This window comes from Trachypithecus francoisi, unplaced genomic scaffold (assembly GCF_009764315.1).
Source record: "Trachypithecus francoisi isolate TF-2019V2 unplaced genomic scaffold, Tfra_2.0 Contig01579, whole genome shotgun sequence".
Lineage (NCBI taxonomy): Eukaryota > Metazoa > Chordata > Mammalia > Primates > Cercopithecidae > Trachypithecus > Trachypithecus francoisi.
Genome location: NW_022681442.1, coordinates 3,166,076 through 3,310,254, shown reverse-complemented (window position 1 = coordinate 3,310,254; position 144,179 = coordinate 3,166,076).

The window sequence follows — 144,179 nt, the reverse complement described above, 5'->3', positions numbered from 1 at the left end:
GAAATAAGCAAATTTAAAAGTTCCTACTTTTACATAACTCTTGGTGGAAAGACGTACCCACCTATGAAGTAGTCTTGCCAAAAAACAAAAACAAAAACAAAACTGAGTCTCATAAATGCTATAGATTCAGCTACCAAATCCCAGGGAATACAAAGGATGGAAGAGTGTGTCAAGGACCCCACAGGGACATAGTCAGCAAAATCCAAACAGACGGAAATTACACAAAACAAATGATTGGCTTCTTTAATGGATAAATACATTGAAGAAAGAGATAAAGATAGAGACAGAAATAGGGATAGAGCTAGAGATAGGGAGAGAGAGGTACAGTTAGGGAGAGAGAGAGAGAGTTGGTTGGAACTTAGAAATTAAAAGAGACTTTAACGTATCAGCCCATTACCATGTGAAACTTATGTGAGTCAACTTGCATCTTGACTCAAACTGTAAAGAAATCAATTATTTGGGATATTTATGGGACAATTGGAAAGTTGAACTCTGGGTGTCTAACAATATTAAGAAATTCTTAATTTTCTCAGGTATGATACATTTTTATGTTTAAAGACTTTTTCAAGATAATTCCCAAATCTCTACAGTTGGAACAACAGGTTTCCCAAGATTTGTTCTAATATAATGTGAGAAGGAGGAAAGGAGGTGGGTGGGCCGATCAGCCCCGAGTTGCTGAATATTGAAGTGGGGGCAGTAGGGGTATGTTCTCTTTGCTTTTGTGCTTGTTGACATTTTCCATGATGAAAAAGTTTGAAGGAAGCTGCTTTTGTTCTTCTGGAATGATTAAGGCCAGCTCCCCAGGCCAGAGGTCTCCGCCCACCCATCTATGGAACCCCCTCCCCACGCATGGGACCCTGTGCCCGCTCCTTTGCTGCCTCACACTTATTCTTAATTATCTGCAGAGTGCCCGAGGCTCCATCCGCTGGAATCTGGCCTCCTTGGCAAGGTGCTGTGAGGTCTTTCCATTTTGAAAAGATTTCTCGGCCGGGCGCGGTGGCTCAAGCCTGTAATCCTAGCACTTTGGGAGGCCGAGACGGGCGGATCACGAGGTCAGGAGATCGAGACCATCCTGACTAACACGGTGAAACCCCGTCTCTACTAAAAACTACAAAAAACTAGCCGGGCGAGGTGGCGGCGCCTGTAGTCCCAGTACTCGGGAGGCTGAGGCAGGAGAATGGCGTGAACCCGGGAGGCGGAGCTTGCAGTGAGCTGAGATCGGCCACAGCACTCCAGCCTGGGTGACAGCGCGAGACTCCGTCTCAAAAAAAAAAAAAAAAAAAAAAAAAAAAGAAAAGATTTCTCTCCAGGGTACCTGAGGACCGGAGCTTTGCATGGCAGGAGGTCTCTTCTTGGTGGCCCGGCCACAGCACCACTGTCACTCACAGTGGCCAGCAGGGCAGGGCACCACCTTGGCAGTGCAGGTACTTTACCCGTGAAATCCAAATTATTAGCCTTAATGCAATTTTAAAACAATTATTGAGCTAACCGGATGCAAATGAAACAAAATGAACCTATAAATATATGTGTTTTTCAAATTAGTAATTGGATTTTTTGATGATCTTTGGTGTGACATTGATAAGCTGCCGCTCATAACAGTCTAATTAGGCAATATGTAAACTTTGGCATTCGGTTCTGTCCTAGTGGCTTTTTCAAATGATGTTTGTAAAATTTGCAATTTCATATTACAGATTAAAAATTAAAAACTGCAGGAGGCTAACATTAAAATGAGAATTCATTTCAGGGAAAGCCCTGTAGACAAAATTCACCCTAATAGAATTGTGCATAAGGGGATGCAAATCACGACGTATAGTTACACAGGGGAAAGCTTGTCAAAACCAGTATTGTTGGTCTGTAGTTCTATTCACAGTATTAAACCCAGCAGCAAAGCCACTTTGGGGAAAATGTGAACATTATCAAAGAACAGTAAATTAGCAAGAAATTAAAGCATATACCCTTGCATTTCCAAAACAAAAGATCCCTTCATTAAAAACCTTTCATCAGTGGTTTAATATTCATAGCAGTAATTTGCATAACTAAATCAGTTTTCACTGATGAGAGACGACCAAAGTTTTTTCACTAATTTCTTTTTTGAATGAGCTTTCTAGTTTTTTGATTAAAATTTCACACCAGTAGTTGAACAGAATTGAATACATGGCTTAGCCATATTTGCAAGTATCATCTTTTAAAACACCAGGTTAAATGTTAGTTCTTAGGATGGAAGGTATTGTTCAAATAGCTTTGTTTACCTTAGCTGCATATATTTTTCTCTGCTTGAAATTTAGGCCATTGAGTAAAAAAACTTTAAAACGAGCAGAGAAGCAAGTTGATGTCACTGGAACTTGTTTTTTCTTCTTTTTTGATCCCGTAGGTAGGCATGGTGCAAAGTAGCCGTTGTAATCTACTAATTAAGGCAAAGTTGTCCCCTTGCCTGCATTAGCAGTTCTAATAATACTTTTTCTTATTTATTTATTTAATATATGTTTTTATTTTTTTACTTCAAGTTCCAGGATACACGTGCAGAATGTACACGTTTGTTACAAGGGGATACGTGTGCCATGGTGGTTTGCTGCACCCGTCAACCCGTCACATAGGTTTTAAGCCCCGCATGCACTAGCTATTTGTTCTAATGCTCTCCCTCCCCTCACCCTGCCCCTCACCTGACAGGCCCTGGTGTGTGTTGTGCCCCTGCTTGTGTCCATGTGTTCTCATTGTTCAACTTGCACTTATGAGTGAGAACAGTTAATTTGCTGAGGATGATGGCTTCCAGCTTCATCCGCATCCCCGCAAAGGACATGATCACATTCTTTTTTATGACTGCATAGTATTCCATGGTGTATGTGTACCACATTTTCTTTATCCAGTCTATTGTTGATGGGCCTTTGGGTTGGTTCCGTGTCTTTGCTATTGTGAATAGTGCTGCAATAAACATACATGTGCTTGTATCTTTATAATAGAATAATTTCTATTCCTTTGTGTATATAGCCAGTAATGGGATTTCTAGGTCCAATGGTATTTCTGGTTCTAGATCCTTGAGGATTGAATAATTTTCTAAAAGTTCAATAATCTTCTGAGATTGTGAAAAGGTAGTTTTGCTGGTGGAAAGAGACAGAAGCCTCGCTGTTTATACCCTGCAGACAGCAACCAGAGAGGCTACTGGTGGCTTCTTCCAATGCTTACTGTGTGCCTGGCATTGCTACATTTTCTGATAACTGCAGTGAAACCAAGTGATGAGGATTTGCCTGGGTGCTTTTCCTGTGACACATCCATCCATTAGTTTAGCAATTTAATCCCAGTTACAAACAAACTTGTAGCTTCTGTTTAGAGCGTGATAGGGCACAACTGTTTTCTTCTCACTTTCAACCAGAGGGGCTCAAAAGCACATTTTTTGGGGGGGGGAAGGTGTCACATGACTTTAGTGAGTTGTGGGTGACTTTTGGACTTTTGAGAACCATATAAGTGAAAATGCCAGTGGAGGGGAGAGCGTTGTTGCCCATGTGCAGAGCCATCTCCTAGAAGGACGTTGCCTCTCCCGCTGGGAGCTGCACCAGGGTGACTGCTCCCTAGGCAATCCTGATGATTTTCTGGTGATTCCTACATTTTTCCACCAGTTGTATTTCCTGATACCCAAGCTTAGAAATTCAACCATCAACATAAAAATGAGGACTTTAGGGATAAAATTTTAAAAAGCATTTCTGATGGATCTCCTGACAACCTTTTACGTGTTCAATGTATTCATGGGGAACGCACTGGATGGCCAGCACTCTGCTTTTATTTCATGAGGATCCTGAGGCAAGCACTCTTTGTGCTGTGGACTAAACACACATGACTATGTAAGATAATTCTCTTCTAGTAGTTATACGTGTGCCTTATCAGATGGCAAGTTTGACTCTGAAGCAGATGAAATTACTTAGACCGGGCAAAAGACAAGTTAATTTTTTTCTTACCAAACTGTCAAGCCAGTATATCAACCAGTTAGCATTATGTAGGCTGGGCCTCAGAATATCCATTTTTTTTTTTTTTTTTTTAAAGATAGGATCTTTTTCTATTGTCTGGGCTGGAGTGCAGGGCATAACTCTGCAGCCTCAAACTCCTGGCTTCATGTGAGCCTCCTGCCTCGGCCTCCCAAAGTGTTGGGATTACATGGGTGTGCCACTGCACCTGGCCTGAATACTTTTGAAATTAAGGGGGGGAAGATGTAATTTCATGAGAACTTGATTTTAGAAAGCTTTTTTTCCCTTCAACAGGCCTGTCCTTCTGATTTCATTGTCCATTCTCTTAAACAGGAATTTTGCGATACTGGTTGCTATGGCTACACGTATTGGACCCCTAAGCCCTGGAAGTTGGGGTCAGAGAGAGCGGACATCCTCACTGCTCCTGGAGGGACCAACGCAACAGGGGGAGCAAAGGTAGGGAAGGAAGGGAGGGAAGTGTCTCTGGCAGAGATGGAGCTGTAACTGGAAGGATGGATTAAGACTGGGGAGCAGGGACGGTTGATGAAGGACTCCCTGCATATGTGGGGTGTGTGGTCTGTTCCTGGAGGAGAGACAGGGTGTGTGGTAACACTGGCCCCCTCCATGGGACATGGTCTTGGACAAGCCTTGGAGCCTTTCGGAGCTCAGAACACATTGCCCTCCCGCTTGCCCTTGATAGTAGAACGGTGACAACCCAGCCACAGGATGCTGAGGAAAGGGCTTAGCAAATATGGATGGTCTAAGCTGAGGTGGGCTTGAGATGAAGACACATCAAGGAACATTGTCCCCAAACCACATGAGCAAATCTGCCAAGTAATTGTAAGTGCACATTGCTTTCCTGCTTTCCTTTCCATTCTGGTTCTGATTTCCTCCCATTCTGGGGCATTTCTATGGGCACACACTTCTTTTACAGCAGCCTAGGAATTGGGGAACAACTCAAACTCTGATTTGATATGTGCAGGTTGTTAAATAGAATTTTTAGATGGACTGTGGGATAAAGAGGGCTGTGAGGGAAGGACAAAGTAGAGATGAGGGGAAAAAACATTTAAAGTGTGACTACAAAGGCGAGAGGGGAGTGGAATGGAAACCCAAAGTAGCTATCAGAAGGGAGTCTGCACTGTGTCCCAGCCCTGTGTGGCGGCTGGCTGGAGCAGGCTCCCTCTCTCTCCTTAAAGACAGAATCCCGGTGTGTTCTGATGAAAGTGACATCTGCTTTTGGCATTGAAGTTTTAGAGCAAAGTTGGCCACCAAACACAGCTGCTTCTACTGAGCCCTGCTATTTTGTGCCAATGTCCAGTTCTGTTTTAGATGAGGGTACTGACACAGCAGGTGGTAGAATTCACACCCTCCTTGATTTTCCAGGCCTCCAGCAATCCTTAGATCACAGCACCATTGATGCTTGATGCTTCTCATCTCTGACACCCTGCCAGCTCAGGAAAGATTTCATAATTAAAAATGTAAAAATGTTAATTACCTGAAGATACTTCCTGATGGGTAGCACTGATCAGGAGGGAAATTGATGGTATTAAAACAGTGAAAATTATTAGATTAAGCAATATTCATGGGAAATGTATCTCATAAGAGCTCTGTGTGTGGTCGTGCATGTTTGGTGCTGTTTTCTACATTCTATTCTGTCCATGGGTTAGAATGCATTGAACCAGGACAATGTGATGCAACGATTTGGCCGGAAGGAAGGGCATGTCTTCTTGGGCAGTGAAATATTTGGAGCTACAGGAATGATGCGGAGAGGAGAAAAAGAAATAGGCTTTATTGCTTTAATATTCCTGTGGCCACAGGAGAGAGGCATCACCTGGGGCAGTTGGGGAGGAGATTTTGCTGAGGATCTGGGCTGGGATCACATAGGGGACAGAGAGTTGTTTCTTCCACTGGGGTGGACCAAGTGCCTGAAAGATACGTCATCGTGTGCCTGGCTGCCTGGCAAACTTCTCTAAAGGGCCAGAGGGTAAATAACTTTAGCTTTTGCAGGGCCATACCTTCTGTGGCACCTACTCAGCTCTGTTGTTGTAGTTCAAAAGCAGCCATGTGCAAGTCCTACATGAGTGGAATGGCTGTGTTCCAATCAAATTTTACTTATGGACAACTGAAGTTTGAATTTAACATAATTGTTTTTTGAGGCGGAGTCTCACTCTGTCGCCCAGGCTGGAGTGCAGTGGCACGATCTTGGCTCACTGCAACCTTCACCTCCCAGGTTCAAGTGATCCTCTTGCCTTAGTCTCTAGAGCAGCTGGGATTACAGGCACATGCCATGATACCCAGCTAATTTTTGTATTTTTAGTAGAGATGGGGTTTCACCATATTGGCCAGGCTGGTCTCGAACTCCTGACCTCAAGTGATCCACCCGCCTCAGCCTCCCAAAGTGCTGGGATTACAGGCATGAGCCTGGTCTTTAATTTAATATAATTTTTATGTATGATGAAATCATCTTTTTATTTTCTTCAACTGTTTAAAAATGTAAAATTCATTCTTGGCTCATGGGTCAGATTTGGTTTGCAGATTATGCTGGTCTGCCAGCCCCTGCTTAGAATCTTCATTGACAAATATTCTACTTGATCAGTTTCATCTGTTTCAAGTCGTGGAACTTGAAGTTGCCATATTTTTGGACAAAAATACACCATTAATGAGAAGCAAGAATTGAGAGGCCTTAGCAAGCCGCACGTTAAATAATCTGAGATAATAATCCAAGTGGAAATCAAGTTGAATAATAATTCAAGTCTTTTCTGAAATTCTCTCCTCCCCTCCCCTCTCCTTCGCTCCCCTCCCCTCTCCTCCCCTCTCTTCCCCTCCCCTCTCCTTCCCTCTCTTCCCCTCCCCTCCCCTTCCCTCTGTCCTCTACCTGTGGGAAGCCCTATGGCCACAGCAGGTATGGTAGACCTGAAGTACCTGGGAATGAACACCCACACCCATCTCGATCCAGGACTGTAGGAGCTGAAGTATAAACACCCCAGCTCCCTTGCCCTATGAGCAGGAAAATATCAAAGTGTTTCTCCCATTACTTAATTACTCTAAACAAACCTCAGCTTTCTTCTATAAAATGGGGATCAAAGTAGTATTTGCACCAGAGAGTCATACGTGAATGTATTAGTTTCCCATAGATACTGTAACAAGTTACATGTTACTATAAACTGTAGCTTACAGCAAAGAAGTTTTATTATTTTACACCTCTCATTACCTACGTTGGGCACTGGCTTGAAAACACAGAAAGACATGCAGGGTGCTATGACGGTCCATGATGGGTCAGTTGGATCAGGGAAGCAATATTTAAACTGAGAGCTGGTAGATGAAGTGGGGTCTAGCCCGGCGAGGAGGGAACGGGGGTATGTGTGTGTGGGGGATCCTGGGTATGAGCACCAACAAGGTAACTTGTTGGGAAGGCTGGCCCACCCACAACACACAGACACTGTGCCTAATGGGGGTTCTGAGGCCTCTGCTTTCAGGAAGCTGGGGGCTAATTGTGGTCAGCCTCCAAGAGGAATAATTTCTGGAATGTGTCTTGATCTTGTTATTTTCACATTATCTTCTGATTTTCTCATCTTGCCCTAACAACTACGCTGGAGGGTTGGGAGGGGGAATAATCTACATAAAGTGTGTTGCAGAGAAGTTGAAGGTTCAGGAAGTTGCTGGCCCCTTGGCTCCCTAGTGTTTCTTCCTCTGTGATGTTGCTCATGATTCCCAAGAAGAGAAAAGCTGTTGTCCACCAAACCAGGGAAACCTGTTGTCTGTGCAAAACATTTGAAGCACTCACAAGTATGCAAGAGTCAAGATCACCTGGAATCCTACCACCTAGCAACACTCATTACTAAGACTCGGTGTGCATCCGTCTTTACTTGTTATACATAGACACAGACTTGCACACATACAGTGCTATGGTTTGGATATTTGACCTGGGTAAATCTCATGTTGAAGTTTGATCCCTATTGTTGAAGGAGGTGTTTGGATTCCTCATGAATAGATTAGTGCCCTGGAGGGAGGCAAGTGAGTTACTTCTCTATTAGTTCCTTTGAGAGCTCCCTTGGAGCTGGTTGATAAAAAGAGTTTGGCACCTTCACTCTCTCTCTCTCTCTACCTCTCTTGTCTCTTCTCTCCCCATGAGATCACCTCCTGACCTTTGGCAGTCCACCTGCCTCGGCCTCCCAGAGTGCTGGGATTACAGGCATGAGCCACTGTGTCTGGCCTCTTTTTTAAAAAAAATTAAAATAGAGATGAGATATCACTATGTTGCCTAGGCTGGCCTCCAATTCCTGAGCTCAAGTGCTTTTCCTGCCTTGGCCTCCCAAAGTGCTAGGATTTCAGGCATGAGCTGCCACACCCAAACAAATTTCACACATTCTTTGATCATGAATAACTCATAATATTAGCCAACGCTTTCTGAGTGCTGTTGTTTGCCAAGCTCTGAGTTTGGTTCATTAACTCATTTAGTTCCCTGTAGTAAGTAGAAAAATGCCCTCCAAAAGATGTCCACATGGTAATGCCCCCAAACAATGAATATGCTACCTTACATAGGAAAAGGTACTTTGCAGATGTGATTAGGAATCTTGAGAAAGGAAGATTCTCCTGGATCATCTGGTCAGTCCCAATGTTATCATAAGGATTCCTGAAAGATGGACAAAGAAGGGAGAGAGACTGAAAGATGCCTGCAATACTGGCTTTAAGACAGAGAAAAGTCTGGGGAAAGCAGACACTGATGGATGCTGGAAGAGACAAGGAGACAGATTCTCCCTTTGAGCCTCCAGGAAGAACACAGCCTTCTGGCACCATGATTTCAACCCAGTAAGACTGACTTTGGACTTGAATTTCTTTCTTCTTCTTCTTCTTCTTCTTCTTCTTCTTCTTCTTCTTCTTCTTCTTCTTCTTCTTCTCCTTCTCCTTCTCCTTCTCCTTCTCCTTCTCCTTCTCCTTCTCCTTCTCCTTCCTTCTCCTTCCTTCTCCTTCTTCTTCCTCTTCCTCTTCTACTTCTTCTTCTTCTTCCTCCTCCTCCTCCTTCTCCTCCTTCTTCTTCTTCTTCCTTCTTCTCTTCTTCTTCTTCTTCTTCTTCTTCTTCTTCTTCTTCTTCTTCTTCCTCCTTCTTCTTCTCATTCTTCTTCTCCTTCTTCCTCTTCTTCTTCTTTTCTTCTTCTTCTGTTTTTTTTTTTTTTTGAGACAGTATTTTATTCTATCACCCAGTCTGCAGTGCAGTGTTGTGATCTCAGCTCACTGCAACCTCCACCTCCTGGGCTCAAGTGATCCTCCAGCCTCAGCCTCTCAAGTAGCTGGGACTACAGGTGCACACCACCACGACAGTCTAATTGTCATATTTTTTGTAAAGACGAGGTTTGCTATGTGGCCCAGGCTGGTCTCAAACTCCTGAGCTCAAGTGATCTGCCTGCCCTGGCCTCCCAAAGTGCTGAGATTACAGGCGTGAGCCACCAAGCCTGGCCTAAAATCCTTATGTTATTAAAAGAAAACATAAGTAAGTATTTTTCTAATCTTGGAGTGGAGAATGTCTTTTTAATCATAATGCCAAACAGAAATCATAAAGGAAAAGATGGATACATTTTTTTCTATAAAATATTAAGACCTTTAAAAAAAACTTTGTATAGACAAACATGTTTGTACAGACAGAGTGAGACCCTATCTCCAAACAAAAACAAAACAACAACAACAAAAACACAACAAAAAACCAGTAATGATTTAAAAAATATCTTTAGCTCCTGTGGAATTTATCTGAGTGTAGAGTAATAGCTAGGGGTCTGTGTTGTGGGGATAGAACCCAACACCAGGTTGTGGGGGTGACAAAGTCCAGTGGAGTCAAAGAAATGAGAAAAGACAGTTTGAGAGAGAAAGTGGGTCCAGGAGGCCATTGCGAGTGTGGAGGCTGCGAAGGCCCTAAGCTCTGGAAGTCCAGATTATTTATTGGTGATCAAACAAAGAAATAGGTGGTGAGAAGGTGGGGTTGAAAGGGTGCATTGCATTAAGCACATGATTTACAGCTGTGATGGTTTAGCATATGCTCTGCTACTTGAGATAATGGGGAGCAGGTTCTTCTAACTCAAGATACAATGGATCCTGGGAGAGCAAGGAGCAAGGAGCCAGCAAATCTAGACACATTCCAGAGCCACGAGCCCTGGATTCTATCCAAGCCATGAGCGGTTTTATGCCCTGGGCTTAGATTATGGTGCATCAGGGTAGCCTTCCACCCTTTGGCACAGAGCTTGGTGTTCCAAAGGCCATGAGGGGTTTTAGACCCTGGACCCTGGACATGTTGCAAGACTCTTTTACATTATGTCAGACATGCAAGCCCTGCCTCAGCTTCTCTCCCAACGTTCAGCTTTTCTCCCAACACTCAGCTCTTGTCCCAACAGGTCTAAATGTTTTCCCTTTTTCTTTTCTGAGTTTGCATAAGTTCTTGGATCCATGTCTGCCTTCTCTGCCCTATGCCAGCACATGTGGCCTGGGTCACTGTCACTTGGTGATATCCTCTAATATACAGTATGGCCAGAGTTAAGGTTGGGGTGACCTCATAGGCTATTCCTATTATTTCTAATTTTATACTTTCTGTTTCTAAATAGCTTACATTTATGTCTCCCTGTATTGTGCTTTCTTGTTTTGTTTTATTGTATGTATATTTTTTTCTAATTTTTCTCTTCCTGTTTCTGTTTTTGCCATAATGACAAAATTTGCTTTGTTAATTTTAAAAATAATTCTTTTGGTAATGTAGAAGCAACATAGATTCATTTTCTAGGCAGCTCGTGGCTGCTCTCACTCACTGTATTTTTAAAAAATTAAACTAACTTCATTGGTTTGATTATTTGATGATTAGGAATTTAACACATGATTATCAAAATTATCTGATAATGTCTGAAAATGTAAAGAAGGGAAAATTACCCATCATGTTATCACCCAGAAATGACCACTGGTAATAGCTCATGGTGTAATTTACAGTGTGGCTGAATGTCGCTTAGATCACTCTTTTATGCTGTTGGGTTGTATTTTTTGTCTGGTTAGTGAATTGTCCTCTCCACACACATACATGAGCTATATTTTCATCTTAATGACAACAGAATTTTCTACCATATTTATTTATCTATACTGTTGCTAAATATTTAGCTTTTTTACTGTTTACTTTTATAAACAATACTGCAGTGAACATCCTGATTCAAGTATCTCTTTACTGTGTGTTTCCAGTTGTTTGTTCAAAGGTGTTGGCGTGGTTAAGGCTTGTGTCATATGTTGCCAAATTACCATCTCAAGAGGCTGTGCTATTTTGTTTTGCCACCGGCAATGTAGAAGCATCTCCCTATTCCTATACCCTAATCCATCCTGGGCTTTATCAGTCTTTTAAATCTTTGTCAATTTTGTAGGTAAATAGTGTCTTATTGTTTTAATTTATCTTTAATTGATTATTAGGAAGGTCAAACATATTTTGGTTCATTGTATTTCTTTTACATTTGAATCTGTGTTTTTCAATCAGATAAACAATGAAATGATGTCAATTAATCTCCCTTCTGACTGGGATGAGAATAACACTGATTTACATTCAATATCCTACTGTGGCTGGTGTGAAGGGTGGGACTAGGTGATGAGCTGGTTCCTCAGCTCCCTGGGGGTTCACTGAGCTCTCTACCTGATTGTTTGAGCCTTCTTCCAGATGGTGACTTGATCCTGGATGGTCTTGTTGGTTCTAACTTGGTTCTAACTTGGCATTTCCTAGAGATACTGTTTTTTGGTAACACTTGTTTAGCTCCACCCAGATGCCTGCAAGTGGCTCTATGTGACTTGCTTGGCCAAAATCCATAGGACCCCATGTTCCAGTGAGAGCTGCTCAGAGCAAAGCTCCAACTACTGAAAGAAGAGAAGATTGGGCTTGTCTGAGATCATGTGACTGGCTCAGCAAACGCACAGAAAGGATCCAGGTTTCATCTTCTTTCTTCTGTGTTACAGTACCATACCTTGGGATTATCCACTTGCATTGCCTAATCTGTATCACTGAGATGATGGCTTGGAGCCTGTGTTCTGAGCTACATCCTCTCCCACATTTCACTCATCTACACACTCACTCATTCCACAGATATTTATTGCATACCTATCATGTACCAGGCAGTGTTCTAGCACTGAGCTTGTGTTCTAGCACTGAGCTTGATCCAGACTTCTTACTTTCTGATCCTTTTCAAGATACTTCCTCTTTGGACCCCAGTTTCTCCATCTGTGGCACAGGAATACATTTGAGAGGACCATCCGAACCTCATGAAGTTTTGTGAAAGTGCAATGAGATGATGCAGGTGAGGTGCTCGGTACAGTGCCGGCACATGTGAGATGAAAGCTGACTTTTGTTATTTGAAAATAATTATTTTGGCCTTCTGTGTGGAAGATCATGATTCTCCTGCAATTTTCCTTTACAGCCTATGGCCTTTGCCTGCCTTCTGCAGAAACTAAACCCCTTTGAGTGGAATAGAAGGTAAAAATGCCTCCTAATGAAGAGGGTCACGTCCAGTGGTCTCCAACTCTAGCATTCCTCAATTTTATGATCTCTAGTTTCTGGTCTTGATTGGTGCTATAGGGGTTTCTAACATTCAAATTCTGGTTTATGGGACTCAGTGAACCTCTTTTGGATAAATATGGACTATAGCTTGTTGTTTTCTTTTATGATGCACACACAAAAAATGTCAGAGGAGCTGAGCAGCTGAGTTTGACTTCTAAAGAAGTTATAGGCCTGTCTCTCTCCTTCTGTTATTCTCAGGCTCAATTCTTACCCTTGTCCCATGTGTCCACCCACCTGAAAATCAAAAGATGAGCTCCCCGCCATTCTGGGAGATCTGCCCTGATTGAAGACCTGCAGAAAAGCTGAGGCATCTAGGGTTTTGGAATAAAATTTCTTCTGCCTACAACAGATCCGCATCTAATCAAAACCAAACCCTTAATTAAAAAAAATCTCAGGTACTTAATTTGATTTACTTATTTGCATAATATTGGAGGACAAACGACACCTGCCCCACAGCCTACATTTCTGCTGCAGGCCAAGGGATGGCCCCTGTGACCCGCCCCCATAACCAGGCTGGCCTTGGCGGGGAGACAGCTGGGTCACTCCTCTTAATGCAGTTCCTCTGCTTTGGGTGGGGGTGGGGGGTGGGGAGGGGTGGAGTGGATGTTCCATGTGTGGGAAGATTCTGGAAATAGCTTTATAGAAAAAAAACCTTTGTTTTACATTTCAACTGCTGGCTTAAAATGCCCAGTTCTCTGAAAGTGGACTTCTTTTGCCTATGTTGTGTCTGTAGCACCAAGGGGATTCGGTGTCAGATGCTTTAGGGACAAGCTTTGTGGAGGAGAAGGCACTCAGGAGCCAAGGCGGGTGGTCACTGGAGGCAAACGCCTTCTAACACTTTTGCCAGCCTTGGGTGACATTTGATTGTCATGTTTAGTCCGTCTAGCTACCCTCACTGGCGGCACCTTGTAAACGCCTAAGGACAAAAGTTCATGTCAAATGTGTCCTCAGGACCACTTAGCAAAACTGAAAGGGCTGAAAACTCCTACTTGAACATGATTGACATTGAAAGCACCTAAGCTAAGTTGCAGCAGGGGACCTACCCAACCAGAGCCCACTGGTTTTAGGTCAGCACAGTAGGGCAATGTGCTTTCTGGCCAGCAGGGGGCGCCCCAGAGTCCCGGAGAGCCAGACAAGCAGCCTTGTCCCAACCCAAAACAGAGAAAAAGGTGCTCAAGAAACCTTCTCTCCCGAAAAGGTAGCTTTTGGAACCCGAATGGCTATTCACATCACACATTAAATGCTATTCAGAAAATAAGGTAAAATCAGGCCATCAGAACTTCAAACAAATGTTTGTGTCCATTTTATTATTGAAAAATTGCATCGGGTAAGAGTATTTTTTCTCTCAAATGGCCTAAGTGATAGCTTAGAAGAGCTTCATTTCACGTCTTTTAATTTTGAATTATTCTCTTATCTGTAATAAAGCATCAGTCAAGCACAGAATTAGTATTCTGGAAAAAAGGGCTTAATGAGCTAAAACATTTCTATCTGGGGTAGGGAGAGCATCTTATCTTGCTTAAGTGTTTCAGAAGGAATTTGTAGGGAAAGAGGCAGAAGATTTGGTACGACTAAATGGAAAAAAAATATGTTGGTCTCTTCTCTTTTCCCATATGTGCCATAAACCAGTTCACACGGCAGCACCTCACTGTACTGTAAGTTCGACATAAAACACTCAGTACAAAACTTGGGCTCTTCCTTTCAGTTCTGCTAGATTCTTTTATTAATGAGAGTGAAGCAAAAACACAGTCTCCTTTCTCCAGTTACATTTCTGGCATCGGATGCTCCATCATACATCATCCTCTGCAGCAGGCGACTTTGGAAATAGCTGACTATTAGCAACTTAATTGCCCTTGAATATACAATGCACACTTGTGCAGACGATTCATGAAGACGACTGCCAACAGACAGTGAAATTAGAAAAAATGGCCTCTTGGGTTACATCCGTATCAAAGTTTTAAAGAAGGAGTAAAAGAAGATGTGGCTATAAATGGAAGTTTTAGCAGAGTTTAATAAGTGTCTGCCACTCCATCTGAGGCACTGACTAGGATTTCTGCTGTGGGTTAAAGACCAGTTGATGTCCAGTGTATGAATAAACAGGTAATGAGTATCATCCAAGCATCTATTAGTTCACTGATCTTTTGGATTATAGATGTAAGAAATAAATATCTTTAAAATATGCATTTGGTAGTAACAGCTTCGTAATAAAGGTTTTTTTTGTTTTTGTTTTTGTTTTTTTTGTTTGTTTGAGACAGAGTCTTGCTCTTGCTGCCCAGGCTGGAGTGCAGTGGTGCGATCTCGGCTCACCGCAACCTCCACCTCCCGGGTTCAAGCAATTCTCCTGCCTCAGCCTCCCAAGTAGCTGGGATACAGGCACGTGCCACCATGCCTGGCTAATTTTTTGTATTTTTAGTAGAGATGGGGTTTCACCATGTTGGCCAGACTGGCTTCGAACTCCTGACCTCAAGCGATCCACCTGCCTCGGCCTCTCAAGGTGCTGGGATTACAGGTGTATGTGTGTTTTATAAGGCTCTGATAATTTTACCTTGGATTAAATAAATGTCAGTACCTACATCAAGACTTCAATTATAGGGCTTTTGGATTTTGAAACCGTCAAGTATTCAGAGCAATGAAAATCAGGAATTTGAACAGCCAGATATGTGAGGTTCCATTTATACTCATAGTTGCTTAATAGATACATTGTTTGTACTGGCAGTATCTCTAGGGATGAACAAATGGCAAAATTTACATTTGGGCAAACTACAAAAAGACCGAGTTAACTCAGAAGGCTGATTGGTATGAGGATTTTTACAAGTGATGTTAAATGGGTTAATGAGATTGATGTTGTATCCAGGCTTTTTTTTTTTGATGGAATCTCACTCTATTGCCCAGGCTAGAGAGCAATGGTGCAATCTCAGCCCACTGCAACCTCTGCTTCCCAGGTTCAAGCAATTCTGCTTCAGCCTCCCAAGTAACTGGGATTAGTGGTGTGTGCCACCACACCCAACTATCTTTTTTTTTGGTATTTTTACTAGAGATGGGGGTTTCACCATGTTGGCCAGGCTGGTCTTGAACTCATGACCTTAAGTGATCCACCTGGCTTCACCTCCCAAAATGCTAGGATTACAGGCATGAGTAACTGCGTCCAACCTGATGTTGTATCCAGGTTTTTAAATACTATTGGTCTTGGATTGTTATGGATGCTAACATAAGAAAATATTTTGAATTCTGATACACATCAAAGAACACAGAACACAATAGTGAAAAGGAAGAGTTTGTTGAGGAGCGAAGCAATTGAGCTGGAGATGGTTCCAACAGTTGAGTCTATCATTCATTTTGTAGAAAGCAGTTCTTGTTATACTTCAATTAAAATTCTTTCCAAATGAACATACAATAAAATTGACTTGCCTGTGTGTGTGTGTGTGTGTGTGTGTGTATGTGTATAGTTCTATGAGTTTGAAAACATGTATAGGTTCATGTAACTGCCCTCACAATCAGGATTCTGAGTAAACTCATTACTCAAAAACCTGCTTCCTATCATCTGCCCTTCCTTTGTATTCACACCCTTCTTGCCTCTTCACCCCCTGATGCTCCTTGTCACTACAGCTTATATTTTGGAGAATGACAAGTAAATTGAACTGAGCAGTGTGTAACATGTTTGAGACTGGCTTCACTCAACACAATGTCTCTGAGATTCATCTTAGATGCTCTATACACCCGTCAGTTCTTTCTTTTTATTTCTGGCTAATCATTCATTGCCAAGATATGTTCAGTGTGTCATCTATTCATTAGTTGAAGTACTTTTGGGTTGTTTCCAGTTTTTGGTGGTTATAAATATAGCTGTTATAAACATTCGTATACTGATTTTTGTGTGAACACACATTTATATTTCTTTAGGGCAAGTACCTAGGGGTGGAATGACTGGATCGTATGTGTACCTTAAGTGTATGTGTAAATTTATAAGAGACTTCCAAACTGGTTTCCATTGTGGCTGTACCTTTTCACATTCCCAGTAACAAGATACAAGAGTTCCAGTTGCTCTGCATCCTGGTCAGTACTCAGTACTATCAGTAGCTTTTTATCTCAGCCATTCTAATAGATGTGTAATGCTATCTCTTGAGGTTTTCATTTGCATTTCCCTGATGGCTAATGGTGTGGAACATCTTTTCATGTGCTTATTGACCATTCACATACGCTCTTTAGTAAAGTATCCATTAAAGCTCCTGCCCATTGTTTAATCAAGCTGTTTTCTGACTGTTGGTGGCTTCTTTATACTTTCTAGATCCAAGTCCTTGTTGGATATGTGACTTGTAAATACTTTCTCCCAGTCTGTAATTTGTGTTTCCATTCTCTTAAAAGTGTCTTTCACAGATCAATAGTTTTAAATTTTGATGAAGTCCAATCTATCAATGTTTTAAAAAATTTATGGATTGAGCTCTGGGTACTATGTCTAAGAGCTCTTTGCCTAACCCCAGGTTATCAAGATTTTCTCTTACGCTTTATCCTAAACGTCTCATAGTTTTATGTTTTACATTTAGATCTATGTTCTATTTTGAATTATTGTTTGGATAAGATGTGATGTTTCAGAAGATGTTCATTTTATTTTTTTGGGCTTTGACTGTCCAATATAATTTGTTTCAACACCATTTGTTGAAAAACTCATCCTTCCTCCGTTGAATTGCTGTTGCACTTTTTGTCAAAAATCAATTGGTCATATTTATGTGGGTCTATTTTTGGGCTTGATACTGTTCTATGGATCTATCTCTTTACCAATACCGTGCTGTATTGATTACTACCATTGTATAATACATCTTAAAATTGAGTGGTGTGTTTCCTTTGATTTTATCCATTTTCAACATGGTTTTTCTACTCTAATTTCTTTGCCTTTCCACAGATATTTTAGAATTTGTTTTTATATATCTTTAAAAATTCTGCTACAATATTGATTGAAATTATATTAAATTTGGAGATGATTTTGGGGAGAACTGATGCCTTTACTATGCTGACTCTCCCAATTCATGAACATATTAAGTCTCTCCACTTATCTATGTCTTTCATTTGTTTCATGAGCATTTTCTATTTTTCAGATTCTGTACAGATTCATGCACAGATTCTGTACATGTTTTGTTAGATATATTGCTAAATATTTCATTTTGTGGGAAGCTATTCTAAATGTTTATTTTTAAATTTTGATTTTAAATTGCACATTGCTACTATGTGGAAATACAACTGGTGTGTATATGTGTGTAATCCTTAGGATTTTCTAGTAGACATTCATGTTGCCTGTGAATAGGTACATTTTTATTTCTTCCATCCTAATATGTATCCCTGTTGTATTAGTCTTCTTGGTCTACTATGCAAAATACCACAGAGTGGGTGGCTTAAACAACAGAAATCGATTTTCTCATGGTTCTAAGGGCTGGGACGTACAAGATCAAGGACATATTGCTGGATTTGATTTGATAATATTTTGTTGAGGATTTTTACATTGCTAGTCATGAAGAATATGAGTTTGTAGGGTTTTTTATTTTTACTTTTTTTTGCTTGTATTGTCTTTGTCTGGTTTAATTATCAGGACAATAATGGCCTCATCAAAATATATTGAGATGTGTTCCCTCTTCTATTTTCTGAAAGAGATCATGTGGAATTGGTGTAATTTCTTTTTTAAAATGTTTGGTAGAATCCATCAGTGAAACTATCTGGGAATGGAGGTTTCTTTTGTGTAAAGTTTTAAACTATAAATTTAAGTTTTTTAATGTTATAGGACTATTTAGGCTATCTATTTCATCTTGGGTGAATTTTGGCAATTGGTTTTCAATAATTCATTTATTTCATATAAGCTGTTGAATTTATGTGAGTAGTGTGGTTCTTGGTATTCCTTTATTAACCTTTTAATGTCTGGCAGGGCTGCCTATCACTATATGTTCTTTTTCATTCCTTATATTGATAATTTGAGTCTTTTTCTCTTGTCAGTCTGGCTTGAAGATGATAAATTGTATTGATATTTTAAAATAACCAGCTTTTTGCTTCATTGACTTTTCCCTATTATTTTTCTGTTTTCAGTTTTGGTGGTTTCTATTTTTAAATATATTATTTCCTTCCTTATGCTTGCTTTAGATTTATTTAGTTCTTTTTTTTTTTTTTTTTCTAATTGTCTGAAGTGGAAGCTGAGATTATTGCTCTGAGATGTTTCAGATTTTCTAATATAAGCTGAAATGATTTGGCTCTGTGACCCCATGCAAATCTCATCTTGAATTGTAACCTCCATGTGTCAAGGGCAGGACCTAGTGGGAGGTGACTGGATCATGGGGGCAGTTTCCCTCATACTGTTCCCTTGATAATGAATGAGTTCTCACGAGATCTGATGGTTTTGTAAGTGTTTGGCAGTTCCTCGTTTCTCCTTCTCTCTCTGTGTCTCACCTGCTGCCATGTAAGATGTGCCTTGCTTCCCCTTTGCCTTCTGCCATGATTGTAAGTTTCCCAAGGCCTCCCCAGTCATGTGGAACTGTGAGTCAATTAAACCTCTTTCTTTGATAAATTACGCAGTCTCAGATAGTATCTTTATAGCAGAGAACGGACTAATACATAAGCATATAGTATCTTTATAGCAGAGAGCAGACTAATGCATAAGCATTTAATGCTATGAATTTCCCTGCGAACCACTAGTTCAGTTTTATGAAAAGAGGGTGAGTGGTAATAAGTCCAGCCATTTTCAACAAAGCACATTCCAGGCAATTTTCTTCACCAATTAAAATTTAAAACCTCCTATTGCGTGCTTGCATGCTTAGGGGATGAAGGAAGCCTAAATTTGTCAGATGTTCTGTACCAGCAATTTCTATTTCTATGGCACAATTGTGACCCTGAGTCTTGAAGGAAAAGTTAAATTTTATAGACTGTTTGTTATGCCATGGGATAAATACATAATACAGTTTTGAAAGATTTTCATTCCATAAAGCATCACCAACTTTACTAACTGCCTTTATTTTTTTAGAACCCCTCATTGCTAGGTGATCATGTGTTACCATGTTTCAGTTGGAAAACATTTCAGATCCATTAGAGCTCCCAGGGGAACTCCATGCTTACGAGAATTTCTCTGAAACAAATAAAAACTATACATAAAATTCTGTTTCTACAATGCTTTTAAGAGAGCTGGAGCAGCAGTTAGTCGTTAGAGCTCTTCCCTTACAGTCTTCAAATGATTTGCATTGTGGGGGCCTCCTTGGACTTATCTGGAGCATCACACAGAGGCTTCTCTGGAGCATCACACAGATCCTTGTGAGCTGTGTTCACCCTCGGTACTACAGGCGCTGGATTTATTCATTCTCTGGAGATTTGGGGGTGCTCAAAAACACCTTTCTCCCCCTCCTAATTGTTTTGGGATTGGGTGAATTTTTTTTATCATGGTAAAATATACATAACATAAAAGTTACCATTTTAACCATTTGTGTTGTACAGTTCAGTGTCATTAAGTACATTCACATTATTGTGCAACCATCACCACCATTTTTCCCTCTTCTTAAGAAGAAACTCTGCACCCATTAAACACTACCTACCCATTTATCTCTCCCTAGACCCTGGAAATGACCTTTCTCCTTTCTGTTTCTGTCAATCTGAATATTCTAGGCACCTCTAGATGTGTTGGCTTATTTCGCTTAGCATAACGTTTTCAAGGTTAGTCCATGTTTTATCACGTATCAGAATCTCCATCTTTTTATGTCTGAAGAACATTCCATCAGATGTATATACCACATTTGGTTTATCTGTTTTCCATCACGAACATTTGGGTTGTTTCCCTTCTAGATCATTTGATAGCAAAACATTCTGAGTTTCCTTTCAGGATATAGGCATATACCAGAAAGTGCTCCTGCAGCCTTTAAGCTATTAGAAGATTATAGATCTGACATATTAGAGCACTAATCACATTTGCATACCTCATTATATCTATGGTACAGAGCTGTAATCTGTATAGGAGAGGGCAGGGGCCATACTGGAACTTCCTAGGTAACTTTTTCAAATGTTACTTCGTCCTCATTCTTCCAATTTGCTTTTCTATTGGGAGTGGGTCATAAGTCTTACTTGTGTTGGGTGAAACGTTTTATGAAAATAGCTGCTGTAGACTCATGGACATTTCTGCAATTGGTTCCTTTCATGAACACTGGGAGTTATGGTAAAAGAGTATCTTGGCTGGAAACATCCAGGCTTACTTGTTCTTTATGATTCGATATCCACTCTCTGGAGGTTCATTAACTTTTACAATACTTTATTTTTAGTGCATTTTATTCACTTCTCATGTGGTTCTGTTTGGATCTGTTTCTTCAGAGTGGACGTCATGTGTGTTCCTATGAATCATTGTTGGGCATTACAGGAAAAGGGTCAGAAATCTCTCAACTCAGTGCAGGGTCAGGAACACCAGGAGGATCTTGACAGCTATGGATGAGGGTGGCAGGCATTGCGTCTCCAGGGGACAGAATTAGCACACGTACAGGGTTGGGGGTTGGGAGAATAGAACTCTTTGGGGTTGCTGGAAAGAGGATGCGGTAAAGGAGGAAAGAAAAAAAAATTCTATCTTCTAGAATTACTTATTTTCTGGTTTAAATGTCCATTCCCATCAACTTATACTCAGCTGTAGGTCAAAGTCCTCCCCAGCTGCCCCAAGCAAAATTTATCCAACGCTTTATCATACCTCTGAGATATTTTCTACCTCTTTACAGGGGAGCTAATCTTTCCCCTTCTTTTGAACTGAGATGGGGTAGTCCTGCCTTTCCAGAAAAGTCTGTGTGGTGCCCAGGTCCTTTCTTCCTGGCTTCTTTAGAGGCTAAAGAAGGGTCCAGCACCATAGCAGTTTGAAAAGGAATACTTCTTTTTTTTTTTTCTTTTTCTTTTTTTTTTTTTTAATTTATTTTTATTTTTTATTTTTTATTATACTTTAAGTTCTAGGGTACATGTGCATGACGTTTATATCATGTATAACTCCCCAATGCAATCCCTCCCTCCTCCCCCCTCCCCATGATAGGCCCCAGTGTGTGATGTTCCCCTTCCCGAGTCCAAGTGATCTCATTGTTCAGTTCCCACCTATGAGTGAGAACATGCGGTGTTTGGTTTTCTGTTCTTGTGATAGTTTGCTAAGAATGATGGTTTCCAGCTGCATCCATGTCCCTACAAAGGATGCAAACTCATCCTTTTTTATGGCTGCATAGTATTCCATGGTGTATATGTGCCACATTTTCTTAATCCAGTCTGTCACGGATGGACATTTGGGTTGATTCCAAGTCTTTGCTATTGTGAATAGTGCCGCAATAAACATACGTGTGCATGTGTCTTTGTAGTAGAGTAATTTGTAATCCTTTGGGTATATACCCAGAAGTGGGATGGCTGGGTCATATGGTACATCTAGTTCTAGATCCTTGAGGAATCGCCATACTGTTTTCCATAATGGTTGAACTAGTTTACAATCCCACCAACAGTGTAAAAGTGTTCCTATTTCTCCACATCCTCTCCAACACCTGTTGTTTCCTGACTTCTTAATGATTGCCATTCTAACTGGTGTGAGATGGTATCTCATTGTAGTTTTGATTTGCATTTCTCTGATGGCGAGTGATGATGAGCATTTTTTCATGTGTCTGTTGGCTGTATGGATGTCTTCTTTTGAGAAATGTCTGTTCATATCCTTTGCCCACTTTTTGATGGGGTTGTTTGTTTTTTTCTTGTATATTTGTTTGAGTTCTTTGTAGATTCTGGATATTAGCCCTTTGTCAGATGAGTAGGTTGCAAAAATTTTTTCCCATTCTGTAGGTTGCCTGTTCACTCTGATGGTAGTTTCTTTAGCTGTGCAAAAGCTCTTTAGTTTAATTAGATCCCATGTGTCAATTTTTGCTTTTGCTGCCGTTGCTTTTGGTGTTTTAGACATGAAGTCCTTGCCCATGCCTATGTCCTGAATGGTACTACCTAGATTTTCTTCTAGGGTTCTTATGGTATTAGGTCTAACATTTAAGTCTCTAATCCATCTTGAATTAATTTTCGTATAAGGGGTAAGGAAAGGATCCAGTTTCAGCTTTCTACTTGTGGCTAGCCAATTTTCCCAGCACCATTTATTAAATAGGGAATCCTTTCCCCATTTCTTGTTTCTCTCAGGTTTGTCAAAGATCAGATGGCTGTAGATGTGTGGTATTATTTCTGAGGACTCTGTTCTGTTCCATTGGTCTATATCTCTGTTGTGGTACCAGTACCATGCTGTTTTGGTTACTGTAGCCTTGTAGTATAGTTTGAAGTCAGGTAGCGTGACGCCTCCAGCTTTGTCCTTTTGACTTAGGATTGTCTTGGCAATGCGGGCTCTTTTTTGGTTCCATATGAACTTTAAAGCAGTTTTTTCCAATTCTGTGAAGAAAGTCATTGGTAGCTTGATGGGGATGGCATTGAATCTATAAATCACCTTGGGCAGTATGGCCATTTTCACGATATTGATTCTTCCTATCCATGAGCATGGTATGTTCTTCCATTTGTTTGTGTCCTCTTTGATTTCACTGAGCAGTGGTTTGTAGTTCTCCTTGAAGAGGTCCTTTACATCCCTTGTAAGCTGGATTCCTAGGTATTTTATTCTCTTTGAAGCAATTGTGAATGGAAGTTCATTCCTGATTTGGCTCTCTGCTTGTCTGTTACTGGTGTATAAGAATGCTTGTGATTTTTGCACATTAATTTTGTATCCTGAGACTTTGCTGAAGTTGCTTATCAGCTTAAGGAGATTTTGGGCTGAGACGATGGGGTTTTCTAAATATACAATCATGTCATCTGCAAACAGGGACAATTTGACTTCTTCTTTTCCTAACTGGATACCCTTGATTTCTTTCTCTTGCCTGATTGCCCTAGCCAGAACTTCCAACACTATGTTGAATAGGAGTGGTGAGAGAGGGCATCCCTGTCTTGTGCCAGTTTTCAAAGGGAATTTTTCCAGTTTTTGCCCATTCAGTATGATATTAGCTGTGGGTTTGTCATAAATAGCTCTTATTATTTTGAGGTACGTTCCATCAATACCAAATTATTGAGCGTTTTTAGCATAAAGGGCTGTTGAATTTTGTCAAAAGCCTTTTCTGCATCTATTGAGATAATTATGTGGTTCTTGTCTTTGGTTCTGTTTATATGCTGGATTACGTTTATTGATTTGCGAATGTTGAACCAGCCTTGCATCCCAGGGATGAAGCCCACTTGATCATGGTGGATAAGCTTTTTGATGTGCTGCTGAATCCGGTTTGCCAGTATTTTATTGAGGATTTTTGCATCGATGTTCATCAGGGATATTGGTCTAAAATTCTCTTTTTTTGTTGTGTCTCTGCCAGGCTTTGGTATCAGGATGATGTTGGCCTCATAAAAAGAGTTAGGGAGGATTCCCTCTTTTTCTATTGATTGAAATAGTTTCAGAAGGAATGGTACCAGCTCCTCCTTGTACCTCTGGTAGAATTCAGCTGTGAATCCATCTGGTCCTGGACTTTTTTTGGTGGGTAGGCTATTAATTGTTGCCTCAATTTCAGAGCCTGCTATTGGTCTATTCAGGGATTCAACTTCTTCCTGGTTTAGTGAAAAGGAATACTTCTTAACGACCAACGAATGAAAACACTGGAAAAGAATTTGATATATGAAGCCATTAAAATTGCTTCTGCAGATGAATATGTAATGAAATAAATAGTATTTTATGGAGAAATAGGCTCTGCCATATGATGCAGAATATTTATTTTTCGTAATCACCCATTTATTTCTGTATTTATATACAGAAAATGTTGGAAAGAATCTTACCAAAATGTTAATAGTTGTTATCTCTGAGGGAAGTTCTGGGTGATTTTTTAAACAATTAGAAAAATTTGTTTCTAAACTATCTGTTTTGTTTTGTTTTTATGCCACAGTAAGGAACCTTGTCTCACAAGGCAGGCACTGTGTCTTTTCAGGAGCAGAGGCCTGGCCCTCAGTTTGTGTTTGTTGAATGAATAAATAAATGACTGACTAATATAGTAATGGCAAATATAACTAGTTGGGGTTTAAACATCTATGGGAGGGTTTATAATTCATAAGTCAATGTGAAAGGCCTTTACAGCTTGTAAATGCACAAAAGCAAATGTGAGTGTGTATTTTATTTTATTTTATGACAGGGTCTTACTCTGTCACCTAAGCTGGAGTGCAATGCTGTAATCAGAGTTTACTGCAGTCACTACAAGGCTCAGGTGATCTTCCCAACTGAGCCTCCTGAGTAGCTGGGACTATAAGTGCATGCCACCACAGCTGGCAAAGTTAGATTTTTTTTTTTTTTTTTGGTAGAAATGGGAGTCTGGCTATGTTGCCCAAGCTGGTTTTAAACTCCTGGCCTCAAGTGCTCCTCCAGCCTTGGCCTCCCAAAGTGCTGGGATTCCAGGTGTGAGCCACCATGCCCGGCCAATGTGTTCCAATTATTATAATTGTGCAGCGACTGCCACCCTTCCAAGTCCTTGGGTGCCACTGTGGCCGGCTGGATGAGCCCCTTTCAAATGCTTCCTAGCAACCATCCCTCCTGGAAGTCCGAGGTGGATAACTTGAGCTCATGTTTAAGTCAGATTTATTTTACTTTAAGTTGTCCCTTTTTAGGGCTAATTTAGAAACACGCATGCCCTTTCTCAAGATTTTTATCAGATGGTGGAGAACTTTTAACGAATATAATGGGAACATTTCCCCGTCCTAGAAAACGGGGGGCAGGCAAAATGCAGCTTGACCCCATCGACTTCTTTCATCTGCTCTCTGTAATCAGTTTCATGAAAAGCACGTGGCTGCCCTGCTCTATCTTGATAAAGAACAGTTTTTCTTTTCCGTTAAAAAAATCGTTGGAGAGCTGTTTTTTTTTGTTTTTTTTGTTTTTTTTTTTGAGACGGAGTCTCGCTCTGTCGCCCGGGCTGGAGTGCAGTGGCCGGATCTCAGCTCACTGGAAGCTCCGCCTCCCGGGTTTACGCCATTCTCCTGCCTCAGCCTCCCGAGTAGCTGGGACTACAGGCGCCCGCTACCTCGCCCGGCTAGTTTTTTGTATTTTTTAGTAGAGACGGGGTTTCACCGTGTTAGCCAGGATGGTCTCGATCTCCTGACCTCGTGATCCGCCCGTCTCGGCCTCCCAAAGTGCTGGGATTACAGGCTTGAGCCACCGCGCCCGGCCTGGAGAGCTGTTTTTGATGTTGAAAGAAGACGAGGTGCAGCTGAGGGTGATGGGGAGGAGCCTTCTCCTCTGTGCCCCGTTTCAGGGTGGTGAGCCCAGTGGGTTCTGCCTTTCAGGTCTGTTCCTTCATTAGAGCAGCTGTGCAGGGGGTCGCCGTCTGGGGAGAGTCTTTGGTCCCTCCCCACCAGGGCTTCGTAGAGGTCCACGCCTCAAGCCCAAGTGTATCCGGCAGCAGGGGTGAGGCAGCTGCAGCTGCCTAAAATGAAAATGAAAGAGGCATTTGTTCTCATCAGTACTGCTCAGAAGAGAAAAAGACTGGTCCTGGAGGAGTTTTCGAGAGTTTTTCCAAATAGGAAAAGTTTTGGGTAATAGGCTATCTTCCCAGTCAACTCCTAAGAGGCCTGGTTGTGGATCTGTAGTATATCAAAACTGTTTTGACCACAAATATTTATTGTACATTCACGAGGTACCAACCTTGTTCTAAGTGCTTAGACTATATCAGCGAAGAAACAAATAAAGCATCCTCCTCTCCTGTAGCTAGCTCAGACTCAAGACGAATGAGGACTGGAATTAGTCAATCGTGCAGCAGGTTAGAAGGTGAATGTGGTGTAGAAAGAAGGGAAAGCAGAACCGAACAAGGGATCAAGGATGCCAGGGATGGAGGGGCCATGGGTAGTCTATTTACAAGAATGGCTGGGAGGAGTCTTACAAGACAGGTGAGATTTAAGCAAGAACCAGCACCCCCAACAAAAAACCAAACAACAAACAATCCCAGCTATGTGACAAGAAAAATATTTAGATTTGTGTGTTTGTTTCCACCTCATGAGGATTCTGACGTTGAGAAGAGTGAGCTCTGGTGACTGCCAGCCTGTAAAACCCAACACACGGATGCTCACGGTCTGGTGAGACCTAAGTGCCCGGCTCTTCAGCCACCCCCTTCCCTTTGACACCCTCCTTTGTCTTGCTTCTGGAGTGCCAGCCTTGCCTTTTTCCCCCCACTTTCAGGCCAGTTTCTCTGGCTTCTTTCTTGGGTTTCTTTTTTTCCCACCAGTTGATTTGAATGTTGGTGTTCTTCGAGGTTCTGTTCACCCCACCCATCTATTTCCCTTGGATCATCTTGCCCATGCCACAGCTTTTACAACCACTGGTCAGCTGGCAACTCGAGACCATCTCTGAGCTGAATGTCCTTCCTGAGCCCTAGTTCTGTCCCGCCATGTGCTTTAGGAAGTCTAAAGCTGAACTCATCAAACCTGTTTCCTTTGGGGAATTTTGTTGGTAACAGCTCTACTTTCCAGCTAATGATGCAATCAGAAAGCTGAGAATCATTCCAGTTGTCCCTTTTCTTTTCCCAGAAATAATCAATATGCAAGGTGCTCATGCACTGACAGCGACGGCGAACACTTGCTGCCTACTTACTGGGTGCCAGACAGTGCCCCCAAAGCTCTGCAAGAGGCAGGTGGGGACACATGGAAATACCTGGACAGAGGGAAGTGGAGTGAGCAGCAAAACCAGGACTTGAACCTACTCCCTCGGACTCTGGAGGATGCACCTTTAACCACCCCCTGAGATGAGGTCTTAGAGGTGCTCTGGGGTCGGATCCTGGAGGACTCCTCAGCCCACATTGAAGATTTTGAACTTTATTTCTTAGCAAAGGGAGACTATGAAAGGATCTCAAGTGGAGTAAGAAAGACAAGGGTGCATCATGTGGTTTTTACTTAGAGGATCACTCTAGCTGCAGGGTGGGTGACAGATGGTAGGAAAGAGGTGATGAAGTCATGTTGTCATAGTATTGGCAAGAGGCACTGTGGGCTTGGAGTGGAGCAGGGAGGTGAGAGTGGAGAGGAAGGGACGAGGCCAGGAGATGTTGAGGAGATACCGTCAAGAATCTGGTGAAGTGTGGTGGAGGTGGCTGCCAGGAACAGGGAGTGACAGGATTGTCATCTGCTCTTGCATCCAATTCAACTGCTTAGGAGAACGATGCCTTATTATAAAGTCCTACATGCTTATTGGAGAATGCAAAACGTAGAAAGAAAAACAAACAACAACATGTCTAGGTCCATTATGCACTGATAACTACTATTAATATTTGGTATACACACATAGAGTGATATTTATATCTGTATTGATAGTGTATATATATATATTGATAGTATATATTGTTTAACAACAGGGATACATTCTCAGAATGTATCAGGTGATTTCATCACTGTGCAAACATCACAAGAGTGTACTTTTTTTTCCCTTCAACTTTCTTTCTTTTTTTTCTTTTGGAGACAGAGTCTTGCTCTGTCCCCCAGGCTGGAATACAGTGGCACAGTCTTGGCTCACTGCAACCTCTGCCTCTTGGGTTCAAGTGATTCTCATGCCTCAGCCTCCCAAGTAGCTGGGACTACCGGTGCGCACATCACACCCAGCTAATTTTTGTATTTTTAGCAGAGATGGGATTTCACCATGTTGGCCAGGCTGGTCTCGAACTCCTGATCTCAGGTGATCTGCCCACCTCGGCCTCCCAAAGTGCTGGGATTACAGGCATGAGCCACCGTGCCCGGCCCCCTTCAACTTTTATTTTAAGTTCTGGAGTATATGTGCAGGATGTGTAGGTTTGTTACCTGGGTAAATGTGTGCCATGGTGGTTTGCTGCACAGATCAGCGCATCACCCAGGTATCAAGCCCAGCATCCATTAGCTCTTCTTCCTGATGCTCTCCCTGCCCCCATAGAGTGCCCTTTCACAAACCTAGACGGCATTGCCTACTGCACACCTAGGCTGTGTAGTCTAGCCATAGCTGTAGGCTGCAAACCTGTAGGCCGTTGTAATATGATGGTAAGTATTTGTGTATCTAACCGTATGTAAACATAGAAAAGTTGCAATGAAAGTATTGTATAAATGGCAATAAAAGATAACGTTAATATGGTATAAAAGAGAAAAAACAGTGCACCTATATACAGCACTTACCATGAGCAGAGCTTGCAGAACTGGAAGTTGCTCTGGGTAAGTCAGTGAGTGAGTGGTGAGTGAATGTGAAGGCCTAGGACATGACTATACACAACTGTAGACTTTATACACACTGTACACTTAGGCCACATGAAGTTTAGAAGAAGAATTATTCAGGCTGGGTGCAGTGGCTGATGCCTGTGTAATAATCCCAGCACTTTGGGAGGCCGAGGTGAGTGGATCACTTGAGGCCAGAAGTTTGAGACAAGCCTTACCGACATGGTGAAACCCCATCTGTACTAAAAATACAAAAATCAGTGATGGTGGTACAGGCCTGTAGTCCCAGCTACTTGGGAGGTTGAGGCAGGAGAATCACTTGAACCCAGGAGGCAGAGGTTGTAATGAGCTGAGTTCGTGCCACTACACTCCAGCCTGTGTGACAGAGTGAGACCCTGTCTCAAAAAAAAAATAAATAAATAAAATTCTCCAATGATAAACTAACCGTTGCTTGTGGTAACTTTTTTATTTTATAAACTTTTTAATTTTTTAAACTTTTTGATTCTTTTAATAACACTTCGCTTAAAACACAAACACATTATCCAGTTGTACAATGTTTCTTTCCTTTATATCCTTATTGTGTAAGCTTTTTTCTGTTTTCTATTTTTTTTTTTTTTTTACTTTTATACTTTTTTTGTTAAAAACTAAGACACAGACATGCACATTAGCCTAGGCCTACACAGGGCCGGGATCATCACAAACGTGAGTACAGTGTTGTGCTACATTACGATGACTATAATATCACCAAGCATAGAGATTTTTCAGCTCCATTATAATTGTATGGAACTCCTGTAATATATGCGGTCTATTGTTGGCTGAAATATTGTTACACAATGCATGACTCTCTCTCTATGCATATATATTAAATTTGTGTATGGTATATATGGTGTGTATACATTACATATATAGTAATATACATAGTGGTATACAGATAGTCATATACTGTTTAATGATGTTTTCGTCAGCAACAGATCACATATATGACAGTGGTCCCATAAGATTATAATGGTGTTCTTTCTTTTTGAGATGGAGTGTTGCTCTGTCACCCAGGCTGGAGTGCACTGGCACGATCTCGGCTCACTGCAAGCTCTGCCTCCCAGATTCAAGTGATTCTCCTGCCTCAACCTCCCGAGTAGTTGGGATTACAGGCATGCATCACCATGCCCGGGTAATTTTTGTATTTTTAGTAGAGATGGGGTTTCATTATGTTGGCCAGGCTGGTCTCTAACTCCTGACCTCAAGACATCTGCCCACCTCGGTCTCCCAAAGTGTTGGGATTACAGGTGTGAGCTACCACACTCAGCCTATAGTAGCATATTTTTTTCTGTACCCTTTCTATGTTTAGATACACAAGTACTTACCATCGTGTTATGACTGCCTAGGGTATTCAGTACAGTTATGCTGTATAGGTTTGCAGCTGAGGAACAATGGCCTGTACCATTTAACCTCAGTGTGTCATAGGCTATATGATCTAGGTTTGAGTAAGTGCACTCTACAATGTTTGCACAGTGATGAAATCACCTAACAGTGCATTTCTCAGAACACAGCCCTGTTGTTAAGTGAGTCATGACTATATATATATAGTGTGTATGTCGTATTATGTGGTGTGTGGGTGTATATATGCTGTGAGGAGGCAGATGATGTCAAGACGAGCAGGAAGACAAGCAACCCAGGCTTCCTGTGAATTGGCGCTAGGAGCTGCCTGGAACCCAGTCATCTGTTACTCTCTTCTTCCAGCTCTTGAAGGCCACGTGGTCTTACCTCCTGTGATTCCCTTGGTGCTGTTTCACCCACCTGCCCCACGGTTTTCTCTGCTGTCTTATCTTGTGGATGATCCAACCTGGCCACCAACCTAACATGTGCTTATATATATGTAATACATATGTACAAAGTATAAATATATTTTTAAGTTTTGTTTTACACAAGTATGGGTCATAGTTTATGTATGTATGTGTGTGTATATATACACACACACACACATACACACTCACATATATATAGCTTTTGCCTAAAAAAGTCAATTTTCAGTTCATTTAATGTTTTAAACATTATTTTAGTGTTTTTAAGTATTTAGTAGTTCTATGTATCTATTGATTCATTCTACACTTAATTTAACCAATTTCTTATTGCTGAACATTTATGCTCCTTCTGAATTTTAGCTTCCACAAGTGACCCCTGTAATGAGCATCTTCAGTATTTAAATCTTTGTATTTTCTTAGCTCAGATTTGGCTTATAAATAATATCAACTTAGAAGTGATCTAGTATTTCCTTAGGATAAATTCTCAGCAGTGGATCTCATGGGCCAAAGGCTGAGAAAAGTCTTAAGGCTTTATTACATGTTGCCAAATTGCTCTGTAGAAAAAGACGCTAAATTGCATTTCTGTGACAAATGAATGACATTTTCCCAGCTATTACAACTTTCCAAATCTTTGCCAAATTTTATTTCCCAAATTACAAGGGAAGGTGACGTTTTTTCATATGTTAATTGGCTAGTTGTATTCTTCTATGGATTGCTTGTTCATGTCTTTTGTCCATTTTCCTATTGGGGTGTTTTCCTTTTCTGACTGTTTTTTAAAGGACTTGTTCTAATTAAGACTTTCGGGATGTGAGAGACAGAAACACTCTCAGGTTAGAACAGGTGAAAATGGGAGTTTGCTGTGAGGAGGCAGTGATGTCAAGATGAGCAGGACGACAAGCAACCCAGGCTTCCTGTGAATTGGCGCTGGGAGCCTCCTGGAACCCAGCCATCGGTTACTCTCTTCTTCCAGCTCTTGAAGGCCACGTGGTCTTACCTCCTGTGATTCCCTTGGTGCTGTTCCACCCACCTGCCCCACGGTTTTCTCTGCCATCTTATCTTGTGGATGATCCAATCTGGCCACCAACCGAATATGAGCTTACTCTATGGCCTTTCAGCTCTAGCCCTCACAAGTCTCTGTGTTTCTAGAGACAGAATCTGACCAGCTCTTCCTTGAACCATACTCATAAAAGTCACTGGCAAGCTAAGGTGTTGTCTCTTTTGAGGTCACACATCCATCCGTAGCTCCATGAGTCAATTTTATTTTTTTGGTCAGATAGGTTATACACATTTTCCACATGGGCTACATATATTAAATATATTGCTGGCGGTTAATTTCTCGCCATTATTTCCTGAATGTGTCCATCTCTCTTCATCCCTGCTGATGAAACAGCCTTAAATCACTTCCTCATTACTTTTCACCTGGATTACAGCTTCTTACAGCTCTCCATGCCCCTAGTTACAGCCTTTTTTTTTTTTTTTTTTCCTAGATGGAGTCTTGCTTTGTCACCCAGGCTGGAGTGCAGTGGCTCACTGCAACCTCTGCCTCCTGGATTCAAGTGTTTCTCCTGCCTCAGCCTCCCGAGTAGCTGGGATTACAGGCATGCGCCACCACGCCTGGCCTGATTTTTGTATTTTTAATAGAGATAGGGTTTGGCCATGTTGGCCAAGCTGGTGTCCAACTCCTGACCTCAGGTGATCTGCCTGGCTTGGCCTCCCAAAGTGCTGGGGGATTACAAGCATAAGCCACCGCATCTGGCCTGGTTACAGCCCTTCCCATCCTATTCTCCCTGTCCTGTCAGCAGAGAGAGGTACCTACCCAAAATGTAAGCCTGGCTAGGACCTTTCTTAAATCTTCCAGTGGCTCCTGGGAAGCTTCTGGATAAAGTTCAAGTCCCAAAATGATGAGTTAGGGATAAGTTAGGCATTTCCACGTGGCTCCCTCTTCCTCTGCATCTGGATGATGCCCCCATAGACATCCATGTTGCAGCCACACCCTGGGAGAGTTCAGAAGCAGCCATGCTTTTTCCAGATGGCCCCTCTGCCTGGGGCATCCTTCTCACTTTCTCATTCTGGCAAACTGTTACTTGTTCCTCAGTGAGCTCTCAAGCCTCGCCTCTTCTATTTTGCTTCCCTTGACACTTCTCTGGGTTGGGTTAGTTTTTCTTTATACTTTTACCGTTCTGGACATTATTGGCCCAACAGTAACACACTATGTTGAAAGTGGTTTCTTATCTTTTCTTCTTCGAAATGGGATGTCCTTGAAGATCAATGACCATCTTTCTGTTTCCCTAGTACTGAGACATGGGGTTGAATGAATGTTGCTGTGTGAAGGGACAGAGGGTTGGTTCATGGCCAGTTGCAGCTGATGGAATACCCTGGTAGCTGAGAGTCATCATAAATACTCATTACTAGTTTTCATTTATTAAAGGAAAATGAAATGTATTTAATACCAACAATCCCCTAAATCAAATCCAATCCCTGATGAAGCGTAAGTTATGGGTATCTGCTGCCGTAGGCTGGGTAGAACAGGGATTGAGGACAGAGGCTGTGAGCCTGGCAGCCCATGTGTGAATTCTGGCTTAACCTCTGGCTGTGCGATCTCAAGTGAGTGAGCTGACTTCTAACTTGGGGGCCCCTATCTGCAAAAGTGGGGCTTATGAAGCATTGGTCTCACAGAGCTATGAGGACTGGGTGAGATAATGTAGCCGAGTACTTCTCATGGGGCCTGGCAAGGCCCATACTAGTTGGAGTTTGTGAATAAGTTATTATTAGAGTCTGCTAGGATTATTAGAGTGCTTCTCGGTGTTGGAGGCATCTCATACAGCAGCAGCACCTACAGAAGGAAAACATGATTATTTCCCTTTTCCAGTTGTTTCCATTCTGGACAAAAAGCAGGCTGCATTGTGTCTAGGGATTCTACATTGCAGGAATTTCCCCTTGTTTTTCAGCTTCCATTGTCATAGCAGGTTCGAATACTGTATTTCCCCCCTTTACTTCTTGGTACCTTTAGAAGATTCTGACTGGTGTTCACTTAAGTGGGAGCAGCACTGGGTGCACAATGCTCACTGTGCATCTGTCCGTATTCCGAATCACATCCAATATGACTTCCTGGCAGCGGGTTGGCGTCTGCGTTTTGTAACCTGAGCCTTGTCTGCTGTGAGCTGGAACACCTACCTGCCACTCTGGAGAGCAGGGATTGGAGGTGAGATTTTCTCCCCAGAATCCAGCTCTGCGCTCAGTCAGAAAGGGGCTTACACGTGTATTTTGCTGGTATAAAACCAATTTACCTGCTCAGAGAGCAGCCTTAGTGATTAGTGCGCGTGGAAATAGGGTGTGTGGCTTGTTCATATCAGCCCGAGGTAAACTCATTTGTGTGGAAAGCAATTATGGGGCAGAGTTAAGGCATGCTGACCCTGAGTGCTTTCTGATTTGCACATTCCAAATATACGAACTGTTTTGTTTGCAAGCCTCGTGTGTGATGGGAATAGGTGCATTTGTTCATTTCTTTCTGAGTCGGACTTCTACTTATTTACTTATTTATTTATTTTTAAAGTTTTTTTTAACTTTTTTGAGATGGAGTCTTGCTCTGTCGCCCAGGTTGGAGTGTAGTGGCGCGGTTTCGGCTCACTGCAACCTCTGCCTCCTTGGTTCAAGAGCTTCTCCTCTCTCAGCCTCCAGAGTAGCTGGGATTACAGGTATGTGCCACCACACCCTGCTAATTTTTGTGTTTTTAAGAGAGATGGGGTTTTGCCATGTTGGCCAGGCTGGTCTCGAACCCCTGACCTCAGGTGATCCACCCGCCTCAGCCTCCCAAAGTGCTCCCTCCCTCTCTAGTAGTCCCCAGTGTCTATTGTGCCCATCTTTGTGTCCATGTATACTCAATGTTTAGCTACCTCTTATAAGTGAGAGCATGTGGTATTTGGTTTTCTATTCTTGCGTTAATTCACTGGCCAGGCACAGTGGCTCACGCCTGTAATCCCAGCACTTTGGGAGGCTGAGGCGGGCGGATCACCAGGTCAGGAGATTGAGACTATCCTGGCTAACACGGTGAAACCCTGTCTCTACTAAAAAAAAATACCAAAAAAAGTAGCCGGGTGTGGTGGCGGGCACCTGTAGTCCCAGCTACTCAGGAGACTGAGGCAGGAGAATGGTGTGAGCCAAGATTGCATCAATGCACCCCAGCCTGGGCGACATAGCGAGACTCTGTCTTAAAAAAAAAAAAAAAAAAGATAATGGCCTCCAGCTGTATCCATGTTGCTGCAAATGACATGATTTCATTCTTTTTAATGGTTGTGTAGTATTCCATGGTGTACACGTAGCACATTTTCTTCATCCAGTCCACTGTTGATGATCACCTTGGCTGATTCCATGTCTTTCCTATTGTGAAACCAGGGTTCAGCAAACTATGATTCTTGGGCCAAATCTAGCCTGCTGCCTGTTGTTGTACTGCCTGCAAGTTAAGACTAATATTTAAATTGTTCGAAAAAAATCAAAAGAACAATATTTGGTGACATGTGCTACTTGTTTGTGTAATTTTCATGCGTCTACGTATTGCTTGTAGCTGCTTTCATGCTGCAGTGGCAGAGGTAAGTTGTTGGAATGGAGGTTCTATGGCCTGCAAAGTTGAAAATATTTACTATTTGGCCCTTGACAGAGAAAGTTGGCTGACCTCTGCTTTACACTACCAACAATTCCTTGCAAATTTATTTTTATCTTTGCAAATGACAATAGCTAGCTAGCTTTCTGTCTGTCTTCTAAAAAAAGTCAAAAGATGGTACAGGAACATAGTAGATAATCGATTGTGTTCACTACTAGTAGAGAGGCATTGCTTTATCTGTAGGGACACATTGCATTTTGGGAACACAGTAGATAATCGATTGTGTTCACTACTAGTAGAGAGGCATTGCTTTATCGGTAGGGACACATTGCATTTTGGGAACACAGTAGATAATCGATTGTGTTCACTACTAGTAGAGAGACATTGCTTTATCTGTAGGGACACATTGCATTTTGGGAACACAGTAGATAATCGACTGTGTTCACTACTAGTAGAGAGGCATTGCTTTATCTGTAGGGACACATTGCATTTTGGGAACACAGTAGATAATCGATTGTGTTCACTACTAGTAGAGAGGCATTGCTTTATCGGTAGGGACACATTGCATTTTGGGAACACAGTAGATAATCGATTGTGTTCACTACTAGTAGAGAGGCATTGCTTTATCGGTAGGGACACATTGCATTTTGGGAACACAGTAGATAATCGATTGTGTTCACTACTAGTAGAGAGGCATTGCTTTATCTGTAGGGACACATTGCATTTTGGGAACACAGTAGATAATCGATTGTGTTCACTACTAGTAGAGAGGCATTGCTTTATCGGTAGGGACACATTGCATTTTGGGAACACAGTAGATAATCGATTGTGTTCACTACTAGTAGAGAGGCATTGCTTTATCGGTAGGGACACATTGCATTTTGGGAACACAGTAGATAATCGATTGTGTTCACTACTAGTAGAGAGGCATTGCTTTATCTGTAGGGACACATTGCATTTTGGGAACACAGTAGATAATCGATTGTGTTCACTACTAGTAGAGAGGCATTGCTTTATCTGCAGGGACACATTGCATTTTGGTTGCCTTTTTGGTGATACTCTGGGCTTTGCTACTTCAGGCCTCAGGGTTATATATGCGTCTCAGAGCCAGCCATGCCTTCAGGAACTTTGCATGGGCCTGCTTGTGGGTGGGTGTAGGCATGTATAGAAATTGCTAGTAACTAACTCTTGGTTGTTTTCTGGGAAGGCTGAGAACACACGCTAAATCTCCTAGATTTGATCTGAGAATGAAAAGAGAAAAATGCATGTAAAGTGCTTAGTATATTGCTTGGTATTTACTAAGTTATCAATAAATGTTTTAAAAAAATACCAAAACAAGGCTGGGCACTGTGGCTCACGGCTGTAATCCCAGCACTTTGGGAGGCTGAGACGGGCAGATCACGAGGTCAGGAGATCGAGACCATCCTGGCTAACATGGTGAAACCCCGTCTCTACTAAAAAATACAAAAAAAACTAGCCGGGCGAGGTGGCGGGCGCCTGTAGTCCCAGCTACTCGGGAGGCTGAGGCAGGAGAATGGCGTGAACCCGGGAGGCGGAGCTTGCAGTGAGCTGAGATCTGGCCACTGCACTCCAGCCAGGGTGACAGAGCAAGACTCCGTCTCAAAAAAAAAAAAAAAAAAAGACAAATTGACTCAACTGGAGTTCAATCTTTATTTTCTACAGCTTTTTTGTTTTGATTTTAGCCTGAAGTGCTAAAGTGCAAATACAATGCTGTGCTCAGAATTCATCTTGAGTTCTTTTTTTCTTTCTTCAGTGTGCTTATGTTGTTTATTTGAAGTACATTTAGGTTCACTTGTTTCTGTTAGGATTCCGTTTTGAGTGTCTCCCTTGTCTTGTTCATTAATTTTTTGTGTGTGTATGTGAACTAACATGGTTCTAAAAGCCAGAGCTATGCAAATATCATCCTCAGGGAAGTGTCCTTTATTTCTTTCCCTTACCTCTGTTCACATCATTTCTACCTCTTTCCTTCCTACCACCCTGCAGGTATGAATCTCATTCATTTCTGGTTGATCTTTCCTGTTTCTTTTTGCACAAATGAGTAGATACACGTATAAATGGATCATTCTTCCTCCTCATACTGAGGAGGAAGGCAAACTGCATCCATCTCAAGCGTGCTGGGAGATCCCAACAGACACTCTGAGCAGCTCTCCCAGGAAGAATTCAGCAGAGTAGCCCAGATGTCACTGGTGGGGCTCTGGCCACTGAGCTGATTTATGCTCAACCACTTGCCTTTCCCATTTACAGGAACCCAGATGCCCACCTGATGCAGCCAGAGGTAAAGATGACAAGAGGGGACAGAATGGGTGGGGCTCATGTGTGCCAGCAATGGTCAGATGTTCCCTTACTCAGAAAAAAGGAAACAAAAGCAAAACAATTTAGGCTATTTGAACATCTTTTTTTTTTTTTTTTTTTTTTTTTTTTTTTTGAGACGGAGTCTCGCTCTGCCGCCCAGGCTGGAGTGCAGTGGCCGGATCTCAGCTCACTGCAAGCTCCGCCTCCTGGGTTTACGCCATTCTCCTGCCTCAGCCTCCCGAGTAGCTGGGACTACAGGCGCCCGCCACCTCGCCCGGCTAGTTTTTTGTATTTTTTAGTAGAGACGGGGTTTCACCGGGTTAGCCAGGATGGTCTCGATCTCCTGACCTCGTGATCCACCCGACTCGGCCTCCCAAAGTGCTGGGATTACAGGCTTGAGCCACCGCGCCCGGCCTTGAACATCTTTAATGGATAAGGTATCAGGAAGTTTTAAAGTAAAAGCCTTCCTCTTACAAGTAGTTCCATAAGAAACAGGTAAAAATTTAGAAATCTAATGCTTATCATGCTCAAAAAGTTGTGAAAGACTATGACCTTTATGAAATGGACTCAAGACATTCCCATGAGAATAGGAGAATGTGAGAGATGAACAGAACGTGACATTTATGGAAAAACTTAGCCTGCCTTTGCTGGTTCTATGGTCTGTGGTAGAACAAGGAGGCAAGAAATGAATGAAGATGTAGAAGATTCTGTAGTGTAATTGATGAGAATTTAATGATTTGGGTGCTGATGCAACTGACAGAGTGTATATCATGTCTTCAAGAACTCATCAAACATACACAATACATATACCAGTTGATATGGATTGGCTCTGTGTCCCCACCCAAATCTCATGTTGAATCATAATCTCCAGTGTTGATGGAGGAATCTGGTGGGAGGTGATTGGATCATGGAGGTGGATTTTCCCCTTGCTGTTCTTGTGATAGTGAGTTCTCATGAGATCTGGTTGTTTGAAAGTGTGTAGCAGTTTTCTCTCTCTCTCCTTCAAGTCACGTGAAGACGTGCCTACTTCCCCTTCTGCCATGTTTATAAGTTTCCTGAGGCCTCCCCAGAAGCAGAACCCTGTATGACCCTCAGAACCATAAGCTGATTAAATCAATTTTTAAAATAAATTACCCAATCTCAAGTAGTTCTTTATAGCAGTGTGAAAATGGACAAATACAGAAAATTGGTACCAGATAAGTGGGGCATTACTACAAAGATACCTGAAAATGTGGAAGTGACTTTGGGGCTGGGGAACAGGCTGAGGCTGGAACAGTTTGGAGGGCTCAGAAGAAGACAGGAAGATGAGGGAAAGCTTGGAACTTCCTAGAGACATGTAGAATTGTTGTGGCCAAAAAGCTGATAATGATATCAACAGTGAAGTCCAGGCAGAGGTCTCAGATACAGATGATGAACTTATTGGGAACTGTAGTAACAGCCACTCTTGCTATGGTTCAGCAAAGAGACTGGTGGTATTGTGCCCCTGCTCTAGGGATCTGTTGAACTTTGAACTTGAAAGGGATGATTTAGAGTATTGAGCAGAAAAAATTTCTAAGCAGCAAAGCATTCAAGATGTGGCCTGGCTGCTTGTAACAGTGTATGCTCATATGTGTTTGCCAAGAGATGGTCTGAAATTGGAACTTATATTTAAAAGGGAAGAAGAGCATAAAAGTTGGAAAATTTGCAGCACAGCCATGTGGTAGAAAAGAAAAGCCCATTTTCTGTGGAGGAATTCAAGCCAGCTGCAGAAATTTGCATAAGTAAAGAGGAGCCAAATGTTAATAGCAAAGACAATGGGGAAAATGCCTCCAAGGCATTTCAGAGACCTTTGTGGTAGCCCCTCCCACCTAGACCTCCTGGAGGCCTAGGACCCCACCATTCTGTGCAGCCTTGGGACATGGTGCCCTGCTTTCCAGCTGCTCCAGCTCTAGCCATGGCTGAAAGGGGCCAAGGTATAGCTCAGGCTGTTGCTCCAGAGGGTGCAAATGAGAAGTTTTGGTGGTTTCTATGCAGTGTTAAGCCTGAGAGTGTGCAGAGGTTGAGTTGAGGCTTGGGAGCCATATTAGTCCATTTTCACACTACTGATAAAGATATACCTGAGACTGGGCAATTTACAAAAGAAAGAGGTTTAATGGACTTACAGTTCCATGTGGCTGGTGAGGCCTCATGATCATGGCAGAAGATAGGGAGGAGCAAGTCATATCTTACATGTGTGGCAGCAGGCAAATAGAGAGCTTGTGCAGAGAAACTCCCATTTTTAAAACCATCAGATCTCATAAGACTCATTCATTATCATGAGAACAGCACAGGAAAGACCTGCTCCCATAATTAAACCACCTCCTGCCTAGTTCCTCCCATGACATGTGGGAATTGTGGGAGTTACAGTTAAGATGGTATTTGGGTGGGGACACAGCCAAACCATATCAGGAACCTCTGCCTAGATTTCAGAGGATATATAAAAATGCCTGAATGTCCAGGCAGAAGTCTGCTGCAGGGGCAGAGCCCTCATGGAGAACTTCCACTAGGGGAGCGCAAAGGAGAAATACAGGGTTGGAGCACAGAGTTCCCATTGGGGAACTGCCTGGTGAGTTGTGAAAAGATGGCCACCATCTCCCAGACCCCAGAATGTTAGATCCACTGACAGCTTGCACTGTGCACCTGGAAAAGCCACAGGTACTCAGTGCCAGACCACAAAAGCAGCCTCAGGGGCTGTACCCTCCAGAGCCACAGGGGCAGAGCTGTGCAAGGCCTTGGGAGCCCACCTTTTCAGTCAGTGTGGCTTTGATGTGAGACATGGAGTTAAAGGAGATTATTTTGGAGCTTTAAGATTTAATGATTGCCTTGCTAGGTTTTGGACTTGCATGGGGCCTGTAGTCCCTTTGTTTTGGCCAATTTCTCCCTTTTGCAATGGAAGCGTTTACCCAATGCCTGTACCCGCATTGTATCTTAGAAGTAACTTGCTTTGATTTTACAGGACTATAGGCAGAAGGGACTTGTCTTGTCTCAAATGAGACTTTGGACTTGGACTTTTGAGTTAATGCTGGAATGAGTTCAGACTTTGGGTGACTGTCGGGATGGCATGATTGTGTTTTGAAATGTGAGAAGAACATAAAATTTGGGAGCGTCTAGGGGCATAATGATATAGTTTGGTTCTGCATCCCCACCCAAATTTCATGCTGAATTGTAATCCCCAGTATTGGGGGAGAAACCTGGTGGGAGGTGATTGGATCATGGGGGCAGATTTCCCTCTTGCTGTATTTGTGATAGTGAGTGAATTATCATGAGATCTGGTTGTTTGAAAGTGTGTATGAACATCATACACTGGGGCCTATTGTGGGGAGGTGGGGAGGGATAGCGTTAGGAGATATACCTAATGTAAACGACGAGTTAATGGGTGCAGCACACCAACATGCCACATGTATACAATAAACCTGCACGTTGTGCACATGTACCCTAGAACTTAAAGTATAATAATAACATAAAAAATAAAAAGAAAGTGTGTAACACTTCTCTCTCTTTCTCTCTTTCTTGCTTTCTCTTTCTCTCTCCTGCCAGCCATGTGAATACATGCCTGCTTTCCCTTTGCCTTCCACCATGATTGTAAGTTTCTTGAGGCCTCTCCATAAGCAGAAGCCTCTGAAGCCCACAGAACCATGAGCCAATTAAACCTATTTTCTTTATAACTTACCCAGTCTCAGGTATGTCTTTATAGCAGTGTGAAAATGGACTAACACTAGCACTCAAAGAAAATCTCAGAAAGTTCCCAGAAGTAGAAACTGACCAGGCCACATTCTCTAATTAAGACCCAACAAACTGGAAATGATGGATACACCTTTGAACAAACAAAAAACTCTTCCAACATATGAATCAGAACATTAAAAGTCACTTTCTTAAATAAAAATTATCAAAGAGAAAATAAAACATAATTAAACATGGAAATAAAGAAAATAATTAAAATAAGACTTTTATGCATAAAATTATGTCAGTTTATCCCAAGCAGAAAGCAAAAGTAAATTAACACCCTTGCAATTTTCATTAACTAACAAGAAAGAAGCAATGAGGTACAAATAGAAGACATTAATAAAAAACTCTAACATGAAAATAGATATTCTACAACTTATTTCCACCATCCCCTCCCCACCACTTAACATTTCATAAATACCTTTCCTTTTTAGGACATATGGATATCTTTTATTTCTTTTATTAAAAGCAGAACATTCTATAGAATATAGTACTATAGATTATTTAAACCATCCTCAAAATGTACATTTAGGTTATTTCCATGTTTTTTCAATTACAAGTAGTGCTTCAGTGGGCATCCTGTTAGATAGTTTTTTGCAATGTGCAAGTATTTAAATGGAAAACATTTCTAGCTTTGTAATTGCTGAGTCTAATGATTTATTCATTAAAAATATTAATAGTTATTGTAAATTCCTCTACAAAGATGATATTGACTTAAATTCCTCTCATGATTGTATGAATGTTCATGTTCCTTTATACTGTCACCAACAAAAGATAGCCTCAATTTTTTGCCAACTGGTAGATAGTAAAGTGCCAATATATTTTTGTTTTAGTTGCATTTTTCCTAATTAACTTGTGTGGCTGAACATTTTAAACCAGTTAAATTCCTTGTATGAGTAGCTTGTCCATATAATTTACATGCCTTTGTCCTTTACTTTTTAAATTAAATTAAATTAAATTTTTTAATTTTTAATTTTTTGAGATGGATTCTCATTCTGTAGCCAGGGTGGAGTGCAGTGGTGTGATCTCGGCTCACTGCAACCTCTGACTCCCTGGTTCAAGCAATTCTCCTGCCTCAGCCTCCTGAGTAGCTGGGATTACAGGCACACACCACCACACCCAGCTTTTTTTGTATTTTTAGTAGAGACGGGGCTTCACCACGTTGCCCAGGATGGTCTTCATCTCCTGACAACGTGATTCACCCACACTGGCTTCCCAAAATGCTGGGATTACAGGCGTGAGCCACTGCGCCTGGCCTTTTCAATATATTTTTGAGACTTAGTCTCAATCTGTTGCCCAGGCAGGGGTGCAGTGGCTCACGATCTTGGCTCACTGTAGCCTTAACCTCCTGGGTTCAAGCAGTCCTCCCATCACAACCTCACCAGTAGCTGGGACTGCAGATGTGTGCCACCATGCCTGGCTAATATATATTTTAGTTTTTGCAGAGACGAGGTCTCACTATATTGACAAACTGGTCTTGAGCTCCCGGGCTCAAGCTATCCTCTTGCCTCAGCCTCCTGAAGTGCTGGTATTACAGATATGAACCACTGTATCCACCCTGTCTTTTTTCTTTTTTTAATTATACTTTAAGTTCTAGGGTACACGTGCACAACGTGCAGGTTTGTTACACACGTATACATGTGCCATGTTGGTGTGCTGCACCCATTAACTCGTCATTTACATTAGGTATATCTCCTAATGCTATCCCTCCCCCTCCCCCCACCCTAAGACAGGCCCCGGTGTGTGGTGTTCCCCACCCTGTGTCCAAGTGTTCTCATTGTTCAGTTCCCACCTATGAGTGAGAACATGCGGTGTTTGGTTTTCTGTCCTTGTGATACTTTGCTCAGAATGATGGTTTCCAGCTTCATCCATGTCCCTACAAAGGACATGAACTCATCCTTTTTTATGGCTGCATAGTATTCCATGTTGTATATGTGCCACATTTTCTTAATCCAGTCTATCATTGATGGACATTTGGGTTGTTTCCAAAGTCTTTGCTATTGTGAATAGTGCTGCAATAATCATACGTGTGCATGTGTTTTTGTAGCAGCATTATTATACCCAATAATCCTTTGGGTATATACCCAGTAAAGGGGTGGCTGGTGCCCAACCTCTCATTTTCTTATTTACTTTTAACAGTGCCTTATGTAGAATAGAATTAACTCATTGTTGGTAATGTATGTAGATAGAGTGCCTTTTGTCATTTAGAAGTTTATGTGACCAAATCTATTGTTTTATTTTTATGAAGTTTTATCTATTTTGAGTATTATTTATTTTGAGAGGACCTTCCCTACACTAAGCAATGTAAATGTTTTCCTGTCTTTCTGTTTTGTACATATTTTTAGTTTTAAAAACATTTAGATTAATCCCCCTAGAATTAATATATGTATATTACATGAATAAGTGAAGTGAATTTTATTGTATTTTCTCATAGGAAAGCTGACTTTCTATGCAGTCAAAGAAATCATGAAGAAAAGGTCAGGCTGGGTGCAGTGGCTCACACCTGTAATCCCAGCACTTTGTGGGGCCAAGGAGGGCAGGTTGCTTGAGCAAAGGAATTGGAGACCAGCCTGGGCAACATAGCACAACCTGGTCTCTACAGAAAATACAAAATTTAGCCAGGTGTGGTGGCTCGTGCCTTTAGTCCCAGCTACTTAGGAGGCTGAGGTGGGAGAATCACTTGAGCCCAGGAGGTTGAGGCTGCAGTCAGTTGTGATCGTGCCACTGCACTCCAGCCTGGGCGACAGAGTGAGACCCTGTCTCAAAAAACGAAAAAGGTCAATACATTTGGCTATAAAAAATTTTAAAACTTGTATACCTCACAAATAACAAGCCAAATTAAGAGTGTCAATCATAAGAGTGAAAAAAAAATCTGCCACAAACAGACTAATATCTTCAGCAATCAGAAAAAGCAAACTAATAAAAGTGAAATAAATCATGACTTACTCAGCTCCAGTGATGGGACTTGGGGTGGGGAGGGCGTTGATCTCAAGCAGGAGGTGGTCTGGGCCTTCTGGGGCGGGACTCCGAGACAGAGGCTGGAAGCCCAATGCTGTGTGTCCAGCCCGGCCAATAAGTCTCTCTTTTGTGTCCCTTGGATTCTGAGCAATGCGAATGTGTGTGGTGGTGCACTGTGATGAGCTCTGTTTCCCTGGGGCATACTGGGATTTTAAAGGATTCTCTATGGGATCTGAAGAAACAAAGTGAATGGATAAGGAGGTTAGTGAAAAGCATGAGTCTGAAATGTTTTTGCTGCTCATGTGAAAAGATCCTGCAAAATAACCTAGCTCTGGGTGGTGTCCTCTCACATGGGGAGCACTCGTCCTGAGTGAAGCATGGGACCATCCCCCAAAGCTGTCCTGAGGCCCCATGTGGGTCAGCTCAGGCGCTCCTCCTGGCTGGCTGTCCTGCAGACCCCCATCTCACAGGCTTGGACCCCCACAAGTCAAGTGGGCTCATCACCATCCCTCCTTAGGCTCAGATATTACTTTTGTACCTAAGTTTGGTGCCCAGAGAGCTGTGCAGAACACCCCAGCAGTGTACTCCCAAGTTTGTCTCCCAAAGGGTCCCCATGTGATTTATCCATTGATGTGCCCTGGTGAGTCATATTTCCCTGGTGGGACCAGTTCTCTCCTGAACCCCAGTCTGACCTTGCAGTCCCCACCCCTTGGCGCCCCTGCTGCATAGGACCTTCCGCCATGCCCTCCATTAGACTCTCAGCACTGCCAGCTCCTGGCCTTAGCCCTGCCCCCAGGTTTGTCACTAGAGATGGACAGCAGCTCCAGCGGGGGCTTGAGTCCTCTCCAGTGAGGTGGGTGAGGCTGCTGGCCAGCACTGAGCAGGGTGGACCCTTAGTTCCAGGCCTGGTCACTTGAAAGCCTTTCTTTGTCCCCAGGGCAGGCCACCTGGAATCCAGAGTCATGCTGAGGAGGTGGTTGGGGCCAAGGGCAGGGAAGGATGGAAGGGGCAGCAAGTGCAGGCACCCTTCCCCTGGGCATCATAGGGTCCTGGCTCCAGATTTCCAGAAGGCTCCAGAACCCCCAGAATTCCAACAATGGGCCTGGTGGGAGGGCCACAAAGAACTTGACTCAGATGATGATAAATGAAAGATAAGAACTGTCCTCTTGACTCAAAAGCAAAATTTACATTTCTGATTACGACATTGCAAGTACCAGCATTTTAGTGGTTTTCAAACAAATTCATTTAAAGAAATTTATTGAGCACCTACCCTCTGCCCTGCAGACAGCAGTGAACAAAACAGCAATTAGACAGACAACAGAGACTTGGAAGGGTGAGAAGGTGGGATGGGGTGGAAGATGAAAAATTACTTAATGGGTGCAATGCATGTTATTTGGGTGCTGGCTACACTGAAAGCCCTGGCTTGATCACGATGCAATTTGTGCATGTAACAATTGCACTCGAACCCCATACATTTATACAAAAGCCCTCAGTCCTCACTGAGCCTCAGTATCCCCCCAGTGCGGCTGTCAGTCCCAAAGATCACCAACCCCGCCACTCACCCGGGCGGGCGGCGGGTAGCATGGCCTGCAGCACTGGAGACACTGGCCACCAATACCCACAGCTCCCTGCCCCCCCCCCCATGGGTCTGCCTGGCATCTTAGAAGGGACTCATGGAACCCTCTGACTAGAAAGCAAACCAGCTCCTTTCTTCTAGCTTCCAAACATTCCTTTAAAGGAGTCGGATATTATCATGAATTTATTTCAGGAAATTTAAATACGCACAAAAAGGAATACATAGAACTTACGTATAATACCACCACTCAGAGGCGAGGATAATGCATATCATTGCAACTATCCCAGTTACTTCCACCCACTATATAACACTAGAAATAAAAATTACCTCCTGGAATGCACACACACACCCACACACACACACTCATTTATATGACAAAGTTGGGATCATACAATTCATGTTATTGTTTAGCTTGCTTCTTTCACGTAACAGTCCAGTGGAGGGTAATTTACATCCATGGTCCTCTGTGGCATTTCTAATGCTGCTTTATTGTGCCCCTTAACACCTTGGGTATCCATCAAAGCCCTTCTCACAGTGCAGCAGAATTTTTCACCAGTGCATCTTTGCCCCCAGGCTGTGAGTCCAGTGAGGACTGATTCCACATGCTAGTTACGTCCCTTGCCCTTAGTACAATGCCTACTATTTACTAATAATATTGATAACCAACAATTTTTATGCTAGATTTTTAAAAGTCCCTCTTAAATGACCCCCAATTGCAACAAGTATGCTCTGTGTCCAGGGCTTGGTTTCTGATACCATTTTCCAATAAAGGAAAGAGAGTTGCTTACAGCAAGGGCCAATTCTGGAACTGGGGCAGGAAATATACAAGATGAACCTGGAGGATCTGGTAGTGCCAGAAAGGAAGTCAGTGCTTGAAAAGCAGAATGCTAAGGGTATGTTAAAGGAACACAGGAAGGAACTGAAAGACTTCTCAATGACCAAACAAGTCAATAAAAAAAAAAATGCACTGAATTAAGACTTAAAATGTAAAATAAATACCCATGAGTCCATGCTGATACAGATGACTGATTAAATAAATGGAGGAGGAAAGGCGTATCTTGCCTGCAGAAGAATTCTAAATAATCTACCTAGACAGTCCGCCCTCCAGGAGGTGCCCCCTAACTCCCAGCTGAGTAAATGTGGGCTGTGCAGAATGACTTCCTTCCAAAGAGGACAACCTGGAAGGAAAAAGAGTCACTTTACGTCGGAGAAACCTGACAAACCCTACCTCAACCAGGCGATCAGGGTCAACAATGATTGATGCTGTGGACATGCTGAGAGTATGCACTGTTGATATGATATCGTGTGAGCGGAACCCCAAGCCCCTTAACCCCAATCTAATCATCAGAAAAACATCAGATAAACCAACCCAAATTGAGAGACATTCTACAAAATAGTTGACCGGTACTCCTCAAAACTGCCAAGGTCCCTAAAAACAGGGGAAGTCAGAGAAGATATCACCAAGAAGAGCCCAGGGAGACAGGAGGACCAGATGTGATCTGGGATCCTGGAGCAGGGAAAGGACATTAGGTAAAAATGAAAACAAACAAACAAATAAAAACCATGGGAATAAATGAAGGGCTTCAGTTGATAATAGTGTATCAACATTGGCTCACTGGTGGCGCAGGGTGTGCCACACTCGTGTAAGATGTCGGTAATAGGGGAAGGATAACCTCTGTACTACCTGCAACTTTTTAATAAAACTATTCTAAGTAAAATTTTAAAATTTATTTATTTATTTTGAGACGGAATCTCACTCTGTCCCTGGAGTGCAGTGGCGTGATCTCGGCTCACTGCAAGCTCTGCCTCCCGGGTTCACGCCATTCTCCTGCCTCAGCCTCCCAAGTAGCAGGGACTACAGACGCCCGCTGCCACGCCTGGCTAATTTTTTGTATTTTTAGTAGAGACGGGGTTTCACCGTGTTAGCCAGGATGGTCTCGATTTCCTGACCTCGTGATCCGCCTGCCTTGGCCTTCCAAAGTGCTGAAATTACAGGCTTGAGCCACCGCGCCCGGCCTTAAATTTATTTTTAAACGGTGCCTTTCATGGATTCTCCCACTGAATTCTCACATAGTCCTGTGGGGCTCTATGTCCTGAATTGAGGAAATAGGGCACAGGGCTGAAGGGCTTTGCGCAAGCTCCTGGGGGAGCAGACGGCTGCGCTGGACCTGAAACTGCAGCCCAGCCCCAGGACCTGCCCTCAAAGGGAAGTGCTCACGAATATTGAGGAGGTGGGCTCCTTGCTTGCCGACCAGTTCATCATACTACAGGCTGCCTGAGAGTCTGCGGCCCTGTCCCTTGGGCCCGCAGAAGCCCGCAGGGCCCGCGTGGGAGGAGAGCCCGGGCTTGGAAGCCCTGCCAGCAAGGGCATGCCCTGCACAGAGGAGGGAGCGTGGAAAAGCGGAAATGAAGCTGTTTTCCTTCCCAAATTAATATGGAACAAGGAGCAGCTTAATCACACTTTGGGTTCAACGATGTCTCCAGTTGCCATAGTAACCAGAGGCGGCCTTTACAAACATTGCATTTGACCTTGTTGGTTTGATGGGCAGGAGTGGCGTCCGGCCGCGGACGGCGTCCATTCCAGGGCCGGCCGCCAGAGGGCGAGCGCGCCTTCCCGGGCGGGGCGGGGACTGGGACGGGGACAAGGACACTGGAGGCTTCCGCTCCCCCGGGGGTGGCGTCTTTGCCCCCACTAGAGCAGTCCAGGCCTCTGGGTTCCTTTTTCCAAGCACACAAGGAGGGTGGCCGCGGGCCAGGGGCGGCCGCGAGACCCCACACCCGCGTCCCGGGCAGCTCCTCCGCTCCGGCCGGGGGAGCGGAGCCCTACCCTTCTCCGCGAGCGCCCCGGGGCCTTTCGGCGCCCGCGTTTCCTCGTTAGTGGGGGGCGCGGTGCCGCTTCTCCGCGGGCTAAACTGCCGAGGAAGGGGCGAGTTCCTGTGGCCCCTGCATGTCCCGGCCGCACCCCACCTCCGCCCGGCCGCGCTGCGAGTTCCCGCGGGGTCCCGGGGACCCCTGACGCCCCTTTCTCTCCAACCCTCGCTGCGATCCCACAGGTGGGGTGAACAGCGCCCCTGCTGTCCCACGGGGCGTCTTCGCGGGTGATGACCACACTCTCAGCTGGAGGAGCACGACCTGTCCGCGGGTGGGGCCCGCGCCCAGACTTCCGGTTTCCGCGCGGCCCCCTGGGCGCCTCCCCTGGACGCACCCTCCGGGGCTGGCAGGGAGCGCAGCCTGGGAGTCAGGGGCGACAGGAACCCACCTTCTTAGCGCCCACCGCGGCGGCCCTACCCTTTCCCCCTGGAGCAGCAGGGACAGCCTTGCAGCAGCAGCTCCCTTAGGGGGAGAAATGGCGCAGTGGCCCCAGGCTCAGGAGCCGGCCCCCTGCTCTCCCGGGGCTACCTCGGGGAAGTGCAGAATTCGCATCTTCCTTCTCCAGCTCCGCGCACCCCGCATGGAACCTTAGCGAGGTTGGCAGGGAACGCAGCCAGTGCGCCGCCAGGCTCTGACGCGGTTGCGGAGGCCTCGCCCGGTCTCTCCGGAGGTAGAGGGGTGGCACCCCTGGCTGTGCACTGCCATGCACCGGTGCCTGCTCAGGGCATCCTCCACCTCGCCCCCCCATCCCCTCAGGGTCAGGTGAGAAGGGAGACAAATATCCCACCTTAAGAAACAGCCCTGAAAAATGTTTATTTCCAGGAGACAGTGCGATTAGACCTCTCCCGGCGCCGTGTATTTCTGTGCTTAATATTATTATTCATACATCAATATTGACATCCAGCGTCCATAGATACGTGGCACGTGTAGGTGCTAAGAAGCGGCAGCTACATAGCGTGCTTTATTTATGTGCGGTAAATATTTAAAGACTCCCATGTGTTTCGATTGGAAACTGCGTATTACTGGACAATTTCGTTTCAAAGATTTCTCTCTAATGTAAGGTTTATTAAGATGTATGAGGTGGCTCCGGTGGCCTGATTGAGAGACCATGAAAGTCCTGAGGAATAAAATTCTGCTGCTGCGGCCTAGGAAGTCGGCCTTCCACAGTCCCATTTAGGAGTCGGGGCTCGTCTCCGTTATTAAGACATGGTAGTTTGCTCTGCATGAATTACCAGCTGTTTGGTATTGCCTGTGAGAGACGGGGTGACTAGTTTGAAAAGTCAGTTTGCAGGTTTCTCCACGATGGCAGAGGTGCCACCTGTGTCACCAGGCGGCGGGGCTGGGAGTTCATCCAGCCCGGACTACCGACAAGGCCGTGTGCGTCCAGACGGGGCCGCCAGAGGGCGCGCGTCTGCGGCCTCGGGAGGCCCAACGGGGCCTGAGAAGTGGGCGGAGCCAGCCCGGGCCGGGGAGAGCTTCTTGCTTGCAGGTGTCAGTGGCAGCAATTTCAGGCAGGGTGGCCAGGCTGCTCCCTTGAGGACAGCATCTTGGAGGAATTACTTTCATTTCCTCCCAGCTAGTCCCTCTGCCCAGCACATGCCGGCAGCTTCCTCCATGAGGGCGGAGTTCTGTCTGCAGCCCCAAAGGGCGTTCTTTGGGAGAGACGGCTCACATCAGTGGAGGGTGCGAGGTGGAATCAGGTCGCTCATGACAGAGGCTGCATTCAAGCCAGAGCGCCGCTGCTTTCCTGTGGGTTGAATTGCACCTCCCCTCCCCACCCCTCTAAAGATGTGTCCGAGTCCTAAGCCAGCACCTCAGAACGGGGACCTTGTTTTGGACAGGTTGTTTGCAAGTTTAATTAGTTAAGATGAGGTCATACGGGAGTAGGGTGGGTCCCTGGGTCCTTAAACCGATGGCTGGTGCCCTGATAAAAAGACAGCCCTGCAAAGACACAGAGACACACAGGGAGAACGGTGTGTGACGGTGGAGGAAGAAACTGGAGTCCGGTGGCCACAAGACAGGGAGCTCCTGGTGCCACCAGGAGCTGGAAGAGGCAGGAAGGGTCCTCTCCTAGAGGCCTCAGAGGAAGCAAGGCCCTGCTGACGCCTTGGTTTCGGACTTCTAGCTCCCAAGCTGTGCGACAATGAATTTCTGTTTTAAACCACCCAGTTTGTGGGACTTAGTTATGGTCCCCCAGGAGACAGGCACAAAAAAAGGGGAAGGAAAATGCAGCCGCTGCCTGAGAAGAAGGCCATGTGCCGGCTGTGGAGACACCAGCGCAGATCCCCAGGAATTGGTTAGATCTTGGCCTCCTTCCTGTGCAGTGGTGGAAATAAGAGGAATGGCAGGCTTCTGCCTTGGGAGTGAGGGCTCTGGGATTGGCCCCATCGGGTGGTGGGTGGATGGGGCAAACTAGGAGCCCTTCCTGAGAGGGTCACAGAATGAGCTAGCCAGAGTGACCTTTCTCTCTATTCATGGTCTTCAGAGTTATTTCCTCCAAGCAGGGACAGAGTTGTTCGGTAGGAGAGCGGGAAGACTTATTTCATTCTTGTAAAATTTAGCCTGGAATCTGGGAGCAAGGAAACTTATGCATTAATGCAGCATGTCAGGAGAGCTGCCAGAATGTGCAGCCCCACAGCTGATTTCTACAACTTATCTTGGCAAAAATGCTTCCAACCTGTCCCAGGATTCTGTCATGGAGTCTGCTATATGAAAGCACCTGAGGAGAAGGATGCAGGGTCCAGAACGCTTCCCATTGCCCAGAGACTGGTGTTCCCACCCATCCACAGACTTGTCCCCACCCCATGTAACTCAACAAAGAGATGTCTTCCCTAGAGGTGGAAGCCTTTGGAACCATGTTCATTCTGCTAGACATGCGGGCAAGGCCGCGGTTATTCCTGCTAGGGAGAGCCTTGGCTCCATGCTCCATGAGGACCAAGGAAGAAGCTGCTTAGGCTCCTTCTTTCTTCACATTCCAGCAGATCTTTGCCCCCTGCAAACACCCCCCACCTCTTCTAGGAGCCTGCAGTGGGGCCCGGCTGCCAGTTTCTGATCGGATGCAGACTATTCACAACCAACCATCCCCTAGGCAGGGCAGGTTTGACATTCACTTGGAAGACAAAGCAAGGTAGGCAGGTGCGCTGCCCCTAGACCTCAAGAAGGGGCTTGGACATTGTCTCGCCTTCTGTGGAGGGGGCAGCAGTGGAAGCCACTGTAGTGGAGGAGAGTGGCCATCTGCTGCCCAGGCCCCCACCTAAAATTGCAGTATAATTATGGACTTGTGGGTCTTTGTGCAGTTCCCGGCTTCCGGTAAATATTAATGGGTTGCCTTTTATTCATTTAGCTAATGTTTTTGAAAGATGGCCTCAAACAAAAAGATCATATCTTTATGTTGTGCTTTCATTTATTTTCACCTTTTTTTCTCCTTTGGAGACCCCTAGTGTATCATCACTTTGTTTACCACAAATTAAAGCGGGGCTGATTGTTTACCAGACTGTGGGCCTCTGTGCATTGCTCCACATTCTCCTTTTTTTTAATAATCACAACCTGGGATTCATTTGCAAGAGGCCCTAATCTGCATGAGAATTATACAATTAACTTTTGATTAACCACCTAGTTCTTTTGGAAACCATGGTGTATAGGATACTCTGCATTTAAATAATTTTCCTTAAATTGGGAGCAGGCCTTTCATTAAGCTGGTGAGTTTGACTAAACAACAACATTCGGAGATAATCAGGGTCAAAACAATAGGTAAGACGGCAGGGCTAGAATGTCATCTTTAAATATAACAGTGGAGATAAAAGCCCCCAGATTGCGCCTTATCAAAACACAAGAAATCAAAGCGCTCTCTTGTCTGTGGCAAAATGCGGAGGCCCCAGTGATGTGGGGGAGAGCACTGTCTGGCGGCCACCGAAGCAGGATTTGCATTCAGGGGGTCCGCCTAACACACATTACATCACGTAGGGCACTTATCTCCGAGCCTGACAATAATTATCGGGAAGAATATACTCAGAATGACTTTTTTGTGATTTTTATGCTTCCCCGACACAAGGAAGTGGAGATAACAGCATTAGGAGGAAGGGGAGAGTCTCGGAAGACTCTCCCAGGAGCTGGTTCTTCGATTAAATTTGCTTTGCCACTCCAGTGCCGCTGAACAAGTGGGAAGAAAGCCGGCAAGCCTTTTATATAGGGTAATAATAGTCCTGAACACAGCCCTCGCCAAAAGATAAGATCCATTGTCGAAACAAACAAAGGAGCCGTATTCAACAGCACTGGAAGAATATCTATGAGCAAAGTTTTAAACCCTCTTTCTGTCTCCTTCTCTCCTTGCTTGTATCTTGCCCCTGGTTCTGCAAGAGGGTGGTTCTGGCGGGCTCGGGGAAGGGCACACTGTCGGAGCCTCTCGTCCAAAGGCGCCTGGGAAAGGCAGGGCCTTCATCTCGGGGGTCACTGGGGTTGAGTGAGGACTTTCTGAGGTCAAGGTCATGCCCTTCCTTCCGAGAGTCTCACACTCATTTCTTCTCCAAAGTCCTCCGGATGAGAACTTGATCTCCAAACTGAGACCCCAGAGAGGTGGCAGAGGGTCAAATGAGAAAGAAGTAGTTCAGCCAGCTTTTGTGTGTTCCCTGCTACTTGGTCTTGTCAGACTTCCTGGGCCTGCAGAGTCCCCAGGTGTTTATTTTTCCTCAAAACAATTATTCTGCTTCCTTCTCCATACAGGAAATACTAAGCAACCAATGTCGAGCATCCAACTCTGGCCCAGCATCGTTTAAATACCGATGGAATGTCCTTTACAGATAAAGCCCCATGCTTCCAATTAGCTGCTTTGCTGAAGCCTTCTGTGCTCAGAGCGAATAGAACATCATAGTAATTGCAGACCTTTTGCCCTGTATCCCTGACCAGTGTCCAGGGGGTTGGGTGTATCCTATTCTCTAGCCTTACAGGAAGTTGCACCCTGGGCCACCGAGAGGGACTCTTCTGGTTTGAGTTTAGATGAAGATACCGTGTGGTCCTTCCCCTACTAACCAAAGAGAATTAGAGGGTTAAGATTTGATCCACGGGAGTTTTGTTCAGCCTGTTCAGCTCTTTCTCTTATTCCAGGGACACAAACCAAGGCCCTTTCCTGGCCGTGGGTGGAGGGATTCCCTGAACGCATTGACTGGGGGCTCTGAGCTGCTGTGTTGGCTGGGGTCAGGATAGGATTCCCAGGCAAGGGTTGGCTGACAGTGGGATCCGAACATGCAGAGCAGGAGGCAGAGGGCCTGCAAAGAGACCTGTCGTGGCAGACCAGGGACAGCAGGGGCCTGGGTTCTTGGCACACGCAGTGGAGGAGTGGGGTGGCCAGGGGAGGTGGAGGGCAGAGGCAGAGGGCCCCCCTATGAATGCAGAGCATGGCTCAGAGACTCAGAGGGTGGCTGGCCCCGAAGGGAGAAGTGAGGACCTTGTCTTTCCACAGACGGACTGTGTGGCCTCCTGTAAGCCCCTTTGCTTTCCTGAGCCTCAGTTTCTCCTTTGTACCTCCTGGGGTTTCTCATAGCAAGTGCATCTGGTTGGCCCTAAAATTTGGCTAGGGGCAATTAGAGGTTTCTGGGAGCTTTCTTCTCTGGCAACTGATTTGCCTTCCTGATGCTTTTTGGGGCTGGGGCGGGGGTTGAGTGCACACAATTGAACCTGTGGGGGCAGCTCCCTCGTCCGCAAACTTTGTCCACAGCTGGGCACAGTGCGACATAAGCCAGCAGAGGCAGGAAGAGAGGCGACTCCCAGCTGGACATGGGCAGTGGCATCTGTGGCGTCTTCCTCCAGGCTGGCCCTGAAGCCTGACCCCGTCTGCAGGCATTAGGGGCTGGGAAGGGCCGCTCTTCCAAAGTGGCTGACAGAAGGGAGGAGGCAAAGAGCCCTCAGTGAGTGCATTTTTCACTGGAGCTGGAAGGAAATAGAGTGGACGAGGTGTCTGGGAACCAGGGTGCTCCCGTGCCTGGCATTTCCCCACCTTGCAGCCTGATTTTCAGAGATTCGCAAGGGTTCTGCATGAGGAGGGGCTGTCTGAAGCTATCTGCACCCATGCCCCTGCCCTCTACAGTGACTCCTTCAGCAGCGGGGCTTTTCCTTCCCAAGGAGGCCATTGTCCCGCCCAGACTCCATGGCCAATCAGGCCCGCCATAGGTGGGTGACACCGAGTCTGCATCTAATTCCTCAGAGCTCCACCCAACCTGTGCGTGGGGACATGGCTCAGACTGCATAAGTTAGCTTCAGCCACAAGCAAAAAAAATAAGGTGAGCCATGAAATTTGATGTCCACAACCTTCTTGCTGGGAGTGGCTGACGTCGTTTTAACATTCAGAGAAAGATCACGTTCACAAATTCAACATGTCCTTTTGGATTCTCAGTTCATTGGGCATAGGGGTCAACCTTGCCTGCAGTTTGTCGTGAGCGATGAAAGATGAATTGTTATTCCCACATTCTACCACATCCTGTGGTCTGGCCTTTATGAAAGTGAGGCTGTACGTGTGCTACGTGGGCTTCACATTCAGAATGTGTGTTTGGAGTAAGAAGACGTGAGGACAGTTGGGGAAGTAGATGCTGCCCGTTGGGCTTGCTGATGGCTATGATGACCCCATGCAGCTGGATAATGCCTGCTGGACCTGGCTTTGACCTTCACAATGAGGAGGCAGGTTCCCATGCACCTGGTGGGTGGAAATGCTCGCAGCAGAGGATGAGGCGGCTGGATGCCAAGGCTATAATTAAAAAAGGGCTTTGCAGATGGATCCTTTTAACTCGTCTCCATCTTATAAACACTGAGAAGATATAGGAAGAGCAAAATGGGGACTAGGAAGATTACAGTAATATAGCTTCTTGGCTAATTGATTAGCAATTATGGCTGGTAATATTGTTCATTTTAATTGTGTTGAATCTCGATTTTGGCAATAAAGATTATTGTTTTGGATTATGACTCTGTCCTACTATACTAATTACTAACTTGTGAAATTAAAGTGTATATTTTCACATCCTGAAAAAAATACACAACACGCTCTTATATAATAGCTCCCCTTTCTGAACAGGCCGGTTGTTTGGGGGTGCTTGTCCTTAACATCTCAGAAGGACTGAATTTTGACAAGCAAAGTATGTGATATTTGGCCTGTTGACCAAGAAATAGAGGATTTATTTTAAAAAGCCATGTTTTTAACGGAAGGAAAGAAACAAGATATTGCCAGAAATAAATCTGGAAAGTGAGAGAACACAAGTAGAGTTTCATGGAAAATGGATTTTTAATTTTCCAGAGGAGATGTCCCTAGAGTCAGGCCTGCAGCTCTAACCGATTGCAGTGGCAGAACCCCACCTCGGAGCCCTGCACCCTACTTTTCCATGGTTATGCCTGCAGGCACTGCCTGGTCTCCTCCTTCCTGAGACAAACATTGGTTTGACACATCTATTCCTTGGACTTAGATTTTTTTTCCCCACAGACTTTTTTGTATTGAGTAGCCCACATTTGCAGCTCCCGTTTCCTCCCCACTGCCTCATCCTGACCGTCTTAGAACAACGACACTCATGGACCTTTCCCACAACTGACCCCTAACAAAGGCATTTCCCCAGATCACATTCAGGATGTCTACAAGCCCTCCACCTTATGCGTCTACCTCTCCTGACCCTGGCCTTCCAATGCAGCCGTGAGCTGCATAATGATGTTTTAGTCAACAACCCACTGCATGCACCACTGTGGTCCCATAAAGTGATACTGGAGCTGAGCTGAAAAGTCCTATTGCCTGATACTGGTGCAGCCCTCATGACGCCAGTGCAACATCTGACTCATGTTCGTGGTGTTGCTGGCGTAAACAAACCTCTTGTGCTGCTGGTCATTTGAAAGTCTTATGCACACAATTATGTCCAGTACATAATACTTGCTAATGATGATAAACGACCATGTGACTGGCTTATGTATTTACTATATTATGCTTTTATTATTATTTTAGAGTGTACACCCTCTACTTACTAAAAAAAAAAAGTTAGCTGTGAAACAGCCTCAGGCAGTTCCTTCAGGAGGTGTTGCAGAAGAAGTCATTGTTATCAAAGTCTTCTGTGATGGGATGGCGGCTCCATGCCTGTTATTGCCCCTCAAGACCTTCCAATGGGACTAGATGTGGAAGTGGAAGACGGGGATATTGATAATCCTGACCCTGTGTAGGCCTAGGCTAATGTGTGTGTCCATGTCTTAGTTTTTAGCAAAAGAGCACAACAAGCAAAAAAGAAAAAAACAGAAAACAGAAAAAAATCTTATAGAATAAGAGTATAAAGAAAATATTTTTGTATAGTTATACAGTATGTGTTTTAAGCTAAATGTAATAAAAGAAAACATGAAAAAGTTTATAAAGTGGAAAAGTAATAGTAAGCTACAGTTAGTTTATTGTTGAAAAACATTCATTTTTATAGATGTAGTGTGACCCAAGTATACAGTGTTTATAAAGTGTACGGTAAGGTACAGACATGTCCTAAGCCTTCACGTTCACACACCACCCACTCACTCACTGACTTGCCCAGAGGAACTTCCAGGCTTCCAAGTACTTTTTAATTTAATTTTATTTTTCTGAGACAGAGTCTCACTCTGTCGTCCAGGCTACAGTGCAGTGGTGCGAGCTCAGCTCCTGCAGCCTCCACCTCCCGGGTTCAAGTGATTCTCCTGCCTCAGCCTCCCGAGTAGCTGGGATTACAGGCACCTGCCACCCTGCTTGGCTAATTTTTTGTATTTTTAGTAGAGATGGAGTTTCACCGTGTTGGGCAGGCTGGTCTCGAACTCCTGACCTCAAGTGATCCGCCTGCCTTGGCCTCCCAAAATGCTAGGATTATAGGCGTGAGCCACCATGCCCAGCCTCAGGCCTACAAGTTCTGTTTGTAGTAAGTGCACCATACAAGTGCTCCATTAACAAAATTTTCTATACCATATTTTTACTGTACCTTTTCTATGTTTAGCTATGGTTAGATACAAAGATACTTACCATCATGTTCCAGCTGCCTACAGTATTCAGTCCAGGAGCAATAAGCCATACCATATGGCCTAGGTGTGTAGTGGGCTATACCATTTGGGTTTGCTTAAGTATACTCTGTAATGTTCGCACAGCGATGACATCGCCTAACCATGTGTTTCTCAGAAGTCGTCTCTGTTATTAAGGGACAAATGGCTGTATAGAATTTCCTGAGTATTCTTCCACTAGACACACTGCCCCACCTCTACACAACTGTTAAAATGAGTGTGTGTTATGAGGTTTCAATATACTCAAACCATTGTTGACAATTGAGAGTACTTTTCAGTCTTTTTTTTTTCTGACACAGACCAAGGGTTGGAAAACTTTTTTTTTTTTTTTTTTTTTTAGTGGGTCAGAGAGTAAATACTTCAAGCTTTGCAGGTCTCTGTGGCAACTACTGCACTCTGCTGTTATAGCGGGAAAGCAGCCATGGGCACCACCTGAGTGAATGTGTGTGACTGGTGCCAATGAAACTCTATACACAGGCAGGAGGATGGGCTTGTCCCACAGGCAGTAGTTTGCTGACTTGGATATAAATATTTACATGTATGAGATAGTATATTTGTGTGATTAATTTCACATTACAGTGGGAGAGTTTCTCTGTCAATCAAGTTTATTTCTGAATATAATGTTAGCAGTTGTACAGTTTCCTGCTCCAAACATTTGTCATTATTTTATTTTCAGAAAGATTGTAGCAATTCATAATTTCACTGGTGGTGCATGAGAGCACTTGCCTGTTCTACAACAGGCAAATTGTTAAAAAAAAAGCAAAGGTGTTGCTAATTAGATAGAGATCTGAGATCTTATGGAATTCTGGCTGGTATTTTTTGCTTGTTCCTGCCTGTTACTTTAATGGTATTGATCACAGTACCTTAGAGTTAATCGATTCGCTCTGAGACGTGTAGAGTGCTTTATGGTTTAGAAAGCCATTCCCTATGTGCTTTCTCACCCAGTTCCCTCACGTTGCTGTTGGGAAACAGAGCCTCATCTCCACTATCCAACAGCATTAAAGCTTAGCGAGCATCTCAGACACAGAGGCTGACGTGCGACTTGAGTCTGATCTTCTGACCCTGAATCCTGTACTTATTTTCACAGCAAAGCTTAAGTCACTGGGCAGATACTTCCCTCCAGAGTGACTTCCTTTGCAAACAGACTCGTCAATTTTCCCGTTGTGCCGTGTGGCTAGGACGTGTCCCTGACACACCACCGATCATTGGCACACAGCAAAAGAGAGCTGCTGTTTTTTTATGGTGCACTTCCTAGCTGCATACCTCCTCAGTCGCTCCCTGGAGACATCACTGGTAAAGGTCCGCCAAGGCTGACCTTGTTGTGGGCACTTGACCTCAGCATCCCACCTTGGTGTCTGGACCTCCCTCTGGCTCCTGCTCTCCTATCTTCTCCCTGTCCTTGCAATTCTCAGAGACACGTGCCAAACAGGTGTCACAGTCACTGAAACAGAGAAGATGTAGTTAAACTAAAACCCTTTAAAATAAGCAAAGTAGGTTTAAATAGCCTTCTTTTTTTCTTTTTTCTTAAAAAAAAAAAAAAAAAGCATGGGAGCTTTGTGCAGTTTCCTCTCCCCTGCAGCACATCAGAGCGCTTCCTCTTCCCGAAGAGCCTCTTGAATGAAAGTTTGAAAACGGTACCCGGAGGTGAAGCTGGTGTGGACATCAACCACCAGAGCTTCAGGGAAGAAAGCAGCCTGCTTTGCCCTGAACCTCCCTCTGACCGTGGAATTAAAAATGAACCACATTCCTAATAAATGTAATCCCACAAACTCTGAATGAACAGTGCTGAGGGCAGGCGCTGGCATGAGCGAGCACTTCGGCGAGAGCCCTGGTTGCCTTCAGGGCCGCCAAGCCGCCCCTTCCTCCCCTGGAACACTGACTACGCGTGCTGTGCCATGCCCTTGCAAAGCCCCACAGGTCCCTTTTGTTTGGGCAATTTGCATTTGTTAGACAGTGTCTGAGTGTGTGTGGAATCCAGCTCCTAAACGCATTTTTGTGGGCATCATTCAAGGGCATGACATTGCAGTGGGCTTTTGCGCTAAGAACCGTAAGTGAAGAGCAGTGGGCTACTCCTGACCTTTGCAAACATTACGGTCAGGAGTTCACTTCTATTTGAGAGAATCCTTTGTTTTTGTTTTTGTTTTTGTTTTCCGCTCAGCACTTGTGCCAGAACCAACTGTATTATAGGCTGTCGAATTGAGACTTGGCGGCTGACAGCCGGGATCAAAGGCAGCTCAAGCCCAGATCTTGGACCCCAGGCCAGCGGGCACTTAGTGCGTCTCAGAAGCAAAGCGTCCCTCCTGCTTTCCAGCAGCTCGTGCCGACGCTGCTGCCTCAGCATCCCCACCGGCTGAACCATGGGCTGCTCCACCATCGGTTCCAGAAAGAGCCACTTGTGAGCTATTAAAGACAGCAATGAAGTGCCTCAGTGACAGCAGTGATTCAGGGAAAGATGGAGGAACCATCCGGGAAGGCGTTCTCCTTTTTCCACTGCGCTGAGTCCGTGAGCACGGAGCACCCAGCCAACCAGAGGCAGGCGGGGAAGGCCCCGGAGGGAGTGGGCGTATGGGAGGGATGGAGGATTCCTTCAGGGAGAAGAGCATAAAAAGAACATTTCATAAGTTCACAGGCAATAGACGTCAACCATGTTCTCAGATGTTTACTGAGCCAAGAATCCTATATCCAAGGAACACAGAAAGGAGAGCCAGTTCCCAGTTTAGTAATAAGAACACAGCTACTTGGTAGAAGTGAAAAACCACCAGGAGGATGCTTTAAGGATTAAATATGTCAAGTAGTTCCGTTTGGGCTCATTTCATCCATTTTCTGTCTCTCAAGCTCCTTGTCTATAATAAGCAATTCTAACTATAATTGCAAACACACAGGCGCAAGTGCACACACACATCCCCATACGTGCACACCCATCCAGTCAGCATAGAGAGGTTGCACACTGGTCATTTGGGAAATGCAAATTAAAACCACAGTGAGACACCACTTCACCCTCACTAGGAGGGCCTCGTGTCTAACTTGCGTGGAGAGAAGGGGGTGGGAGTAAGTAACTCCACTGGGTAGGTTGGCATCCATTCTGAACTAATTCTTGTATATGGTGTCTAAAAGCTTGAGCAAGTATGCACAGGACTGGCCAGGTGCATCTCGAGAATGACATGGCTCAGCGGGCAGTCTGTGGGGCTTGATGTGTACAGGAGAAGCGTGGGAATGAGAGAGATGGTCTGCCAGGGTAGAAGATGCTGGTGTGAAGAGCAGAGTTGGGAGCCACCTTGCAATGCCTCAGAGAATAGGAGCTTGTGGGTTCCCAGGGATATTGGACTGGTAAGTGACATTAGGAATCAGTTTATCAGCAAAGTGCTAGATGTTCAATGGGAAAGGGCCTGATGAGACTTCTCTCTGCTCAATGCCACTTTAAAACATTTTATGTTTATGTTTATTTTTTATTTTATTTTATTATACTTTAAGTTCTAGGGTACATGTGCACAATGTGCAGGTTTGTTACATAGGTATACATGTTCCATGTTGGTTTACCGCATCCATTGACTCGTCATTTACATTAGATACTTCTCCTAACGCTATCCCTCTCCCAGCCCCCCAACCCCCAATAGGCCCCAGTGTGTGATGTTCCCCGCCTTGCGTCCAAGTGTTCTCATTGTTCAGTTCCCACCTATGAGTGACAACATGCCATGTTTGGTTTTCTGTCCTTGTGACAGTTTGCTGAGAATGATGGTTTCCAGCTTCATCCATGTCCCTGCAAAGGACATAAACTCATCCTTTCTTATGGCTGCATAGTATTCCATGGTGTATATGTGCCACACTTTCTTAATTTAATCTAGCATTGATGGGCATTTGGGTTGATTCCAAGTCTTTGCTATTGTGAATAGTGCCACACTAAACATACATGTGCATGTGTCTTTATAGTAGCATGATTTATAATCCTTTGGGTATATACCCAGTAATGGGATCACTGGGTCAAATGGTATTTCTAGTTCTAGATCCTTGAGGAATCACCACACTGTATTCCACAATGGTTGAACTAATTTACACTCCCACCAACAGTGTAAAAGTGTTCCTATTTCTCCACATCCTCTCCAGCATCTGTTGTTTCCTGACTTTTTAATGATCACCATTCTAACTGGCATGAGATGGTATCTCATTGTGGTTTTGATTTCCTTTTCTCTGACGACCAGCGATGATGAGCATTTTTTTCGTGTGTCTGTTGGCTGCATAGATGTCTTCTTTTGAGAAGTGTCTGTTCGTATCCTTTGCCCACTTTTTGATGGGGCTGTTTTTTTCTTGTAAATTTGTCTAAGTTCTTTGTAGATTCTGGATATTAGCCCTTTGTCAGATGAGTAGATTGCAAAAATTTTCTCCCTTTCTGTAGTTTGCCTGTTCACTCTGATGGTAGTTTCTTTTGCTGTGCAGAAGCGCTGTAGTTCAATTAGATCCCACTTGTCTATTATGGCTTTTGTGACATTGCTTTTGGTGTTTTAGTCATGAAGTCCTTGCCCATCCCTATGTCCTGAATGTTATTGCCTAGGTTTTCTTCTGGGGTTTTTGTGGTTTTACGTCTAACATTTAAGTTTTTAACCATCTTGAATTAATTTTTGTATAAGGTGTAAGGAAGAGGGCCAGTTTCAGCTTTCTACTTATAGATAGCCAGTTTTCCCAGCATCATTTATTTAATAGGGAATCCTTTCCCATTTCTTGTTTTTGTCAGGTTTGTCAAAGATTAGATGGTTGTAGATGTGTGGTGCTATTTCTGAGGCCTCTGTTCTGTTCCATTGGTCTATATCTCTGTTTTGGTACCAGTACCATGCTGTTTTGGTTACTGCAGCCTTGTAGTATAGGTTGAAGTCAGGTAGCATGATGCCTCCACCTTTATTCTTTTTGCTTAGGATTGTCTTGGCAATGTGGGCTCTTTTTTGGTTCCATATGAACTTTAAAGTAGTTTTTTCCAATTCTGTGAAGAAAGTCATTGGCAGCTTGATGGGGATGTCATTGAATCTATAAATTACCTTGGGCAGTATGTCCATTTTCGCAATATTGATTCTTCCTATCGATGAGCATGGAATGTTCTTCCATTTGTTTGTGTGCTCTTTTATTTCATTGAGCAATGGTTGATAGTTCTCCTTGAAGAGGTCCTTCACATCCCTTGTAAGTTGGATTCCTAGGTGTTTTATTCTCTTTGTAGCGATTGTGAATGGGAGTTCACTCATGATTTGGCTCTCTGTTTGTCTGTTCTTGGTGTATAGGAATGCTTGTGATTTTTGCACATTGATTTTGTATCCTGAGACCGCTGAAGTTGCTTAACAGCTTAAGGAGGTTTTGGGCTGAGACGATGGGGTTTTCTAACTATACAACCATGTCATCTGCAAACAGGGACAATTTGACTTCCTGTTTTCCTAATTGAATACCCTTTATTTCTTTCTCTTGCCTGATAACCCTGACCAGAACTTCCAACACTGTGTTGAATAGGAGTGGTGAGAGAGGGCATCCTTGTCTTGTGTCGATTTTCAAAGGGAATGCTTCCAGTTTTTGCCCTTTCAGTATGGTATTGGCTGTGGGTTTGTCATAAATAGCTCTTATTATTTTGAGATACATTCCATCAATACCTAGTTTATTGAGAGTTTTTAGCATGAAGGGCTGTTGAATTTTGTCAAAGGCCTTTTCTGCATCTGTTGAGATAATTATGTGGTTTTTGTCATTGGATCTGTTTATGTGATGGATTACGTTCATTGATTTGCGTATGTTGAACTAGCTTTGCATCCCAGGGATGAAGCCAACTTGATCATGGTGGATAAGCTTTTTGATGTGCTGCTGGATTCAGTTTGCCAGTATTTTATTGAGGATTTTCATGTCAATGTTCATCAGGGATATTGGTCTAAAATTCTCTTTTTTTGTGTGTGTGTCTCTGCCAGGCTTTGGTATCAGGATGATGCTGGCCTCATTAAATGAGTTAGGGAGGATTCCCTCTTTTTCTGTTGATTGGAATAGTTTCAGAAGGAATGGTACCAGTTTCTCTTTGTACCTCTGGTAGAATTCAGCTGTGAATCAGTCTGGTCCTGGACGTTTTTTGGTTGGTAGGCTATTATTATTGCCTCAATTTCAGAGCCTGTTGTTGGTCTACTCAAAGATTAAACTTCTTCCTGGTTTAGTCTTCGGAGGGTATATGTGTCCAGGAATTTATTCATTTCTTCTAGATTTTCTAGTTTACTTGCATAGAGGTGTTTACAGTATTATCTGATGGTAGATTGTATTTCTGTGGGATCGATGGTGATATCCCTGTATCATTTTTTATTGAGTCTCTTTGATTCTTCTCTCTTTTCTTCTGTATTAGTCTTGCTAGCGGTCTATCAATTTTGTTGATCTTTCAGAAAATCAGCTCCTGGATTCATTGATTTTTTGAAGGGATTTTTGTATCTCTATCTCCCTCAGTTCTGCTCTGATCTTAGTTATTTTTGGCGTTATGCTAGCTTTTGAAATTGTTTGCTCTTGCTTCTCTAGTTCTTTTAATTGTGATGTTAGGGTGTCGATTTTAGATCTTTCCTGCTTTCTGTTGTGGGCATTTAGTGCTATACATTTTCCTCTACACACTGCTTTAAATGTTTCCCAGCGATTCTGGTACATTGTGTCTTTGTTCTTATTGGTTTCAAAGAACATCTTTATTTCTGTCTTCATTTCGTTATTTACCCAGTAGTCATTCAGGAGCAGGTTGTTCAGTTTCTGTGTAGTTGTGTAGTTTTGATTGAATTTCTTAATCGTGAGTTCTAATCTGATTGCACTGTGGTCTGAGATACAGTTTGTTGTGATTTCTGTTCTTTTACATTTGCAGAGGAGAGCTTTACTTCCAATTATGTGGTCAATTTTAGAATAAGTGTGATGTGGTGCTGAGAATAATGCATATTCTGTTGATTTGGGGTGGAGAGTTCTGTAGATGTCTATTAGGTCCACTTGGTGCAGAACTGAGTTGAAGTCTTGCATATCTTTGTTAACATTCTGTTTCGTTGATCTGTCTAATATTGACAGTAGCGTGTTAAAATCTCCCATGACTATTGTGTGGGAGTCTAAATCTTTTTGTAGGTCTCTAAGGACCTGCTTTATGAATCTGGGTGCTCCTGTATTGGGTGCATATATATTTAGGATAGTTAGCTCTTCTCGTTGAGTTGATCCCTTTACCATTCAGTAATGGCCTTCTTTGTCTCTTTTGATCTTTGTTGGTTTAAAGTCTGTTTTATCAGAGATTTGGATTGCAAACCCTGCTTTTTTTGCTTTCCATTTGCTTGGTAAATCTTCCTCCATCCCTTTATTTTGAGCCTATGTGTGTCTCTGCAAGTGAGATGGGTCTCCCGAATATAGTACATTGATGGGTCTTGACTCTTTATCCAATTTGTCAGTCTGTGTCTTTTAATTGGGTAATTTAGCCCATTTACATTTAAGGTTAATATTGTTTTATGTGAATTTGATCCTGTCATTATGATGTTAGCTGCTTATTTTGCCCATTAATTGATGCAGTTTCTTCAAAGCATCAGTGGTCTTTACCATTTGGCATGTTTTTGCAGTGGCTGGTACAGGTGGTTCCTTTTCATGTTTAGTGCTTCCTTCAGGAGCTCTTGTAAGTTAGGCAGGCCTGTTGGTGACAAAATCTCTCAGCATTTGGTTGTCTGTAAAGGATTTTATTTCTCCTTCACTTATGAAGTTTAGTTGGGCTGGATATGAAATTCTGGGTTGAAAATTCTTTTCTTTAAGAATGTTGAATATTGGCCCCCACTCTCTTCTGGCGTGTAGAGTTTCTGCCAAGAGATCTGCTGTTAGTCTGATGGGCTTCCCTTGTGGTGGACCCGATCTTTCTCTCTGACTGCCCTTAACATTTTTTCCTTCATTTCAACTTTGGTGAATCTGACAATTATGTGTCTTGGAGTTGCTCTTCTCGAGGAGTATCTTTGTGGTGTTCTCTGTATTTCCTGAATTTGAATGTTGGCCTGCCTTGCTAGGTTGGGGAAGTGCTCCTGGATAATATCCTGAAGAGTGTTTTCCAACTTGATTCCATTCTCCCTGTCACTTTCAGGTACACCAATCAAATGTAGATTTGGTCTTTTTACATAGTCACATATTTCTTGGAAGTTTTGTTCGTTTCTTTTTACTCTTTTTTCTCTAACATTGTCTTCTTGCTTTATTTCATTAATTTGATCTTCAATCACCAATATCCTTTCTTCCACTTCATGAAATTGGCTATTGAATCTTTTGTGTGTGTCACGAAGTTCTCATGCCATGGTTTTCAGCTCCATCAGGTCACTTAAGGTATTCTCTACACTGTTTATTCTATTAGCCATTCATTTAATCTTTTTTCAAGGTTTTTAGCTTGCTTGTGATGGGTTAGAACATGCTCCTTTAGCTCAGAAAAATTTGTTATTACTGATCTTCTGAAGCCTACTTCTGTCAACTTGTCAAAGTCATTCTCTGTCCAGCTTTGTTCTGCTTCTGGCAAGGAGCTGCAGTCCTTTGGAGGAGAAGAGGCCCTCTGGTTTTTAGAATTTTCTGCTTTTCTGCTATGGTTTCTCCCCATCTTTGTGGTTTTATCTACCTTTGGTGCTTGACATTGGTGACCTACAGATGGGGTTTTTGTGTAGATATCCTTTTTGGTGATGTTGGTGCTATTCCTTTCTTTTTGTTAGTTTTCCTTCTAACAGTCAGGTCCCTCAGCTGCAGGTCCATTGGAGTTTGCTGGAGGTCCACTCCAGGCCCTGTTTGCCTGGGTGTCACCAGCAGAGGTTGCAGAACACCAAATATTGCTGCCTGATCTTTCCTCTGAAAGCTTCGTTCCAGAGGGTCACCTGCCTGTATGAGGTGTCTGTTGGCCCCTACTGGGAGGTGTCTCCCAGTTAGGCTACACTGGGGTCAGGGACCCACTTGAGGAGACAGTGTGTCGGTTCTCAGAGCTCAAACGCCATGCTGGGAGAACCACTGCTCTCTTCAGAGCTGTCGGATGGGACGTTTAAGTCTGCAGAAGTTTCTGCTGCCTTTCGTTTAGCTATGCCCTGCTCACAGAGGTGGAATCTATAGAGGCAGTAGGCTTTGCTGAGGTGCGGTGGGCTCTGCCCAGTTTGAGCTTCCCAGCCGCTTTGTTTACCTACTGAAGCCTCAGCAATGGCAGATGCCACTCCCACTGCCCGTCTGTAGCCTTGCAGGTTGATCTCAGACTGCTGCACTAGGAGTGAGCAAGGCTCCATGGGTGTGGGACCCAACGAGCCAGGCATGGGAGAGAATCTCCTGGTCTGCCAGTTGCTAAGACCATGGGAAAAGTGCAGTATTTGGATGCAAGTGTCCCGTTTTTCCGGGTACAGTCTTTCATGGTTTCCCTTGGCTAGGAAAGGGAAGTCCCCTAACCTCTTGTGCTTCCCGAGGGAGGTGATGCCTTGCCCTGCTTTGACTTGCCCTCCATGGGCTGCACCCACTGTCCAATGAGTCCCAATGAGATGAACCAGGTATCTCAGTTGGAAATGTGGAAATCAGTGTAGCCATTCGCACCCGTCACTCTCCATGGAAGTTGAACATGATGTCATCCCCGTGAGGGTGAGGTGACGTCTATTGTGGTTTTCATTTGCATTTCCTAAATGACCAATGAGTTGGAGCATCTTCTATTGTGGTTTTCATTTGCATTTCCTAAATGACCAATGAGTTGGAGCATCTTCTATTGTGGTTTTCATTTGCATTTCCTAAATGACCAGTGAGTTGGAGCATCTTTTAATACACGTATCCCCATGTATTTTGGTGAACTGTCTATTCAAGTCTCTTGCCAATTAAAAAAATTTTTGTCTTATACAGTAATTTAGTTGTAAGAGTTCTGTGAATTACAGATATAAGTTCCTTATTAAATTTATGGTTTGAAAATGTTTTCTTTGAGATTGAAGCCTGCTGTTTTGTCTCTTCACTTTCTCAATGGCATCCTTTGAAGTGCAGAAGTTTTTATTTTGATGAATTTCAATGTATCTTTTTTTTACTTTTATTATATGTGCTTCTGATATATCTCAAAAAAACTTTGCCTGACCCAAGGTCACAAAGATTTACTCCTCCGTTTTCTTCTAAGAGCTTTATAGTTTTATAGGTCTGTGATTCATCCATTTTGAACTAATTCTTGTATATTGTGTGTGATGGTCTAAGTTATTTTCCATGTGGCTGTACAATAGTTTCAGCACCATTTCTTATAAAAACTGTTTTATCCTCCAGTGAATTATCATAAAACCTTTATTCAAATTATCAATTGACTTTAAATTTATGGCTTATTCTAGGATTTGCAATTCTATTCCACTTGTATATGTGCCTATCCTCATGCCAGTATCAAATTGTCTTGGTTACTATAACTTATAGTACATTTTGAAATAGAGAAGTGTGAGTTCTTAACTTCCTTTTTCGTCTCATTGCACTAGCCAGTATTGGTGAGAGGAGACATCCTTTCCTGTTGCTAATCTTAGGGGAAAAATATCTAAGTTCTCACCATGAGGATTTGCATTAAATCTATAGATGAAGTTGGGGAATGTTTCCATCTTGACAATACACTGTTTTGTGGTTTTCAATGTACAAGTCTTGCACTTCTTTTGTTAAATTTGTCTCTATTTTATTCTTGTTGATGCTACTGTGAATAGAATTGTCTTATTATCTTTCAATTTTTTATTGTTGGTATACAGAAATACAACTGAGTTTTGAATGAGGCTGTTTGTGGATGAAGACAGTTTTACTTCTTTGTCTCCAATCTGGATGTCTTTTATTTACTTTTCTTGCCAAATTTCCAGGTTGAAATTCCAGTACAGTGTTGAATAGAAGTAATGAAGAGAGATATACATGCCAATTTCCAAATTTGAAGGGTAAAGCATCCAGTCTTTTGTCATTAAGTGGAGGTTTCTCATAATTGCCTTTTATATGGTTGAGAAAGTTCCCTCCTATTATTAGTTTGTTGACAGTTTGTTTTTTATCATGAATTGATGCAATTTCTTTGGCTTTTGTGGATGGATGGGAGCCATTTTACCACCAAAAGATGAGAAAGGCAGAAGCTAGAGGACTGAGAGGAAAATGTTGATGAGTCTGGATCAAGTCAGCCCTGAGGCTCACACTACTTCTCAACTTCTCCATGTGTGAGCCAGCAGATGTTTTTACTGCTGGAGGCTTGCTGAGTTGGGCTTCCTGTTAAGATCAACAGAAAACCTTTTTGCTGATAAACGTTCTTCTCCAAATAGTCTTCCCAACCCACCCAAATGGATGTGCTATGTCCTGACTTTCCATGGCTCTTTGTAGCTCAGTTATTGCACATTTTTGTCTACTCCCTTTGATGCTTTGTCTGTGTCTTGCTGCCCCTGCCATCTCCCTAGAAAAGAGTCATTGCATCCATGTCTGCCTCCCTTACAGTGCTTAGCCCTGTGCTTGCAAAAAGTTGATGTTAAAGTTTTTTAGAAACTAATGCAAGAATACTTGAGTAATTACTACTGAAACTGGATTAGATGCTTTAATTCTTTCTTTAGGAGTCTCCCTAAATGTGAGTAGAATTGTCTTATTAACTTTATTTTTCTATTTTTTACTATTGGTATGCAGAAATACAATTGATTTTTGTATTAGCTTGGTAGGTTTTGTAGCTTTTTACATGGATTTCTTAGGATTTTCTATCTACAAATTATGTTGTCTGTGAATGAGAACAGTTTTACTTCTTTATTTCCAATCTGGATGTCATTTATTTATTTATCTGAATCTCCCAGGCTGGAGTGGAGTGGCACAATCATGGCTTACTACAACCTCTGCCTCCCAGGCTCAAGCGATCCTCCCACCTCAGCCTCCTGAGTAGCTGGGAACACAGGCATACACCCCCAAAGTTGGCTAACTTTTTGCATATTTTTGTAGAAGCAGGGTTTCACCATGTTGGCCAGGCTGGTTTCGAACTCCTGAGCTCAAATGATCCACCCACCTTGGCCTCCCAAAGTGCTGGGATTACAGGCATGAGCCATGGAGCCCAGCCTGGATGTCTTTTATTTACTGAGAAAATTGGTTGCTGTTTTATATATAAAAAATCTAGTCTTGGAACCATTTGCTCAATCCATAGAGCACCCATTGATTGGAGTGAGGGGAAAAGACCCAGAAGTTTTCTCTCTTGGGAAGACCTCTTCCTCTCCTCCCCCTGCTCTGTGCTCTGTGGAACAAGATTGCAATCACTAACCCTGTTTTACAGATGAGGCCTGTTGAGGCACCCAGTCTTATCTGGTTTCACACAGCTAGTTGGACCAGGGCTGGGACAAGAACACACATGTGTCTGGAAATGAACCCCTGGTTGTTGTAACTCCACTCACAAACCTGTGCCACCTCTAGTGTGATTCTTGACCTAGAATAGAACCTTCTAGTAACAGTCATGAGAGTCTTAGAGACAATATTATATAATTCTTTAGTTTCATAGTTAAGCACACTGAAACCAAGGAGGGTAAAGTGGGTTTTTTTTGGAGGGAGTCATACTGATGGAGTGATGTGGGGGTCTTAGTCTTTGTTAGCATAGCCAATAATCACTGCTTAGGGAAGTCATTTTCTTCCTAAAACTAATGAAGAACTTGGGACATGTCATCTTCTTTTTGTACACATAAGGGAACCATTTAGCTGTGTCGCTTAGATATCTCAGAGATTTCTGGAAAGCAAGAGCTTATATCCAGGGACTGCATCCTGTTGAAAACATCATCACTGCTTAGCTTTTGGAATGGGATTGTCTTTCTTGACTCCATATTTCAGTAACCTGAAAAAAATTAATGAATCTCCAAATATCAAGCAGAAATGCATTTCCTCTGACTTAAAAGATTTGGGGGAGAGGATTTGTCACTATTAGTAGCAACAGTGATTCTACTGTGAATCAAGCCATTTCTCCTAATCGAGGTGATGCTCCCTAGAGTTTCACTGTCTTTCCTGAGAGTTTCCACCATTGGGCCTTCAGGGAGAGTTTGGGGTGCATTCAGTCTGAAAGGAGCAGCTGACTGGAGGTTAAATGTGAATGGAAAACAACTGGTGAAGGGGAAGGAACCCAAAGGGAATGGAGGTAAGAGATTTTCCCAGCATCTTATACATAGCATGTACTCGAAACAATGTTTTTGAAAGGATACATGAGTGACAGTGTCCAACTAGGCTGCAACCTCCTCTAGGAGGTGACCTATGTTTTCCTTTTGCCTAGTCCTTTATTACACCAAGATGCATAGGATATTCATGTTAGAGTTTCAAAGGTCCCTTGAATTTTGAACTGAATTGAGTGATCACTGTTTCTGTTGTCCATTGCTGCATAAGTCAGCACTCCAGAACTTAGTGTCTTAAAACAACTGTCTCATTATTCTCTTGTTTTCTCTGGTTTGGTTGAGTTCAGCCAGGCGGTTCTTCTGCTGATCTCACTTGGAGTCTCTCATGCAGATGCATGCAGATCATAGCTGGAAATGGGATTTCTGGAGGCTCAACTGGGACACTAGCATGACTGGAGCCCCCTTGCTCTTCATGTACACCTAAGCCTCTTCTTTCCATGTGGCTTCTCATGTAGTTTTTTTTGTAGTCTCTGCACAGAGCAGCTGGACATCTCTGTATGTTGGCTCAGGGCTCCAGAAAGGATTTCCAGAGGACTCTACTGTGCAAGCACTTATGAAGTTTCTGCTTGTACTCTTCTTGCTAATGTCCCATTTGTCAAAGCAACTCATGTGACCAAGCCTTGAGTCCTTGTGGGAAAAGACTACAAAACGACAGGAATGCCAGGAGTCAAGATAACTGGGAGTGTCCAGTGGAACAGTCTGCCAGACACAATGGAGGCAGAGGAGGCTTTCCAGGTAGTGGGGTGAGGCAGTGCCACATGGTTGTCCTGTGTGACTCTAGTTTAGGGTGAATAGACTTGGAGACTGGTGAAAGATAAGGTTGGAATGGTGATTGCAATCAGACTGAGAGGGTCTTTCAATGCCATGGGAAGAGTCTGGACATTATCTTGTAGACTGATGACAGGAAACCAGCAGAGTTCTCCAGGCTGGGCCATGTAGCCCAGGATATGTGGTTTAGGTTAGCTCAGGTGGACATGGTGGAGGATTTCTGGGGACCAGTGAGATGAGCTGGTAATGATGGCAGTGATCAAAGAGAGGAATGATATGTGCTGAGACAGTAATGAGGGATGGGGAGGAGCTGATGGTTCAAACACAATTTTGATGAAACAGCCTAAGGGACTTGGAACTGATGGGCTGGAGGGCAGTGATGTAACCACCTACAGAAGGAGTATGTTTCTATGGCACTGACGTTTGGACACCGATGAGCTCAGATTCTTTATTATTAGACACACAAATACATTTTAGGGGGAAGTCATTGGTATGATGTAACACAGGTCATGACAATGAGAAAAGCATTTTTAGGTACTTAAAATATGAAAGGTTGGTGGAGAAAATTTAATAAGAATTCTAAAACTTGCCTGAGAGTTTGAAGAGAAAAAATGGATTAAAATTTTAGTAGCAACCTAGCATGCCCAGCATAATAAATATTATGTCCCTGGGGACCATCAGGTGTCACTGGGATGATGGAGACCAGCCTCATTCTTACTTCTCCTTGGTAGGGAAGCCACAGAAACCAGAAACACAATACTTGAGATGTACAAGTATGTGGTCAGCCAGCGAGAGTCCCTGGACCCAGAGGCCAGATGGCGACCAGGAATGCAGGGCTCTCCCTGGGGCTGCAGGAGAGGACAGGGCCAGTGTGGGACTAAGGAGAAATTGAGAGCTTTTCTCTTGGCTCCTTACGCCTTATTGGTGAGGCTAGAGGGAGTTTCTGATTTCAAACCCTGTGCCCTAGGAAGCCTCTGATTTCACCCTTTGTTTTCCTGTCTCCTGAAGAAAGTGAGATTGCCTAGATCTGCAGGGGTCAGGGGCTAGGGGCTCTAATTCCTTTCATTCTTTGAGTTGCTTGGAAGGGCCTTGGGAAAGTGATGGCAGGCCTGCCTGTCACTCCTGATGGCCAAGTGGGATCAACACATTCGTTGTAAGTTTGTGTTATTGTTCAAAAAGCTATCACTTATTTCAAGCAGCAGCATCAAGGTCCGGAGAGGTTCGTGGATGTGTGAAGTAACTCAGGTCTTCTTGCGCACAGTGAAGCCTGGTTTATGGGCTGGGAAAGGGAATGTTGAGACAGGAAGGTATGTCCAACAACCATTCCATTGATCTGAGGGTTGACCTAGAAAAAAGCCTAACAGTGCCCTTAACTGTTCCTGGTGTACAATACTGACATGTATGTTTAAAAAAATAGCCGTAGAGGGAGAGCAGTGAAGCAGTGAAGTTCCCTGCTGTGCTGCCACGGGGAATGATGCATATCCCACACTTGGGCAGGGGCTGTCAAGGGATGACCCGGTGCCTTCTTGCCCAGTGAACAGCAGACTCAGCACAGTCCTAATCCAAACCGATTTGTTAGAAATACCAGCTTCTCATTTGATCACTTGAGTTACCAAGACTAAGTTACTGTAAGTGCTATGATTTGGGTAAAATTTTCTGTGCCTTGAAAACTTTCTTTGGTGATTCTAAAAATTACGGTTAAGCCTGAATAATTTTAGGCAACATTAAATAATTTTGACTTCAATGGCTAACTGGCTAACAGTTATGGAGCGTTCAGTAAGTGTCAGGTATTGTGCTAAGGACCTATGTGCATGAGCCCGCTGGTTTGTCCTACAACCCCACTGGGTATTTGATGTTATTACCCCCATTTTACAGATGAGAAAATGAGACACAGAGGTTGAGTAACAGCCCTGGTACCATAGTGGGCCAGGTGCTAGCGTGGAACCAGGAAACCTGAATACAAAGCTCAGGGCATCTTCAGAGGGTTGTCTCTCCCATTCCCTTCCTCCCTTCAGCCCAAATCATGGTTGGTTTGGTTTTTGGTATAAGAAATTAAAGTGGCAAAGTAATGTCCTTCAAGGAAGCAAATGACAGCCTGTCTACCTGGAGCCACTTGCAAGGGCAGCAGTGGGGGCATGGAGGTGTCTACGCCTATGTTTGACAGCAGAGCTCAGCGTCATAGAGGAGTGAGTAGAGGGAGGGGGTGGAGAGCGCCACACAGTGAGAATGAAAGAATGGAAAACACACGCACATACACACATGCACACATGTACGTGCATGCACCCGCAGGCAGGCAGGCACCCTCGTGCACACCCAGGTGTGGCTGTGCATGCAGCAGAGGAAGGGGAGATGAGGAGTGAAGAAGGAACTGAGTGAAGAGCAGCAGACAAACAGGCACCTGGACGACTCCAGCAGAGCACAGGTCTCCACATGGAAGGCGGGTTCACCAAGATCAGCCAGGATCTTCTGGGGGGAATGGCTTGGGTAGGATGCATCGTTTTTCTTTTTATATATAGGCTTTATTTTTATTTTTATTTTTTTTTTGAGGCGGAGTCTCGCTCTGTCGCCCGGACTGGAGTGCAGTGGCCGGATCTCAGCTCACTGCAAGCTCCACCTCCCGGGTTTACGCCATTCTCCTGCCTCAGCCTCCAGAGTAGCTGGGACTACAGGCGCCCGCCACCTCGCCCGGCTAGTTTTTGTATTTTTAGTAGAGACAGGGTTTCACTGTGTTAGCCAGGATGGTCTCGATCTCCTGACCTCGTGATCCACCCGTCTCGGCCTTCCAAAGTGCTGGGATTACAGGCTTGAGCCACCGCGCCCGGCCTAGGCTTTATTTTTTAGAGTAGTTTTAGGTTCAGAGCAAGTGTGAGCAGAAAGTACAGAGTAGGCCCATATTTCCCCTACCCCAAGAGAAGCATTTTTTTTTTACTATAAATTTTCAGCTGAAATCTATGCCGCAATTTCTAATGTAAATGCTTGTAGTCAACATCCATTGAAAATGGGAAATGCTGGCTAAGTTGTGTTCTCTGTGAAATATTTTGCAGTCTAAAACATAGGATGGACTCCGATTCCCATTGAATCTGGCATTCTTTTCATCCTTACAGGACATCCCTGGAAGATTTTGTATGTCCATGGGCTGAGGACGGGGAGGTTGTCTCAGTAGGTCAGTTGCATCCACTCTGGACACCTGGTCCAGCTGGCTGAGCTGTGATGGCTGGAATTGGCTTTGAGCCTCGTCAGCTGATGGGGTGGACAGGCTGGAATCAAGTATACGAAAAATGTTCGCACGCACTCTAAATGCACATTTAGCTCTGCTTTGGGATTTTAGCTGATTTCAAAACAAACACCACTGATTTCAGAGCCCTGGCATTGCAGCCACTTTCATGTCCAGCCATTCTGAACAGTTGCTCAGCCCCCCTTTGCTGGTTCGGGTTCACATGGATTTTCAATTCCGGGGACAAGTTTTGTGACATCTATTTCCACCTTGGCCCTCTGTCTCCCTACAGCCCTACGCAGTCACCGATTGCAGGCACAGTTGGTTTACCCTGATCCTAGTCAGGTCCCTCCACTCCCAGACCCAGCTTCTGGAACTGAAGAGAAAGTGCGTGTTGGCCAGAGGGAGGCTGCACACCTAGAGGTCTACGGGGCCACTGCGATCTGCAGCCAGCACCAGCTGGATTCAGGCTCTGTGTCCAGCACCCTGCTAAGGTGGCATTTGCATACTTTCAGCAGAGCCGTGGTTATCCATATTTTACAGATGCTGAAGGGAAGATGGGAGAGACGGGCTGCTTCCCCAAGGCCACACAATGGGTATGTGCTAAGTGGGGATGGAATGCAGGTCTTTCTGCCCCCAGCCCAGGGTCTCCTGCCCATTTACCAGCCTCTAGAGCTTCAGATGGGGCCCAGCAGGGTGGAAGCCCTGGGATGGGCTATTCCCATAGAGCAGGGAGGGCTTCCTGAGGAAATGCAGAGCCCTCTTGGAGAAAGGGGAGGGTCCTGGTCTCCTCAAAGAATCTGCTTGGTGCTCCAAAGAGTGTTCCTGACTGGGAGGGCAGGTGGAGTGCACAGAGCCATGCACTCACTTTCCACCTGCACGTCTCTCCTACTGGGAGAGAGAAGAGTCTGCTTCCCAGGCCCATACGGAAGGAGGCAGGGCTTGCGGCACGTTCTGCCCCTGCTGGTCCTCCAGTTCCCACCCGTGTGTAGAAGATTCCAGCAGGTCGCTGAGGCCTTTCTAGTCGGAATGTCCTTAGATTCTAGGAAATATGCCCAGCAACATCAATTCTCCACACTTTTACCTTTTAATGATAGAAGAAATACGTGTTCATCACAAAAATTGGAAAATTTAGATTATGCAAAAAAGATAAAGAATTAAAATCAACCAAAATCTTATGTGATCCCATAACTGTTTTATCCCGTATGTTATATTATGTTATCCCACTATATACTGTATTCTATAATCTGCTTTTTCACATAACAGCATAGTTTGAACATCTTTTAGCACTGATGTTTTAAAATGACACAGGTTATTTAGGAAGATGAGAAGTGAAGGGAAATTGATCAGATACATGCAAATTGATTTAATTAAATTAGTTGAAAGGCAATTTGACTGTTAGACTCTGGAATAGGAGGGATGATGAGGTGTTTCCCTCCTTCACAGAGTTAAGAGAGATGAAAGACACAAACAAAATTACATGGCTCCACACCAAGCGATCAACAATCTGCTATCGCTATAAACCAGTCTGGGTGAGGGGCCCTGGGAGAGGTGGCATTCATGGAGTGGAGGAGCTCTTCTTGCCTTGGGTGATAATCATTTGCATTTCTATTGTGGGTGACAACCAGGCAAAGGAGCCCAGACCTCTAGCCTCAGAATTGATGCAACTGGGTGCCAGGTTATGCTGTTAACTTTTGACTTGGGCAAATCAAAAAACTCTCTAAGTCCTGGGCTCTTTCGGTACCAAATGTGGATACTTGTACCTACATGACTGGGCTGTTGTGAAATTTAAGGAAAATAAGACACGCCAGGCAGCTGAACACAGCATCTGACACATTTTAAATGCTCAATAAGTGGTAGCTAGGTACTATTATTATTGGAATTTGGTAAAATAGCTATTTATATCTACATCTGTTGCAAAACGGACAGAAAATATGTGAGTTTTTTAAAAATTAGGAATGAAAAATTATTAAGTAATTCTGCCTTCCAGAATTTGTTTCTAATAAGTCCAAGTAACTTTAAGAAATTCCGGGGAGATGCAAAGAGAAACATATAATGTGGTGTCCAACAGTTGGTTGGAAAGTCTGTTGTGATTGACTTATAGGCAATGGCCTATACCTATACTGATATCAGGATTATCTAGTATTGCTCTGAAATAATACTGCACTGATATTACTCCAAAAATAATACTATATTCTGATATTACTCTGAAATAATATCACACCTAATAAATAGAATATCCCATTTGAAAATCTTTTTTAGATAATTTTAGCACATGATTATTATTTTATTATACTTTAAGTTCTAGGGTGAAAATCTTATTTAACTTATATGCATCACTATGTTGAGTTCCAGACTCAACAGATCATCTGTTTTCTCAGTACCTCTGTGGAAGGAACAGCATTTAGAGTTAATCTATTTTGAAGGAGGACAGATATTATTGAAGACTCTGTTGAAAAGAAACTCTCCTTTATGTTTGGAATTAGGCACATCATTTCTGATAAAGATAAAAATATTAGAATATAGCATGTGCATACATATGGAACAGACAAAGCCTTCTGGTTTCCAATTGCTAATCTGACTTTTCTTAGTGGCTGTCCAAATAAAATGCTCTTTTAAAACACGTATGTATACACACACACACACACTCTCTCTCTCTCTCTGTGTCTCATGGATGGCAGGATTCTAATTTCTCTTGCCACCTGTAAGTTACGGCCAAATTAAATTAATCCATAGGAGACTTGTCTTGCTCAGCTCCTGCAGTAACTACCTCTGTTTCTTGAAAGGCCTTTCTTTTTCCAGGCTTCCTTATCTGAAAAGGTTTACCGTGCCTTCATGCGAGTGGTTGTCATGCTTTAGAAAAATCACAAGCAGCAAAAAGTCAGAATTGTCAGTTCAGAAGACACTGCTTGTTCCACTGGGTACAACTGAGCAAGCAATGCTGGCAAACGATCTTTAGAAAAAAACAGAGGATGGAACTGCGGCCGAATGAAGATAAAAAGGGCTGCCGGCTTTATTCTCATTGAAGGCTGGCAACAGAATCTGCAGGAGGGAAGACGTCTATCAGATAGGTCATCTGTTGTGTAATGAAGAATAGAAGGCAGAGACAGGCAGGAGGAGCAGGTGATGCTCCCTCTCTGAGGGGCAGGAGCACTAGAGAGAAACAGGAAAGCGCAGCTCTGGTGAACTGCCCACCTTTCATTTACTACCAAGGACTCTGCTTGTCAGGCAGGTCTGCGAGGGGAGGAGAAGCCCGTTTATAAGGTTATAAGTAAACTTGAAAAACTGCTTTTTATTCTCTGTGGTCTCACTCATTACAAATTCATTTCTTTCTACACAGGGTGTCTTATTAAAAATGGTGAACATATCAAAAATTTTCTAGTCCTGTGATATACTCGTTTTTGAACATCTTATTGTGTGTGTGTGATACGGTTTTATGAGAAAGATGCAAAATGATGGTACGACACAGTAAGTTTTAAATGCATGTCTTTGTCAAGGAATTCTTTCCTTATGCTGCTCTGCTCATAAAATGTATGGTGTTCTGCTAAAATGAAAAAATATGCAAACGATGTATTCTGCTTGAAAGTTGATTTACAAATGCCCAGTTTAAAATCGTGACAGCGTCACTGGGCTATTATGCTTTTGGTTTCTATAAGAAGGTTCGGTTTGGCATCTTTATCTTGCAAAAAGCAATGTGCTGACCTGGGACGAGCTGGCCAGGGCAGTGGGATGGGGCCACTTCAGGGCTGGGTGGGGCCTGGGGCACCCTTAACACTTGCATAAGCAGAAGGAAAGGAAATGGGAATCTAAAACGAGCTTGGCCCTTCATTTGCATGGGAACTAGGACCCTGCACTTCCACTTATTGTGAAGGTGATGAGAGACACCGAAGAACCCTTTCAGCCAAATATACTTTGGCAAGATGCCTCCGACAAGGAACTGTAAATCAGATCATTTCAGAAATGTACTACCTTGAATGGGGTGGGTGGTGACTCCCAGGGGATTCCACCTCCTCTGGCCAGCCTTCTGGAATCAATAATGACCATTTGTGCTCAGTGAGAGACAGAAGGACTCATCGTTTCTGTATTGACTGGCCGGGGTATCCACCATCCTGTCCCTGTGGCCGGGCATTCATGTCTCCATACAAGTCAGAACTATGGAGATGGTGCCTGGACGCCAGCTTCACCATTCATCAGCGGCGCGGGCCTGGCATGGCCCAGTGCTTTGCACACATGGGTACATCATTCATCGTGTCTGCCCCCTTCACAAATGATCTGATGGAGTATGATTCTTTCCTTTCTGCCTTCTGACATGCAGGCCTGGCCTCGGGACCCAGCCGTAAATATCTATCTTAAACACATTGCTGTCAGTGAGAAGTCACCAGGGATGTTTAAGAGGGAATTAGGAATTAAGAATTTGTGGCTATGGCTAATAAAAGATGGATTGGTTGATTTGTGTGGCTCTGCAAATGTGTGCATTAAAATAGGTGGAAAAGACCAAAATAAGACAACAATTACGCTTCTAAATAGATCATACCCAATTATCTGGTTATTAATTTGCTGGTTACTTTGTTAAAATGGTGTGTGTGTATAACCTTACATATATGCTACTGTGTAATGTGTATTGTTTATGAATATATGTGTATTACACACACACACACATCCACATATTGTATATATTAGAATAAGGAAGTTAAAACAAATAGGCCCCAACTGTATGTTTCAGTGGCCACAGTTTGGTTATCCAATGGTTATGCTGTACAAAAGTGGCACATTAAATGAATGCTTGTTAAATATGCAGAGTGGTAGCTTTGGTTTGAATAATTTAAAATTCAAATTGAAAAAGACCGTATGCCCACATTTTAGGATTAATCTTTTTGGCAATCTAAAAGAAAAAAAGTTAACTGAGGCTAAATAGCTTGGTTATCCAGCTGTATGTATTTTATGTGCTGTCGATACCCTGAAATAAGAAGATTATGATGTTTAAAATCAGGTTTACAGATGTATTTTCTACTTTTTAAGCCAGAAAACCCTCTAAATTGTTAGGCCTACATTCTTTAATCTCCCTGCTTAAGCCAAAAGGTGAGCTCAGGAAAAAATATCCACTATTTCCAACCGTAAAGAGGAGCTTAGCAATGTTAGGAAGCGGCTGCGTGGTTCCATTGTTCATGTCAGAGACAAAAACTCAGAGTTGGAGATGTTGGGGCAGGCAGAGGCCTTTTTCCCCTTGAAGGCATTTCCTGAACGATCCTGGGATGCTGTGCAGACTCCAGCCTAGAGTCTGGTTTAGGTTTGGGGGTTCCATGAGTAATGCAAATTCTGTGCCCACTTTTCCCCACGTGAGTGAAACTGGGGCTTGCAGGAGCGATGCCTGGGCCCCATGGCTTCACGCAGTCACCCAGGACATCTCCAGTGATGAGAGACCTCAGTGTCCCCCTCACATCTCTTGGCCTCTCCAGGCCACAACCTGTGTCCTTGAGCCTCTTCTAGGCCCTGCTCTATCCTTTGCATCTCTGTCAGTTACGGCAAGCTGACAAATCTGTTCAAAACTATCTTTGACAAATCTGTTCAAAACTATCTGTGACAACAGCTTTGCAGCATAACAGAAAGCCTCTGATGTTCTGACCAGATGGGTTAAAGAGATGTGAAACTTTTAGGACCCAAGGAAGGGCTGGTGAGAAAAATATTGCAGGGCAGCCCGAAGCCTGTAGTGGACTTCTGGCCATGCCCCCTGGTGGATTTGTGGCCAGACCCCTAGTGGACTTCCACAAAGCCCCGTGGACTCCCAACCAGGCCCCCTGGTGGAATTCCAGCCAAGCCACCGGGCAGACTTCCGGCTTTGCACAGACCTGCCTTGGTAAGGGAGTTGGGGCTGGTGAGTGGCCCACAGACTGTGCAAAGAGGGTGTGGGGGATATCTGGGAGCTGCTGCTTTTGATAAGGCCCAGGGACGGGTCATCCTCCCCCAGGGAAGCTCCCTCCCTGGCCTGAGAGTCAGGGGGGCACAGCCCATCCCTGGGGAAGCTGGGAAGGGTGGGCGCCTTCACAGGCGCCGGCCCTGGGCTCCTTGGCCAGGGTCCTGATAAAAGAGTTGCAGGGGTTCTGTCTGTGGTGAGCTGACACCGGAGACAGCATGGTCTCCAATTCTGTCTATACCTTATTGGCCCAAAGTCGCTATAGAGAGAAGGACACCCCACCCGCCCTGTCTTGTCGCTGTCACTCTGGAGCCGCAAAGTCACCCTGTTCCTGGTCAGTCTTCCATATATTCTGGTACAACCGGCCGGGAGAACAGGGTTGGAATCTGCAATTTCCACCCAAGCACATGCAGTTTCTCTTTCATGGGATGCTGTCATGCCTCATTGAAACACACTGCCAATGATGAATTGCGTGAGCGTTTCCGGGAAATAGGAAGAAGGGAGCCCAAAAGCAGGGAATCTGACCCCAGGACTCAAGGACAAGCCCTTGGTGAGGAGTTTGCTGGTGACTTGGCCAGAATTACGAACACTTTTAATTCTCACTTTCGATGCTTCACATGATTTAAAAATGGGCCGCCTTAACACATCCTTTGGGTGAATTGTTCTCTTCCACTGTGTGAGAGAGCATCTCCCACCCCAGCTCTGCCTTCTCTGCCCAGTAACACTGAACTCTCTCTCTTTACCAGGAGTCCTCACCAGCATTGCAGCTTGGTCCTGCTTCTCCCACTTCCAAATTTTGCCTGTTTCATCATCTCTCCTTGCCAGGCAAACATCTTCCAACACTGCTGTTCAACCTCTGCCCACATCCCACTGCCACACTTCTTCAACCCACCCTAACTTAGCTCTTTCCCACGTTCTTTCCCAGGTCACCAGTGGCCTCCTTGCTGCTAAAATGGGTGGATTTCATGAGGCAGCACCTGCTGTAGGTGGCCATTCAGTTCTCCAACTCCCTCCCCAGGCCCCGGGCTCTGCATCTTCTGAGTTTCCCTCCTCTTCCTCCTCCACTGCTCCTCCCAGGCTCCTTAACCAGCTCCTCTTCTCTCCTCTTATTTCCAGAGTTAAGTTCCTTGTTTGGATCCTCAGCTCCTTTCTCTTTCACTCCACATGAGCTCACTGGAGATGTGATTCTCTCCTGGATCTGATGACTTCAATTCCTGCCTTGAGCCCAGGCCTGTCTTCTGAATCCTGAGCTGTGGAACCAAGTGCCCACCAGCCATCAGCACCATGTCCAAGCTCACCTCCTCACCCACTGTCCTAGTTAGCTCAGGCTGCTATAATAGAATTCCATAGACTGGGAGCTTAAATAGCAGGCATTTATTTCTTACAGTCCTGGAGGCTGGGAAGTCCAAGATCAAGATGCTGGCTGATAGAGTTTCTGGTGAGGGCCTGCCCATTCCCTGGCTTGCAGACAGCTGTCATCATGCTGTGTACTTACATGGCAAGGGGATGGGGAGGGAGGGAGACAGAGAGAGCACTCTTGAGTGTTTTTTATTATAAGGGCACAAATCCCATCATAAGACCCCACCCTGCCAACCTCATCTGAACCTAATTATCTCCCCGAGGCCCTACTGCCTAATACCATCACATTGGGAGCTAGGACTTCAACATGTCAGTTCCTGGGGACACAAACATTTAGTCCACAACACCTCTAGATAAAACTAATATGCTGATGATGACAACAACAAGGGCAAGGACTCCATGATCACCTGGCCCCACCCCTCTCTCTTGGCTCTCCTGGTAAATGCTGTTGTCCAGCTGCTCGAGTCCTCTGAACTTTGTTTTTTTTTTTTTTTTCATTTTCCTCTCCTCTACCCCATACATATCTAATGAAAAAGGCTTGTTAGCACCCCTGCAGCAGCCCTGCCATCCCCGCTGCCACTACCCCAGTCCTAGCCACAGTTGCCTCTTCCCTGGACTCATGAACCACCTCCAGCCGGCCTCCCTGATTTCCACCCCAGCCCTGCCCCCATGGTGCAGCCAAAAGGGCAGCAGCAGTCCCCTCACCTGTTGCAAGAATTTCAGTAGTGTCCTCAGATAATGCCCAGACTAAACGAGGCAGCCTTTGGGGCCCCCCAACTAGCTCTATTCTCTTTGCCTCTCCAGCCTCCTCTCTCGGCTGCCTCTGAAGGCCACGGCACTGACATCCTTTCCCAAGGTGCCTTTAGGTCTCTTCCCCATCCCTGCCTGGTTAAGGCATTCTTGAGTTCTCAGAGCAGCTCCATCTGCCCTGAGAAGCTCCCTGAGATCCCCCTGCACTGGGCAGGGTGCTCTTCCAGTGAGCACCGTCAGACCCCAGACCATCCAGGTTCTGTCCTAACTATATCATAGGTTATCTTTGTCCTTCCTCTGCTCACTCTTCGGCCAGTCTGTCCTGCCTATCTTTGTAGCTCTAAAACCCATCAGTGCCCAGCACTCCAAGCATTGCAGATGGAGCTGCCCAGTTCCCATCATATTTCATTTCCGGTTGGAACACTCTGAACTTACTGGGCAAGATGTCTTTGTTGCAAATTTTTCTTGGATAACTTATTTTTTTTAATGACAAAAATGTCCATGATAAAATCAGTTATTTTTGAAAGTAACTTTAAAAACTGAAATTCTTTATTGGAGAAAAATGTAAATTGGGCAATTTGGTAGTTTCCTCATGTTCTTGTTGCTTTATTTTTAATTCATGATCAGAAATTCAGACCCTGGTTCCTGATTCCACAGGGCCAGCTGAGATGTAAAGGGCCTCTCCTTACCTAGGGTAGCCCCTTGGCGTCTGACTTCTCTGGGGGTGGTGGTGAAGGGATAAACCTATCCCCTATCTTGACCTTAGTTCCTAAGTCTGTGAAAAGAAATACAGGGAGTTAGATCATTTCTGAGGTGCTTTTCAACCCTGAGTTTCTATATTTTTGTGCTGTTAAAACAAAACAAGTATTTATGTGGCCCAGGTAATGTCTTATAAATTCTCAAGCCAATATTCTAAAGCAAAATACCTACATATGTCTCAAGAGAAGTAAGTCTGCCCATCCTCCTCCCTCTCTTCCTCCTTATCTGCTGCTGACTTTTACCAAAGAGGTACAGAGGCTGCTCAGAAGGGTAGGTGTTAGCAACCGGTAGATCACATCCTTCTAAGGGCCTCAGTGCTGTGACAAGAGCCAGTCCTTGAGACCTCTCTATCCTTCCCTGGCAGTACTAAACCTCTAGCCCAGTTGCCCTGTGTGGGGTCAGTCCCAGGTTGACATCAGCCTTAGGCAGGGAAGTGATCACCCACGAAGCAGGGGTGTATGAAAATCCCCTGGGAGCTTGCTCATATGCAGAGTCCTGGGCCCCTCCATCACTTTTGGTTCAGGGGGCCTTTGGCGGGGCCTGCAAACCTGCACTTGAACTAGCTTTGGAGGAAATGCTGATGCCGGCAGTTCATGGGCCTCACGTGGAGATTCACTGATGATGTGTGGTGATTCAAGGCCCCAGCGAGGCGCTGGGCCAGCCCCCTGCCTTTCAGGACTGTTGTGTTGCATCCATCCCAGTAGAAATGGATCCCACCTTAGCAGCAGAAGTGCCTGTGTATTGCTTTTATAGTGCCCTTTTTCTTTCTCCTGCCCGGGAGGGGTAATACAATTTTAATCTGTGTTACAGAATACTAATATTAATACATTTATATATTAATCGTTTTAGTGTTCTTGTAAATGATATAAATAATATTATAGATAATAACAAGATTTCATGGCTGGAATGGCTGGGAAGCTGGAGAAAGCTGACTCTAGTCACTCATCGTGGGAATGGAGTCCGCACAGTGTGGAGGAGGGGAGAATGAGACCCTGAGGAGAAAACATGCCTTGGGGCTCAGAGGCAGGGAAGAGGCCTGACCCAGGCTGGGAGAGAAGGGAGCTAGGACACCAGAGGCCCTTTCTTGCTGGGGCTGTCCCAGGTCCCAGCTCTGAGGTAGCAGTGACTGCACTGTATCTCAGTGGCTTTCCCTGAGCAGGTCAGTCACAAGGCCTGGTCTCTATCCACTTCCCCACAACTGCATGGGCAAGGGAAGAGGGGTTTTGAGCCTATCTCTGTAGCTTGGTTCTCCTGATTCCCACCTGTCAAGGGCAACAGCCTGGGGTCTTCCTTCAGTGCCTGGAGCCACAGAGCGGAGCTCCCGCCACCTGTCATTGGAAGGCTTCACTAATTCCTCTACAGCGACCTGGCATAGGCTGCCCTCAGCCCCTCCAGGCCTGGGACCCGGCCCTCAAGCACCTCTCGGGGGATGCCCACACCTTTGGTTCAGCTCCTCTGCACACCATTAAGCCTGGGTGATGGGCACATCTGCACTCAGCATGCCTTTCTGCAGACCACTGGGTCATTAGCAGAGATGAGATGAGTCCCAGATGTTAGAGGAACATGGCAGTGCTTCATGGACCACCACTGGGACAGATAAACACGGGGGAGCCAGCAAGTCATTGGATGCCAGAAGATTGGCACATTGACTCCATCGTGAAAGGCGAGACGGGTGACATTGGGGGGTGGCAATGGGGAGAAGGGGAAGGTGCTTTTATCTGAAGTATGGAGAGGAGGAGTGCCTACTTCTTGAAGAAAGGGAGTTGGAAATATTTCAGTTGCCTTGAAGGGAGATGACTTATTCTCATCCTAGAATCCATGGTAATGTGAATGAAACCTCTGGCTTCTGAAAGGCTAGGCTAGGCATATCCCTGGTCTTGCAGTATGGAGTAGGAGCAAGAACCTGGGCTCCAGGGTCAGAAGTGATCTTGGACACGGTCCGTAACGCCCCTGAGCTTTCATTTCCTCATCTCTAAAAGGGGATAATAGCAATCCTGTTCGCAGTGGCCCCTGAGAATCACGGAAGGTGGCCTGCATTCCGCAGTTAGCCCAGGCTCAGTACGGAGGAGCTGCTATTACCCTTGTTGGCTTTAGTCTCACTTGCTCAGTCATCTGCGGCCACCCAGGCTTTAAATTCTGACCTTGATCATCTGGGAGCAGGATTTTGGCTCAAACATGAGCATTTCCAACAAAATACTGGAATACAAGTGCTGGTTTTTGTTTTATATTTCTAATGCCTTTTATTTGGATATAGTCTGATAGAAAATGTTACTGCCTTTTGTGCGGTACCAGAAAATCAATAGCTTTGAGGAAACTAATGGGAAAATGACAATAAATTATATACACATAGGACTCGGAGAAAAGAAAGAACCGTTTTTGCAAAATTTAATAAAATGTTTGCATTAGCAATGTATTCAAAATCGCCATTGCATTTGCGCTGTGTGTCAATACCGTAATTCGTTGCCTAATGAAAAGTTTCAAAATTTGGATCATGTGAGGATTCACCTGCTCAAGGTGTTTTCAAAGACAAAAATGAATGTTGAGAATGTTCAAAGACAAAAATGAATGAACGACCGTGCTCTTCTTCTAATGGACATCTTGGGGATTTAATTAATGTGAAGCAGCCCAGGCTAGCGACTGTTAATTACTATTAATACATCGACTAGACCAAGATGCCCAAGGAGTGTGCTATGCTTTGCTCAAGTAACCACAAAACCCTATTTTGTATTTTCTGACTAAAAATGAACATTGCATTTTGGGTACCCTCCCTCCCACCCCTAGGAATGGTATTCAGTTCGTTTTGGCCATGCAGGTCTGAAGATATTATCTGTGTTTACACACCAGTGTTTAGAATAAGGTTTTATTAGAAGGAAATCTCTCAGAATTGGAACCTGGAGAAATAATGATGGTATGCTGGTTTCTTTTAAGATCTACTCTCTATTACTCTAATGATGATATGTTGGTTTCTTTTACAGATCTGCTCTTTATTACTCCAGGTAAAAAAATCTTGGAGATGTTTTAACTTGATGCTTCATCTGTTGAATGAAGAAGGGAAACTGTCATCATCTTGAAAAATCTTTATTCATTCCTTTTTAAGCCTGATTCATTGATGTGTTCAAAATTTGTGAATTTAAATGTTTGAGAAGGACTAGCAAGTGGCTTGCAACTAAGATTTGAAGCTCAGGAAAGAAAATCATTCATTGATTTTTTTCCATGTGTCCATTCATTTCTTCAACAATCTTTCTTTGATGAATGAGATGTGCCCTCCTATCCTCTTAGGGCGGACAGCCTGTGGATGACACAGACATCTCCATAGCGTGTACTAACCAAGGGCCCTGCCAGGGAAGAGGCAACACAGGCCGGGAAGGGATCAACTCTGCGGGGTGGGGTGGAGGTGTCAGAAAGGTGGTGCCTGAATTGGAGACTTCAATTTGAGAGGTAGCTTTGTAGTGATGAGAAATATAACTGTATATGAGATCATCTTTGAGCTGAGGGTGAATAAACAAAAAAGTTGTTTAAAGCCTCAGTGGTCATCATCATCAAATTCTTTAGGCCTGAAAGAATGGAAATGTTTAAGAAGGTTCTGTCCCTCTCTCATTCGATAATAAGATTTTTCTCTGTAGGAAAATGCCATGGTTGGTCCTAGAAGGGCCCTTCTGACATGATTATTTAGCGACACTTGAAAAATTAGAAGAGAGAGAACACATTAGCTAGTTGCTGAAGCAGCATCCCCATGAGAGTCTGGAAATGCATGGAATTCCCAGTGATGACTGAGGGGTCCATGGAGTATTTGCATGATCCAGGTGTTCACTTTCCTCCTCCAGACCCTTTCCTTCCTCTCACCCTTCCTCCCTGAATAGATACATTTTTCCTCTTTGTGGTTTGCTATTTTTCCTATTTAAAAGGATGTGCTCATTATAGAAAAATCTTAAACTATGGAAAAGTAGAGAGAAGGAAAGATCGCAGCCCCCCACCACCCCCATGGAGTAATAATGACTGTTAACATATTGGTGTTATATTCTCCAAATCATTTCCCAAATAATTTTCCTTTTATACATCTATGATCAGATGCCATGTACATATAATGTTGTATTCTGCTATTTTATTTATTTAATATCATATGATTCAACAGATTATTTACAGGTATTTCATGATGTGGAGTTCTACAGTGTACTTAACTCTTCCCTCCCTGTGCTCTTATTAGATACAAATTATTTTTAATATTTTCTGAATGTAAATAACACTATGATGGACTTTTTTTGTGGAAAACTCTTTCCAAGTTTAGTTTTTTTTTTTTAAATTGAAGAATAGAAATAAAACTGCCTAGTCAGAGAGTGTAAACATCATCAATACTTTTGGTACAGGTTGTTATTCACATTTCCAACGTCCATTCCCATCAGGAATGAGGGTGCCTATTTCACAGAAACCTTGTGAACAATGGTGCTGTAATTAAAATCCAACCAACCAGCCAACCAACCAACCAACTAATCAACAACAAAACATCTTTACAGATGTAACAGATGCATTTACCAGAACTGAAGCTCCATGAAGACAGATATATTTGTCTTTTTTTGGTTTCTTTTTTCATCGATATATCCAAGTTACCTAACATTAGCACAGAGTAGGTGCCCAACAAATTCTTGTAGAATGGAATCCATTTTCCAATGTGCCCCTGGTGTAGGGGATGAAGTGTGCATGCCTCTTGCCTGATGCACTGGGATCTTGTTGAGGTGTAGTTCAGTTAATGCTTTATTGGGAAAACTCAAGTACAACCTCAAGTGCAACCTATGTGTCAATCCCAGGGCAACTGTTTCTGGGGCCGATTCTTACTTTCTGTTCCTGGACTCATCTTGTGAACAGGTTCAGCGGAGATGCTTTCCTGGTAGATCTGAGAGGCCAGGAGACATCGTTAGAATCTTATTGCCTGCAGAGGGAAAGACAGAGGCCTGAGGGTGGTGGATTTTAAGTGCTTTCATGCCCAGGTGGCAGAGCAGGCAGATCACTTTCTCATGGGTCCTGTCAGCCCTGCCTGGGTTTCCATCTGGGCTCAGTTACCAACACAGACACTCTTTCTGGAGACCCTCACACTGTGCTGGCTTGCGCTTGGCTCTCTGGTTCCCTTTCACCAACTCCCATTGGTCCCTCTAGCCTCAGCTCGGAAGTCCCATTCTTTTTGGTAAAATGTCTCTGCCTCCTTTGATGGTGTCATGTGACATCCAAGGACATAGGTGCCTCCACTGTGGTCCGTATCTTGTTGAATTGTAATTGTCCAATTGTAGCTGTCAAGTCAACCTTGCATAGAAGATCTGAGGACTGATTCTCTTCATTTTTGTGTCTGCGTTTGGTCAACTGCCCCCAGGTCATTCTTATGCTTGCCGAGGTTTGAGAACCATGTTTTTTTTTTAGGGGTTAGAAAGCCACCTGGAGTCTCTGCGGGGGAGCCATCTCTCAGGAATCATAACAGATTTCAGAGAACAACGGCAGCCATCTCTGGGCTCATCTGCACAGCAGGGCATCCGCAGCCATGATTTGAGCTGCTCTCCTCCCGATCACCCATAAGGAAAGGCAGAACTTTAAAAAAAAACTTACATAAACTGTAAAAGTTTTTTCTACAGCAAAATGAAAATAAAGGGTAAGTTATAAATGCTGCCTCTTAATAGGACAGCAGTTAAATTGCAGCTGTACATCATTGGCCACTATGAGAAACTACTTTCATAATTGTTTTAATTTTCTCTCTTGGTGTTATGAAGACCTTTATTACACACAGTTCTATATTAGCACCTTTATTTGTAATGAAATAAAGGTTGCAAGAAAATTGAGGTTAAAACATGGCCCAGCTTCTGATGGCACAAAGTAAAGTAAAACTCTCATCTAAAAGAATTAAATACAAGCGTGATGCTCTAAAAACCAGGTATCATTCCACTCCTCTTTCCTTTCATTTGAGCTCCTCACCTTCCTCCTGTGCGTTTCCTGAACATGGAATTTATGCATGTTGTTATGTTGTAGATTGTAACATAGATAAAGGTTCTGTCGCTTGATATTTCCATTTTCAGGATGAATATTTGCCCATGAACCCCTAGATTTTTTCCCAAGTTATGGTAAAGAAGGTTTGCTCTTTCCTGAAAGATAAAAAAGGTTTTCCATTGAAAAAACTAAATTTTCAAAGATTACTTTTTCTTTTAGCCGTCAAAATCAGCAGATGATTTGATTTCATAGATTTAAAAAAATCTTTATTTTTTGTCACTTTCTGTAGAAAAACTGTATACTGCATTGCATTTTTCTTTGAAATTCATTTGCAGTTGGGAATAGAGCAACACATCCAATATTTGTGCCTGTGTTGTGGTGGGGGGATCTGGTCAAATTTTCTAAATTTGACTTCCAAAGCAAGTCTCTTTTTTGGAATAAAAGTCAAGGGAGACATTGTTAAGGAAACATTTCTCTACCAATCAGGCCTCAGGTTGTGGTAATCATTTAGAAGCTATTTTGTCATCACATGAGATAACTTTTTTTTTATGTTACTTTGAATCTTCTGTGAGTCCTGGACTTGACCACAGAACAGCAAAAAGCCTGCTCTGTCCTGTGAGAAGGTTTCAGAGAAACAACCTCTGCATCCGCCAAATACAGTGGATGAATATTGGAACCACCGAGAAACTAAGATATGGGAGAGCATTATTTGAGGTCAGGAGGTTTCCTGCTAAAAACCTTCCTTTTAAACCCAAGGGGAATGGACCAAAGCATTTTTATCAGAAGGCTCTGGAGTCAGGCACATGCTTTGACTGCTGGCACAAGGCTTTTGACCTGTGAAATTCCAGAGCCAGCTTTTGAACTGAGGCTTTAAGGAGACGAGTGGCGACCGCATGTGCTGGCGAGGGTGAATTTTTAAAAAGTCTTTTTAAGCGCATTGTAGAAGGGGCTCTTGGCCATGTTACATTTCAAAGTGGTTGGCATCATTAAGCCTTCCTTCTGACAAACTTGAGTTAGGGGCTCTGTTGTTTTTGCTAAACAGCCAAGTAGCAGCCAAACCAAAGTCAGGTGATGACTTGAATAACATTGTCTATGAATTAGTACACAAAGTGTGACCTGAGTGTCTTGGGATCTGTAAATGGATTCTAACCCTATTCCATGGGAGGGGTCTAAAGACAGCTGGGAGCGGAGGAGGCTCCCTTTGGAACAGAGATCTACCAAGGAGGCAGCTTTCAAAAGGGAAAACATTTATTCAGATGTATAAGTTTGTAAGTATTTTTAAAAATTAAAATCTCACGACTCTGCTGCATGCCTCAGTTAGTTCGCTTTCTCCCAGTCGGCACCTACATACATCACATAAACAGAGACCAAATGGGAATCACTGTAATTTCTTCTGGTTCCGAATTAACAGGATTGCAGGTTTGTTATGAATGGAAGAAATGACTAGACTCTTGATCAAACATCAGATCAATTACTCGTTCATTTCCCATTGATCTGGTGGCTGCAGGGGTTGGGTGTGGGTCATATCCCACCAGCGGCTTTCTAGTAAGTAAAGTTTCAGCAAGGGGCGAGGCTGCACACTTGTCATGCTTATATCCTGTCCCTCACATTTAGCATCATGAGGATAATTCCTGTCTTGAAGAAAGACTGTTTCCAAATTCAGGAAATTGAATTTTGAGGCCAGCACGGATCCTGTGCAACGTTCACTAAATCTTTTCCTCGTTCGGCCTGAGCAAGGGTGTGCTGCTGTGGGGAACACATTCTTTACAACTCAATCTTAAGAACCAGGTGAGGTCTGGTGCGCTCCGAATGCACGTGAACAGCTGTCATAGAGGCTGCTGCACCTGGCTCCATTTTGGGATGCCTGAAGCCAATTTTGGATTGCCAAATCATATTTAAATTTCACTTTATCTTTTAATCCAGAGCATTTTTGCAGATCTGATGGGCTGCTTCTGATGTGTGTGTATGGCATGAAAAATAGGGGGCCTTCCTTTTCGTTTTTTTTTGCTTTATAACTTATCTTGGCATTTTAGAGATTCATAATCTTTTCATGATTTCAGGGGATTCGTATTGGACAAAGATGGCACAGAATGATTGGGGCTTGATTGACCTTTGATAGCTTGATGATTGTTGGCTATCAGCAAATGCTGTGATTAGGGCCTGTGAACACAGGGCTACTCCTGACTCTCTTATTTGCTGGCCATTCGATGGGACAAGAAAAGGCTGAGTGGGCGCTGTGTGCGAGTAGCCCAGCTGACCCCGTAGATTTGGTTTGAACCAAACAGCAGGCAAAGCAGGGAGGTTGGGAAACCTTTGGAGGAAATTTTGTGACTCACATCCTTTGCAAGTCTTTGTTGGTGTGTTCTGTGATTGGATTAGGAGGAACTGACCACGTTACAGAGAGTTCTAAGGTCTTGTTTACAGGATGGGTGGTGTGGCTTCTAGGATTTTCTCCCTGACCTGCTTCTCCCCCTGCTGTGTGTGCATCCTTTTGCTGCGAATGGTGATGTCTCTGCCTTCCAGGATTTCACCTTTTTGTCCTCAACAGTGAGATCCACAAAATTACACCGTTGTGTGGGCATTTGTCTGTTTACTCTAATGAAGACAACTGGCTTTCTAATTGTCTATTAAATGGTCTATTAAATCGTGTCATAGCTAGAGGGACCTCAGCACAAATAATTCAGCTTTTCAGTGCTTCACAAATTCCCTCTTCTCACGCTGTTTGTAGCACTTTTTGAGAAGATAGCTGAAAGCATTCTTTCTTCTTTTTAAAAATTCTTTTACCCTGAAGCTATTCGGGTGACTTTTTTCCCTGGGATCCAGATCTCCGTTTCCTCATGTCTCCTTTGCCTTTCCATGGCCAGTGTGCACAAAGTCATATTCCTCTGCCCTCTGTCTGTTGACACCATGTCTTTTCCTCCTGGCTTATGTCTTGTTTGCGTAACCAGGATCACTCCAGTTTCTCCTGGGTCCCCCTGAACCCTGGGCTCCCTTCCTGGCCACATCATCTTCCCCAACTTCATCTTTTCTGTTTGTCTCTTTGCCACCTGGAACTCCATGCTCCATGCTTAGCTGATGTTCTGTAAGTGTTTAATCCACAGGCTCGATTTTTGCTCTGCCACGCTCATGGCTGTTCTGTGCTCTCATTTGCAAACAGGAAGTTTACATAGAGGCCTGTTTTATATTTATCGAGTCCCTGAATATCAGCACTTAGAAGAGATCTTAGAAGGCTGGTCTTCCCCAAAAGGAGCATGTGCTCTGCTGGTGCACACAATGTACTTTTAGGTGATATGCAGATTTATTTTAGAAATTAATAATTAGGAACCTGTTTCGTTGCTTAGAAGTAAAACTAGCTCATCACATTCATGACTTCATACCTGAGGGTAAAATAGAGAGGATGAGGCTAAAATTGATTTTTTATTTAAAAAATGATGAGTACATTTAAGGGAAAAATTTAGTAAATAATATTTAGTGGATTCACCACAAATTATGATGGTGGTGGAGGGATGACCAAGTGGCCAGAGCAGCCACCAACTCTACCAGCCTCTCATTCTACAATGAGGGAAAGTGGGGCCTGGGAGGGGAGGGGCTCCTTTACAAGGAACTGCACCCTCAGGAATATGTTTTGTGGACCCCTGAGACATGAGGGTTGCTGTGTCATGGGGCCCCAGAGCCATCACTCAAGTTGATTTCTGGGGGCAAAGAGCTGCCTGGAGCGGTGCAATGTGAGGTCCCACTAGAGGTTTCCTGGGCATCCTGGTGGGTTCATCAGGCTGCTGGGGCCTAGACCCAGGCCTCCTGCATGAAGCCAGCAGCCTTCCTGGGAGAACATCTGGGTGTCCCTCTGCCCTGCAGAGAATGCCAGGGATAGGAGTAAGTTCTGGATGGCCTGGTCCACTGCGATGCCACTGTTCTGTTTTTACAAGCATCTCTTATTTCTCTTGCCATTCAGTGTAATCCATTCTTCCGTGTGACAAGATGGTTTATAGAGACACTCACTCATATTTGGCTTCAATTTCACCCCTTCTAACCTTCTTGTTCTCTGAACCAGCCAGGATGTGCGAGACCCTGTCGGCAACCTAACCGCTGGGGTTCTTTCTCACTAACAGAACCCTGACTTTTTGGGGCCAGCTCTGGAGGCTAAATATGGTCTGTGTAAGCCGTTCCTTGTTGTTTTGTTCTCCTTCGCTTGTGATTGACTTTGAGGTTGTCATGCAGTCCAGTTCTGGCCAGCAAGACCTATGAGAAGTCTCCTCGGGGCCTCTGGGAAGTGTTGCCTTATTAAAGAGAGGGGAACAAGAAGAAATTCCTTTTGGCTGGGGACATTGTTGTGTAAGGTGTGATGTGTGGCACTGCTGCCGCCATTATGTCACCATGTGGGAAGACGTGACCACTCCCTGAAGATGAATGAGGAGGTACGGAAGGAGCCTGGGTCTTCAGACACTGCTGAGCCAGAGCCCTGGGAGTTCCTGTCTCTGGAGATCTTGTTAGACAAGATAATGCTTTTATTACTTGCATCACTATTTTTATTTTTGGCTAAAAGTCTTCTAAATGATCCATAGACCCTTTACTTTCCCATGCCCTAGAAATTGTTTTGTTCTGCCCACGGGAAATGTTGGCTGCAGACTCTACTCATCCTGGTTTTTGTTTTCCAAAACTTGCACTCCTAAATGGTTTATGCTAGGGGAGTAGTTTCCTGACAGACACTTCCTGACAAGGTGCCAGTTCTCAGAGACGGAGGTCTCTGTGGCGCTCAAGCTGGTGCCTGGCCCCGAGGCTTCCAACCACATCAGGACTCCTGTCCCCAAACTTGCCTGCAGGGAACCACTGGGACTTGTATGATAAGGCTTTCCGTGAAGCCTGTGATGGGCTGGAGATACGAGGCCTTTGCCCATTTTTTATACACCTTAGAAGCCCCTTGTGCTCTTACGTGAACTGAAAGAAGGGGAGACACTCACAAGTGATGCCTGAGATGTTTTCCTACCAGCTTAGTGGGAGGATATTTGAACTGGGATTTCACTGGACATTAGGGAAATCCTGAGTCCATGAAGAAAGATGTATTCCTGCTGCACCATACCGTGCAGGTTGCCATGCTCCTTGTCCAAAATTTCTCTTGTCTTAAAGCTGACTTCTCCTGAGAGCATGCTCCAAAGAAGAGGATGTCAAGGGGCACTGGCCAAAGACGATTTAGGGTCTGAGGAGCCACAACACATTTTGTGATGGTCACCCATCCTTTGCCTTTTCTTCGGACAAAATTATCGTGGGGATTTGCCCAAGTCATGCAACATCAGGAATTTCCTTCGAGTAAGATCTTCAAGGACAAAGCCTTTATCAGCCTTTTGTTTTGTATTATGATACCATTTGTTACAAGCTGTAGTTTGAGTGGTGTTAATTCAGCATTTTAAGATGTTACTCTGGCATCCACTGATGGGCGAGCAGTTGGGATAGAACAGCAATTTCTACACTCTCCTTATTCTGCAGTGTCTTTCTCATATTATATTTGTAGAAATTCATGATCTAATATTTTACTCCAAATAATGTATTTTTGTTTGTTTGTTTTGTTTTTGGATGAAATTTAACAGTGCTGCAAGTTTCCTTTCCTTAGCCACATTAAAAAAAATAAACTTTAAGGCCAGGCGTGGTGGCTCACACCTGTAATTCCAGTACTCTGGGAGGCCCAGGAGGGAGGATCACTTGAAGTCAGGAGTTCGAGACCAGCCTGGCCAACATGGTGAAACCCTATCTCTACTGAAAATACAAAAATTGGCCGGGTATGGTGGCACATGCCTGTAATCCCAGCTACCTGTGAGGCTGAGGCAGGAGAATTGCTTGAACCAGGGAGATTCCGTCTGGGAGATGGAGGTTGCAGTGAGCCCAGCTTACTGCCACTGCACTCCAGCCTGTACAACAGAGGGACATTCCATCTCAAAATAAAATAAGATAAAATAAAATAAACTTTAGGGTTTGGAATAATTTCAGATTTAAGGGAAAACTGTAAAGATAGTACAGAGAGTTTCTACATGCCTGCCTTTCACCCAATTTTCCCTACTGTTCACATCTTACATAATTATGGTACATTTATCAGAACCATGAAGTTCACATGGGCATGTTACTATTAAATAAACTATAGATCTTATTTGGATTTCCCCAGTTTTTTCTAGATGTGTCCTTTTTTGGTTCCAGGATCCAATCCAGAATCCCACGTTGCATTTAGACTGAGTCACATGTAGTTTTATTTTTGAGATCATTGTTCCTCTTTTCTCATCCTGTTTTTTAGCACACGCTATCAATCACATATCATGTGCATCTTGTGGCCTTCCAGCCACAAAAATGTCATTTCTGTCATTGAATATAGAAGTCATATCAGATAATATCTCTTTAATGAAGTTCCCAACTTCTATATATTATTTGCAATGCTGGTAAAATTTTGACAAAATTTGAAGACAGTCTGGGCCATGTGCCAGATCTCCAATGTAGCTTCAAAATAAAATTTGGTAAAAAATATTCCCCAAGGAGCAGTATGGAAGGGAATATGTATAAACCCTCATGAGTTAAAGCATTTTTTTCTCTGCATGCACATTTGTACATTTCCATATTCCTTCTTGGTTATGGGTCCAAAGGTTATAAGGGAAATGGATTTGTATTTTTATCTTTTCTGTGAAAAGATTAGCATATGCTGCCTTTAAAATTCTTCATATCCATAGACCTTTATGTTTGACTGTCTAAGTCAGCCAGTTGGGAAGCTAATTGCTTGATCCTGTAAGTTTCCAAGTCCAAGACATGGAAGGGACGTCAGGACGTAGTTCTGTTTGATGATATCTTGAGATAGACTCACTCTTGGAATCGGTTTGAGGCACCAGAAGTGGTATTGTGTGCCACTGGTGGAGATTGACTTTGCTGTGTGATACTATGCATTTTCACTTATGCTGTATCTACCTTTGGTTTCTTAAAATTATGGAACAAAATTACAAAGTTAAAAAATGGTCTATAATCAACTATCTTGTCTTTGTGACACCTTGTCTGACCTGGCAAATCCTTTCTTCACTGAGTTGTCTGCACTTTCTCACAGGCACGTATGTACTTATTACTTCAACATCCTGCAGAAACCTCTCCTAGGTAGCACTTGATTATGGGTGTCCGTGTCAGGCTCATCCTGACGGATACAAGTAACAGTACCAGCTGCCACATTTGAGCATTACTATGTTATTTTAAAAAATGTGTGTATATACTCATTTGCCCCCAACTTTGTGATTTTTTTTTCTCTCAACTTATATTCTCTTAAGACATAGATGTAATGTACACACACGGAGTATTTGCTCTAGGGCAGGTTAGCATCTATCTTCATGACTCTGGAAACCTGGTTCAAATCCCGCTTCTTTCTTTGAATTTTCTCAGCCTCGCTGTTTGGACACAGCTTATCCCTTGTCAAGCTTTCTGCAGCACCTAAAGTCTGATCTGCTCCTTTCTCACATTTCGCAGACTGCTTTGCTGTGTTCCCTATTTTTCTCCAGGTGTAGTCCCCACCCTCCCCCTCCCAGCTCCACATCTTAGATTGCAAGATTGCAGCCAAAGCTGGTGAATGTTCCATGTATGCCCCTTAGCTAGTGAAGTGGCTGGATGTTGTGTGTGTGCCCCTTAGCTAGTGAAATGGGTGGATGTTCTGTGTGTGCCCTCTAGCTAGTGAAATGGGCAGATGTTCTGTGTGTACCCCTTAGCCAGTGAAGTGGGTAGATGTTCTGTGCGTGTCCCTTAGCTAGTGAAGGGCACCATTTCTGGAGTATCTACAGTGGGCCAGATACCACACATTCCCTCACAGATCTCTGGAATCCTCCCCACAAGGGAGGATCAGGAGAAGGCTTCTAGTATTCTCCCTACTTTGCATGGGAGAAAATGGGCTTAGCAAGAACTTCCATAGCTGCTCTGGGCCACACAGCTTGTCGGTGGGTGAGCTGTAGACCCCACGTGTGTTAGGACTCCAGAGTCAGAACTTCAAGAGGACTAGACCTATGGCCACACAGTAAACATGGCCCACTAATGCGGGGAAAGTATTGATTGTTATTTTGAAAATATTTTTGATCTAGTGCTCTTTCTTAAGCAAGGAAGAATTCACTCTTCCGAAGTACACTGTGACTGCGCAATGCAGTCTCCCAGACTATTGTTTAACTGCCCCATGATCTTTGAATGACTTTATTATTGTATTACGTACTGTCATTCCTACATTCTGAAATTGATTTTGGAGCAGTTAAATCTTCATTTGAGTGGAATAATATTATGTTTCAGTGTTGCCAAGACCACTCCTTCCTGCACAGGCAAGGAGGAAATCCTTTAAGCTCTTGGACGTTCCCGATCATTTTCACCGTCCACAGCAGGGAAGGTGGCCCACCCTGCTGTACCCCTCCTCCTGGGGTGTGCGTGCCTGCGCTAGAGCAGAGCTGCTGCAACTGCCTTTGCATGTTTGTTTTTTTTTCTAAGAGCTGAGTGACTGCATTCAAACTGCCTGTGGTTTTGGGTGGAATGATTTTATAGGGTTCATATGGGCGTTTCTGGGAGCAGGAGGAGAAGGAGTAACCAGGGTGATGGAGAAAGTGCTCTCCAAGGCCTGTGATTCTTATGTGGGTCTCTCAGGTGTATTAGCCTGAGCTTAGATCCTTCCGGGCCTGACTGTTTCCCAATCTCTCTTTAATTGGACCGAGCTGTGTCTCGGTGGCTAAGGATGGCTGGGTGATAACCCTCTGTGGGATTTGGCTTTCTAGCACCTGGTAGGAAAGTATTAGATGCCTTTGGGTGCATGAGATTGGCAGTGGGGTTGAGACTCAGACCCACTGGCTGGGTCCCAGGAAGCAAGGAGTAGCAGAGGTTAAGACAATGATCCAGATAATCCTAATTCTCTCCCCGGTACGGAGGCCAAATGTGTCTTGGTTGTAGAATTAACCAGGTCTTTGTGAGCACCTCCATCTCTCCCCATTGACAGAGATGTGACTGGAGGGTCCTGGTGGTCACTTTGGATCAAGCCTGGTGACCTGTTGGTCGTTGAGCATGGCAGGCAGGGACAAACCTGTAGCCTTTTGTAGGAATTTGTCCTATGTTTTGTTTTCTATGAAACAAATATCTGATTAAGAAGACAATGCATTCCCTCACCCCTTCATCCTTTGTCTCATTAACTTGGATCTATTTATATCATGTTAACCAAACTCTGAGCTATTTTTTTTTTTTTTTTTTTTTTTTGAGACGGAGTCTCGCTCTGTCACCCAGGCTGGAGTGCAGTGGCGCGATCTCGGCTCACTGCAAGCTCCGCCTCCCGGGTTTACGCCATTCTCCTGCCTCAGCCTCCCGAGTAGCTGGGACTACAGGCGCCCGCCAACTCGCCCGGCTAATTTTTTGTATTTTTTTAGTAGAGACGGGGTTTCACCGTGTTAGCCAGGATGGTCTCGATCTCCTGACCTCGTGATCCACCCATCTCGGCCTCCCAAAGTGCTGGGATTACAGGCTTGAGCCACTGCGCCCGGCCACTCTGAGCTATCTTAAAGTGGGATCGTATCACCCAGCCAAGTTGTAAGTGCAAGAGGGGGTCTTCCAGAGGGCCATTGCATTGAGAAAGAAACACTCACTCATGTCAAGATTTATTTTTTAGAAAACCCCTCTGGCCAGGTGCAGTGGCTCACTCCTATAATCCTAGCACTTTGGGCAGCTGAGGCTGGAGGATCACTTGAGGTCTGGCGTTCGAGACCAGCCTTGGCAACATAGTGAGACCTCATCTCTCCAAAAAAATACAAAAATTAGCCAGGCGTGATGGTGCGTACCTATGGTCCCAGGTATATGGGAGGCTGAGATAGGAGGATTGCTGAAGTCCAGGAGGTAGAGGCTGCAGTGAGCCACAATTGCGCCACTGCACTCCAGCCTGGGCCGTAGGGCAAGACCTTGTCTCAAAAACAATAACAACAACAACAACGACAACAACAACAAATGCTTCTGATACTTTACCACGGCGAACCACCTGGTTTCAGTTAGGAATCTGTCTCTGAGAGGAGTTGCTGCATCTAGGCCTCGCTTGCTGTTGGTCTGGCGTAGGCTGTGTAGTTCTGGGCTCCACTCTAGTGATGTGCCTAAGGTGAACCTCAGAGCAAAAATCATGCCTTATGTCTGTCAGATGCTTTGAACTGTTTCAAAGCCTCTCCGGGCCCATTATTTCATTTGATCTTCATAACATCCCCCAAACAGGGAGCCCCAGATAGGTTAATTGGCCTGCCTGGGGTCGCAGGTGGAGCTGGGACTAGAACTGGAGTCTGCCCGGTGTATCCTCTCCCCTCACGTCTGGAAGGACTGGGTCATGCCATGTGCTTTGGGGACTCACTGAGACACTTTCTGGTCTTTCTGGCTCCACGGCCACTGCAGCCTGTGTCAGGGAGAGGCAGAAAGAGGCCATGATGGGAATCAGCCCCCACAGCTCTGAGGGAGCTCCAAGGTGAGGGCCCACGCTGGACCCGTCAATTCCAGAGGGCCACCTCCAGCTCCCAGCCTTGGCAGGTTTCTGCAGAGCAAATTGCAAGGGCTCCCCGGGCTCGTTCTAGAACCTGGACTGTGCCGTGAAGTCCGTTTCCAGCCGGACTGCCCAGGACCCCTCCTCCTCTGTCCCTCTTCTTCTTCTCCTACTGCTGGTGGCACCCTTCCTTTTCTGAGCAGAAACTGCTTTTCCTCCTGGAAGTGTTACAATTTTCCCATCCTTGTGTTTTTGCTTGAGTGTAGGAGGGTTTGTGGTCAAGGTCTGGGGCTGTTGAGTCTGGTGGGAAGTGAGCAAGTTTGAGAAAAGCGAGTGAGGGCAGGAGCCAGCGGCACTGGTCCCGGCTGCAGGCAGCATCCCAGTGGGAAAAGTTAGACAGCGTGAGTGCAAAAATAAAATATGAATGCGAAATGTTAAAAAAAGGGAGAAATTCCCAGGGCCACATTTGCCTAGTATCACACTAATACAGTGAGACAAGCAGGCTGATGGTTCCAAGCCGTCAGAAATGAGCTCTCAACGTTCAGTAGAGCCGAGATCCAGAGAACGATCCGAGCCGTGGGAAGATGGGCCACAGACTGTACCGCCAAGATCTCCTTCCTGCTGAAATAGGAGCGTGCACGCAGCCACTTCAAAATTTACAGACTGTGTGCATGGAGCAAGGCTGGAAAGGGAAAACGGCTCAAGGACCCGCCACTTGGGGGCAGCAGTTTTGAATATTTCTTTTTTTTTTTTTTTTTTTTTTTTTTTTTTTTGAGACGGAGTCTGGCTCTGCCGCCCAGGCTGGAGTGCAGTGGCCAGCTCTCAGCTCACTGCAAGCTCCGCCTCCCGGGTTCACGCCATTCTCCTGTCTCAGCCTCCCGAGTAGCTGGGACTACAGGCGCCCACCTCGTCGCCCGGCTAGTTTTTTTTTGTAATTTTTAGTAGAGACGGGGTTTCACCGTATTAGCCAGGATGGTCTCGATCTCCTGACCTCATGATCCGCCCGTCTCGGCCTCCCAAAGTGCTGGGATTACAGGCTTGAGCCACCGCGTCCGGCCAAGTTTTGAATATTTCGAACTACAAGCTGTCTGTGGCTGAGACACCAGCATGCAAAACTTGCATATTAACAATAACAAACAATATCTCAAATTTTAAACAGCTTAGGGAAGAAATCTTATTTTATTATTAGTCCAAAGTTTCCATGTATATTAATATTCAAATTTATCTCCAGAAAATAATCCATATAGTTAAGACTCGAGCGAAAGTAATTGATACACAATAGAAATCACAGTCAGGGTGAAATAACCCTCAGAAAATCACAGTATGTGGCCGATTTTCTGAGTGGATAAAGCTGGGCTTACAGTTTATGCTGGGAGTATTTGAGCTAAATTAAGTCATGAAAGAAGATAATACAATGTAGCATCATTTTAAAGTAATTTAATCATGAAAACTAAAAATTTGGAAGAAAACAGATATTTTACTTAATAGAAACCATCTGTACCGTACAGTAGGCAAATAGTAGAAAAATGAATAAAACTGTCTCTGGAGGAGAGTGGCTCAGGCACCAGCTCATCTAATGAAGATGTATATGTGCCTTTTAGCATTTGCATTGTCTATTAGATGAGGTAAATCGTAGGGAGTATAAGGGAAACAGTTACAAATTTTATTACCATCCTATGACTGATAACAAAGTGGCAATAGAAGTAATGCATATGAGATGGGGTCTGTTCCTAAGTCCAATAGCTCTGCACTTTGGACCGGTCTTAATGGCTGAATCTCTATTGAGCGAGGGTCACTAGGATGTTTTTGTCTAGTTACTATTGCTTTAGCGGCTCCTCCCCACAAGAACCATCTTTTAACTTGTTTAAGCTCCAAGTGTGCCATTTGATTTGATTTGGCTCCACCAGGGAGGCAGCTAATTTAAACACTTCTGGAGTGGCTTTTGCACTGGACTTTTGGCTGGAAGGATGCAGGCAGATGATCAGTAAAACATCCCCTTTTTCCTGTTGACCTGCATCAAAATGCATTTTTCTGACAGAATACTTTTGTTCTTGGTGAGAGGGGCTGGCTCGCTCCTCTATGTTGCTGAAGGTCGAGTGCCACATTTTTCAAAACAGACACTTGTTCCTAATCTGCAAATTAACTAAATAATCACAACTGCTAATTATACAGTATCAGGCCTGGAATACATAGGGCTTGAGTAATAATCAGCTTTTTAAATTAAGTTGGTGACAACCGCTATTAGCTGCTGTGATTTAATAATCCCAATAAATGTGCACATTTTAAAAAGGGGCTCTTTGTAATTTTTTTCCCCAGCATTTGCAACTGAATCTGTTAATGAAAAGAGAACACAACAGTTTTATGTTACAAACGATGCCATAATAGGTAAATAAAAGGCTCCTCTAGACGCTATTAATGATCGATGTGCTGCGAATATGAATTGGAGATGCGAGGCAGAGCGAAATTTGAAATCAAGTTTCTATTTCTGTTTGTGATGATGAATTAAGGCCAGAAAGAGAATCGGATTCCTTTTGTATATTAAGCATTTTTGGGCAATAAGAAACAGATCCCATTAACAAATATGTAAAATAAAAATACCTCCTTTAAGATTTAGACGTTGGCAAATTTAGAACAAATGAGATGCAATTTTCCACCTCGTATGCTCGCGCTGTTTTACCTAATATTATTATAATGCCTTGGCTTCGGCAGCGGACCTGCGCGGGCGGGGAACAGGGGCGCGCGTGCTTTGGCGACTGGGGGCGCATCATGGGGACTCGGCCTCTTTTTCCCACCTTCACCCTGGAGAAGCCCCCCACCGTGGCAGGGGGGAGCGCGTGGGAAGTCGCCCCACGGGGCAGCCGCACATCGCAGAGACCCGCGGGGGGCGTGGGGTACGAGGGGAGAGGTTGATCCGGGTTGATCCGGGTTGCGGGGGAGGCCCACGGAGGTGGGCGCGGGGTAGCTGGCATCTAGGACCGGGGATCCTGGGAGGCTCCGTCAGGGGCTGGTGAGGACCCTCACCCTGTGGGGGCCGGCCCTCCTTCTGCCTCTTTCACCTTGTTCCCTCCGCCGCTGATTGCACCACTTTTCTCTTTTTTTTTTAGGGGTCAATTGAAATTTTATGACTAAGTTATTTAAAAGAGACTATAGAAGAACGAAACGAGGGAAGGATGATGGAAACACCGCCTTTCTTTTACAATAATTACTCTTGATAGCAATTTGAACTAATTTGCATTAAAAAACACCCATTTAACCAATCTGCTGCAAACGGGGACTTACTGTATACTGTTTTGTTAGACCTCAGGACTCCATTGTACCATCTAAATTATGGACGGACTATAGGACGTCATGAACACACACGTCCGCTTCAGCCCAGGTTGGGCTTGTTTTCAACTACCTGAGCAATGATATGATAGGGAATTTCATGACACAATGGGCTCATTTCTCATCATTGTACCTTTTACATGTACTTTATAAGACAGGAGATGAGGACAGAGACTGGAGCCAGGATTCCAGGCTGTTCTCTTTTCAGCATGACCTCAGACAAAATCCCTTCATATCCCTGAGTTCTCATGGAAGCAAGAAAGTTAGGAATGAAATACAAGGCCTTCACCCTCCAAGACCTTAGAAATAGATGTGCATATGCGAGTGGATATGATTATTAATGAGGCTTTTGATAAACAATGATAAACTCTGTGGGCATACGGCCTTTCCATCTATTGCCTGTAACTGATCAATATGCCCTTATTCCCCCCCCAAAACTGTGATTGGGGTGAGCTGGGGTGTGGATGGTTTTGTGTGTCAGTAAAGTGACCACAGCCGGCCGGATGGAGACAGCTGCCCTCTCCCTCTCTCTCTCTCTGCAGTATTTGGTTTCTCTGTACCACAACTGATGTTTTCCTTACATTTTTATTTCAAAAGAAAGATGAAGATCCTCGTCTGGTTACAAAACTATTTGGACCATCAGCGCTTCTCCTTTGGTTTCTTCTTTTCTTCTTTTTTTCCTACTTGAAAACGTTTTAATCTAAAATTCAGAGAGGTAAAGAGTTGAAATTCAAAGCAGGCATTTTTGTGAGCCTAGCAGCAAGGTTTGGAGGCTTGGTGTGCAGGAGGGTGAAAGCAGCGTTAGGAGGTCACTGAGGTAGAATCTGATAACCCCTCAAGTCTCTCATTTTACAGATAGGGAAACTGAGGCCCTGAGGGGACGTGTTCACCCAAAACAAGCCAGGTGAAGACTTGGGGCATTTTTCAGTGTTTTCCTTTATCTGTGTCAGTCCCTAGAGGGACCACATTTTCTGTACCCGCAGAACATTCGGAATGAAAGCCAAGTGCAGACGGTGTTTTCATTTCCCTCTTGTTTTGTTCATTCCTCTTCTCTTCCCTTTCTTTCTTTTCCTTCCCCTTTCCTTCCTGTCCCTCCTCCCTTCCTCCTCCCTCCTTTCCTCTCTCCTTCCTTCTCTTCCTTCTTTCTCTCATTCACTCACTGTCTCTTGTTTTCTTTACCACAGTGCAGACCTTTTGGATCCAAGGAAGGGGGTTGGGGTGGGGTCGGTGGTGGGGAGCAAGGAGCAGGCCACCCCTGCTGCAGACCCTCCGGGTGGACACAATGCAAAGCCACCCAGGAGGGGGTGGTGGGAGCAGTCTTGCATGCCCCACCTCAAGCCAGAGAACATTCTGGCTGAAGGGGACCCTGCAGAGGCCACCAAGCCTTACTGGGCGAGAGAAAGAAAGAAGGAAAGAAAGGAGAGAAGGCAGCTCCTTCTGCTCAGCCGCTGGGAAACTGGTGTCCCGCGGTTGCTCCTGTCATGCACAAGATGGCGCCCTTAAGCTTTGAAACGAGCTGGGTGCTCAGTGCTGCGAATACGCCGCTCCACTCCTCCCGCGGGTTCCTCCTGGAGAGGCTGCAGAGCAGGCGGGAAGAGGGAGGAAAGTTGGGGCCTTCTTTCCTGGCGCCCGCAGCGTGGTGGAGGGAGTCCAGCCTTGTTCTCCCCCTGGGCTATCAGGGCTCCCAGAGACCCCCCTGCCCTTCTGAGTTGCTGCTTTCAAACCTAGGAATTGCCCGTGGGGTCCTCATGGAGTCCCCGTGCAGCTGGACTCTCGAGCTTTGTTTCTTGAACAGGGAAGAAGGAAGCAGGTGGGGCACAGAGCGGCTCTGACCTGGCAGACACCACCAGACCGCTCAGGCAAAGGGCCTGGGTCCTGCTGTGGGGCCCGGGTCTGAGGGAGCGTCCTGCATTTGCTTACTGGATGCTGGTTCAGAGCTCTGCTGGCGAAGGGGAGGGCGTAGGGAGGACTCTGGGCGTCTGGAAAGACCCGTGGTCCTCTGCAGTGGGCTAGCACCCTGAGCACACCTGAGCCCTTTCCTTGGAGGCCTTACCAGGACCAAATGCAGGCAGGAGAGAGTGGCCTCTTGCATGTGGTCACCCCAGACATGATTAGCCACCTGTCTGCCTGTGAACCTCTGAGGGAGGGGACCCGCCAGGGCCAGAGCCAGGTGCACCGGAAAGCAGTGGGGTCAGGTCAGCCCCTTGTGACAAACCGTGTGACTCAAGATCCAAAGTGAAGGGATTTCTGATGACCTGGAGGAGCCGGGGGGATTAGGAACCCGGGAACCCAGGCTATGGAGGCAAAGGGGGATGGGTCAGGGTGCCCGGTGTCCGCTGCTCAGCAGGACCTCAGTTCAGCTTCTGTTAAAGAAGGCGGAGGACCAACTCATATTTCAATTTGTGCGTGCCACAGTGAAAGTGAACAGGTAAGAAAATGTGAGAATTCATAGCATGTGGTAAGAATAAGTGCTGTGTCTTGACACTTTATTTCAGCATATTACACACACATACACACAAGACTGTGTACATATTTGTACATACATGTATATATCAGGCCACAAAGGTGGGCAGTTTGAAGAGCTCCCCCATGCCCAGTGCTGTCTAAGACAGTAGGGGACACTGGACTCAGCTGTGGTTGTAGAGCTCCGTGGATCTGGGTTCTAATGCGGACCCACTACCTGTTTGCTGGTTGACCTTGCGTGTGTTGCTTCACCTCTCTGAGCTTACTAGTCAATGGGATGATAAAGGCCCTCCAAGATGCAGTTGGGCAGGTGAATGGTGCTTTGCACAGGGCAAGCGCTGTCAATGCACCTTCCTCCCCTTTCCATCTCTGATGTTTACTGGAACGTTACTAGCCTGGCCTCAGAAATCATTCTGCCCTCGAGTCCCTCTGGTATCCAAGGCCTCCTCCCATGGCACAATAGGGATCCACATCTTTTAGAGACTCATGTGGAGTGAATTAGTGGAAACTGGGGCCCACTGTAAGCCAACTTGTGTGGCTCTTGCTATGTAAGCAAGTTCTGTGGCCAAAGCTCTTGTCAGAGCCCGACCGCCCTGTCAGTTTTCAAGGGGAACCCTGACACACTTGGTGCTTTTTTTCTTTTTTTTTTTTTTCTGATGGAGTCTTGCTGTGTCACCCAGGCTGGAGTGCAGTGGCACAATCTCGGCTCATTGCAAGCTCCTCTTCCTGGGTTCATGCCATTCTCCTGCCTCAGCCTCCCGAATAACTGAGACCACAGGTGCCCACCACCACATCTGGCGAATTTTTTTGTAGTTTTAGTAGAGTTGGGGTTTCACCATGTTAGCTAGGATGGTCTTGATCTCCTGACCTGGTAATCTGCCCACGTCGGCCTCCCATAGTGCTGGGATTACAGGCGTGAGCCACCATGCCCGGTCACTTGGTGCTCTTAAAGTTACATCTGCTACTGCTAGGGCAGACTCCATGGTGGGTGGATTCTGTTCGATGGAAGGATCCAGGAGGACAGGGTATAAGGGGTGAGGATAGAGCAGCAAGGTCATGGCAGAACCAGGCAGGTCCAGTCTGCTCTCCTTTCTGCTCTGAATGTTAATTACACCCCCTACTCTGCAAGATGAAATTGACTCCTTCTGTCATCACTCATTGATCATCTCTTGCAAGAGTCTGTATTACTGGTTTGGATAGGGGTGTAGATGTTGTCTTGTTTTTAATAAGCTGGTGTCTCCAAATGAGGCCTGAAGAAGGCATAGCCGTGGAAAGGAGGTGGCACTGCCTTCCTGGTAACCTGCTTCTCAGGCTCACACACAATCTGGATGCCGAGTCTTGAGGTTTGACCTCCTGCATCCCTGAACTCTGGTCAGCCTCCTGAGGTTCCCAGCCCATTTTCCCAGTCTGTGTTACCACAATGAAGAGGTAAAGAGAGCCCAGCTCTGGTCTTGCTGCCTAGAACACCTTGGGCACATCTGTGCCCTGAGTCTCAGTTTTCTCATCTGAAAAGCAACAGTTGAATTTACAAAAGCTTTGTTTTGATGATTAGGATTCTGGCTTAGATTCCATTAGCCCCTTTTCCAATCCAATGGAAAATTTTTAACCTTCAAGAATGTCATGCAATTATCTCTCTAGAGTTTCTCTATTAGTTTTATAATCAACTTCACCTGACCAACTAAGAATTGATATTCAGCCCAAATACACTCTTGTCAAACTGCATAATTTTACCTTCTGGTTTGACTACTTTGTTCTATGTTATTATAGATAACATTCAACTAGCTTTGCCTTAATTGTGTTTGCAGAGCATTACTTCTCCAAGGTGTTTGACGGTGTCTGCAGTCAAGTGGAAAATTTTCCGTGACGCAGTCTATTTTGGGAAGCACAAGTCAAATGCATTTGAATTGATTTCATGAGTGCAGACCTTCTCAGAGCCTTATTTCTACAAAGTGTACAGGGTGGGAAGTTCAGAGGCCTAGACTCTTGCAGCTGTCTCTGCCCTGCTGAAGGGTTATATGTCCACAGTCACTGCTGCCACAAGAAGTTGAAGTACATCATTGTTGAGGTCGTTTTCGAACTCTGCTGTTTCATGATTTTTGATTTTGATTTCCACTTCTTCCTAACAAATAATCGAGAGGAATTTCTTGGCCTTTTACAATGTGTGAGACACTGATCTATGTGCTGTGGGAATACAGAATGTATTGGACATGGCCCCTGCCTTCAGGGAGGTTACACCGTCCTCTGGAAGGCAGGACATGCTAAGAGTTACGTAGTGATTCAAGTCCACGGAACCTCCCACATGATGAGTTAGGAGTTCAAGGGAGAAGGACAGTATCTGGGGTGGTCGGGGGGGGTTAATGGATGAAGTTGGGTCTTAAGTGGATATTGTAAGAAGGATCTTTAGGGATTTTTGAGGTGTGAGTTCGGGGCAGAGAAGGGAAAAGCATTTTGGAACAAGGAACAGTGTTTGCCAATGCCTAAGGTCAGGGAATAGGGGATTAGAGATCTGTGAGTGGTTACGTCTGGTGGGTCTGCAAGGGTGTGTGGGATGGTCTGGAAGGAAGGGAACTGAGGGTTGTATAGGTCCATTGTGAGGATCTTATATGTCAGGATGGGGAATTTGTATTTCAAACTGTTGATAACATAAGTTTAATCCCCGAGGAATTACATGAATTTCTCTCCTCTTTTCCTCAGCTTTACTAAAACAGAGTCACTTGGGATTATGTGGTTGGGGGTTGTATGTTTATCTGGGGGACTCACCTTTTTGAGAGAATCACCTGTCAACCTTTCAATGGTATATAAGCAACACAGAGTCTCTCACCTCTCCTCACTGCCCCTGGCAAGCCCCATCTGCCCAGAGGAGCGCTTGTTCACAGAGCAGAGCTACCTCAGAATCTCCAATAACTCCTCGCAAAGTGAAGCATAGGATGACCATACGACCTAGCAATTCCACTGCTTGGTATATGTCCTCAAATAATTAAAAATAAGACATATTTGTACACAGATGTCCATAGGAGAACTATTCACAATAGCCAAAAGGTGGAAATAACCCGCATGTTTGTCAACAGATGAATGGATAACAAAAAACAGTCTATTCATCTGATGGAATATTATTTGACTGTAAAAAGGAATAAAGCACTAGTACATGCTGCAACATGGATGAACCTCTGAAAGGTTGTGCTAAGTGAAAGGAGCCAGACACGAAAGGCCGCAAATTGTATGACTCCATTTATATGAAACATCCAAAATAGGCAAATCCACAGAGACAGAGAGCGGATGAATAGTTGTCAAGGGTTGCAGGGACGGGAAAGGGCCAGCTCCCTGCACCCAGCGTTTTACTCAGGGGTGATGGCAATGTTTGGAGTGACAGTTGCACAACATTGAGAATGTAAGCAGTGCCACTGAGCCGCACACTTGAACGTGGTTAATATTATGTTACATGGATTCCACATCCACAAGAAAATAATCCCAATGACACTGTGCTCCCCGGTGGCTCTGCCCTTCGGCTGGCAGAGGGCAGCATGGCCTCCAGCCCTGGGAAGGGAGGGAAGGGTTGTGCTCCCTGGTGGCTCTGCCCTTTGGCTGGCAGAGGGCAGTGTAGCCCCTGGCCCTGGGAAGGGAGGGAACCTGTTCACGGGTCCCCGAGAGCCCTCAGGGACCACGGTGCAGGCCTCCTGGGTGGGATCATTCTTTACATTTTCCAGTGGTTATTTCCAAGTGGACCCACTTGACTCTGTAAATCACTTTCTTGAATGCAAGAGAGTAAAGGGCAAAACTTACTTCTTTCCTATTCTTTTAATTGCCAGGATCAATAGGCACCATTGATTTGAATTGAGAAATAGTCTCCAGGTAACATTTAGGAAGAATCATTGAGATCGGCACATTGAGAGTGACCGTCTGTTGCCCTCTGAGGGGACCAGTCTTTGGGGTTCTAACCTTCTAACCACCTCGGTGGGCTGTGTGGCCAGAGTCTATGAAGCTGAGGTATCATTTGGAGAGATCATGGCTGCTTCTGGCCGTGAAAGGTCACAATTGGCCAGTCTTGTCCTCAAGCAAGCAGATGAGCCTTCATGCCCTAAACAACACTGAGGGGCAGGAGCTCCAGGAGAGTCTGGATGCAGCCCCCTTCCCTGATGGTCTTGTGCAGGGGAGGTCTTGTCTCTGAACAGTGGTCAGCTCCCAGGAGTGCTGGGGCTGCTCCGGGTCTCCTGCTTGCGTTTGTCCGTCCACCAGAAGCTCAGCTGCAAGGTAGAGCCCAGGCCCCGTGGAGCTCTGGGCTAAGGCCCCTTTCTGAGTGATCTTGCTGCCACCGCTCCTGGGGACACTTGCCTTGGAAGGAACCTGACCCTATCCTTCGAGTCTTTGTCTCTGGCATCAGGCTGAGCGATAAGAGGCAGTGACGATGCCATGCTCAGGGCAGTTCACGTGGATGACTCCCTGGCCTGTGTGTTTCTACTACCATTGGGAAGAATAGCTGGTCTCAGAAGAGAAGCCAGTTTCCAGCCCAACACTTGCGGAAGGATATTAAAAGGAGAAAAAAAATTATGTTGACTCCAAATATCCTATTTTAGTTAGACAGCACACCAATAGGATTGGGGGACAGCATTGATCTTTTACTTATAATGCAGAACATTCAATGGATGGCAAAAATGCTTTTAAAAGGGGCCCACGGAACACTTTGAAAATATTAATTAGTGTGTTGAAGCGTTCTGCATAGCGTATCATAGTGAAACTGCTCCAGGGGGTTGCTCGGAATGAATTATTAATAAGAATCCCTCTCTCCCCCATGCTTCACACCCTGATTTTATGGGAGTTGGCGTGGGTTGGGGTGTCTGTTAGATCCATTTGCTGCTCATTTCACACAAGTGGGGAGAGGGTTGTGTCATTGGGGTCACCCATGTTTAGGGCTCCTATGTCTGGAAAAGAAGATATACCCCAAAACACCAAAACACACCCTGGAGGGGCAAAGGCAAGAAGAAGCCAGCGCTGTCAATGGCTGTGCTGGGCTAGGTACTTTATATTCCAACTGGAAAACAAATGTCATGGCTGTGGGTGTGAATGTTCCATTTTCTAAAGATTCAAGTCCAAAGGAGGGTGGCAAAGTCCAGGAAGCAGCAGCTTTTCAGATGAATCAGAAAAAAATTCAGAGGCTTCTTTCATCTGATCCCCACTTTGCCTGTACCACCCGGGGAAGAGGTCACCATTCCCTTCCCAGTGCATCTTAACTGTGTTCACTCAGCAACAGCAAGAGTTCACCAGAGCTTACCAAAGTATAACATCCCCTAAACAAGTAAGCTGTCAGACTCTAGGCTGAGAGTGAAACCTGCTTTTTCCTGTTTTAGTAAACATAGATTTGTAGAAATAGAAACATATTAGTAAAGGCATTTTGCTTTAAAATTCTAAACTAATCCAATCAAGGATCCTAGAAACATTTACAGTGGTGCAAAATTGAACAATGAGGATTGGGGGGTTAATCTAGTTATTATGGGCATTCCTTGCATTGGAAATAAGCCAAAGCGTGCATTCACAGGGATGCCTTAGCTCCTAGTTTTTCTGCTTTTGTTCCTTCCCCATCCCCCATTCATTTCACACTTAGAATTTATGGACATCATATTTTTTTCTCTTTAAAAATAGTGTGCAGATACCTTAGGTTGCTAGGAAAAAAGCAAAAAAAAAAAAAAACCTATTTCTGAAATGATTGAGATTTTCAACATTATGGAAATGTAGGTAATCAGATGAAATAGTAAATTTTCCACTTTAGTTTTATTGGAGTCTACTGTTTTCAGGATGTAAAAGAAATGGCCTTTCCAGTTGAAAAATGAATTAGTAGACTGGACTTCTTTGTGTAATAGGTTTTACTAGGATAACTCTGGTCTACTGGGCCATACAAATGTGTATTTCCCCCCAAAAGTTTGAGGTGTCATATTGGACTCCTTTGTTTTCCCTTCCAGGGAAAACCACAGGCCATAAGCTTAACTGGAATTTTCATGTTGACAACTTGTGCAATTATGACAGGAGCAGGTCATTAGCAGTTGACTGTGCTCTGGCAGGGAGGGAAGCCAAGAGCTGTGCAAGTCTTCTGAATCAGCCTCTGCTTTTTATGAAGTTAAGAGCATGACAAATCTTCCTGAGGAAACCATCCTCGCACGCTTGCGGACGTTATTGGCGCCACGTCCTCTCCATTGGGTTCTGTAGCCAACTGATTAATATTTTCAGCATGTAGACGACCTCCAGTCCTTCTGAGGCAAATTTCTCTCTCTCCATCCTCCTTTCCCCATGTCTTCCCATCTTGGAAAAAAACACAAAACAAAAACCACAAGACTTCCTGGCAAAAGGTCTCTATAAAATTTCACATCCCTGGTGCATTATTATTATTTTATTCACTTCATTGCATCAGAATGAAGCCCGGTTTTAAAAAGACAAAAAATGAACTCTGCGAATGGCTGAAACAATATCTGACCTCCTCCCAGTGGCGTCTGATAAGGTTTCTGCGTTTTGGAGAGAGTGACATGGTCGGCCAGTGAGCAGAATCCGCTGTCGAGAGCTGAGTGAGAAAGTGAAGGGAAATGAACCTTGCCATCGGCCGCACGGCACCCACCCCACACATGGACAAAGGAGTCTGCAGTGAGCAGTGGTGTGTGTCTTGGAAGGGGCCTGCTAGAAATTTGAAGTTTTATTTTTATTTATTGTTTGGTGATGATTTAAATACCCTGTGGTGCCAAATCATAAACAGAAAGAAAGCCCACATTTGGCTTTTGTTATCAGCTACGAGAATTAAGGGTATTTTTTTCCTTGACTTTTTTTTTTTTTTTGAACAACCCCAGTGCCTTGGCCGGCTTCCAGTTCAGGTAATTACATTCTGTCTTCCTAAATTCCCTGGTAGCTCCAATTGGGCTAGCTGCTCTTCACTCCCTCCTGGAAGCTGATGAGCGGGTGCCTGGCATCAAATGGGGTGGCATTCCCATAGTGGGTCCCAAGGTGTTCTGCTGGAAATGCACTTCGAGCAGATTCTGCATGCAGGGCTTGTGTGCAAATGGAAGTAGGATTATTTATTACTCTTTTCCATCAGCAGCTGCCAACCCGAAACTATCTCTGAATGACATTTTAAATATGAAGGCCAGGGTCATTAGGATGATTACAGACAAGGGTCCATTTTGTTCACCTCTAAAATTACTGGGGAGCTGAAATCGGAGTTCGGGAACGAGAGGAAGGGTAACACATCCCATAACAGAGACGCTTCATTTTCCACAAAACGGCAGTTTTTTTTCCCCTAGTTACTTTTTTACTATCTCTTGATTATAATTTAGGATTTTGGGGCTTTTTGTTTTTGCTTTTCAAAGATGAATGGGAATGGGAGCATTTTCCATTTTTAAAAATAAAATTACATCCCTTTTTAAAAAAGTCTGAGATTCGATTCATTTAAAGTTAATCCTTCAAATACTTATTGAGCACCTACCATGCACCAAATGTTGCTAGAGGTTTATTTTGGCCACATAAGCACTTATTGATTTTATCTTTTTCATTTATATTTATTTTAATTATGGATATCAATATGTTTTTCAAAAAACAATGGAAATAATTTCTATAAAATATCATCTGTACTGGTAATCAAAGTATTAATAACATGCTCCTGTTTACACAGTATGTAATAATGGAAATAATTTCTATAAAATATCATCTGTACTGGTAATCAAAGTATTAAATAACATGCTCCTGTTTACACAGTATGTAATAATGGAAATAATTTCTATAAAATATCATCTGTACTGGTAATCAAAGTATTAAATAACATGCTCCTGTTTATACAGTATGTAATAATGCCTTATGTAGACAGCTGATTTTTACTGAAAAATGCTTCCCAAGATTGAAATCAATATACACCACAAAATAGAATTTAGGATGTATTCTAGAAGACAAAAAAGAAGATCTGATGTATAAAAATCACTTTCATTTTACAGATGAACGTAAGTAAAGTGATCCTTTTCCTAGTTACCATTAGATATTGAGGAAACTGCTCCTACTGTCAGTTCTGTTTCATAATTTCTACCAAATAAGCCTATGAAGGTTTAGTAGCCTGTGCTTCTGAAAGAGATCAGTTTTGATACCCTGGGCATCTGCCTGGCTTGCAGTCCTATCTGAGTTCTTTCCACATACCTGACAGCAGACAGATCTTCCTAGCACCTTTAATTTTTATTTTCTATTAGTTTTCATTTTTCCAGCTCTATATTCTTCCACCACTAGGTGCCATAAATTGATAGCACTATCCATTTATGTGGAATGACCAAAGCCACGCCGATGAAAACTACGACCACGCCTGACGTCCGGTCTTAGCATCCTGTGTTAGATAACAATTTCTTTTTGCCCTTTTACTCCCCTATAGAGCCATTCTTTATAAAGCATCGAGTCAAGGCAGATATTAAACAACAACTCAATCCAGTGCCCTCGTTGGGGCTTGTAACTCTAGCGAACTGCATTTTTTCCTAATTACAGGAAAAATAGCAAATTGGCAAACATCAGGAAGTGGGTACACCTCCTCTGATTTACAAGGAAGAGTGTGAGGTGACTTTATAGCTCAGGAATTCAGTGAAATAAATTTATGGTTAGAAAAATTCATGTTCTTAATGTGATGAAGGTCCTTTAACTTTTAACACGCTTCTCCAGTTAAGCTGAGCAGGACTCACACGGAAATGGCTGTCTACAGCTGCCGCAAATTGATTTATCCCCAGATAATAGTCAGAGCTGCAGACCAAATTGTTGGAAAGAAACAGTTCTTTAATTTCAGTGTTTGGGGCTGTCTATATACTGTTTATTCAGATTCCCGTTGTGTATGAGCAGAGATTTGTGGTGCCCTAACTCTTCCGGGCAGTCAGGGTAATTCTCTCCAGCCCAGAGGGCCCACACTGTTGATGGCAGCCTGCCGTCACCCCACTGGGGAGTGGCCTCTGGACACCTTTCCCACAGGATTTTGCTGCTTACTTCAACTCCTTCCTTTGTGAATTTCTTCATTTGTGAAATCCTTCAGAGACAAGTGATGTGTGAGAGAAATTGTGGAGTCAATGTCTATGGCAATACTAATTTGTGTTTGGAAAATTGTATCTTGAGAATCTGCTGAAATTGTTTGCATTGTGAGAGGGAAGGATTCACTCCATTTGAGTCACATTCCTGGGATGGCAGAGGCTTTGCCCCAACCTTGATCTTGTCATTGCCTCTCTGGGGCTTCCTGGCCCATCTCTCTAGCTCTGGAAGCTGAGTGAGACACCAGTTAATGTGGAGATGCATTCCTTTATTCAATAAATATTTCCTGAACCTACTATGTGCAAAGCCAGGAAAATAAAGCAGACAAGTCCTCTGCCCCCTCAGAATTTATAATAGATTGAGAGAGAGAGAATATAAAATAAATGAATGATTGCATAATGAATGACCAGTTGTGATAGGTATACCAAAGGGAAAAATACAAGGAGTTTTAAGAGGGAAAACTGTCGCCGGCTGCAGGGGGCTCTTTGGAGGGGGTATCAGGAAAATGATGACATTCGGCTCCTAGAACTCTCTGCTAAGTTCTCTGGGCCATCCCCTGTTTCTTTCAGCACAAGGAGTCTTGTGCAGACACTCCTGAAAAGGGGATGGGTCACAGGCTTGTCAGCATGAGGCTCAGCGGGGTTCAGCCCACTCTGAAGCCTGTTCCCCTTCTCAGGCCACCACGTGTCAGCGCTGGTCATCTGGGCTCTCTCCTGCTCCTGGAAAGGACTGGTCATCTGCAGCTGTGCACTCTTTGGGGGGCACCAGACCTCATGTGGAACTGCCCCTGCCCCCAGGACGCCCCCACCACGATGCTGCTGTTCATCCCAGCTGGTTTCCACCCTCGGGGGTGGGGCGAGACTCGCCTCTTTCCTCGGTAACTAGTTGCCCAAGCTTGGACCCTCTTCTCTGGCTCCTGGTCCAGATGAAGTAATAAACTCCTCTGGTCTCCTGCATGTAAGATTTGGTTGTCCACTTTTTTAGAGTTTCAAGCCTAGATGTTTGTGTCTGATCTTTTTCTGGGTAGTTGGGGCCAGAGGCAGGGAAGTCTAAAATGTTTTCATTTCTTAATATAGCTTTCTCCTAGAGAAAATACTTACAAGTACAATCAATACCAAAATAAAAATATATTAACAAGTGAGTTTCTAATAAAAAGGTAAAAAAAGCAAAAAATTGCTCTAATTGGGAGGCCGAGGCGGGCGGATCACAAGGTCGGGAGATCGAGACCACGGTGAAACCCCGTCTCTACTAAAAATACAAAAAATTAGCTGGGCGCGGTGGTGGGCACCTGTAGTCCCAGCTGCTCAGAAGGCTGAGGCAGGAGAATGGCGTGAACCCGGGAGGCGGAGCTTGCAGTGAGCCGAGATCGCGCCACCACACTCCAGCCTGGGGGACAGAGTGAGACTCCGTCTCAAAAAAAAAAAAAAAAAAAAAAAAAAATTGCTCTAAAAATAACTGAATTTTATGAATATTTTTCTTCTAATAAAGATTTAAACATTTAAGATAAAACTCAGATACACAGACAAATAAAAACTCAGATACATAGACAGATACAGAGTGAGACTCCGTCTCAAAAAAAAATTGCTCTAAAAATAACTGAATATTATAATATTATGAATATTTTTCTTCTAATAAAGATTTAAACATTTAAGATAAAAACTCAGATACATAGACAAATAAGAATTACATATAACTGAGGAATAAGGAGGCTCTGTCATAAGGGACTAGTTTAGTTTCTCTTTCAGTTCAGCAATGTTTATTGAGCATCTACTATGAGACAAGCCCTGTTACCTTTCTCTGTCCCTCCCTTTCCTCTTCTCTCCTTGAAGACCGAGTGGGATTTTACTGGAAGGAAAGCTGGGGAGAAAAGCACTCCAGCTAAGGAGTTGCTGTACCAAATGCTGAGGGCCAGGGTCTGGGATAACTGGGGGACAGTGAGCCGTTTGCCACATGGTTCCTTGGGCAGCCCTTAGAGGCAAATATTTCTGAAGACTTCCTAGAATCTTCAACACTCACCAGTCCCTTGTATCACTGCCCCGGGCTCATCTGCTGTAGGCTAGGTGCAGGACAATTCTGTAAAGAAATGCCAGTGCATGTTGGCATCTTCAGGGTGCTGACCACACGGTGACTGTGGCCTTAGATGTAGGAGGATGCTTCAGAGCAAGTGACCGTGGTGGCACCTGCCTACCTGCCTTGTATGGGACTGCCCTTCTGCTGGGCACACTTGATCCATGCCTGTACCGGGCAAGGAGCCATTGTGGAGACTCAGCCACTCACTCAGTAAAGCTTTGTGGGACCGCGTATGACCATGGAAGACGCATCACACCATCCTGTTGTCCTGAGCAAATTCACGCCTAACAGAGAAAACACTGAAATCTTCGCGAATGTTTGCTTGGCTTTTTATTATTTAGTGTATTTATATTGGACTTCTCCGGGAGATCTGTGGTTGAAATTGCTTGGCACCCAATAAAAAATTATTTTCACCTTAGTTCACATTTAAAAAATCATTTTCACCTTAGTTGTTCACTTTTATACCAAAGCTCATGTGAATTGCTATTTCTATGATAAATTGAAATATATTTCATTTTTCTTTCTTACCTAATGTCGAGAGGTTCATCATTTGATGCAAACTTAATATCACTGATACCTTTCAACAGTGTCTAAAGGCTTTCCTTGTTGGATGCATTCACATATTTATCCAGAAATTCTTTTTAAAGATATTTTAGATTTTTTTTTTATTTTAAAGTTTTTATCGATTTGGGAGATACAGGTGCAGTTGTGTTACATGGATATGCTGCATGGTGGTGGAGCCTGGGCGTTTAGTGGGTCCATCACTCAAATAGTGCACACCCTACCCACTAGGGTATTTCTCATCCCTCACCCCTCCCACCCTCTCACTTCTCTGAGTCTCCAGTGTCCATTCCACCCTCTATGCCCACGTGTGCGCATTATTTAGCTCCCACTTAATAAGTAAGAACATGAGGTATTCGACATTTCATTTCTGAGTTATTACACTAAGATAATGGCCTCCAGTTCCATCCATGTTGCTGGGAAAGACATGATTTTATTCTTTTTTATGGCTGAGTAGTATTCCATGGTGTGTATTTACCATATTTTCTTTATCCAATTATCCCTTGATGGATACTTAGGTTAATTGCATAGCTTTGCTCTTATGAAGTATGTATTCGGCAATTTTTAACTGAGACCTGGGGTGCTAAGTAATCAGAATACCTGGTCCCTGCCCATAGGAGCTGACAGTCCAGTGAGGGTGCCTTAGAAAACCCCACAGATAATTGCAATAGGAGACTGGCTCTAAGAGCCGACTAGCTGATGAGCAGGGTTCGGCTTGGGAGGTGAGGTCCTGCTGGGGGCACTAGGCCAGCCCTTTCAGAGGAAGTGGTGCTTGCAGGCTGTGTAGGACAACAAGGGGCAGAGAGAGGAGGGCAGATGGGCTTGTGGGCACAGGGAATGGGGTGGGGCAGGGCAAGGCGCTGAACTGCCTGAACCTGGTATGGTCTAGGCCGGGCAGGACCGGGAGGCTCTGCTGCAGGCCAGGCACAAAAGATGGCTTTGGGCCAGACTGGGGACCACCCCACGCCCACGCCAGGGCCATGGCTTTATTTATTTAACCCTAACTTTATGAATCCCTGGGACCGGAGAAAAAGATAGGAAGCAGAAAACCGAGAGTCGTTAGGGCTTGAAAAGAGGATTCCAGGAGAGAACTTTGATGCAGGGACACAGCTTACATTCAAAAAAGGGAGGCACAAAAATGGGCCAAGGAGACTCTCCCCCCATATGTGTGTGTGCACACACACGTGCACGCACTGACACACACGCATACACACTCTCACACATGTGCACACACACGCACACACCCAGTGTCACACACATGCAAGCATGCACACACACACGGACACACACGACACACACACTCTCACACACACATGCACATACATGCACATGTACACTCATGCATGCATGCACACACACATTCTCTCACACACAAACATGCACACTTTTACACACACATGCACACACTCACACGCACAAACACACACCTGGTCAGAGAAGGGAAAGGCCCTGAGCTGGGGTTCCCAGTCTGTTCACTGCACTGCTGAGAGCGGCCTGGTGCCCACGCTACAGGGGGCAGTTGCCCGGGACAGCCCCACCCTGGGATGGTTATAGACAGTGCATACTGGCTGCTGTGGTCGCTGAGACGTGAGGTCCACTGCTACACCCCAGGGAACCCGCCGGCTAGTGATGGGGGAGGGCGATTACCCCAGGGCGGTGGCAGACCCTCCTTTGGATTTGCACTTCTCTAGTTTCTAATCTGCTTTGTGCGGCGGCTGCAGTGCCTCTTGCTTGCTGGTGCGTCTTCCAGCAGTTACATGTAAGCCTTGAGGCTTTATTCACCCCGATTTATCTTATACAGTCATGCATCGCTTAACAACAGGGATACATTCTGAGAAACGCGCTGTTAGGCTACAGAGTCGCTGTGTGAACATCACAGAGTGTACTTACACAAGCCTCGATGGCACAGCCTACTGCACACCTAGGCTAAATGTATGGCCTGCTGCTCCTGGGCCACACGCCGGCACTACATGTGATTGTACTGAATACTGCAGGCCATTGTAACACAATGGTATTCGTTTACACATAGCTAAATGTAGAAAAGGTATAGTAAAAATATCATACAACAGATAAAATGGTGCACCTGTGTAGGGCACTTACCATGAATGGGGCTTGCAGTACTGGAGACTACAGTTGTCTCCAGTACTGGGTACTGGGAAGTTGTTCTGGGTAAGTGAGTGAACGGTGAGTGAATGTGAAGGCCTAGGACATGACTATATGCTACTATAGACTTTACACTCTACACTCAGCCTACACTAAATGTCTAAGAATATTTTTCTTTCTTCAATAAGAAATTAAGCTGACTGTAAATTTTTACTATAGTTTCTATACATTTTTCACTTTACATATTTTACAATTTTTGTTAGCTTTTGGACTCTTGTAATACAGTTTAAAACACAAACGCATTGTATAGCTATACAAAAACATTTTCTTTATCTCCTTAAGATTTTTCTATTCTTAAATTAAACATTTTTGTAACTTTAAAATGGTTTTGTTAAAAACAAAGACACAAAGACACCCATTAGCCTAGGCCAACACCGGGTCAGGAGCCCCCATAGCCCTGTCTCCCACCTCCACGTCTTGTCCCACTGGAAGGTCTTCAGGGGCAATAACACACATGGAGCTGCTGTCTTCTAGGACAGTAATGCCTTCTTCTGGACGCCTCCTGACGGACCTGCCTGAGGCTGTTTCACAGTTAACCTAAAAAAAAAAAAAAAAAAAAAAAAAAAAGGCCGGGCATGGTGGCTCCCTCCTGTAATCCCAGCACTTTGGGAGGCCGAGGCAGACAGATCATCTGAGATCAGGAGTTCGAGACCAGCCTGGTCCAACATAGTGAAACCCTGTCTCTACTAAAAATACAAAAATTAGCCAGGCATGGTGGTGGGTGCCTGTAATCCCAGCTACTCAGGCGACTGAGGCAGGAAAATTGCTTGAACCTGGGAGGCCGAGGTTGCAGTGAGCTGAGATGGCGCCACTGCACTCCCGCCTGGGCTACAGAGGGAGTCTCCGTCTAAAAAAAAAAAAAAATGTAGGAGTACACTTTAAGATAACAATAAAACATGTAGCGTACTAAGTCATTTATTATTCTTATCAAGTATTATGTCCTGAACATAACTGCATGTGCTAGATGAGCTATGACTGGTAGTGCAGTTACCCTGGCATCGCTGCAAACACATGAATAATGTGCTTGTGTATATTGGTGTGACGGTTACTGTGTTACCAGGTGATAGGAATTTTCCAGCTCCATTATAATCTTATGGGACCATCATGGTGTACGGGGTCCATCACTGACCGAAACATTGCTATGTGGTGTGCGGTACATGACTGTATTTGGGGTTCTGGGTCATACCTGGGTCACACAGAAGCCTGAGTTGATCCTGACTTATTCAGCCACAATCATGAGATTGCAGAGAAGCAGCTGAGACCCTCTCCCTGTAACATGACAGCAGCAGCACTGCCACCAGAAGCAATGGGCAACGTGTTTTAGAAAAGCACTTTCTGTGTCACGGGGTCCCCCATTCTTCAGACATTCTCTGGGGCTTTCTGTCTTTCTCTTCCACAGAACCAGAGCTGATGACCATGATGAAGGTCTCTGTACCTACCCTAAGCCAAGCTCCAGTTTGACTAATTTCCAGCCTCAAAGTGGGTTCAATTAATCAACAGGCAGATTCATGAGACTTCACACTTGTATTCAGCGCCTCCTGGCTCCACACCCCACGAGTGCTCCTGACTCACAGGCTGGGCCTCCTCCCATAGGAATGGCCTATGGGACAGAGACAAGGACACATTAATGAATGCCCACTGAGTGCTGCTCTGTGCTTGCACTGACTACAGAAAGAGGGTGGGCATGGATATGTGCACACCAAGTTCTGGGCCCTAGAGGAAGTTATATGACAGACTTGTGCCTGGTCAGCAATGGTGAGTAGTTGAAAGGGCTGTGTGCCAGTGCTGAGGGCACATGCAGTGGTATTAAGACTCCCAAGGGTGCAGAAGATGAGTGTTTGAGCCTGGCTTTCAAGAATGGGCAGGATGGGGATTGACTGAGAGAGGAGAGGAGCCTGTCCCTGGTAGGGAAGCCTGGGACGGCCTTCTCAAACAAGGGTTCATCTAGGAGAGACAATGAAGACAGGGTTACTGGGGCAACCGTGTGCAGCTTAACCTTAACACCAGCTCTAGACGCTAGCTGTGGACTCTCTGCAGGCTGTCGAGTAGGGCAGGGCACTGGGGAAAGGCAGACAGGAAGACAGACAGGAAGTTTTGCCCTTCCTGGGCAAAACCCTTTGGAAACAGTCATGCCCTGCTCTCTGATGTCTGCCTTTTGGGGACAGGGGCCTGCTGATAGCATGTGGCTCTTCTGCCTGTTGGTCTGGGCAAGGGTGACTCTCTCATCTCAGGAGCCTGAGGGCCAGTGGGTTCCCATTTGTGCCATTCTGGTGTGTGTTGGGGTGGTTCTGAATGGGAGCTGGCTGGGCTAGCTTGTGTGTGTCACTGGGGTCTGTTGGCCACAGAGCAAACCAGAGCAGGTCAGGTCGATCCCCGCCCACTGAGTGCTCAATGACTGAGCCCATGGGACACCAAAGAGTCACCCAACCTGGTGAAGTGTGGAGTTGGGCAGAGCTGACCTCACTACAGTGTCGTTGCTGCAGCGAGGGTCTGCACGCTTGACAGAGGAGGGTGCGGGGGGGGGGGGTGCATCTCAGGGTCCCTGCCTTGCCCTGAAGACAGGGACAGGGCTGCAGGGCCACCCTCTCATGGGTTTGTTAAAGTAGCTCTTGACTCTTGGAGAAGAAATGGCTGACATGAACAGCCCTGAGATAAAGTGAGTGGGTTTTCCCAGTGTTTCTGATGGTCTTTTTCAAAGAAGCTCAGGGTGGTTGACTTCTGAAGAACGCGTGCATCTAGCCATGGGGCCTGGCTAGGTCACCAAGGGCCTGTGTGCCAGGAAGAGCGTCTGGCAGAGGGGCTGAGTATCAGCTACTTCCAGGAGCCAGCACAGAATGTCAATGACCAGGAGATGCTTGTTCCCTTATCCTCCTGGGTACTCAGAGGAGTCCCTTGCAGGGCAAGGAAGGGAATAGTGGCTGCTCAGGGCAAGTGGGGAGAGGTTGGACGCCTGAGGGCATACTGGCCTCCTGGCCAATCTTTAGGGTTACTGGGAGGTCTACAGCTCCAGGGGTCCAGGTAGCCCATGGGGAACGGGAGGACAGAAGAAAATGAGAAACTCATGGGGACCATTAGCAGGTTAGGAGGCTCAGAAAAAACAAACACGGTCAGAGTTTACCCAGTAAAAGCTGGCTTGAAAAAGAGATCATGTTAGACTGACCTTCAGGTCTGCACAAGGTAGAAGGCTTGCAACACTACCCTAGAAGAAGTCAAAGTAAGAAGGAGCAGCTTGGTCCATCAGGATCCATGTCAAGAGCACACCCACTTCAGGCTGAATTAAGTTCCTAATGTATTGTAAGACTTGCACGTGTTGGGGGAGAGGTTCAAGTCAATATACTCAGCCTAATGTATTGACCATAATCCTTGAAACTGTAACGTACTTGAAAACAAGGGAAGGCAGCCCTTGACTGCAGGAGCAGAAATAACCTGGTAAAGAGAAGTCCTGCTTATGTGGTAGTCTTCAAGTGAGTCAAGCGATTTGGTCTTGTGAACAGATTCATTTTCCAAAGTATTCTGAATTTTCTGAATCCACTCAAGTTCCCTTTTTACCAGGTAGCATGGTAACCAGTGGCTGTATCCTGGATGCCCAGAGGCCATCCATCTGTCCTGAAGGATTTTGGAACACAGGTAGTATTGTCTTTTCCAATTCAGGCAATTAGGAGAGCAGCACCCATTTCTCGTTGATCATTTCTGAACTGCGAGACAAAGAACTTTAATCTTGGGGCTAGAATTTAATTTGTTTTCAAGAATACCAAATATTACCAAGCAAGGCCAGCACGGGTATAATAGTGGTGTGAGGTTTGTGCACACGCAGCTGAAATGGTAAATTTAAAATAGGAGACACTGTGTGCACGTATAGCGTGTGCACACAGTATCAAGACATTCTTTGCTCCTGGAGTTTTCTCTGCTTTGCCAAACTTCATGCCCTTTTTGGAAAAAGGGGGAGTGAATTTTCCAAGTTGTGACGATACCTTTCCTTCATCCAGTCACACCCTCTTCCGGGCCAGTCTTTGGTGAAACCTGGGCGATGTGGAGTCACTGGAGGATGTGAGTGTGCGCGTTTTTGCTCATCTCAACCCAGGTCTCTAGGAGAGCCTTTAGGAGCTCTGGCATTTAGAGGAGGCTCCGTCCTGGGCCGGGAGCTGGGGCTCTCCAGACAAACGCTAAACAGCTCTCACTTATCAGTGTCCAATAGTCCTTATATAAAGTACCAAAGTGCCGCAACAAGGCTCGACCAGCACGTGGGCCCTAGTTGTCTCCAGGCTCCTGGGATCCGCGGAGCTCTAGATGTACCTGCATCTCCTCCCGAGTCCTGCAAGCCACCCTTGTCCCTCTTCTCCCGCTCACCCCCCATCTCTTTTGCTATTCCGGGGAAGGCCACGCAGGGTGCACCTCGGACGCGTCCCCGGGGGAAGCCCGCGACCCAGCAGCCACACCCCCAGCCTTCACCGGCGACCGCTCCCTGACTTCGCCTTCGTGGTCGCGGGCAGGGAGCGTGCGTTTCCATCGGTTAATTAGAAGCGGGAGTCGGAGGAGACCCCGCCCGCTGGCGGCCCGCGCACCGCCCGCCAGGGGCGCCCTCCCTGCCGCCCGCCGGCCCTTTGATCGCCCGCGGCCCGCAACCCGCGCTGTGCCGGGCAGGTGGCGGCAGCGGGGCGCGGCGCGCTCCGGCGCATGGGTCCCCGGGCCGCGGCGCGCTCCCCGCCACGCCGCACATCAAGGCCCGGCCGGCCGGCGGGCGCCTTCATTAGCAGCCTGAAATTATAATATTATGTTAAAGAACAAAGCTGCTCCCCGGAAAAATATGTGCTGCATATCTGACAAAGATAAATTGGATTATTCAAAATATTCTTGATGAAATGTTACATTTTGCAACTAATTATCAATCTGTTTTATCTGCAGACCAGCTGGGCATTTTTGTGCATGCACGACCTGCCTTCGCAATGATCTTAAGATGTCACTGTAGCGTTTACATCTTTTATTTCAAGATTTAAATAACTAGGAAGTAGCTAATGTAATTCACTGCTGAGAAGAAAGGCGAGCTCCTCGATTCCTTTCCAAAGCGATCTCCTCCTAATGAACTTCTCTGGACTGTGAGTAATGAGGCTTTATTCAAATAATGTTTAAGGAAGGCTCTGTCAGTGTAATTTCTAAAAAAGGGACCAATGTTTAATACATTTAAAACATCTCTATTCATACGATATTAGCTCAGGCAAGCCCACAGTAGCACTTGCCAAGGAGAATTCTGTGTTGCTCTTTCAGAGGAGAGAGCCCTGAACTTGGCCTGGGTCAAGCCCTCAGTTCCCCTGCAAAGTAGAGAGCTTGGCGCTCCTTTTTATCTAGTGTTTTCCAGAGCGAATGCGTTTAAGGTACTCTGGGTTGATATAAACCCTCAGCATTAAGGAGTTTCAGCATTCTGCCCCTCTCCCCATCAAAATCTCTCTCTGTTCTATCTTGGGGATTGTGTCAATATAGTTTTCCTGTTTTGTGAGCTCTATCTGGTTTGCAGCAGCAGAAAAACGGAATGGGACATATTCAAGGCCCTTCACATTTTCCTTGCGGGGCGGGGGTGTGTGGTGGGGGCTAGAAAATGCGCTTCATCTCTATGCATGGAGCAGTCAACCCTTTGCTTCATGTGAATGTATTTTCCTTTTAGATGAAGGAGAAAGACTGTGTGCCCTTGTGCACAAACACACACAAGTGCTTTCCAGCATGTTCTGGTCATCATTTTGTGAAGCTCAGTGACAAATATAACAATGGCTTCCATTTGTTTAGCTCTCTTTGCTTTTTCGGTCTCAATAGACTCTTGATGATACTAGAAGGAAAAGGCAAGGCTGGGCATCATTCCCATTGTGCAGATGAGGATGGGGAGGTTGAGGGAAGGAGGTGATGTGGCTTGCTCAGGGGTGCCCTGCCAGCTACGGGGCAGGTAGGGCTCCAAGGCTTTCCACACCCGGTACCCACACACGTGCTGAGTGGGTCACTGGGTAGAGGATGGAAGATGAAGTTATTACTGACGGGAGGAATCGTGGAGGGACCTGTCAGAATGTGAATTTCCCTTCTCAGTGGAGAGGTCTTCAAAGTGGCTACAAGGAAAATCAAGCAGATATTTTCCCGCTAAAAATGACAGAACATACATTCTTCTTGCTTTTCCAATTGATATCACTGTGACTGCTTTTCCATAAAATGATCCCCAGACAGGTTCTCAGGGCTGTCACTAAGCCTTTTGAAATTTTGCATGAAGGGAGCACTTCTGTGAGTGCTTTTCTCTATTTACCCATGTCATTTTTTTCTTCTCCTTTTTTGGCTTTGGTTATAAAATGTCTTTTGTTCAGATTGCACAAGAAAATTACATCTGACCTAACTCTCTGCCTGATTTGGCCCCTGAGTATTCCATGTTGGTATTCCTATGTTAATGGTCAAATTACAGAGATCAAATAGAAAGCTTTTCAAGAAAGACGGACTGGACTTTGCTAACACTGTGCTCTTTGATGACAATGTAATCTTCTGTTCTTAAACTGCTTGTTTTCTGCCCAGATGTTTCTTGGGTGGGAGTCCATGGCGGTCAGGACCCAGAGGCACTGTGGCCCCTTGGAGTTTGGAGGAGACCCCTTCAGTCGTCGTCCTTTTCCACTCAACCTCCTGGGGCTTCTGCCCAAAGTGACTTTTGGGCTCTCACCAGATGATGCCAAAAGCTCTGCATGGATAGTCAAATCTCTCTGTCACAGAAACCACAAGTTACAGAGTGCCAGATATTGGGGGGTCCTGTGGTTTTATTCTAAAATAATTTCTAATCTAAAAATTAGTTCATTTTTTTAGAAGTCATAAAATAGTTTTTCATTGTTGTTTCCTTAGAGGAGTTATAGTGCATGTGTGTAAATTATTTACACACACAACCTGACAGTGTGTGGCAAAGAAGACATGAGAAGTCTCCTGAATCAGTTTGCTGTCCATGCTTGTCCACCCAGAGACTGCCTAGAGCTCTGTCCTCCATTGGTTGCTGCCTAGCGTATCTGGGTCCACAATGATGCTTTGAAAAGTTCTAGTGATCATGGGTGGGCAAACTTTCTTTATGAAGGGCCAGACAATAAGTTTTTTTAGACTTGCAAGCTATGCTACTCTTTGCAACTACTCAAAGAGTAGTTGCATCTAGAAAGCAGCTGTAGATGATCTGTAAATCAATGATCTGTATTCTGACACAACTTGATTTATAGGCATTGAAATTTGAATTTCATATAATTTTCATGTGTTGTGAAATACTGTTCTTTTTTATTTTTTTCCAACCATTTACAAACATAATAACCATTCTTAGTTGGTGGGCTGTACAAGAACAGTTGATGCCTCAATTTGGCCCACAGGCTGCATTTGGCCTACTCTGCCTGAGGGTTTAGCATACATCACTCCAGCTGTTCTTAACTCTCTTGTTGCTCTTGCTGGAGTGAGCGAATAATTTTTTTTTTTTTTTAACAGATCTGTATCTTCTTACAAAATATTAGGCTTTCTATTACTTTTCTATAGTTGTTTAACAAATTACCACAAATGTAGTGACTTCAAATAACACTTATTTATTATCTCACAGTTTAGTAGGTCACAAGTCTGGTGAGCTTGGCTGGATCCTCTGCTTGGGGTCTCATGAGGCCAAAATCAAGGTACTGGAGTGGCTCATTTCTTATCCTGAGGCTCTGGGGAAGAATCTGCTTCTGAGCCCGTCCAAGTTGTCATCAGTCATCAGCTCCCTGCAGCTGTAGGACTGAGATCTGTTTCCTTGCTGGCTCTTGGCTGGGGGCTGCTCTCAGCTGCTAGATGCCATCTATATCCCTTGCCATGTGGGCCTTCGATCCTTAGGACAGCAAGGGCACCCCCATCCTACTCACAGTTGTAACCTCTCTGACTTCCTCTTCTGCTGCCAGCCTTAGAAAGTTCTCTGCTTTTAAAGGCCTTGTCTGATTAGATAATTCTCACTCAGATAATCTGTCTGTGTTAAGGTCAACTGATTAGTAACTGGAATCACATCTGCAAAATCCCCTCTGCCCCATAATGTAATATAATCACCAGTTTCACATCTCACTGTATTCACAATTCCCCCCCACACTTAAAGGGGAGGGGTTATATGGGGTGTGGACTGCTGGGAATTGTTTTTAAAATTCTGCCTATCTTATGCTGCAAAGATTCCTTATCTGTTAGGATGATTCAAGTTACAAGTTTAAATTACATGGCTTCAGCTAGTGGAGAGACTCTAATAAGTTAAAGGATTCACTGAATTCTGGATCCTAAACTAAAGAACAGAAAGGGATCTGGACTAACCTCCCTCCTCAGCTGCTGGGATAGACTGTGACTAGATAAGGAGGAAGGAGAGACTGAGGGACAAGAAAAGTGAAAGGGCAGGAGAGCTGGTAAGGAGGGGCACAGGTCTTTCCTAAGGACTGTCTGTGCTGACAAGTTTTGAGAAAACTCCACACTGCAAAGCCTTCAAAAGTACCTGTTAACCCCGAGGAGTTTTTGTGTAAAATCACACATATTTTCTCTCTCTCATGCACACATACTTATCCATTTCACAAATATTTACTGAGCACCTACCCTACACCAGGGAAGGGCCAGATGCTATAAAGGTGAAAGTGAAGGGGGCAGAAGCCCAGGCTGAGGTTACAGCTTAATGGGGCAGTACGTTGGCTTCCTGCAGCTGTTGTAACAAATTGGCACACGCGAAGATGGCTCAGAATAACAGAAATGTATTGTCTCATATTTCTGGAGGTTGAAAGTCTGTAGTCAAGGTTTCTGCAGGGCTGAGTTCTCTAGGAAGGCTCTAGGGGCAAATCTGTTCCAGGCCCGTCTGTCTCTGTTGTGGCTGGCATTCCTTGGCTTGCGGCCACATCATGGCAATCTCTGCCTCTATCTCTGCTTGGCATTCTTTCTGTGTTCAAATCTCTCTTTTGTTATATGGACACCAGCCATTGAATTAGGCCCCACCTTAATGCAATATGACCTCATTTTGATTACTCTGCAGAAACTCTATTTCCAAATAAGGTCACATTTATCTATCCTAGGGGTTGGAACGTAGACACATCTTTCTGGGAGACACACTGGAACCTACAACAGGCAGACCATTGAGTAAATAAGCTATTTGAAGCAGTACCCATTTGTCAGCTGTTTCTTCCTGGTGAGGCTCCTGTACCTAGACTTGTCCCTGTTTCTTCCTTGTAGGCATTTGCTACCACCTCAAGGTCTTCAGAATAATCTGTTACCATACAATCATTGATAAATGATATGGATATTACTGAAGATTTCATCAGGAGCTTGCTTTGCTCACCTCATGGGAAACAACATTGTGTTCCCCAAAGCCATTCCTGCCCACCCCATCCTGAGGGTTCTTCTCTGGACTCTCGTGCATGCAGCTGCCCCTCCTCCTCCTTCAGTGGCTTTCCCTTGGGAATTTGGGTTACTCTCTTGGTAATCAGTGCAGTTCTGCTCTGCCCCATCCCCGTTCCAAACCTTGCAGATGACCCCAAGACCACCCCTCTGCCTTGCCCACACCTCAGTGTAAGGAAGGCCCCTTTGTCACTGGAACCTGCTGTGTTAGGGACCTCACCTGTCCGCCCCAAGCAGCTTAGCAGTGTGTTCAACCTGTAGATGTAAAGGTTGTCCCTAAGAGGAATTTTGGTGAGTAAGATTGGCCCAGGTGATAAGAGAGAGCCAGGGAAGTGAGGAGGGGAACAGAAAATTTGTGTGAGGAGGCACTTCAGAGGGATTGCAAGACCAGGGGGCAACCCCTGCCCTCCTGTAGGCTCTGAAATGGTCAGGACGTGTCAGAGCACATGGGTCTCCTGGGAGGAGCAATGCTGGGCAGGTCAGAGCTGCCAGCTCACCCAGTGCTGAGAGCCACAAGCAAGGGATGGGGCATCTAAGCATCAGGGCAGTGCACCTGGATGGGCTGTGTGGCCTCAGGGGAGGGTGAGAGCATCTCCGCTCTGGCCAGGGACTTCTGCCAAGGGCCACTGGTGGGAGGTGATTGCATTTTCTCCAAATCCTTCTCTATGTTTTTCATCACACTGTTGATCTTAACTTGTGCTAGATGTGCTGTCCTTTGAAATTCAACCTTTTTTTTGAGCTTTCACCTAATCTTAGTCCATTTTGCTGCTGTAAAAAAGCACCATAAACTGAGCGGCTTATAAACAACAGAAATTTATTTCTCACAGTTCTGGAAGCTGGGAAGTCCAATTCAAGGCACTTGCAGCTTCATTGCCTGCTGAGGGCCTGCTTCTCGGCTTGTCATTGTGGCCTCACATGGTGGATGGGACTAGCTAGCTCTCTGGGCCTTCTTTTATAAGGACATTAATTCTAATCACAAGGGCTTCACCCTCATGATTTAATCCCTTCCCAAAAGGTCCTACCTCCTAGTATCATCACCTTTGGGGGTTTGGATTACAACATACGAATTTTGGAGAAGCACAAACATCAGGCCATGGCAGCACTGTGTAGCCAGTCTCAGAATCTGGGGTGGGGAGGATGTCCTAGCTGAAAATTGTGGTTTCTAGGAGTTTCAGCTGAAGGGCCCTTTCCACAGGGACCTGCTTTCTACCTGTAGCTTCTTGAGTGGGGGCTCTATGAAGGCAGGGCCAGCTTCTGGTTGTCTGAGCCTCAGGTACTGGCCGGATGCAGGGTTGAGTCCCAGTCAATGATGTCCCAGTGAATGACTGAGTGGCAAATCATGCATGTCCTTTGGGTTGTTAGGAACAGGGGCCGTCCTGAGGCACACAGAGCAGGTCTCAGCTCCTACTCTTCTCTTTGGCTTTGCCCAGGTGAGCAGTGCTCAGAGCTGCCTGTCAACAAGGGGCATGCTCTCTGCAGGTGGGAAATTTTCCTCTTCAGATGGTGAGTAGTCATAGTTCTGCTAGGGGCTTGTTTTCTGGTTGGCTGGGAAATTGGAAACCGGACAAGACACCTGGAATTGTAAGTTACCCTTGGACTCGAGTGGTGCTTAGCCATACACTTGGAACAGCTGGTGAGCAGGCACACATTACTTCTGCATTAAGTCTTTTTAAGGATACTGGGAAATAGGTATAGAGTTTCCTTTTCATATTATAGATCAGAAATGGAGGCTCAGAGATGACAAATGATTTTTCCAAGATTATCTCCCTAGAAAGTAGAGATGGGTGTGTAATGATGTGAGGTCTGGGCTTGGAGCTCAGACAAGCCTGGGGTACTCACACCAGCCCACTTGCCAGCTGGGTGGGTCTCTACTTCTTCCTCTTCAGAGCGGAGATAATGGTCTTGCCTGATTGGGTTGTTGAGAGTTGTTGATGAGCACGGATATCGTTCACCCATCATTCCCCAGGTGTGAGTGCAGGGACTGAGTACAGAAGTGGCCATGATAAACTCAACCTCTGGCTCGGAGTGCTGTGTCCACTTGGTGATGACTATTATCACCATGAGACTTAAATTCTGGTCTTTAGGCTCCAAATGGCCAGTGACCTTCCTCTCCCCTCCCCCCTGCCTCTGAGGAGTGTTCATGTTGTTTCCTGAACTTCCTCTAAATTAGACCCTGTGATATATCAGATGCTGGAAACTTACAGAGGACAAACAGGCCCAGGGAGAAAGTTGGAAGAACCATTAGGGTGGGCTTCGAAGGGTGCTCAGGTGGGATTCGCCATTCCTCCTCCTCCACTCCCAAAGTTGTATCCTCCACACCATCACAACAACCACCAGCACTTTCCACGTCCCGTTATTTTATTTAATCCTCATAATAGCCCGACTAGGTAAGCATGATGATGATTATTAATGAATTTACAGTTTTCAAATGAGGAAGTTGAAGCTTAGGATAACTACTGGTCTCTATGCTACTGCTGTAGGGACTTGCCTTCTCCTGGGATCTGTGTGCATGTATGTCATATATGTATTGTGTATGTGTGTGTGTACATATGTATGGGTGTGTTTGTATGTGAGGGTTTTTTGGGCCTGGAGAAGCAGGTTTAGTGGTGCTGTGGTTCGCCTCTACCACCCGAGCCCACAGAGAGGCCCAGAACCTTGGAGCCACATCCTTTCTTCAAGCACAGCAGGGATTTTGGGGGGTAAACTGCACAGGCCAGAAACAAGGCTGGCCCTAGCCTTGTCCATCTTCTTGGGGCCTATGGAGACCATCCTGAGGTCCCTCCTCCCAGTTTGCCTGTGTTGGCCCAGATAGGCCCTTTGGTTGGCAGCATCCAGTACTGCGCTGAGCCAGGCTGTCTCTGGTTCGTGTGGCAGGAGGGGCTGGGAGTCCACTGTCCCCAGCAACCTCTGTGTGCAGGAGTCAAGGCCAGAGGTAGAGATCTGCTCCTTGGTAGCAGGAGAGCAGAGGACAGAAACATCCCGGGGCTTTCATGCATCCTCTGACCACCCTGAGCTAGGTCTCACCTGCCAGCATGCCAGGCAATAGTCCATTCTGGTTTTAGAACTACGACGTCCAGTACGGTATCGATCAGCCACATGTAGCCATTTAAATGGAATCAATTAATTGATTGTCAATCAACCCATTAAGCTAATTAATTAAAATGAGATTAAACCTCCATTTCCTCAGTGGCAGTTACCACATTCAAGTGCTCAGCACAAACAGAATATTTTTCTTATTGCAGGAAGTTCCATTGAATGTTGTTGCTCTAGAGGACAGCTCCAAGCACATCCCTGTCACCTGGGTCAGATGAGTGACTGTGGCGGAGATTTCAGGGACCTTCATGTCTCCTGTAACCCCTGGCTTTGTTCTTGAGCCCCATCTATACTGACCACAGGGTCAAGGCCTCCACGCTGTGCCCATCATCCAAAGCCTTCACGGGCAAGGCCAGGCTGTTAGATTTCATCTGACATGTGGGAGAAGACAGGCTGAGGACAGGGGACCACCTTTGTTCCTTTTTTTTTTCAATATGCCAGCCGCTGTGCTGCACATTTTACATGAGAGTAACAACAGTAAATAATCATCACAGCCGTTTGTTGGATGCTTAACATGTGCTGGACACTGGAATTTCCCTTGTGAGCCCTCAGTGCCCACCCAGGAGCGGGGGCTACCATGGTTCTCACAGAGAGACTGAAATCCCCCAGACTGGGAGTCACACCCAAGCTTCCCTCGTCACTAACGGCGGGATGCGATTCTGGTTGAATTCTGTCTATAAAACCCACTGCCAAGCAATCCCCACAGTCTCACGTTCCCCTTTTTATTGGAATAATGATAACCCTTTAGCCTGCACCTTAACATATATACTTTCCCCTGCTGAACATCACTTAGGGGTGATTTTGCGGGAAATCTAGACATGGACTTCGTCGGCTTGTGTCGATGTCCTCCACATCCCCTGCCTTGTTTTTGCTTTCCTTGGCGGATTCTCAGATGCTCTTAATTTAAAATCTTATCATTTCCATTTGTAAAGCTGTCATCTTTTGGAAAGTTAAGACCGTTTGTCTTCAGGTGATTATGCAGGTTCTTTCCACTCTGAAGGACAAACAGTTTACATTGAGTATTAGCATCCTTAGAGAAACCAGGACCAGCTAACTTAATTGTACACATCAAGATAAACTCCAAGTATGGTTTTCCTTCACAGGAACCATCAATGGTATTTTCTGGAGAGAGGTTTGTGTTTAAAATCCCCAGTCAATCAGTGCTTCACTCTCAGGAGGAAATTAAAGAAACCACTTGAAAATGGCTGAGAAATAGAAACAAACAAACAAACAAAAAAAAACCCCAAACTCTCTTGGCTCCAGCAGGCATTCTGAAAAGGTGGACAGAAGGTCAGCTGAGTGCTAAATGCTGTTCTCCACTCTCTGGTTGTCCCTGGTTCACAGCGGGCCCAGTGGCTCTGTGGTGAGGGAGACGGAGTGGCTGCTTTAAAGATGACTTTTGGCGGCCACTGCAGTCTCTTAAGATTGTAAAATACACGCAGCAAGCACGGGCGGGGAAAAGGACTCTCGCTTGGGCTGGTCTTTAGAAAATGGAAACAACCTCACTATCTACGAAGAGATCAGTTTGCGCCCGATTTGGTTTTAATGCTAAACCCTATGAAATGATCTTAAGCAGAAAAATCAATTTCCCAGAAGTCTCAGATGTACACTGTAACTCTTGTATTTGAACTGAATCTTGGTAGAGTTAAATAATTGAGCTTGCTTTCTTTAAGTGATACAGATGTATTTCATGCTAGGAATCACGCGTGAACCAGAGGGTGCTGATAGGAGGCGGGACAGGAGCCGCTCGAGGTCACGCCTACCAAAAGGGGTGGGGCCAGGGTGGCACCAAATCCCAGTCATCTTTCCATCCAGAATAAATCAGGAGGGGTGGGAACCAGCTGCAGGATCAGAGCTGGAATAGGCTGTGTTGATGCAAAGGAAAGTGAGCACAGGCTTTGAGAGGATAGGCAGATGGCCTGATACATGCCGGTTCTGAAGAGAAGGAAAGGAAGGAACACGTGCGTGACCTCATCACAATTTATCCTGATTCCCTATCTCCTGCTTGGGTTGATCCGGGATCTGCAACTTTTCAGAGTCTCAGTTTTCCATCTGCAAAATGGGAGTTCATTTTCTCCATCGGTAGCATTTGTTGACTGTATTGGGCGCTGGGAGGTGGCAGCGGACAAGATAGATAAAGCCCTGGTGGTGGAGGCAGACAGTCAGGAAGCCAACAAGTATGTGGATGTGTTTGGTGTGGAAAGTGCTAGAAGGAAGAACGCGGTTAACAATTGTATCTGATTCCTAGCGTCCTTGCGGGGATGGAATATGTGAACACAGCAAGGAGCCCAGTGAAGTGCTCTAGAAATGTTAGCTTTCCCTACTCTGGGTTGTAACCATGCCATTGCCATTCTTATCAGTGTCATCAGCACTGTCTTCATTAAGTAAGGAAGAGGGTGGAGAAACAGCAGCAAAATCAGAAGCGAGGGGAAAGAAATGAAGGTAGAAACATGAGGGCTGGTGGGGGTAGGAGCGTTCTGGGTTTATACCCGCTGAGACATGGGCACATTGCGCTTGTTTTCTTCCCTTCTAAGCCTGGCCTTCAGCCCGTGCCCAAGCGCCCCCAGCTCAGCTTGTGTAGGGGTGCTTTCAGCGAAGCTCTTGGGCCAGGGACATAGCCTGGACCCTGTGGCTCTGCACATGAATACAGGAGGCATTTACGACTGGTTTGGGCACAACTCTGGCGTGGGCACCGCCCTGTTGCTGAGAGACCAGTGAAAGGTGAGGTTTGTTCACTGGGCAGTTTGCTCAAGTTGAGAGCAGGGAGAACCCCTAAATGCAGAGAGACAACCATTCATGTTAATTTTGTCCTTGCCTTTCCAAAACTGGCCCTGGGGGTGCATTCATACTGAAACCATGGTCCCTACGGGCCTAGGCATCTGGACGGCCCTCCTGGCCCACCTTCAGGTTGGAAAATGGCTGTTAGTGATCCAGCCTTCGTTAGAGTGTTTTTAACAGCTGAATGTTTGCTTTGCCAATTTAGAATACAAGGTCCATAAGGAAGGCATCGATAACCCCCGTTGTAAGGGATGATGTGACGGGTGTAGATAGAAAGCAGATGAGGGTTACTTGGAGGTAAAATGTGGTTTTCCATGCTCACAATTGAGGCCCTGAAATCCAAGCTCCCCCTGAGTTTCAATGGCCTGTATTTGTTTGCTTATTTTGGCTGCTCTCTCTGCTGTTGGAATCTCCTCTCGCTCCCCTCTAGCAGGGCCAAATGACACACATCTAATCTAAGGTTCCAGGGCCGCTGCTGTCACCAAGCAGCTGTGTGACCTGGGCAGCCTGCTCAGATTCTCTGGAGTGCTAGCGGTTTCCTCCTCTTAAAGGGAGGGAGTCGTGCCCAATGTACGAAGTCAACCTTCCCACTGCAGAATTCTGTGATTCCATGGTAGCTGGCTTCATTTGGAGAGCTTGGTCAACACACGATGAGATCACTGGAGATCACTCAGGGTCTGTGAAGTGAGGCAGGGAACTAGTGGGTTAATTATTATTATTATTTTTTTGGCCCATTCTATATTTGGACAAAAGCACATTGGGTGTACTTTGGTCTCTGGCTGTCAAGTCCTCGTTACATTTATTTTGTTTAATTCTTCCAGAAAGCCCTGGTAATACGTTCATTAACTTCCATCTATAAGTAAAGCCTTTGTGTGAAGAGGACTCCATTCACCAAAGAGGGCCTGACCTTCAGAGGTGAACTGTTGTTACCAAGCAGGCTGCAATCTAGTGGCTTGGCTGACCTTGGTTGACCTCAGGGTGATGAGAAGGGTTCTCTTGTCCTCATTGTGCTGCAGCCCACAGGGGACATTGCTTTTGGCTTTTATCCAGAAAGAATGAACAGTAAATAAATGAAGAAGTACATTAGGCTGAACCGCTGACATTTGTATGCAGGGTAGTAAATGTTTGTAGATGAAGAGCAGCAGAAGATTTTTTAATAAATGCTTTTGTGATGGATTTTGTACTAAATCATTTCTTTACATTTCGACTAAAACCAACAGCTTAGATAATGGATCTGATGTTCATACCATGCATATACTCTGGTTTGATAAATCTTCTGCTAAGAGGACCTCCATGAAGCTGGATTCCCTCCGGACCGGGAGAAGATTGTATGTGGAATAAATTAACATGAGGGAAGTTCGGGGAGACCTGGGAAGGTCCAGACCCCGGCCGTGCTCCGACTCACGCCCTGCTCAGCTCTGTGCTGAGGCTGAATTGACGGTCTCCTTAGGTTTTCAGTTTGGGGCTGGACTGTGTTAAATAAACCTAGTGGTAGAAATGGCTTTATGATGGTTCTATTTTCTGAATATTTACTCAAGAAAGCAAGAGACAGCCTGGGAGGAAAATGAAGGGGCTAGCGAGTCAGCATGTGGAGGGCCATTGTGAATGAAGTGTCCTTTCTTCCCCTCTTCCTGGTCATCCCCCTCTTCTCGTCGAAGACACTAAATGGGGACAAGACTGCTGATCCCTCTGGCCCTGGACGCAGTGTGGTTGCGTCTGTTGCCGGCAAGCCCAGGTTGAGTGGTGGATTCTTGCTTCCTTGTTCTGGCCTTTGTGGCCTGGGCTAGTCTCTCTAGCTGTGGACCACGTGGGGTCTCCCCACCACACTCTGGGCAGTTTCTTCCCGTCCTTTGCCTACTTCGCATCTTCCGCATGCAGAAAACTCTTCTTCTTCCTAAAAGATGCTCAAATACTGCTTCTTCCTGGAGCCTCCCTCTCCTCCCTTTGCTGCAGGCAGAGACGGATCCCCTTGACTGTGTCTGGCCCTCATTTTCTGTCTTCTTGGACAGCATCACCTGCAGTGGCAAGGAATTTCTTGCAGTAGAGTCTGTGTATCGCCAGCCATCACCAGGAGTGCAGTGCCACATAATACAGACTCCTGAATCCGAATCTCTAAACAGGAGCCCAGGAATCTGCATATCTAACAAGTGTCTGTTATAATTTGGTGGTAAGCTCCTTGGGGGCAGGGGCTGTCAAGGTCATTTTCATCGTAGTGCCTAGCACCAATGAGGCACCCAGAAGGTGAGTGTGGAATGAATGAAGAAAGGAACAAATGAGGAAAGCAAGCTGCGAATCAGAACGAAGCCCTCATCTCACATTTTATTGTGACTTTGTAAGTGTCATGTAGCCTTCAGAATGATGAGTGGCCTCCATCCTGGTCCATTATGGTGTAATAGATTAAGCCATCCTTCAGAAAAAAATTAAGGAGCCTTGACAATGATAATTGCCGTTAATATCACTCTGGACATAGGTTTACTGACTGATGAGTTTAGAAAATTTGCTTCTAAAACAACATTAAGTAATGTGAAAAATAGGCAACGGGAAGGTCAGAGAGGTGGGCGTGGCCTCGCGCTCAGAGGCATGTGTGGGGAGAGAAATTGCATCTGTGGGACCAGACGGGAGTTCCTCAGTAAGGCCACCCCACTGGGCCAGGCCCGGGCTGTGCATTCACTGTAGACTGCAGCCCGGGGCCATGCACAAACATGGTGGGGCCCAGACCCCAGTGCATGGTGAGACACCATACAGGCTGTGACGGCCTGCCAGCACCTTCTTGCTTTGATTTTCCTCTTCCCGTTTTACATACTCACTCTCTCTGGTGAATAGTCCTTGGCAGGTTTCCTGAGATATCAAATTCCAGGAGAGAAAATACACAGGTCATGTGTACGGACTAAATAGAACTCTTAGTTGGAAACGACTTTTGTCAAGTGTCTGGGAATCTGCTCCGCCTTCAGCTACAAGTTAATCAGACATTGAGCAGCATGTCCGGAACTTGGGCAAGGGGCCCTCTTCTGCCCTCTGTCACCTGCCTGACTCACCCTGGGCAGGTTACAACCTTTCTTGGGGCTGCAGGTTTCTCATCTCTCTAATTAGGGCCTTGGACGAGCTAGGCCAGGTTCCTTCCAGGTCTAAGAGCATGTAATTCTATCCACCTGCCTTCAGTCTCAAGCCACCATCCTCTACAGATGGGATTCATAATTCCGGGCTGCACTTAAAATACTTAGCTGGGTTGTGTGGCTGCTGTAAAATAACCTTTAGCTTGCCTTGCAACTTGTTTGGACTTTTATCTAATCACAGAAACAGTGGAGGTGAGTGCTTTAAAAAACGTTTACTATGTAGGAAAGCTTACACTGGAGTGCTTCCTGTGCTGACTGTGGCGACTTACAGGGCATGTTTGCAGGTCTGGGAGATATTACACAGATGACTGGGGAAGCGTTTCCACATGAGGTCATGGACAAGCAGCAGGGAGATGGGAGTGGCAAATGCTTTGTGGGCCAGGGTGATGTGTCAGGAGGGGTTTGGCTCCCAGCTTTGGTTTTCTCATCTGTAATACAGGATCACACATTTTTTCTAGGGTTGTGTGAGTAGCAAATGCAGCAATAGTTCTTGCATATATGTGCAGAGCACTTAGAGTGGAGCTGGGACATAGTGAGAGCTCTATGAATATCAGATGTTATTATCACCATGAGCTATACTAATATTCTTCGCCTACTTTCCTCTCGTCACAAACATTTTCTTTAGTATTGGGAGGAAAGTTGTTTCTGATTTTTCAAAGCCCTGGTGACCTGATTCTCCTGGGGAACTTTGGCATCAAGATATGGTGCTGATCCCCAAAGGCAGTGGCAGTGTATTAGTTCATTTTCACGCTGCTGGTGAAGACATACCTGAGACTGGGCAATTTACGAAAGAAAGAGGTTTAATGGACTTACAGTTCCACGAGCCTGGGGAGGCCTCACAATCATGGTAGAAGGCAAGGAGGAGCAAGTCACGTCTTTCATGGATGGCAGCAGGCAAAGAGAGGGAGCTTGTGCGGGGAAACTCTCCCTTATAAAACTGTCAGATCTCTTGAGACTTACTCACTATTACGAGACAACATGGGAAAGAGTTGCTCCCATGATTCAGTTACCTCCCACCAGATTCCTCCCACAACACATGGGAATTTAAGATGAGATTTGGGTGAGGATACAACCAAATCATATCAGGCAGAAAGAAGACAGCAGGAAGGGAGGCTCAGGAGCTTCTGACTCCTGGATATTTGATTAGGGAGTAGCTGGACTCAACCTTTGTTTGGCCCTGAGTCCACCATGGTTTCAGCACAGGAAGTTTTATAGCTCACAACAACCCAAGGTACCAAGAATGAAACAAACTCCCCTGTGGCTGGGGTGGTCCTGGGTATCACTGGCTTTTCCAGGGGCCCTGGCTGTGCTCGAGATGAGTTTCCACTGGGGCGGTTGTGTCCTGTAAGGCACTCTCTGTGTGGGTGCATCCACCCTGGCCCGTCAGCACCTTGGGGACAGGGCCTGGGCTGGGACCTGCAAGTTCTCAGGAGCTTTGTTGGATAGGTGAAAGGGCGAGGGCTACACCTGCCACTCTCCAGGAGATACATGGTCTGGTGCAGCTCTTTCTGAGTGTGGGGCCTGCAAGGTCTTGCCCAGTGCCCCCCACGTAGCTGCACCAGCCCCATCCTGAGTTTATGACTCCTGGGGAGGAGGGTGGGCTTACTGTGAGGAAAGTGCTCCCCACTGTTTGTGCAGCCATTATGTGATCCCCTGACCCTTGACTCTTGTTGCCTGCAGTGACATCTGGCAGCAGTATTTTTTAGGCAGCTCTATTGAGGTACAATTAACATACCATAAAATGTGTCTGTTTTAAGTACATATCAATGATTTTTAGTAAATTCACAGAGTTGTGTGTCCATCACCATCATCTAAATTCAGGACTTTCTCATCAGCCTGAAAAGATCCCTTGTGCCTATTTGCAGCTCTTCTCCATTCCCATCCCAGCCCCAGGGAGCCACCCTCTACTTTCTTCCTCGATAGATTTGCCTTTCCTGGATATTTCATATCAATGAAATCATGCAATATATGGTCTTTTTTCAGCAGCATTATTGATTAATCTCCCTCCTGGTTCTTGGCAGGAAACAATTTGTATTTATGTTTGGAAAGGACCCGGGTCAGGGAGACACAGCTGCTCTTGCTGATATCGGTTGTGACCACACACTTGCCTGGATGGCCCCATCCAGCCCCTCCTGCTCACCTGCCACTCAGGGGCCATTTGTTCTTGCATCTCTTTCTCTATCCTTGATCTTGCTGCTGAGAATTGGACCCCTGTTTCTGTTTGGTGATGCACAGGTACCTTCACTCCATGCATCTAGATCAGAACTCATCTGCCCTCTCCTCCTTCTGCATTAGTGAAGAGCATGGTCTTCCTTGGAGGGCAGATTTTTAGGTGGCCCTGTGCTCCTTGGTGGCCCTCTGTGGCTTGCTTCTAAACAGTAGTGGGGTCTGTGACTTGCTTCTAAACAACAGAACACAGGGTAGGTGACGGGATGTATGTGATTATATGACTATGTGATATAGACTATAGTGCCAGTCTTGCTGGGTCTCTCTCTCCCTGCTGGCTCTGAGGAAGCAAGTAGACACATCACTGGACTGGAACTGCACCTCAGCCTGTTGAAGCTGAGGGTGGCCCCCAGGCAGCAGCCAGCAGAAAAGTCAAAGCTGTTTACAGCTGTGAGGAGCCAAATCCTGCCAACAACCACAAGCATGGGCACATGAGTCCTTCCAGTGAAGCCCTGAGATGAGACCCCTGTTCCAGTTGACACTTTGTTTGCAGCCTGGTGAGACCCTAAGCAGTACACCTAGCTGGGCTATGCCTGGCCTCCTAACCCACAGAAACTGTGAGATAATAAATGATTGCAGTGGGCTCCTTTTAGTATCCCTGCCCACAGTCTCTCCCAACCCACCTTCCCCCTTCAGTGCCAGCTCCACCCTGATGCCCTGCACACCACCGCCTGCAGAAAAGGACAAGGCCCTCACTGTGGCCTATAAGGATGTAACAGCCCAGTCCCAATATCCTCCTCCAGTTTTATCTCTGCTCCTCCTGACCACATCCCCATGCTCCGGCCACCCTGAACCACTTGGTCATCCTAAGACAATCTGGGCTTACCCCACCTCTGTGATTTGGCATCTGCTGTTCTCTCTGCCTAGGATGCTCTTCCGTCTCTTCTCAGCCTGAAAAGCGTGTTCATTCTTCACAACTTCAGGTCCAATATCATCTCTTTTTGAAAGCTTCCATGGACACCTTAGACAGGAAGAATTTGGACTTTAATTGGTATATTGCTCTTTCCTTGCGTCCACTGATGCTGACATTGTATTTTAGTCTGTCCTCCAGTGCCCCCACTGGAGTATGGACAGTGGTTTAGACATGTTCTTCCAACGTGTCTTCTTTCCCTGGTTCCCCCACTCTAGTGCCAAACACCTCTGATGTTCAATAAACATCTTTGGAATGAGTCCTGCAGTGAATAGCCGGCTGACCGCTTCAATACGTGAGACAGAACCCCCAGGTGAACCATGGGCCATGGGCTTCCTAACGACCCTTGGTTTGTAGGGAGTTAGGTGTGCAGGTCGGGTGGATGGGGGCAGTATGGGAGGTGAGTTTCGAACGTTGGGGTTCACTGGGGTCAGCTTTACAGATCTGAAGGTCATGATCCCTTTCTTACTGAGGCTGTTGCTCTCCCAAGCACAGTGGCCATGAGACCTACAGCCCCTGCTTTTCTTTCTGCTTCAGTGCCCTCCTCCATCCACTGCTGGTGGCCCCAACACGTGGATGACAACTTGATAAAAGTCTCCAACTATATGGAAAGGGTCTGAGATACTGACGAGCACTATCATTAAAATCGTGCCCACTCACCCGATAGATCCCCTTCCCCTCCCTGCGTATTTTCCTCCCCAGCACTCTGGTGTACGTGCTTTCTTCATTAATTTGCTTGTTTTCAGTCTCCCCCAGTTAGACTCTAAGACTCGTGAGGGCAGGCATCTCTCTGTTTCAGTAATTTCTGTATCCGTGGGCCTGGAGTGATGTGGAGGGTGCCCATCCCACTGCATAGCTCTCCCTACACCTGGCCGCCTCCCTTCTTGATCTTTCTAAATTCAAACATATCATGTTGTCCCTTTGCTTAAACAATTTTATTGTCTCCCCATTCACTTTAGGATGAAGAACAATAATCTTTACTTCTAAATATGTTTCATTTTATTAACTTATCCCACCCAGATTAAGGTAAAAAAAAAAAACCAAACTCTCCTTTTGTCAATTATACTCTAACTCAAATTATCATTCTAGCCCTAACCTAAAGTCTGAGAGAGAGATTTTTGAATTTTTCTTCCTAGAGTTTTTGTTTGTTTGTTTGTTTTTGAGACAGAGTCTCGCTCTGTTGCGCAGGCTGGAGTGCAGTGGTACAATCTCAGATCACTGCAACCTCCGTCTCCTGGGTTCAAGTGATTCTTCAGCATCAGCTTCCTGAGTAGCTGAGATTACAGACACCTGCCACTACGCCAAACTAATTTTTGTATTTTTAGTAGAGATGGGGTTTTACCATGTTGGCCAGGTCCTTGTCTCAAACTCCTGACCTCAGGTGATCCACTCGTCTTGGCTTCCCAAAATGCTGGGATTACATGTGTGAGCCACTGTCCCCGGCCTTCCTAGAGCATTTTTATTTTAGAAAATAATTTCAGTTTATTTTCATAGGTGATATAACGATTATCCTTAAAGCCTTCTGACAGATTCATTTCTGGTTATTATAATTTTAGGGATGAAGAACTAAGAGTGTGGGGATAGGGAGTCTGAGAACCAGATGGTGTTCAAGCAAACTGGGATTTCTTAAATTGGGTGGGATGGGGGGTGGTGGCAGAGCTGGTCATGGGTCTGGCTGTATAATCCTTTACGTGACTGGGTGGGACGGGGGAAGGTGGCAGAGGCGGCCGTGGGTCTGGCTGTATAATCCTTCACGTGATTGGGTGGGATGGAGGGCAGTGGCAGAGGTAGCTGTGGGTCTGGCTGCATAATCCTTCACGTGATTGGGTGGCACGGGGGGAGGTGGCAGAGGCGGCCGTGGGTCTGGCTGTATAATCCTTCACATGGGTCATGATCCTTTGTCAGCCCATTCCTGTGTAATGATGGGTATGGGTGGGCATGAATGACTTCCCAATATAATTTCTATCCATTTCATTTTCTTTGCAGAGGGAAGAGAGAAGCCCCTCCCATTCGCTTCTACTGGGGCTTGTTAAGCCATTGCCTTGGGGGCCGGCTGATCAGCGGCAGCCAGCAGCCGGCGGCTTCGGCAGGCAGAAGCAAGGACAGCCTGTGGCTACTGCAGCCCCACTGCCCGGCCACTCTTCATGACGGGAGAGTGCCTTGGGAGGAATGTAAAGGCAAACCACGTTAGCATCATAGAGCCCACTTAATTCTGTGTAGGTTGGTATTTGGGGAAGAAATTGAGGACAAATTGGCATTGGACCCTATAACTGGGCAGTGACCAGTATGCATGGCAAAGTCTTAAAGTCAGTGAGTTTTTCAGGATGATTTTTTTTTTCTGTCCCTGAGTCAGTGGGAAAGAATGGAAATGCCTTGTCTAGCTACTTTAGGGAGACAGTGTGAAGAAGACAGCCTCCCCTAAGCTAGCACTGCTTGTGTAATTTGTGGTCCTTAGACATTAAAGTGAAATCCTTTGTCACCAACTGTAGAGCCCCCACCAAAACACCCTCATTTGGGGTTTTTATTCCATTTTAAACCATGAATTGCATGCACTCCCTCCAGTACTGATGTGAGGTTTTTCTGTGTTGGATCAAAACCAAATTCTGCTTTATGTCAACTTAAGGAAGGAAACTGGCAAATGCATGAAGTCAATCTCCATGGTGCACTTCCACTCCAGGGACTGTACGAGAGGAAAAAAGGTGCTTCATATCCCAACCGAAAGTATTCTCTGTCTGAGGACCATTGCCCAAGTGTGAAGTAGGAGACTTGTGCAATTCAAAGGCACCCACGCAATGCTCGTGCAGAGCCGTTTTCTCAGTCAGGCACGACAGGTATGGAGCCGGCCCTGGGAAGTGGGATCTAGAATGACAACCCCTGGCACGGGGCTAAGGAGCTTTAGGAGTGGTGAAATCTCATTGTACCACTGCAAACAGAAGCTGCATCCCTGCATGGGAAGCATTAGGTCACCTCCCAGGCAGGAGCAAACATTTAGTGGGAAGGACTAGGAGGCTGGCTGCTTGCTCTTCTCTTTAAGCAGTGACATCTCCACCCTGCTTGTCCCACGTCTCCAGAAAGGTGGTTCCAGGTACAAAAGCTCAAGTGGACTGGAGGCTCCCAAAGCTTCTCCCCGTGCCATCTCCCCACTGGCTGCTGGGTCTAGTGGTGGCTGCCCCTTGGGTACTAGGAACTCCTAGTTCTACAATGAGAAGCTGCAGGGTACAGCTGTAAGTTTTGTCCTCATGCTCACCCCCTTATGCTGTCTTCAATAT